This window comes from Poecilia mexicana, unplaced genomic scaffold (genome assembly GCF_051168715.1).
Source record: "Poecilia mexicana isolate PSO_F unplaced genomic scaffold, ASM5116871v1 scaffold_18, whole genome shotgun sequence".
NCBI lineage: Eukaryota > Metazoa > Chordata > Actinopteri > Cyprinodontiformes > Poeciliidae > Poecilia > Poecilia mexicana.
Genome location: NW_028263387.1, coordinates 25,054,271 through 25,196,222, shown reverse-complemented (window position 1 = coordinate 25,196,222; position 141,952 = coordinate 25,054,271). Strand labels below are relative to the sequence as shown.

At 37.9% G+C, this 141,952-nt stretch overlaps 14 protein-coding genes, 1 long non-coding RNA gene, 1 other non-coding gene and 1 pseudogene across 18 annotated transcripts in view; 8 read left to right on the top strand and 9 right to left on the bottom strand.

The window, feature by feature from the left end:
- Nucleotides 1–6,431, bottom strand: part of LOC106908062 (uncharacterized) — a 6,688-nt gene extending 257 nt beyond the window's left edge. The window contains exons 1-5 of the mRNA XM_088016231.1: nt 6,349–6,431; nt 3,165–3,446; nt 2,824–3,069; nt 1,739–1,891; nt 1–757 (exon numbers count right to left, since the gene is read on the bottom strand). The exon at nt 1–757 is cut by the window's left edge and continues 257 nt beyond it. Of these exons, the coding sequence (XP_087872357.1) occupies nt 708–757; nt 1,739–1,891; nt 2,824–3,069; nt 3,165–3,446; nt 6,349–6,382 (765 nt within the window). The 5' untranslated portion in view covers nt 6,383–6,431 and the 3' untranslated portion in view covers nt 1–707. The remainder of the gene's footprint in view (nt 758–1,738; nt 1,892–2,823; nt 3,070–3,164; nt 3,447–6,348) is intronic.
- A 14,930-nt stretch (nt 6,432–21,361) lies between these two features.
- Nucleotides 21,362–28,599, bottom strand: LOC106913153 (myelin-oligodendrocyte glycoprotein-like). The gene is made up of 6 exons (XM_088015197.1): nt 28,429–28,599; nt 26,747–26,828; nt 25,567–25,917; nt 25,434–25,499; nt 25,268–25,345; nt 21,362–24,296 (listed from the first exon to the last, which is right to left on the bottom strand). Exons 1-6 carry the CDS (start codon nt 28,597–28,599, stop codon nt 24,259–24,261), a joined length of 786 nt encoding a protein of 261 aa, XP_087871323.1. The 3' UTR covers nt 21,362–24,258.
- Nucleotides 28,600–29,845: 1,246 nt separating this feature from the next.
- Nucleotides 29,846–36,613, bottom strand: LOC106907877 (CD276 antigen-like). The gene is made up of 8 exons (XM_088016222.1): nt 36,378–36,613; nt 34,865–35,200; nt 33,417–33,758; nt 32,810–33,160; nt 32,690–32,716; nt 32,560–32,589; nt 31,573–31,677; nt 29,846–30,524 (listed from the first exon to the last, which is right to left on the bottom strand). Exons 1-8 carry the CDS (start codon nt 36,445–36,447, stop codon nt 30,448–30,450), a joined length of 1,338 nt encoding a protein of 445 aa, XP_087872348.1. The 5' UTR covers nt 36,448–36,613; the 3' UTR covers nt 29,846–30,447.
- Nucleotides 36,614–38,601: 1,988 nt separating this feature from the next.
- Nucleotides 38,602–43,982, top strand: LOC106907876 (uncharacterized). The gene is made up of 5 exons (XM_088015879.1): nt 38,602–38,811; nt 41,633–41,890; nt 42,004–42,252; nt 42,587–42,727; nt 43,388–43,982. The coding sequence occupies exons 1-5, from the start codon at nt 38,781–38,783 to the stop codon at nt 43,441–43,443; spliced, it is 735 nt and encodes a 244-aa protein (XP_087872005.1). The 5' UTR covers nt 38,602–38,780; the 3' UTR covers nt 43,444–43,982.
- A 671-nt stretch (nt 43,983–44,653) lies between these two features.
- LOC106910982 (tripartite motif-containing protein 16-like) lies at nt 44,654–47,163 on the bottom strand. The gene has a single exon (XM_088015878.1). The coding sequence runs from the start codon at nt 47,014–47,016 to the stop codon at nt 45,109–45,111; it is 1,908 nt and encodes a 635-aa protein (XP_087872004.1). The 5' UTR covers nt 47,017–47,163; the 3' UTR covers nt 44,654–45,108.
- Nucleotides 47,164–52,767: 5,604 nt separating this feature from the next.
- On the bottom strand, nt 52,768–60,254 carry LOC106907880 (tripartite motif-containing protein 16-like). The gene is made up of 3 exons (XM_088015856.1): nt 60,047–60,254; nt 55,251–55,296; nt 52,768–55,043 (listed from the first exon to the last, which is right to left on the bottom strand). Exon 3 carries the CDS (start codon nt 54,765–54,767, stop codon nt 53,115–53,117), a length of 1,653 nt encoding a protein of 550 aa, XP_087871982.1. The 5' UTR covers nt 54,768–55,043; nt 55,251–55,296; nt 60,047–60,254; the 3' UTR covers nt 52,768–53,114.
- Nucleotides 60,255–60,507: 253 nt separating this feature from the next.
- LOC148154324 (tripartite motif-containing protein 16-like) lies at nt 60,508–63,259 on the bottom strand (annotated as a pseudogene).
- A 5,632-nt stretch (nt 63,260–68,891) lies between these two features.
- On the bottom strand, nt 68,892–72,618 carry LOC106911848 (E3 ubiquitin/ISG15 ligase TRIM25-like). The gene has a single exon (XM_088016218.1). The coding sequence runs from the start codon at nt 72,355–72,357 to the stop codon at nt 70,741–70,743; it is 1,617 nt and encodes a 538-aa protein (XP_087872344.1). The 5' UTR covers nt 72,358–72,618; the 3' UTR covers nt 68,892–70,740.
- trnav-cac (transfer RNA valine (anticodon CAC)) lies at nt 69,208–69,280 on the top strand. The gene has a single exon. It is a non-coding gene; the product is annotated as a tRNA-Val (tRNA).
- Nucleotides 72,619–78,046: 5,428 nt separating the features above from the next.
- On the bottom strand, nt 78,047–89,269 carry LOC106912573 (high affinity immunoglobulin gamma Fc receptor I-like). The gene is made up of 7 exons (XM_088016227.1): nt 89,176–89,269; nt 85,919–86,090; nt 85,213–85,470; nt 83,785–84,030; nt 83,153–83,266; nt 80,588–80,659; nt 78,047–79,499 (listed from the first exon to the last, which is right to left on the bottom strand). Exons 2-7 carry the CDS (start codon nt 85,947–85,949, stop codon nt 79,447–79,449), a joined length of 774 nt encoding a protein of 257 aa, XP_087872353.1. The 5' UTR covers nt 85,950–86,090; nt 89,176–89,269; the 3' UTR covers nt 78,047–79,446.
- Nucleotides 89,270–90,180: 911 nt separating this feature from the next.
- Nucleotides 90,181–94,817, top strand: LOC106911122 (uncharacterized). The gene is made up of 6 exons (XM_088016223.1): nt 90,181–90,437; nt 92,779–93,141; nt 93,225–93,314; nt 93,407–93,518; nt 93,606–93,798; nt 93,911–94,817. The coding sequence occupies exons 1-5, from the start codon at nt 90,341–90,343 to the stop codon at nt 93,763–93,765; spliced, it is 822 nt and encodes a 273-aa protein (XP_087872349.1). The 5' UTR covers nt 90,181–90,340; the 3' UTR covers nt 93,766–93,798; nt 93,911–94,817.
- Nucleotides 94,818–98,752: 3,935 nt separating this feature from the next.
- Nucleotides 98,753–100,797, top strand: LOC106911121 (tripartite motif-containing protein 16-like). Its single transcript, XM_014977871.2, has one exon. The coding sequence runs from the start codon at nt 98,781–98,783 to the stop codon at nt 100,293–100,295; it is 1,515 nt and encodes a 504-aa protein (XP_014833357.2). The 5' UTR covers nt 98,753–98,780; the 3' UTR covers nt 100,296–100,797.
- Nucleotides 100,798–102,669: 1,872 nt separating this feature from the next.
- Nucleotides 102,670–104,896, top strand: LOC148154322 (tripartite motif-containing protein 16-like). Its single transcript, XM_088016209.1, has one exon. The coding sequence runs from the start codon at nt 102,889–102,891 to the stop codon at nt 104,566–104,568; it is 1,680 nt and encodes a 559-aa protein (XP_087872335.1). The 5' UTR covers nt 102,670–102,888; the 3' UTR covers nt 104,569–104,896.
- A 1,767-nt stretch (nt 104,897–106,663) lies between these two features.
- Nucleotides 106,664–109,713, top strand: LOC148154321 (myelin-oligodendrocyte glycoprotein-like). 2 transcript variants are annotated; one of them, XM_088016225.1, is made up of 5 exons: nt 106,664–106,776; nt 107,834–108,196; nt 108,280–108,369; nt 108,454–108,559; nt 108,738–109,713. In XM_088016225.1, exons 1-5 carry the CDS (start codon nt 106,692–106,694, stop codon nt 108,748–108,750), a joined length of 657 nt encoding a protein of 218 aa, XP_087872351.1. In that variant the 5' UTR covers nt 106,664–106,691; the 3' UTR covers nt 108,751–109,713. The 2 variants fall into 2 exon arrangements, with proteins under 2 accessions (XP_087872351.1, XP_087872350.1); XM_088016224.1 differs by having other exon boundaries at nt 108,646–109,713.
- A 302-nt stretch (nt 109,714–110,015) lies between these two features.
- LOC106911119 (myelin-oligodendrocyte glycoprotein-like) lies at nt 110,016–114,737 on the top strand. Of its 2 annotated transcripts, XM_088016233.1 has the most exons (6): nt 110,031–110,120; nt 111,447–111,642; nt 112,334–112,696; nt 112,780–112,869; nt 112,962–113,065; nt 114,001–114,737. In XM_088016233.1, exons 2-6 carry the CDS (start codon nt 111,570–111,572, stop codon nt 114,085–114,087), a joined length of 717 nt encoding a protein of 238 aa, XP_087872359.1. In that variant the 5' UTR covers nt 110,031–110,120; nt 111,447–111,569; the 3' UTR covers nt 114,088–114,737. The 2 variants fall into 2 exon arrangements, with proteins under 2 accessions (XP_087872360.1, XP_087872359.1); XM_088016234.1 differs by lacking the exon at nt 111,447–111,642 and having other exon boundaries at nt 110,016–110,120.
- Nucleotides 114,738–118,410: 3,673 nt separating this feature from the next.
- Nucleotides 118,411–120,919, bottom strand: LOC148154320 (uncharacterized). The gene is made up of 4 exons (XR_015766185.1): nt 120,819–120,919; nt 120,583–120,678; nt 120,462–120,498; nt 118,411–120,072 (listed from the first exon to the last, which is right to left on the bottom strand). It is a non-coding gene; the product is annotated as an uncharacterized LOC148154320 (long non-coding RNA).
- Nucleotides 120,920–141,434: 20,515 nt separating this feature from the next.
- LOC106926060 (endophilin-A1-like) overlaps nt 141,435–141,952 on the top strand; it is a 10,755-nt gene continuing 10,237 nt past the window's right edge. The window contains exon 1 of the mRNA XM_015000714.2: nt 141,435–141,569. Coding sequence (XP_014856200.2) covers nt 141,435–141,569 — 135 coding nt within the window. The remainder of the gene's footprint in view (nt 141,570–141,952) is intronic.

The following is a 141,952-nucleotide window of genomic DNA, read 5'->3' as shown; positions in this document are numbered from 1 at the left end:
AAAAATACAAAATCAACCATAAGCTTAGTCTACAGCTGTACATAGGTTCAAAAGAAAAATAACTGATTGCTACACACATGATTTTAACAGATGTAATAATGATTATAGATATTTTGTTCTTAATCAAATCAGTTTGAACATGTTTGTTTGAAATATTTGTGTAGCTAATCTGGAAGCTGCATTAAGCTGCAACATGAACATCTGCAAATAACATAAAGACAAACAAAAACATTCTATATCTGTAAAGTATAGCTGGAATATTCTTCTGTAATATTTCCACATGTATGGTTGTAGAACTTAAAATATTTGCATTTACATTTCAGAATGAAATGAATAATTATTAAATCAATCTCACATTTCAGTTTGAAGGTAAATTGTTTTGAGCTAGTGTCAGGCTTATTAAATATGTTAAATGTCCCAAATTTCCTATTTTTACTAAATGTTTAATATCTCAGTTCATAGCAGCTGACTTGTCCACAATATAACCATTTGCATATGTTACTAAAATAGTTATGAATCAGACTATAAAAAATGCAAAATATATTTTATCTGAACTTCATATAGTCTATAAAATTAGATGAAAATACTTTAATACTCTGTTTTGACTGGGAGAATAAATCACATTTGTCTGTATTTTTAATATTGTTCGTCTTATTTTTCATTTTGCTTCAATAAACAGATGATCAATATTTTTGTCTTCTTTGTCTTCAGTTCACCAAAACATGATCATCAATTCTCCTTTTCATATCAGTCTTGGCTGCAAGAAAAAGGACAACAATTACTAACATGATAGACATTTTGAAATTTAACAATAATTAAGAGAGGAGCATGTTAAATGATTACTACCCATTAGTTTCCATTAACTCCACCAGGGGGCGGTAGAGTTGACTAACATTTACATTTATTTTGTCTTTTGCCTTCTTTAAAAGCTCCTTTACCACTAAAGTCACCAGATTAGAACCAGATTTAACATTTTTACCACATTTATTGTTTTCTTTGACTTCAACTCACAGGAGAAAAAACACACAGCCAAAATAATTACAGCGTCAAGATCTTCAAACTTTTGACTTTTCAGAGAAGATCATAATGATCTGAATCAGAATGTCTTTATTATCATTGTGTAAACAATGAATTTCATTCAGTGCAGCTCAGTCTGGAGCAGAGGAAGTGGTGGGCTGTGGGGGCGTCTTTAGGAATGTGTGAGAGAGTTAGAAAACTATTTCAACAACAAACTGAGCTTACCATGTTTGGTAACTGGGATCAATATTCACAGCTGTAATAACATAATATAGTCAAAATATATAAATAAAACTTGGTATATGCGTTATGTATTGCTCTGATTAAATGAATGTTACTTTGACCAGAATCCCATCTCATTTTATTTTGAAAAACCTTGTTCTTCCTGCTCTTCCTCTGACTCATCTCTGTGTCCACATTGCCAAATCCTCCAGCTGCTCTAATTTTATCAGATTCACTTAGAGGAGCAGAAACTAAAGACTTACTGACCAGTGGTCAAAAGAGTACAAGCCAATACATCCTATTAAGAGAGGTTGATGTTAAAGAATCCATTTGTTTTCATTAAAAAGATGCGATTTCTAAAAAATACTTTTATTTTAGAGTAGCTTCAGTAAAACAGGAATATCCCAGGATAAAAGGAGCAGAAATAACAGCCATTGTTAAATTCAGACAGAAAACATTTTCACAATAATTTTCCATTGGATAGGATGGTAAAACTCACCTCGAGCCCATTTACGGTATGTGTAAACACACAAGATTAGTATGATGGTGTAGAGGATGAAGAGCAGAATGCCACTAATCACTCTGATCCAAGGAACATCGGGACCAGGAGGAGGAGAAGGAGAAGGAGAAACTTCTGTTTGGGGAACTCTAGCTGCAAGCAAAAAAATAAATAAATATTTAATTTAATTTGTGGTAAACAATAGCTATAAAACTTTCAGTCACAATACAAAAAGGAAGAACCAGAATCAGGTTCATCCAGCAAGTTATTTTCCACCAGAGGTGCTGAAGTCCAGACCTCAGGAGCTGCAGCTCTGCAGCCTTTAGATGCATCTTTACTCCAACAGACCTGAATGCAGTCAGTCTGTAATGAATCAGTCTCTGATTCAGGCTGGAGCAACAAGGCAACTTGAAGATTGTTGGGATCTGCAGAGGTTTTAACCTTCACTGGCCTGTAAACGTCTAAGGAAACCTGCTGGATAGAAACTTTTTCAACTGTTTTCAATAATTAATTGAGCAAACCATACAGTTTGACAGCTAGGATCAATTGGAATGATTGAACTGAAATGAATTTTTATAAAGTGCCTTGAAACGACATTTAGATGAATATAACTAAAGTGACCTGAATTGAATTGAACCGATAGGTTTAATTTTTTTTATATATCTGTTTATATAGGATCAGGGTAAGAAAAGCTCAGTGCCAATAATCATTTAATGGTAAATTACAATTTTATTAAAGGACTTTGTTGGAGTGTCTTTGACATAAACTGAACAACATCTACTGCATTTTATCTCATATTTTTAGAACATTATTACAGGATAATTAATGTTACTTTACTCTGTCAGAACATTTGTGTAATTTGAACAAACGTACTTATTCTAGCAAATATTTACTTAAATAAGAGAATATAGCCAGAAAAACAGGTTTCTTTAGCGTGTGCATTGGAGGCAACACTTTGGAGATTGAGATGAACCATAGGAGAGAGGCAGGGGCCATTTTGTTTAAAAGTTTTAACCAAAATCCACCTTTTCTTAAAGGTAACTCAGTTCTGACAGCCTGAATGAAACAAAGCAGTCGATCTTCACCTCTCACTTCCAGCCAGCTCTTCAGTGACTCTCCTTTAAAAGGATGGCGACACTTGTAGAAACCTTCCTTTGCTTCTATGATCATTTTCCCTGGTTTCTCTCTCCCAATGAAGACATCATCTCTGTAAAACTCAGCTTCAAAGTCTGAAGTGGATTTGCCATATGGTTCTTTGTAGGAACAACCAAGTGTCACGTTTTGTCCCTCAAAGACAGGATATGAAGGACTCTCAAGGATCACGGTTTTATCTGAAATGAAAACCATTTTATAAGAATTATATTAACTTATAAAGGTTAAAATAACCACACTTCAAGTAAACTCAAACAAGATGCATGTCCATTACCAGTAACAGTGAGATTGACTTTGTTGCTTCGTTCTCCTCGCTCAGACTCACACCAGTATTCGCCGGTGTCTATTGGAATGAGATTCTCCATATTGCAGGATGAATTTCCAGGGATTCCCCAGCCTCTACGACATTTCTGAGGAGGCCGGTTCATAATCTTCCTCATCACTGTCCAGCCGCTGGAGTTCCTCACACAGGCAAGAACAATTTCATTGTACTGGAAGAACTGGGATCGGTTGGGAGTGACAGTCAGTGTGGCTGCAGACAGGGCCGTGCAGAGACCTTTGGAGGGGCAGGGGCTCAAAGTTAAAAAGAGGCACATTGAACAAGATCTTAAAATACCATAACAACGTAGCAACAACCCATATTAATCAAGAATCTAATATTTAATTGGATCGTACTATATCATTGTCATCATATGGGGACAATGCAAAGCAATTGTCCCCTGATATATTTTATCAGGTTTAATGTTTCTGTTTCTGCTGCTGGCAGACCTGGAGGGCTGAGATGATCTGAGACTGAAGCTGTTAAACCAGTGGTTCTTAACCTGGGTTCGATCGAACCCTAGGGGTTCGATGAGTCGGTCTCAGGGGTTCGGCGGAGCCTCGTGATGACGCCCCGCTTTGCCGTCACTTGCTCCAGAGGATCACCTTACATTGCTGAGCCAATCAGAGCTGCGGAGGAGCACTGATTGAAGGAGCTCCACTCTCAGCATGGATTTGAAGTTGTGTCTTTAATAACTTCAGTAAAGCTCAGTTTTTACCAAATTCTGTAGTCTAAATCTGCTCCTTCGTCGCTTCTTTTTGGGGTTGGTACTGCCTCTAGTGGCGTGGGGGTGGTAGTACAACTCATATAATTACATTACTAAACCAGAAAACCGCAAATTATTTTCTGTGTCAGGAGGGCGTGGGGGGGTTCGGTGAATGCGCATATGAAACTGGGGGGTTCGGTACCTCAAAAAAGGTTAAGAACCACTGAGTTAAACAGACCAGAGGAGAGAAGGTCTCTGCTGATATTTGACTAAATAAGCCCTGCTACTTCTGTTTAGCCTCTGTGACAACTTGGCTGCAGACTGCTATAAAGATCAAAAAGCTCAGAGCTGTTAACATTACATAACTTCTTGATGTTCTGAGATCTAGAATTATAAGACAGAGAAATAAAGGCAACAAAAACTCAGTAGCTGCTGGTAGGGGCCGTCCAGACATTCAGGGGCTGAATGAATGGTTGAATTGTAACACAGATTACAGATCTAAACCTGTAGCATTTATTTATTGAGAATGATAATGTTATTAGATTTTATTTAATGCATTCAGCAGAAAAAAAGAAATAAATTGTGCATTTAGGATTTAATTAGAAAGTGTACTTTGTAAAAGTGTAAAGAATCATCTTGATTGTTGTGTTACCATGGCTACAATATGGTGTAATATTTATGTTTCAGCTGTTTTGTTCACAAATACATCACAGCAAATAACCAATAATCAGTGATTCATTTTAAACTCGGTCAATTAACCTGAGCCCCCTATAGAGTTCAATAAATCTATATTTAAACATGTTAGAGATGCTGATGTTCTTAATAATAAGGGCTGGGGGGGCCAAGTCATGATTCTGTCTAAGGCCCCATATTAGCTTGGGCCGCCGCTGCATGAAGAGCCGCTGTGCTGTGCATCTCTCTTCCTGAAGATGTCAGTCTGCCGATGCTTTGGGACATCTTGATTTATTTAATTGTGGCATGTTTGGCTTTATGCTGCGATTCTAATTATTGCTACGGTATTTTCGTTTATGTTTATGTGATATTTTGTGAACTCCAAATGCTATGGGTCGAATCTTCCTTTATCAGTTCAGTTGAGGTTCTGCAGTAACTTCTATTCACACCCGCAAACCTCCAGCCCAGATCCCTTCAGCAGCAGAGTCTTTTATTTAGATAAATTATTATATTTACCTAAAAATTATTGTTGAGGGGCACAAACAGGCCTCCAGACATAGATTTATTTATTTATTTATTTAAAAAAAGGACTAACAGGAGACAGGTCAAACTCAAGAGTTGACCCAAAGTTGTAATCAATATTTTGATTACAACTTGTTCCAGAGGAGCTGGAAGACGTGGCTGGGGAGGGAAGTCTGGGCCTCCCTTCTGAAGCTGCTGCCCCCGCGACCCGACCCCGGATAAGGGGAGGAAAATTGATGGATGGATGGATGGATGGATGGATGGATGGATGGATGGATGGATGGATGGATGGATGGATGGATGGATGGATGGATGGATGGATGGATGGATGGATGGATGGATGGATGGATGGATGGATGGATTATCGTCTCATTCATGGCTCGCCTCAAACTCCCGCTGTCACCATGTTGTTTTCTCCGCGCAACGTGATTGATAGAACATTTTCAGGTTGGGAGGGGGGAGTGATGCATTCAAAGGGTGTCGGATAAACCAAACTCGCAGTGAATTTGACAGCGAAAGTTTATTATTTGAATGACAATTTATACTCGATGGTTGTGATATAGCCATTTTAAATGGAAAATATCGCGATAGATCGAGTATACTCGATACATTGCCCAGCCCTATAATGAAATATATTAAATTTATGTTTGTGGTTATAATGTGACAAAATATGAAACAGTTCAAATGATATGAATACTTTTGCAAATCCAAGCAATGTCTTTTTCACAGATGTTCCTGCTTATTCAAGCAAGTCGGTGCCAAACTGCTTTTTGAGTGTTTTTTAAAAGGAAGGTGATGTTACGCAGTAGTAAACATGCCTCAGGTTAAAACGTAGGTTCAAATGGATTTGCAGGTCATTGTATTCTGCAGTAGAAATGGGGTGATATTTATAATTCAGGCTAAAATATAATGTTATATTTAAAACAATTCTTTACTACATCCTGAAATTTATTTATCTATGAAAAAGTATCAAACTCCTACATTTTACTTTTTCTCTTCAAACTAATGAAAATTGAAAAAATTAAGGAACAAAGTAAAAAAATAAATGCTAAAAACAAATGAGTGAAAATGTCTCATATAGATTTAATTTGCTTCTTCGGGTAATTTAATGCGGATTTATGACCAAATTGTTACAAACTGGATTCATTGATAAAGAAAACAGCTAAACGTTGGTAAAAAATTTGAAACAAATAGTTGGAGGCAAAATGTTTCAGAAAAAACTCAAGAGACGCTACTTACAGAGAACGAGGCAGACAGAAGAGAACGCCATCATGCAAAAGATGCTCTCTTCCGCTCAACCAGACTTTACCATCCACACCTCTACATAAGGAAGTCCTTTAAGCTTAACAAGGACCATAAAACATAGTTAAACTAGGCATGAGGTTCATAGCAAACAGGAAATGAGATGCACTGTGAAATGTACTTACATCCTGCTCACAACCTTCAGAATTAGCAACTGTTTGATGAGCTCAACAGGCACCTTTTATAGCTGCTGTATGGCATCAATCAGCACAAAAAGCTTGATGAAACTGTTAACCCTCCTGTTATGTTCCGGGTCAATTTGACCCGTTTCAAAGTTTAAAAATAAAAAAAAAATAGAAGTATTTTTTCTGCATGAAACTTTTTCTATTTGTCTTAATAGGTGCACTCTGTGTATAAAATGAAAATGGTTCATTTTACACACTTGCAGCCCCCCCTAGGTCCATTTGTTACAGACGTACTGTTCGGGTCAATTTGACCCGGCATACAAGTTGAAGGGTAAAAAGGTTAAAACAATGTCCAATTCTATTTGTTTCCTTGCACCTATGAGACATATTTCACCACACACACACACACACCACACCACACATGCATGAACACGCACACACACCACACACACACACACACGCCTAAACACGCACACAAACCCACTCTTTCACTATTCTCTTTACTTCACTAGGAAGCTGCCAGAAAGCAGGTGTTCATGCAACTTTTGACAGGAACCTTTTCTGTTCCTGTGGACAAACTCCACCCACACTGAGTGGACACTCAGCAGAAATGGGGGGGACATAAATACTCTCTGCAAGGGAGTCCTAAACGCATTACACACTGAAGGTACATGTAATATCGTCACTGTTGGAGATCAGGAAATGAGCAGCAGGGAAATAAAAAGATGACAACCCTGGAAGCTCTGGAACTTCTTGTTGATCATGCCAGGATGGCAGTAACTCACATCACAAACATCAAGTCAGTTTGAGCTACTCGTGTCTAGTGCAATACAGAAAATCATTGTTGAAATGACAAGTCTAAAAGGAAGGCGAGTTTTTGGAGAGAACTGGAAGGAGCTGGACCAGATGCATTTACATGCATATTTGAGGGGGGTCCTCATTCTGACCAGAGTTTTCAAGTCAAAGGATGAATCAACAGCCAGTCTAAGGGATGCAGAGACAGGCAGGGTAATATTTTGGGCCATAATGTTTCTGGAGACTTTTCTCCAGAGTAATCTGATTTGACAATCGATGGACAAGACAAACTAGCAGCTAATAGAACAGTGTGGAACATGTGGGTTGTAACTTCCTCTGTTCTATAAAACAGGCTCCAATGTCACAGTAGATGGAAGATTTGTGGCATTCATAAAGATCACCGCTGGCATTCAGAGGTCGCTGCTCATTTACACTATATATGCCTTCCACACCAGCTAAATATGACATAAAAATCTGGGCAGCATGTGATGAAAAACCCAGTTATGTTTTGGACATGCAGGTTTAAACTGGAAATCCACCTGGAGGATCATCTTCAGGACTCATTGGTCTTGATTTTAGTTAGCAGGTCAATTTGACCCAGGGCAGAATAGTGTCTCAAGTTCAATTATAAAGATGACCCCTTCAAAAAAAATCTAAATGTAATATAAAAAAATTTACAAAAAGTCACTTTCAAAGATACTTAGTGTTATTTTGTGTTTAGGTTTTTCAGTGGACATAAAAAAATGTAAATCACATTTTTTTATGTCCGAATGAGTAAATTGTTGTCATTGATCCTTTATTTGTGAGGAATAAAAAACATAATTGCACAAATATTGATTGAAATGGTTAGTAAAGGAGTTAATAATCAGACACAAAAAAGATTTGGAGGATTTTTTTTTTTTCTGACACTATAGAGGTTCCCGGGTCAAATTGACCCGCGAACATTATAGCTGTACATCAGAAACGAACATAACACGAGGGTTAAACGTAAAATATCACAGGACAGCACAAAGAAGTCACTACAGCTAACTCATTATTTCACTTGTGTCCACCTGCAAAGTGTTGCTTTCAAATTTCGGTTAAATGGAAATGGTTAACATCCTTTTTAGGACACTAACACGTCCTAAAAAGGACGTGTTAGTGTCCACGTCCTTTTCAGGAAATACTATAGAGGAGAAACCATATATCTTACACTATTTTGTAAAATGCAGTGGTATCTCAAATTATCTTCCTTCTCGTCCTTCCCTTAGAGTTGGTCTTCTATGTGCAATAGCATGTAAAAACATTTATACAGATAATTCATTTAAAACAGTGATTTCCAAACACTTTCTGGGTGCCCCCTGAGGATTTCAATAGGGAGAGTTAGACTTTGTTCTTTTTATTTAAATGATGTGTGTTACCAGGAAGGATGGGAGTAGCAGAGAGGCTCCACCCCCCACCCCTCCTATTACACACAGCGTTCATTTTCTTTCTTTTTTCCATTCATCCATCCTGCGCCCTCCTTGCAATGGCATGGCACACACACACACACACACACACACACACGCACACATTTAAAAGTCACGCCCTCTGGCGTTAGAAATGAAAGATAAAGTGTGATTGATTGTCTTCCCCTCCGTCTCACGTATCATATCCATTAAAGCATTTAAAACAGGATCAGAAATCAGCTCTTCATCAGCCAGGAGGGCAGAATGATCATTTTTCAGAGTTTCTTGCTGATCAGTCTGCAACATGTCGTGGATCAAGGTAAGTTAAGCTGGTTAATCGTTTTCTTGCGAGGAAAAAAAAAAAACGTCACTCGTCCTCCTCTCTAGAGACACAGCTTTACTGATGGATACGTAAAATATTTTAATGATCGTCATTAAATGTGCGGTTTTACATCGCAGTGAAGTTAGTTTCAAGTTGGATATTCGATATTTGAGCTCTGGGCAGTAAGCGGCGTTTAGCTCAAGGTTGATCCAATTTATGAACGCTACTGTCGGCCAGCGGTTCTCCACCGCCCCGGCCGCAGCGCCCCAAGGTTCACTTAGGGACTATCAACAAATTACCGAACCAAACATTCCTGCCAAACAAATGTTAATAAATGCCTTGAATTGTAACCAACTAACTGTCAGTGCTAATTCATGCTTTTACATGAGACACAATATCATCTATTACATTTTAAAGTCATATACAATATTTTCAATAGCTAATACACAGACATTTCTTTTCCATTCTAAGTAATTTTCCTTTTTTTTTTTAGGATTTTCTTTGTCAAAATTGAGGGTTTTTCTTCAATAGCTTCCAAGTCATGTGACCTGTTGACTCTGAATCAGTCTGAAATTGTTCTACAAATCAGTAGAGACTAGGCACAGTCATCTGTTTTGCATTTTAACTCGTTTTTTTTTTTTTTTTTTTTAGTAATTATTTTGTCAAAATTTAGTATTTTTCTTCAATAGCTTCCAGGTCTTGTGACCCATTGACCCAGAATCAGTGTGAAATTGTTCTACCAGTCTGTACAGATGAGGCACACTCATTTATATTCGACTTGAGTCTTTTTTATAATTTGAAGGTATTTTATATATTAGCTTCTAGGTCATCAATCAATCTGTCGATCAATCAAATTTTATTTGTACAGCACATTTCAGCATCAAGGCATTTCAAAGTGCTTTACATAATAAAAACATGAAAACACAGAGTCATGCAACATAGAATCAACAATCAAAACATTACATTAAGTCAAGAGCTGTCATTAAATTCGTAATTGATTACGTTTCAAATACAACTCTAAACAGATGGGTTTTTAGCCGAGATTTAAAGGCACTTAGTGTTTCAGCTGTTTTACAGTTTTCTGGAAGTTTGTTCCAAATTTGTGGTGCATAGAAGCTGAATGCTGCTTCTCCTCGTTTGGTTCTGGTTCTGGAAGCAGAGCAGAACCAGAACCAGAAGATCTGAGGGGTCTAGATGGTTGGTACAACAGCAGATCTTTAGTTGAGACACACCTAAAAGTTGCAGGAGTCCAGCCCTTGGGGCCCGGAGCTGCCCACCCCTGGTCTATCCTCTAAGCTACAGGGAGTCAGTGTTGGGACTTTAAAACTGGTGTTAAGTGCTCTAAGTTCCTGGTTTTAGTGAGAACGCGAGCAGGAGTTCTCACTAAACTTTCACCCAATTACTCGAAATCAGTGTAAAATTGTTTTAGTAGACTGGAGAGATGAGGTACCCATATTTTTAATTCATTTTGACCCATTTTATTATTTTTTAGGCAATTTTATATATAAAAAAATTATATTTCCTATTTTCTCTTCACCTCCATAGGCTGCCATCTTATCGTGATGAAAGGGTTTGAGTGTTGAAGTGACTCCAGGAGTTATGCTGTCAGGGGTTTCATACCCCTTGTAGGGTCACCCAATGCTAGAGGTCCTAGGTCATGACAAAGAGCAGCCCAAAGACCCTTTATGAAGAGCATAATCAATGGATACAGTGACCCCTCACCTGGACGCAGGTCACCAGGGCTCCACCCTGGAGCCGGAGTTGGTGCTCCGTGGCAGCATCTGGTGCCAAAACACATGGAGTCTGGCCAGGCTCAGCCCAAAGTGGATTCACCTTCCCATGGGCTCACCACCTGTGGGCCAAAATGGCTGCGTGCAATGTGGGATGTTAGAAGGCCGAGGTAGGGGCCCTTGGCCATCTGACCCTGGGCAGTAGATGTTAGGGGTCTCCAAAATGAAACAAGTCTCAGATAAAAAAAAAAAAATAATTTCAAAATTTCAAATTTGTAAACATTATTATTGAACAGCTTTTATTTGAGCTTAGAGATTTGCACAATATGCTCTTTTACAATTTGTGAAGTTAGGAGATATGGTAACACTTTATTTGAAGGGGGGTGAATAAGACCGTCATGACACTGTCATAAACATGTCATAACACCTGTCATGAACATGACATAACACCTGTCATGAACATCAATAAGCCTTCATGAATATTTATGACTGTTGTCATAAAGCGTCATTCGATAAATTATGACACTTTTAATACAAAGTTGACATTATTCAAAATGTCTTTGTTATGACAACTTGACATTAACTAGGAAATCATTACTGTTTAAACTTTACCTTGAATAACATAAAGTTACCTAATTTTTAAAGTGCAATCAGTAAAACTTTTATAACAAATTAATATCAGTAATGATTTCTTGGTTAATGTCAAGTTGTCATAACAAAGACATTTTGAATAATGTCAACTTTGTATTAAAAGTGTCATAATTTACCGAATGACGCTTTATGACAACAGTAATAAATATTCATGAAGGCTTATTCATGTTCATGACAGGAGTTATGACATGTTTATAACAGTGTCATGACAGTCTTATTCAACCACCTTCAAATAAAGTGTTATCGGAGATATTGACTCTGATTGTCTGGAGATCGTATGTGGGGAACCTCAAGGGTCAGTACTGGGAACAGTTTTATTTAATTTGATCTAAACAATATGAGCAAAGTGTCTAATGTATTAAAATTTGTGTTATTTGCTGACGACACAAATATTCTAGTCTCTGGTGAAAACGTACAACTTCTTTCTATAGTTGCTTCAGAAATCAATAAATTAAAGAAATGGTTTGACAATAATAAGTTATCACTAAATTTGGACAAAATCATGTTTTTTGGAAAATGCTACAAAAATACTAAAATGCAAGTTCAAACAGAGGGTGTAGCTGGAAAGGTTTTCTGATAATAAGTTTCTCATTGTTATGATAGATGATAAAATCAGTTGGAAACTTCCATATTAAACATTTACAGAATAAACTAAGTAGAAGCTTATCAATCCTGGCTAAAACTAGACATATTCTGAATAACAAATCACTTAATATTCTACACAACTCTCTGATTTGGCCATATTTAATATATTGTTCAGGAATAAGGGGAATTAATTACAAAAGCTCTTTATATCCACTAAGTACACAAATCTATCATTTATGTTTCAATTCATGGAGTAAAATTGTGGAACAAGTTAAACAATACCTTTCTTTTGTTAGGAAAAAAAATTAAAATATGCTAGTTTTTAAACTTAACCATCCATCTTCTTTACACCTTGTCCCTTAGTGGGTGAGGAGGTGCTGCTGCCTCTCCAGGTAACGTTCCGGCTGAGAGGCGGGGTCACCTGGACAGGTCACCTGGACAGGTCGCCAATCTGTCACAGGGCAACACAGAGACACACAACCATGCACACACACACACACACACACACACACCTAGGGGCAATTTGGAGAGGCCAATTAACCTGACATGTTTTTGGACTGTGGGAGGAAACCGGAGAAAACCCACCATGCACAGGGAGAACATGCAAACTCCATGCAGAAAGACCGGAGCCGGGAATTGAACCCAGAACCTCTCCACAGGTTCTCTCATTGAATGCCTAACCGCTGCCTAAATGTCCGAAACTGACGATCCACAAACAAATAAGACAACGAGTTTATTCTATTTTTGTAAAAGGCAAACAATTCTGTAGGTTTTTAACAATTTTGTTAATTTTACTTAAGATTTAAAAGATCCTTCCGGTTCTCTGAAGCCGCAATTTTATCTTCATTTCTATTTATTTTTAACAACAGATACGTGGATATTTTAATATGGTAGAATTATGATTGTAAATAATGCAGTATTCTCATATTTACATGATAAAAAAATTTAACTAATATGTTAGGTGGAGTTTATGAGGTTACATAATAGCAGTATGCACCTCTGAAGTTGTTTTTGTCCATTAGTAATAACAAGAAGTTTAATAAAAATGTTTAAGAAGAATGAGCATGGATTTTCTCTTGTGATTGGATGCCAAAAGGTTCTGTAAACATCTTCAATATTTTGCATTCAATGACAGAACCCTTCTCATCAATTATCGACTTCAAGAGGTCGAAAGAAGAACATTTGGGATTGTCAGCTGCTTAACCACATGAGATCATCAGTAATACTTCTATTGCATTTATCTAATGTTGAGATGCTTTGCCAAGGCCGAGAAAGAGTCACACGCTGTTAGACAAAGGGCCCATAGAGTTACATTTTTGATTCTGATAGACACCAAGGTCCATTTCCCACGAGAAACAGGAACTTATCAGGCCACAGAGACATGGTGTGATTTCAGGGAGTGTCTTCCGTCCATATAATCAGCTGCCCTCCTCTTTCTCCTCAGACGCCGCACAGACTTTTTTAGAAACTCTTCTCGGATGTAATGGTAAAGCGTCTCCTTTCAGCGCTGAAAGTGAATAAAATAAGTAAAGTCTGAATGCTTTTCTTGGCTGATTTTATGCTCTGTGTGTCAATACAAATTATGATTCATCGATCGGGATTGTCATTCTCAACACTAAATACATTGTTTATTCTTCCAGATACAAATCAGCAGACTGGTCGTCCTGGACTGATATATGGAACGGTGGGACAGAACGTAACTCTGAAATGCACACTGGAGGAAATTCCCTTGGAAAAGCTTATGGTCAGTTGGACATTCGAGAATCAATCAATAAAAGTGCACTTGTATCGCAATGAAGGTGATGATGAAGATTCTCAGCATTCGGATTACAAAAAGAGAACCTCTGTCTTCCCTGACCAATTTAAACATGGCAACTTTTCCCTCGAGTTGGCCAATGTAACCAAGAAAGATGAAGGAACTTACACTTGGGCTGTTCACAATAAGGATGGTTTAGTCAAGAGCGGGAACATCACTCTGCATGTTGGTGAGTTTTAATAATCTAGGATCATTTAAGATAAAGCAGATGAAAATGTTGATGTCTTTAACAATTAATGTAATTCCTCAACAGTTGACAAAAATGGATCCCCACTTATCGGAACTCCAGGTAAATATCTTTAACTAGATAATCAGTGGTTACTGTTACTGTGACGTTTTAGACTTTTTTTGTTTACTTGCTCTGTGGCTCTGTGGGTTGAAAATTCATCTTCCAGCTTCCCCTGTCACATGTTGTTGTGCCCTTGGGCAAGGCGCTTAACTCCAAGTTTCCTGTCTGAGTCTAGATGCATGAATGTGTTTGTGTTAAATGTGTGGCTGCAGTGCAAAGTGCTTTGAGACGTCAGCATGACTGGAAATGCTTTAAATATCCATTTGTTTTCCTCATGCTGTACTTTATATTGTTCTTTTCCAAGTGAAAACAACCGTGCAGGTAAGAGTGTCTGCACTAAATTAGCATTTTTCAATTTACAAAATGTTTCTAAAATGTTATCAATTTATCCACATAATTTTTTGTATATAGAGAAGATAAAATATCCACAATTTTTAAATAGTGGCTAAAAAAGAAATCCACCTTTTTATCTACAATAAATAAATATGGATAAATAATAAGAAATCTAAAAACATTATGTGGCTCTATAGGAAGAAGAAAACAGAGACATGCATTGCCCTAAAGTCTTTAGAACCAGTTTTGGAGTAAAAGAAAACAGATGGGATACATTTTATGAAATATTTATCTTCCAGATTAGACTTGAATCATATTTAGATCCTTTATTTTCTATTGGAAATATTTATTTAAAAGCAATATTTACTTTTTATTGACTGAAGGTTAAATAAATCCAAAATGTGGCAAATTTACATCGCAAATGTTTGTTCTTCACCAATTCACAAAACTCACCTTAAAGCACTTCACATAAAAATCAGTTCAATCAGATTGATTCCAAATCGCGTAAGCAAAGCTTACCTGATTCAAGGTTATTAAATACTTAATAACTATAAATCACAGAGATTGTTGAACCAAAATTGCAATTCTAGAATGTAAATTTCTAAATTCAAAGACTGCAGTAACAATAACAAAGCAATAAAATGGCCAAACTAGAATTAAGGGAAGCTCTAAATCTGGAGTTACTGAAGCTGTTAATCAATAATGATGATATTTTCTATTATTGCGCCAAAAAAGAAAAAACGGTTCAGATTTTCAAGAAAGGCAAACTTAGCAATAATTACCAAGATAAAACTGTTAGTTACAGTAAAGTGTGTCGGTCGGCCCAACAAAACCATAAAACTATTTTAAAAACGTCACTAAAATGAAGTAAGTTAGTGGTAAATATCACATATAGCGATTTATCCATCTTTATTTTTTCTTTGTTCAGTTGATTCTGGAGATAAATTTTCATAAAATGATTTTAAATTATTTAAATTAAAATACTTGATCTAAAATAAACAACAACTGACAACTGGATAATCTTAGTTATCAGATCAGCATGACTTCATTTCTTTGCAGAATTAAACTTCTGCACTTGAAGAAAGTAATAAAAACCTTAATTTAGCAAAAAATAAGTATTTTGTTAATCCTGGATATTTAAAATGTGCAATGTGCTAAAACCATTTTTGTTCTAGATAACGGTCTTTATCTTTGTCTTGGTTTTAATCTTTGTCTTTGCATTGGATTCTAGTTTTCATCACCATTGTTGTTCTCATCATTCTCATCCCGGTCATTGCTGTTGTCGTTTACATACTGAGGGATAAGATACGTGGTAAGTCAGTCATTTTGTGATATTAAAGTTTTAAAGGTCCTCAAAAAGGGACATTAAACCGAAACAAAACAAGATTAGACTCAAATCAGTTACTTGTTTTTGTAAGTGTGGGAGAAATGATGCATGTCAGCTGCTTTCCTACAACTTTAAAAATAAAAATGCAACAAAAAATAACTTTTTCTTTCAATGTTGTGAGAGACCAACACAGAAATTAGACCAGGGACCTGCAACCTTTACAATACAAGAAACCATTTTTGACATTTAATGGCTTAAATTGTTTAAATAAATATCTAGATTTTTGTTTTTGAAAGACTCATTTTATATTTTTAAATAAAGCAAAACACAAAACATTTGAAAATAAGGAATAGACACAATTTCCTGAACAATAACTTTTAATAAGCATATATTTATGCAAACTAATGATAAGAAAAATAGATAAATATGAAACAACTGCTAAAATCTGTATTATATGTGTAATGAAGGTCTTCATTACTTGGCGGCACAACACTTGAAATGTGTTAAATGATAAAAGAAATGCATGATGAATGAAATGAAACGGATACAAACGGATTGGAATGTTTTGTTGATTGTGTGTTTTATTCAGTTGCATCTCAGCTGGAACTGATGGTGTCCTGTTAAAATACAAACAAAAGGATAATATAAGTATTGTGATTGTTTGAAGGCTTTGTGTGGGTGTGGCTTACCTCCCTCTTCCTCTGCAGGGTGTTCAGGCTAAAAGATTCCCCGGGGGCCTGAGCACCTTTTAAAGGTTCCAGAAGAGACCAAAGCAGATGAAAGATGGGGAGCAGTAGAGCTAGGCATTTTATAAATTTAATGTTGGATTTATATTTATATTGATAAAAATCTGTAGAGATGTTTAAAACTAATAGTATTTGGCAATATATTATTCTGAGGATTTAGTTAGTTAGTTTGTCAAACTTTGTGTGTATGTATTTTGTTTTACCCTGTTTCTTGGTGGGTTTGTGAATTGGAACAGCCAGCGACTATAAAAGGGCTGCATGTTGGTTACAGGTGTGTTGCTGCTCAGACTCTTGGCCACTGTAAGCAGGGTTGTTTGTCTGTTAAATGTTGGTGAATAAACACCCAGTGGGTTTGCACAGTTTCTCTGCCTCAAGTCTCCTACTTCCTCCAGCCTCAAGAGCCATCCTAACAATATGTTTAAGAACAGAGCAGAGATCCCACAGTATCCACAAGTTTTAGGGAACACAAATAGCTAAAAATCTTGAATTCTTTAGACTCCCTCTATCTCTTATTACTGTGCAGTTCAGTATTTCAAATACCAAATATTCCTTACTATGCATTAATGCTCACACTGGAAACTGTCTTGGCAGAACAGGAGAAACTAGCAATAATCAATAAAAGCACAGAAAATTTGGAAGTGTTCCATCAACTCCTAAATTCAACACTTTGAAAGTGTTATTTGTGATGGAGTTGAATCAACACTCACAGTGGTTGAAATTAAACACACATCAGTGTTGACTTACTCAACACTAGTGTATTTAGTCAAAAGTTAACACTATGAACGTGTTAATGTAACACAGAACAGTGTAAAGTATATATTAACATAGAATTATGAGTTTTAAAATACTACTGGCTGGGTGTGCTGTGGTGGTGCAGGGGTTAAGCACAACCCACACATGGAGGATCTAGTTTTCAATGATGGTGTGACTAACAATATTCTCTTGTGTGTCCCACAGATGGAGAACGGAAATGACGCCCCAATGAATGCTGATGTCATCCTGAACAAGAGCCTTTAAATGTCATCGAAGACAACCAACAGGACTAAACCGGCTGAAGCATGACCCCTGACCTGAAGTACCTTCATCCACTTGTGTGAAGGGGTATTAACAAAATATACAGAACTATGCATTATGGCCCCAAATAGTATTTTATGTTGTAAACCCAATAGGAAGGCTTCCATGTTAGATTCAAAGGACCAGTTTGAGATCACAAATTTAAAAAAAATATTAAGGATGTGTCCTACAGAACCTTTGGTGTATAAAAAAATACTTGCCAACCTGTAACTACTGCCAGTAAGACCCTGACTCTGGTGTTGGTCAGAGGGCCTGGTGACGCCGCTGCATTGCAGCCTCTCCTCTGTCAGGCTGCCCCAGGGCAGCTGTGGCTACTATCCAGTAGCTTGGCACCTTCAGAATGTGAATGACTGAATGTAGTGTGAAGCTCTTTATCAGTGCAGCTTTATAAACATTATAAACTCCTTTATACTGAGGAATATACTTTATATTCCTCAGTATATAAAGTATATTCCTCAGTATATAAAGTATACTTTATACTTTATATAAAGTACTTTATATAAAGTATAAAGTACTTTATACTTTATATTCCTCAGTATAAAGTATACTTTATACTTTATAAACTCCTGCTTTACCAAGCAGGAGTTTATAAAGCGACACACAAGTACAGGCTATTTACCATTTACAGAAACATAATCAATGGCAAAAATTTACAATATTTTTCTCGCAACAGTTAAACATAAGCTATGAAATATGTTGTCAGAATACAACATAGTTAGGGTCATTATTGTCTATGAATACATCCAAATTGGTACACAACGTTTACATTTTCAAAACTTTGGGCCTTTTTTCAGACTTAATACAGTCGTTTAATGGCTGTACAAGCAAAATGCTGTTTCCACACTTCAGTTTGTTACTGATTGCACAGTCCCATTTCTTATGGCTAAGGTAGCCATTCCTTTTCAAAGGTCTATACTTTATTTTAAACTGTAAAAGCTGTGACTTATCAATGCAGAAATTCACAGAAACACATGGAGGGACTAATCCTGTGCCACTGAGAGGACTGGATTAGAGAACTTCAGTGACATTAAGGTGACGTCCCGAGTTGAAGCACCTCAGTGACCTTCATCTTACTCTGAGCCTCATGTTTCTCTGTTTGGTACCGTCACAGTCTTACTCCTCTTGTTTTAACGGTGAAACAACTCGGCGAAAGTCTCAGGGATTCATACACAACATGTATGTTTGCACTGCGTTACACTAGTTCACTTGAGGGAAGGTTTTACCAGCCGACATCCATTAAAGTGACGATAAAATTGTTACTTATTAAAGTAGAGAACAGATGTTTTTAAGTCCTAAGATCAGCTAAACAAATTGAGTCACTATTGGAGTGATTTTATATGGTGCAGCTTTTTAAGCTTTAAATTACAGATTTTTTGTTCGCTGCATTAATAATATAGCTGAAGTGATCGCTTACAAACACTAAACTGACTAAACTGTAAAATGTTATGCTACATTGTTTCTCAGACAGCATAATATTTTTAACAGTTTTTTAAGAAGTCTTCATCTTCTGCAAATTTGACACATTTTTTCATGCTGGCAGAGAAAATGTGTGTATTTGAAATATATTTTTATAGACTTATGTGTATGAAAAATAACAGGTACAAACACTACAGCCGTTTTCCTTTTTAATACAGTAGACAGGAGGAGTTACATCCGACTGGTTGGTTGATTGATGTCTGTTTCTAATTATTGCTCATATTACTAGTTTTGGTAGTGATCACTGATAACTGGTGCGCTCCCTTGACTGGACTGCTATTGATGTAATTTTACTCAATTGTTGAACTTTGATTGTACATCTCTTAGTTTTTACACCAATAGCCCTTTGAGACTTGAATAAACCTGAACCCAAATGAAATACTTGAACAGGGCCGATTCTAGACATTTGGTTTTATTAAGAAAAAATGCTGTATTGTGCCCTGTGGTCACACGTAGACCACATGTTCTTCAAGCAGCACTTGAAGAACATGTGGCCCAAATGTTAATGCACATGATGGTTGGGCAAAGTGCCTGGCAGCTGTGTTACAGTTCTATCAATCAGTCAATCAAATTTGATTTGTATAGCACATTTCAGCAGCAAGGCATTTCAAGGTACTTTACATAATTAAAGAAAAAATAAAAACAGCATGTGACATTGAATAAACAGTGAGAAAGAGATTATGGAAAAAGAATATATAAAAACATACTTTTGTTACGGAATTTAAGCGCCTGTCGTCGCCGGACTCCGCCGTCCGTTTAACACGGGTTTTATCCAGGTTTTATCCAGGTTTTATCCAGGTTTTATCCAGGCCCCGTCGTCTGACAGGACGGGATTTACAGAGTTTTAGTTAAAACACTATTTAAAAGAAATTAATAGATAAAAAGTAAAGATAAAAACATTAAAAACATCAAAACCCACACTACCCCTTATTTACCATAAGCAACTCTAACCAGGTGGGTTTTAAGTTGAGATTTAAAGGCACTCAGTGTTTCAGCTGTTTTACAGTTTTCTGGAACAGCACTCAGTGTTTCAGCTGTTTTACAGTTTTCTGGAAGTTTGTTCCAAATCTGTGGTCCATAGAAACTGAATGCTGCTTCTCCTCGTTTGGTTCTGGTTCTGGGGATGCAGAGCAGAACCAGAACCAGAAGATCTGAGGGGTCTAGACGGATAGCAGATCTTTAATGTATTGTGGTGCTAAACCGTTCAGTGACTTATAAACTAACAGTATTTTAAAGTCTATCCTCTGAGCTACAGGGAGCCAGTGTAGGGACTGGCTCCCCACACTGGCTCCCACACAGGAGTATGTTCACTAAAACAAAAAAAAAACTAAACTACAAAATGGATTTTCCGTCATTTATTTTTGCTTTATATGAACCATTCCATGTTGTAAAATGTGAACAGAGATTAAAATGATTCTTGTGAATAAAAACCTTGTAAAAACATTGTAATTTTTTTTTCAAATCTATTATTAAAACCCAGTTCTACATATGTTTTGAAAGCAGAAATGCTTTTTCTCTGCACATGGACAGGAGTCTAAGACAGAGCAGGAGGCAAAGTGGCCATTTTGTCAGGATCAGCCTGTCCAGAAAAAACAAACCAAAACACTGAAGCTGCATGTATTTGTGTTGACCTGGTTGGGAATCTATTTTAATTTCTATTTTATTGTATTAGTTTTGTGCCACTGTAGGCGCACTGTAAACAGTTTCTAACTAGTAACAATGTATTTTAACTTTAACTTAAAAATGTATTTTTATATGTTTGTTGTTGCGCAACACCCCCCCCTTCTCTCTCTCTCTCTCTACTTCCCCTTCTGAGAGGAGGGAGATGTTGCTCCCAGCTCTCCGTCTAACGGGTCCAAGAAGCCTCTAACTCCGGAGTATTACTCCAGATGAGAATATAGAGGACATTCTGTTTAAGCTGGGTGTGAGAAAGACTAGCCTGGTTTCTCACGACCTCCATCCAGATGTCCCACCTTTTTCACTCTGTGAATTAGCCAGATTGAGCAGCCCGGAATCAGCTAGCTTCACAGAGCACACCTGTTAACGGTCGCTCTTTCCCTTTATTACAACTTGCACTTGTTACTGAACCAGGTTGGTTTTAGTGACTCGGGCGAGTCCCAAGTTTGTTTTAGTTTTGGCTAAAAGCAACCTATAAAACATTTTCCACTTTCTCCTCCCAGAATCAAACTTCATAGCTATTTTACAACCATCAAAGAACTTTAAGGTGACTCATTAACTGAATGTCCACAACATCTTTTAGATTTTCTTGATGCTAATTATTTTATTAGTAAGGCAGTTTTGCAAGGGTCAGTACAGCTTAAATCAGTAACAGAAATAATCAAATAAGTAAAATCAATAATCTAGCCTATCTTTCCCTAATGCTGACACTGTGAACTAAAAAGGGAAACTTTGAGAGAGATGAATGGAGTTTGGCATTTTGAACCCCAGAACTGGCCTGATGATGAAAAAGGTGTTGCAGCAGCAGGAGGCTCCCAGTACAGGAAGAGTACTGAGTCAGAGCAGCAGATCTCGGGCCTCAGGGTGACTTCCTCTTGTCCGTAGCGGTCCTCTCCTTCTTGTCTTGCAGCTCTGTAGCTCCTTTCTCTTCGTCTCACGATCTTTCTGGTCCTTGGAGATGTAGATGAGCTGGTCTCATGGAAGGAACACACCAGTTCTTCCTCTTTGCCTTTGTTCTTTGCCTTTGTCTTTATCTTCATCTTTGCCTTGGTCTTTTTCTTTGGGGTCTTGAACCCAGCTGATGAGAGAAATGCAGTTTGAAGCCACATGTTGCGGGGCTAACGGGTTGGTCCCCATGTGCAGAACAGTCTTCGGCTCTGTGGCTCCGGCTCTTCTTCAGCTGCAGAGTTCTTTGTCCATCTCGATCTTGGCTCGAAGCTGCCTGAAGGATCCAACCAAAGACTCCTCTTTTGCCTTCACCTTATATAGGATATCCCCACCCTTTTTGGGGCATTGGCATTGGCTAGCTTTGTTACTGTGCCTCTCATTGGCTGACTGCTTGGACCGATGATCTCATATCCATCACCGTCTTGGAGACATGATGACCTGATGTCTGTACTAATGTCCCAAGTTGCTCAACAGTCCTCTTGTGTCTAACCTTTTCTTAGGAAAGTTGAAGTTCAGCAATAAGGCCTTGGTCCTCCTATCAGTTCCTCTTTCCCCCTGACCTTTCACCTACCATCTACCTCCAACACAACATCAGTGACCTTTAGTTACAGTTACACACTTTACACCATTTCAAGTTCAATGTCAAAATCACATTTATAACCTTTTAGTTTCTCTGGTTTAGCATTCACTTATAGTATTATAACAACCATAACTTATTAGTTACTCTTATAATCATAATGTGTTATTACAGACATTTCTGAAAAGAAACCAAGAATAATCCATTATTCTAATCATTTGACACCATGTTACAGTCACTTCTTTCACCTTTAAGTACTTCTATAAGTATAAGAGTAAGTGTAAATATTCTTATAATCAAACCAACATCAACCACCGGTTAAACCAATATTAATTATTGGTTTAATCATAAGTTATCATTATTAATTCAAGTATTTTACTCTGGGTTTTATCCAATTACTCAAAATGTTTAGATTTTACTCCTTAAACCTTTAATGCTCAAAATGAGCAGTCTGAACTATTTTTAATCACTGCAGGCTGGAAACTTCCTCTTTCTCCAGGAAACCTGCTCTTCCTGTTCCATGACTCTCTTTCTGTCTGACTATGATTTTTTATGATTAAATAGAAAAAAGTAGAATTAAAGCAGGACACAATAACAACACACACAACCAGATTAATTTTATTACAGTCTGACTCTACTGTTGGGTCTTGATGTCACCTGTGTAATTAGTTTTAAAGATAACTTTATTTATTGTTATTATTAAACTAAAATCTCCAGCATGGGGAAGTGGGCTGAGCTCGACTTTTTCTCAACACATATTACAAAACTTCTTTTTACAACTATTAGAAAGTAAAGTTAATATGCTTTCTATTCCTGCTGCAGTTTCCGCCATTTATTCTGCCTCTTAATGTGAGATTGTAAAAAGTATGATAAACACATTTGATGCACAAATCAAATGTTTTGCTTTATTTCCAGTTTTCTCCTAAGTCTCAGCAGAACATATTAGAAAATGTTAAAACAATGTTTCATACGTTCATATCCAATGTGATGCATTCAGACATGCAACTATAGAAAATACAGTGACAATGTAACATTTTCAGGCAACATAAAATAAATGTTTGATAATTGAAGGTTGACTTTTTTCTCCCCTTTCAAGCATCTCTGGGTTTTAAGTTAGTTCAGAAAAAGTTACTTGGTCAAATAATCTGAAGAAAAAAATCAACAACTTCAACATAAAAGCAGAAAAAAACGTGAATGTTTATGCACTTAATTCATATGTATAAACATTCAGGTATGTATTTCTCATTATTTTTGTAAAAAAATAATAAGTAAACAAAGATGAATCATTGTGATACATCAATATCCAAGTTTGAGGCATAAACAACTTTATAATTACACAGTAAGTCTTTACTTCAAACTGAAGAGAAAATATTTTCAAAGTATTTAAAAGACCAACTTGAACAATATTCTGTACCTTTTACAATGTATAATTTTTTAATAGAATTCTTGAAGTTATTTTTAAATTGTGAACTTTTTAAAAATGAAAACACACCTTTAGATAGAGACGCTGATCTAAGAATGTCAATGAGAAAAATGCAACAGATTAGTTCTGTAAACATTTACCTCATATTAATATTAATTATAAAAATAGCTTTAAAAAATAACTGATCTCTGATCAACTTCTCTCCATATAAAATATACAAAAAAATAAGAATAAAATAACACTTACTAGTTTCTTAAAGAAATCACTTAACTTTAAAAAAATATTAAACATAATAAATTACAGTAAATTGACTAAGTTGTTCACAGATGCATTAGAGGGAGACTGTTGGGACTCTGTGCTGTAGAAGTCGGTTGATTTTGGTGTCTGTAAAGTCAAAAATCACCTGGATGTTGTTTGACGCCAGCAGGTGAAAATGACAAATAGAGGGACAGGATGGGATAGAAGAAAGTCCAGTGTTGGCTCGGTTCTTTGTTTGTTTTTTTGGATCTCCAGAGGTGAATGAGGCTCATCCTGAGGTTTCAAGACCTCCACAAAGTCTGACGTCTAACGAGAAACTGTCAGGAGAAGAAAGAGGACAGGTAACCTTGAATCACAGCTGCAGTTCATCCATTTTAACATACATTCCACCTTTTATCATAAAGGACAAATAAACAGGAAATTTGATTCTTTTTCCAACATATTTTATGAATTATAAGTTCAATAAATTGACCACTGAAGATTTTTTTTAAATGCTTTAATCTGTGTATTTCAACATATCATTTTAGACATTCATTTTATTAAGAGATTAATCAATTATGTATTTTTGCTCATTTGTTGACGTCGCACCAGATGGGCGTGTCCTGGAGATACAAGATGTAAAACTTGTGGTGTTAGCATATGCTAACTATTGTGGTGCTAACTATTATTATCTTATGGCTGCTATCTTTATTAGCAGCTATAAGATGCTGCTAATAAAGGCAGCAGCCTGTATTAGAGCTACGTCCTGACTGAACTAACTTTAGTTAAGTTAGTCCTAAAACTAATTTAATCATATAAAAATCCAATAAAACAGGCCGTTTACGGTGCTGCATATCAGCATTTTAATAAAACAGGTTTGTGTTGTTTCATGGCTGTGGCTCAAGGTTTTTCCATAAAATAACAGAACATTGAAGATGTATTGTGGCCTCATAATAACATTATGACTTCTAGCTCAGAACTTTAAAGGATGTTCAGGTCAGAGTTGCATTGATGTGAACATTTGATGGTTCATTACTGACTGCAGGAAACTGACAGTTGGATTCTATTAACACAGTTGTCCCAGAGCTAAATTAAACACAAATTTATGCTTTATTAAGCACTCAGAAATTAGTCCTGTTTACAGGAACCCAACACAGCTAAACAGTTTCCAAAACAAACATGTGGAGGAGCATGTTCCTCTTGTCTGTGAAAGACGTTTTATTTTTCACCCCAGCCGAGCCCCGTCTAATCAGTCAAAAAAAGAAAAAAGCAACGTGTTTTACTGCTGTCTGACTTACTTTTTTTAATGAAGAGGAAAGAAACGATGATAATGAATATTAGAGGAGCCCAGAGAACATTCCACCAATCCCGTTCATCTGAAAGCAGAAGAAAGGTTAAATGATGGTGAACACATAATTAAAGACGCCTCTTTTCACAAAGAGGGTGTGATATTGCACATTTTACCTGTGGACTCTATGTTAATCCTGTCCTTTGGCTTTGACAGGTTTCCAGTCTTTGGTGAATCTGAGACTGTTTTGGAAAATGTTGTGTCAGAAGCATTTTCCATTTGAAAGAAAGAATAACATCATTTACTCACCCAAGAGTTGAATTACTGCATGTGTCTTCAGACTTGGGAGAAAACATTTATACCGCCCGCTGTCGTTAACGGTCACATTGGTGAGTTTCAGGGTTACGTTTCCAGATCTCAGGGCCTCGGGGATCAGAGACGCCTTCCCGATGTACGACTCCATCATCAGGCTCCTGTCCAGCTTCAAGGCCCTGTACACCAACACGTACTTTTTGGTTGAGTCCTGCCGTTGGTCCAGTCTGGACCACTCCACTGTCTTCCTTGTCGCATCCCAAATTGGACTGACCCAACATGGCAAGACGACATCATCACCAGGAGCAGCTTTGATTGGCTGAGACACACCAATTACTTTATAACCACCTGTAAACAGACAAACATGCAGAATGGTTCATGTTGTAAAGTCAGTGCTCTCAACTTTCTACATTTTCTGAAAATTTACTTTAAACAAAATTCACAAACAGCAGTGGCAGGTAATACTGTCAGCTATCCACAATTAGATCAACTAAGCAACTCTGCCGTAGAGCCGAACGTAAATGACGTAAAACTCAACTTCACGTTTATTATGAAATCTAAAACTAAACACTATCACTCAACTAAAACATGCAAGGAGACGCTCTTGGGGAAATCAAACCAAAACATGAACGATGCTCAAGTTTTATTTGCAACAGTTGACAGGTTCGCACGCCCTCCAGTGACGTCACCACCTGAACTGTAATCAAACACGGCCTGCAGCGAGTTTGACAAATTCTTTTCAGAGAAAATAAAAAAAGTTAGAGGATTAATCAGCCACACTAAACCCAGTTCCAATGCTGTACCCAGACATAAATGCAGAATGACTCATTTTCAACTACTTTACTATAAAACTCTAGAAAAATATATATAAATAAATGAAGCTCCTCTTCCTGCTGTCTTGTTATCCTACCCACACCTTTTCTTAAAGTCCTGCCTGTCGTTGCTAACGATCTGACCTGAATAGTAACTCATCGCTTTCATCCGGTGTTTCCCCCAGGCTTTGGAAACAGCAGTTACTGCACAATCTGGACAAACTACAGGCCGACCTCCAACCTCCGGTAACAATCAGTATCTGTAGGTGTTGATATGTCAATTTGTTGACAAATGAAAGGACGTCAGCGGTCGGATGTTACAGCGAGTAAACTTCCCGGACAGTTAGAGAAACAGTTTTACTCACCGTGAACTTTCTCCACAGAAACAAAAAAAAATATGAAAACCCTCCAAATATTCTTAGACGTTTTCTTCACTCGCAGGAACATTTTCATTTAGAGATGGTCGCAGTTCCAAAAAACATGCCTTCTCTCTGCCAAGCCGGTCTTGCGGGTCAGACATAAAAAGGTGGAGTTATTGATAAGTATGGTAAACCGTTAGAGTCAAAATTCACCCGTTCGTTCTGAACTGGAGAGATGCAAACTGTTATAAAACCGAACCAGCGGTTAGATATCTACCACATGATCCGTGTTATGGCGTATTAAGAATCTTTTATCATAAACAGGCTGCCGTATAGCCGCCCGGCCACCACATTTACAGAGCCATTAGACTCATCATCTTGTGGAAGTGATTTAAAGTGTCTTCCATTCCACAATCTAGTCAACTTTTTCAATACTATTAAGGAATTATTGGCCAACTCGCTAAAACCAACTCCTATATCTTGTTTAAAAACTATTTTTAAGTTTATTTATTTACTAAGATATTTGCACAAGAAACTAGACAATAATTTTGTGATTTTCCTGTGTAGAACCTCCCTAAAACCCGAAACTTGACTCACATCATGAGATGCTTCAGTGGAACTGGAAATCTGTAGTTGGTCTCTGTAAAACCATCTTGCATGTTTTTGGACTATGAAGCTGAAGGACCTGGTAAGAGCCAATGGACACAAGGGGACATTCAAACTCCATGCAGAATCTGAAACCAGAACCTTCTGGCTGCAAGGCGCCAGTGCTAAGAATATGGATTATGATAAAGTTAAATATTAAATTAAAATATTAATGATGGTTCATTTTGGAGTTCCCCTTTGAATTACTCAACTACTTTTCTTGTTCAGACTTGTTTTGTTACATCACTCTATATTACAGAAATAACTAATATTCTTTTTAAAGTAACTCTATAAAATATAATTTATTTTCTTTCATATGCAATATGAAGAATATTTTTGGTTATTAATTACTACATTAGACCATTTAGCACCGTTTAAAATCTATAAATTGGATGCCCTTCCAAATAGCTCAAATTAACAAGTCAATTAAATCAATTATTACAGATATCTATTAAAAATCAACATCCACAGCTAAAACTTCTTCCTTTTAAGAAGTTAATTTATACTAAATAATGGATAATTTGATAATATATTGATAAATTAGCTTTCTTTCAACAATACATCCCTTTGCAAATAAATGATAGTGGGAAATATTTTGAAGATAAAAGTGAAATTCACAAAAAATAAAAATGTAAAGAATGCTTTTTATATACACTTTTGACACACATTTAAAAATAAAAGTAAACATTAGTCATTTCAAAAGTATAAATAAACATTTATTTATTTTTACAGCACCAAAAATCCTCACCAGGAGGAATTAGAGCATTCCCATAATACAGTCTGTTTGCAGGCAGAGATCCTGCAGGGTCCTTCAGATGCTGATCAAATGGCTGAGTTTCCTCCTCACTCCAGAGTCCAGTTCTCCAGAGTCCAGTTCTCCAGAGTCCAGTTCTCCAGAGTCCAGTTCTCCAGAGTCCAGCCAATGACCTGATTATTTCACTCAGGTTTGTTGAAACAGAGACACATCGAAAAGCCTACAGGACACCAGCCAACTGGATTTGAGGATCCAGAGAAAATTTTGTGTTCATTCTAAAATTATTTTACATCCTTGAATCATCTTTAGATGCTTCGTCATCACGGCTTCGATGCCGATGCACCAGTTTGTCCTGGAGTTTCCACTCCACCGTCAGACTTGTGACATCCAGCTCAGGCTCCAGGCGGCGCTGCAGGACGGCATCCTTCTCCTCTGCTGTGTAGTTGACTTGGAAACGCATCATTAGCCATGTCACCTCACACAGGTGATGTGGTCAAAAATAATACAAAGTTAGTCTGTAAAGTCGAAACGCAACAGAAATGATTTTTGATTCAGATGGATTTTGATGTAAAGTTATAAACATCTCTAAGATAAATTTACAGTGCATATTTGAAATAAATAACACACGTCTGATCTTAGAAATCCATCCATTGTCTGATTACAAGGCATCTGGGCAGCTCTGGTGTGATAAATATCTAAACAGTTTGAGTTATAAATACTTTTTATTTAGTGCATTTTCCTTTTTTCAAAATTACCAACTGAGAGATATCAGTTTAAATGGTATGAAATGAAACACAGTTAAACTGTATGCAGGTAAAACTAGCTTTAAATTCAGGAAATGAACAAATATCAACAGGGAACCACAGAGATGTCTGGTGGAGGAAACTCTGAGGTAAACTTGGGCTCTGCACTCTGCAGATGCTCCAATGTGATAGGCATGTGATCCTCTAATGTGAACCACAAACAATCTGAAAGTGTCTGAATGCCCAGTATTGGGCACAATAATGTCACATAGAGCGCTCTCAGTGTTTTCCTAACCGCCATAAAACAGAAGAAGAAGTGCTCAGTATCTGAGCTGTGAGTTTAGCTTGTGATTTTAAGGTTGTTGTCTGACCAGAGCCAGAACATTAACATCTTAATCCTCATTATAGTCCATCATGGTTGTTGTTTTTCTTCCTGCTTGTAGAATAGCGACGTTTGTTGAGTTTCAGTGATGTTCAGATAAATGCAACCTGGACAAACAGACTCAGGTCTGATTTGAAAAGATCAGAAACGTATCTGAAATAGAGCCACATATCTAAATGACCTGGGTTGCATTTCTAAAAATCATGTCTGTGTTGTTCAGACTGTCACGAAAAGGTCACAGATCACATAACATAAAAAAATGGATTTGGGTCATTCAGGCTGTGATGTCTACACATAGCCTGAATGACTGTGTGTAGAGTCTTTCGAAACAACATATGAAAATGTTGAATTTAAAATTTTAAATGGATAACATTGTCTAAGCTTTTATTAGAAAAGCATAAACGCGCTTGGTTTAAAAAAATAAGCAGCTCGATTCATAAACTCTTTCACTTTCTTTACCACCGAATAGGAGAAGTAATGAGAAATGCAAACTAGAAATAACTCGTGTAATTCAAACATTACATGAGTCAATGTCAAGTTAAATATGTATTTATAAAGGAATTTAAGAAATCATTGAAACGCAAATTTTAAAATATTTTTATTTTACTAAAGAGGCGCATTCTGTACACTGCCCAGCAGATGGCGACAAATTGCCTTCCAAAAATTTCAATTGACATTTTTTTAAGGTTTTAACTTGTGTTTTCTTGGCTTTTTCTATGGAGTCACATTTCCACCTATAAGTTTTACCTGAACTGAAGAAAAACAGAATGCAAACATCCTAGAGCTGTAGCTGGAGAATAATATACCTTTAGTTTTTAAGGTACTACTATAAATGTGAACAGAGACAAAATTAAAAATTGCAATATGTATTTATTGTTTATAATTATTATTTATTTTTAATATGCAAATGATAACTAGCTTCCCACTTATTACATAATACTATCTCACTCAATCTTAAGGAGGCACAATAACTGCAGCACACTATAACCAAAGAAAACAGCTGGCATGTTCAAAAAGCTGTGAGAAAAAGCACAGCTTATTTCTCCTCAGCCTTTTGTTGCTTTATAAAGAAAAAAGCCATTTAGAAACACTGATTTTGTTGTTGCACGGCACATCAAATTTTCAGTTTTATTTATTTTTACTGAGAAGCAGCTGTTTGGTGAGCCGCCTCTTTGGGTCCAAGTCATTCACCACCGTGATCATCATGTGGCATCGCTCTCAGATTGTTCTGATTTTCTCCTTCTGGTTCTGCACGTTGACCTATTAAATAACACAAATATTTTATAAACTCAACGTGTTTCAATTATACTTTAAAAGCTTGAATGAAATAATCATACAAAAGAATAAAATACAGATAATTTGATGCAATTCTCCAGTTTTAAATTTGTAGCAGCAAAAGGCAATGTATTTCTAGGACCAGCTAATTAAGCCATTCCCGGATTAATGTAACAATTCTGACAGAGGAGACGAGACGTTCAAGAGTATCAGGAAAAAGTAGCTTCCAACAAATACAACACAAATGAGTGCCATGCATTACCATAATGTCATGTGGTGATGCATGGCATTATGGAAGATATTATCATTTTTATCATCTCACTTAAAATACATTTTAAGTAACACTTCCTTATGTAGACTAATATAACTGCATTTGCAGTTAATGTTAAAGAGTATGGTATAAAAATGTAAATCTTGATAATGTTTTTTCCCCTCATTTTCAATGCAAAGTGAGCTGACAAATGTAATTTAAATGTTTCACCAAGTTAATATGGGTTGGTTCCAATCCACTGGACAATTTGATATATTTAGAGACAAAGAGGATGTGACATCATAGGTGACAAAATACAATAAAATAAAACAAAAACATCTAGAAAAATCTAGGGTGGAAAGAATCTCACCTTAATAAATTCATTATTACAGTGTTTCAATAATTACTGGTTACTTATAATAAAACATAAGCCTGGAAGAAGCAGCGTCAGATTTCTGATCAGAATGAAACATTTTGCTGCAGCAAAATTACTCCAGAAAATGCTTTAAAGATTCATCTTCGAGTCTGAATTTATGAGAAGCTGCTATTCTCCATATATCTGCAGTTATTCCCCCAAGATGTTGGATCCAACGCTGCTCATTCTAACAGACGTAGATGAAAAACTGCTGCTCTTGAGTTCTCTACATTCATTATGTATTGTTCGGTCATAGTTTTTTCAGAGGAATATCTTTAATTAATCTGTTAGGTTGAGTGTGAAATGTGCTTTGCAAAATGTCCTGTATTTCCCTGCCTTACACTATTTGTTAGTCATTTGTTACTTACCTTGTCTTATATATTTCATAAATCCACAAACAATTATGCAGAATACAAGTACGTCAAAACAAAGATCCACACATTGCAACCTAAATAACCGGGAAGATGATTCTTCTATAAAAAAAACAGAAAGAAAGAAAAGATATGAAACGTGTAAGATTTTTCCAATTTTTAAGTTTCGAAGAACACTGCAGACCAATCATTACAGATTACATTAAGGGTTGAGAATTACTGCTGGGCCTGTAATTACTTCATGCTGGGCCAATCAAAACTCTATGTCAATTTTGATTGGCTGATAATTCTGTCAGCCAACAACTACATGTTATTCAGGTGGATGGGAAAACATAAATCAGTGCTTCCCCCCGACACCCCCAAGGGAAGGTACGTCAAGGTGAAGGAACGTAGAAAACAGGTTCAGATTTACAACATGCTGTGAACTTGAACCAGACATGCAGTCCAGCTCAGTTTTATTTATGGATTATTATAAAACTTACTTAGTTTTTAAAAAAACAAACTTATTATTAAGTGTAGATGTAAGGAAATAAAGGCGTTTGTACTTAACCTGTTTGTCACGAGAGGACCCAAATTTGGGTCCTCTGCGCTTGCCGCAACAAGATCGATTGAAAAAACATGCTATACATTTATCAATATAGGCATATTGCATATCCACAGATCGGGAAAAAGCTCTTCTAAATGATATATATATATATATATATATATATATATATATATATATATATATATATATATATATATATATATATATATATATATATATATATATATATAATGATATGTATACTTCACTGAAGAATACATTGAATGCATAAAATAGAGTATATTTCACAGTTACAAAGGTTTTGTTAAGTACAAAAACAACTCTGATAATCTCCATGCAAACAGTAAAACATGGTGGTGGCGACATCATGCTTTGTAAATATGAACTTAATATTTGGAAGTTATTTTTCAATAGATCCAAAGAAAATGTCTACTCACCATCGTTATTGTGCTTTTCATGGGGAGGAACTTTTGTGTGGACACAGAAAAACAAACAAACATTAAAATATGACAAAATGCAGCCAAAAATCTAAGATGAGAAATGATGACACTGCAGATATTTACACACCTGGACAAGTACACTGATCTGTCTTTACTGGAAATGTTGAAGAAGAATCGTGACAAGATGTGTTAGAAAATTTAAATATTTCCCTAAGATCAGTTTAGACTGTAGAGATTTAAAACTTACCAACATTCAAAGTAACATTCACCCTCCTGACTTTCCCATCCAACTTGGGAACGAAGCAGGAAAAGTTTCCTGCATCTTCTGTGGTGACATTTTTCAGCATAAGGGAAATGTTACCACGATCCAGCTCCGAGTTAAAGAGAGATGTTCTGTTTCTGAATCTCTCATCTTGCATGGAGGGATTGTCTTTGTGACTTCTGTGAATGTGCACCTTGGAGTTGTTGACTGTCCACTCCAGAGTCAGATCTGAGAGAGAAGACGGGGGCTCCAAATGACACGGCAGGACAGCAACCTGTCCCACCTCCACTGTGACTGGTTCATCTGGACCCACAACCTCTCTGTCACCTGCAGAAACTAAAAATCACAGTTACTGTAAAACATCAGTGCCTTTCTCCAGTAGCACAACATCTTATACTATTGTTTTATAACATTAAGTTCTTTTTAGGCCACAGACAAAAACAAAGAACCGATGTCTGATAGTTCATGTAGCACTCAGGAGTAAATCTGAGTGAGACAAACTCATAATTCAAAGCTTAAATTCATGCATGTGTAATTCTGCGTTGTCAAGATGGCGTCTTTTATTAGTCAACTAAAAATATCACCAACTTACCTACTGTGACAAAAATAGAGCAATAGAGCAACTCCTTTTGCTCTACTAATTGTGAAATTAAGCTGCATTGGTATTTTCCATTGTCTTCGAGACGCACTGCAGAGATTTTCAGGGAAAGGTTTCCTGCAGCCAGTTCCTCGGGGAAAAGCGATAACCGTTCTGTATTTCTCTCTTTTTCCTTTGCAGTGTCATGTTTTTCATTTTCATAAACAATGTTGTTTCCTTGTCTCCACTGAAGTGTTTTTCCAGAGGCGTCTGCGGGCGTCTCAAGGCGGCATGGCAGGATGACATCATCACCCGCTGTCACTTCAATGTGCTCAGAGGGGCAGACTACATTTGGTTCTGTAGAAACAAACATTTAATTTAGAAATAACCTTAAATTCTTTGGTGTAGCCATTTAATAACAATGCATTTCTTTTGTTGTGTGTAGTACAGGCTAAAAATCCATATTTCACTATTAATTTTTCCTTAGAGAGAGAGCAGTTCTGTTATTGGTGCAGGCTGCTGTTGTTGAGCCGATGCTTTGGCATTATTGAAGTAACGTATTGAACATTTTCCAATATCTGAACTTGTCAATATATCAGTAAACAGCAGGTCTTCAAAACTCATTTAAGATCTGTTGTTGTATCAACCTTCCAGATTTTTCAGGTCTAAATCCAGAACCAAACGGGGAGAAGCAGCTTTCAGCTTCTATGCACCACAAATCTGGAACAAACTTCCAGAAAACTGTAAAACAGCTGAAACACTGAGAGCCTTTAAATCCAGACTAAAACCCAGCTGGTTAGAGCTGCTTTTAATTAATAACAAATGGAACATTTATCAACATATTTGATGAAGAATATTCTTGGTGACTTTGATGATTGATTTTCACAAAATGTAATGTTTGTTGCTTGTGTCATAATTGGTGATTATTTGAAGTTTTTATCATGTTGATCTTGTTGCTCAAATGTGCTTTGCAAATAAACAAGACTTGACTGAATTGGTCACATATCCTCCTGAATCTGGACTTAAAAGAGACTTTATGAACATGTAGCACATTTATGATACCGTTGTTTCTTAAATAAAGGTTCAGGGAATATTATTTGTTTTGTTTTCCTGCTCTGTTATTCTTTATACACCAGGCCAGTGCTCTGGTCCTCAGTTACCCTTTATGTCCTGCGGATTGGGCCAGATGAAAGGTGAAAGCCATAACAAACATAAAGTCTTACTACAAATACATTGAAACTATCAGGGGTTTTGGCCACTGCTCTAACATTTATATATTAATATGTCACTTGGCTACACAAAGGAATGAAAGGCAATAGAAATAAAATGACCAACTTGTTAAAGTCAAAGCATGAAACAGATTTAATTCTGTAAACACCTTGCAGATATTTCTCTCTACATCTAATCATTAAACATGTTTAATATTTGGCCCTTTTGATTGTCAGCTGCTGAGAATGACTTACCAACATTGAGCTTAATATAACACATTTTATTCATGGACTCGGTGTGAACAGAGCACTTATATCTTCCTTCATCAAGGAGGCCTACTGAGGACAGCGTGAGGGACAGATTTCCTTCGGTCAGCCCTTCAGAGGACAGAGACGTCCGCCCTCTGAAATGCTCCAATTGCTTTGAAGAATCATGTTTTCCCCCTTGATGATGGTGGACAACTTGATTCCCTTGTTTCCATTTTACTGTTTCTGCTGAAGCGTCCATTGGTGGCTCCAGGTGACATGGCAGGAGGACGTCCTCACTTTTCACTGCTCCTATGGCCTTGGATGGGCAAACTAAATCTGGATCTGTAGAAAAATATGTGATTTAACCAACTGAGCTTGTATCCATTCATTTACAAATAAACCTCAGAAACAGCCACATAATGTCAACAACATCTTGTTAGAGTTTTCACTTTTTTTCTCAGGTGTTAAACTTTTTCACCACTTTGTACATTTCCATTAACATATTTCTTATTCTGTGAAATGCAAATTGCTGCCTTATTAGAGATCATGCGTTGTGCATATAAAGTATTCAACCCCATGCGTGGCATGTTTTACCCTTTTTGTTGCCTTACAAATCAAACACAATCAATTAAATCTGATTTTTAGACTAAAAACAAGCGATAGCTAATAATCCCTCTTAAAGTGACTGGCCTAACTCAGCAGACGTCCAGTATAAAGATCATACAACACAAATTAGTGAAAAGGTTTTCCATCCAAAAAGACTTCAAGTCCACATAAGTGAGATACATCATAACCTTTAGAAAAATTAATCTTGTGATTTTTCAAAAACATCTACAACAGGATATTTGTTGCTATTTGTGAAGATTCATCCTTTTATTTCTACTTTGTGAAGAGAATGGACACATTGGGATGTTCCTGTTTATGGGAAGGTATAAACCTTCCCATAAACAGGAACATCCCAATGTGTCCATTCTCTTGTGTCCAACACATTTCCAATTTGCAATAAATGACGTGTCATTTTAGGGAAGAAGAAGTAAGTGTGGAAAGAACAATCATGTGTCAGTTTATTTCTTTTCCTCAAGGAAGCCACCTGTGGTTTTGAAGTCTGTGTCTGTCTTCCTCATATTTAAATTTGTTTACCTTTTAGGATTTTATGTTACAATGCATAATTCAGACCTTTAAATCCTTTATCTATATAATAAACCTCCTCTGTGCGTAAACACAGAAGCGGCGCAGAAATGAAATGATCTTTAACTGCATTATAGTGAGGAGGAAGCATGTGAGTCATCGTTTGTTCTTTGAAGAAGTGTTTACAAATAACATAAACATCTTAGCATTTAAAGATATCCATCAAATTAGGTTTAATTTCCAGACTATATTTGATTTCTTACATTCAGTGAGCAGCTAAACACACAGAGATCTGGATGATGTCACTGAGGTTTATATTATTTCACATTAGATATTTTAGAGTAAAGAAGCAGTAAGGAAAAGTAATAAAGAAAAATGACCAGTGACCTACCCTTGGTGTCCTCTGTGAGGATACAATCTGAACAAACAAGCAGCAGCAACATTACAGGAATCAGCTTCATTGTAGATTAATTTTCATACAGAAGCTTGAGCCAGGACTGAGGATTGCCAGGATCGGTTGATGCCCTCTGATGGATCCACTTTCATATTCACGCCTCATATCCTGCACCAGGGGCGGGTCTGGGATTTTTAAACACAGTAGGGCACCAATGGAGATGGATTGGGTCAATGCATATTTTGGTAACTGGATTGTCTCATCAGAACTCCCAAAAAACATGAGGTTATTAGATTCCTGCATTTAAAAAAAACATGTCATTAAATCAGAAGCCATTCTTCCTTCATTTGTGGTAAAAATGGTTGTGCAGAAATTAAAATTTAGCTGAATATTCTTTGCATATTCAAATTATGGAAAACATGGAATGCATGAAAACTTTTTTTTTCAGAATTTCTAGAAGCATTTAATTATATATGTAGTTTAAAGAAAACATTTTTTAACTTCAGACCTCTTTGATTGACTCTCCTCTCCCTGTTCTGTCTTATTGCAACTTATAAAACATTAGACGTCCTAATTTCATCTAAAAACTGTTGACTGAAACACTAGCAGCCAAAAAACCTTCAACTTTTCAAACGACTAAATTAAATTGCTTTATTTAAATCATTTATCTAATCAAAACTTTTTTTTTTTTTTGCCAGAAAACATTTAGAATCGCTGGATTATCCTCATGTCTGTTTTCAAAGTATTCAGCCAATGGTGACGAATTACAAACCCGACATGAGAACAATTAATGTCAATGTAATGATACCAGTGACCCCATCCTGCATATCTTAAGACAGGAGTGCCCAGGTCCAGAGCAAACCCTGCAACTGAAAGATGCATCCCTGCTCCAACACGCCTGAGTAAAAAGGTGAACTTCCCTTATTAGCAGCAGCGCAGCTCTACAAACAAGCCATTCGTTTGATCCAGGTGTGTTGCATCTAAAATATCAGTCACTAGATCAGCTGCAGCTGGAGGATTGATTTTTTAGGCAGTAAAGACATTGTGGCAGTAATCGATGTGACTAAAGATAAAAGCATCAATGAGTTTCTCTACTTATACCCATATATTACACCTGAGAGGATTGGAGGATTCAGTTATAATGTGACACTTTCCAGTTTCCATCATTATTTGCATTGCTTGGTGGTAATATGTCTGTGTCATGATGAGGTATCGTTGAAAGTGGACCCAGATGCAGAGGGGCTGAGGCATTTAGTTTATCAGGGTTTCCTCCACTGGTGGGGACACTATGTCTGCCCACTAGAGGCTCACCGTGTTTTAAAACATTTTAAAACTCCGGAACTGCTTTTTATAACACGCGGTAATTTATTCATGCCCTCAACTTGGAAAAAGTGAAACTTATTCCTTCCTGAGAAATTGGTGTTTTTTGTTATTTTGTCTCTGTTTCTGCTCTGACGACTTGTTTCTGGTGCGTCACATAAAATGTAACCAGGAAGTTGAAGTGTGTCTGAAACTCCTCGGTCACTTTTTCTCCTCGGTCCGCCCCTTTGAGAACAGAAAGTCCCTTTATGTTAACTCTTTATTTGACGGGGTGGCAGAACACTGACAGTGTCGTATACATGACTTAACTCCTGTCATGAACATGAAGGAGTCTTCATGAACGTTTACGACAGTTGTCATGAAGTGTCATTTGGTAAATAATGACTCCTATGATGCAAAATTGAAACTTTTAATGAACTTTTAATACAAGTTTTAATGCAACTTTGCATTAAAAATGTCATTATTTACCGAATGAGACATCATGACAACAGTTGTAAACGTTCATGAAAACTCCTTCATGTTCATAACAGGTGTTAAATCACGTATATGACACTGTTATGTCAGTGTTATGTCACTCCCTAAAGTAAAGTGTTACACATTTGGTTTGTGGAAATGGTAACACAAATATTTGTGGTTGTCTTCTAAATCTTAACTGTGATTTGGTTTTGAAAGTATGGCTGTTGCTCGTTTCCTGTTTTCTGAGCAGCTTTTCTGCTGAGAAACATTCACAGTTCTCATAAGACCTGGTGGAAAATACTTTGCAAAGTGTGACTGTGGTTTTCTGTGCAGAGAAAAAAACACTTTGGTGTTATACAGCTGAGTTGGACGGCTATTTTCTGAAGGTGTTGCACATGAAAATCATTGTAACAGTGAATTAATTTAATATAACAACAGAACATGAAATTAAACAGAAACAGAAAACTTGCTCTTCTAAACCTGAGACACTTTAAAGGAATCTCTACTGAAATACTACCAGTTATATTTTCTAAGCATTTTAAAGACTTCCTGTAGGTTCATCACCTTCCTGTCAAAGTGTTAAAGCTGCTGAGTTAGGGCGAAGTGATTTCATCGGCTTTCGATATGGCGCTCACATCACTGTGTTTCGTCCTCTGTAAGTGTATTATTTTATTATAATTGATTTGTTTTATGACTTCTTCATTTTTCCTCAGAAATCAAAGACTCTGTAAGCTACATTTCAATTAATATATTTTTTTACCCCGGCATGTCTCTGTTTTCTCTGATATAGAAAAACTGACCAGCTTTCTTGGGCTTTGAAAATAAAATGTAAAGATATCCGACTGTTTCCATAAAAAAATAATATTAAAGTCAGACTGCACATTTCAACATAAACAAAGAGGCTTTGAATAGAAATCTAGCAATTATCTCAGGTATTTTTCATGGAAAGCAAATGTGACAAAGGAACTGCATATTGGTCAGTATTTGTTCAGAACAGCTTATCTGGATCAGTAGCTTGGTAATAGCTGGTTGCACCGTGGCAGCACCTTCTCTGAGTATTTTACACCATTCAGAGATTTTTAGTCAATGCAACTTAAGTCAAAATGGGAATTCAATAAATAATATGATCTTATTATATTATTTATATAATAAATAATATTATATTATTATATAAATCTTTAAAATGTTGCACATTTTAAACATAAAGGCATGGCTTATTTTCACTTATCTAGGTTTGTCTAAACTTTAGAAAAACATATAGTTTAATACATTCACTTAGAAAATGTCACTTGCATATAAATAGCTATTTGTGCAACAATGTGAGGAGCATTTAAATATTTACTCATTAGAAACACATTCAACAGATGTCATTTTCTCTCTTTTTTTAGTGTTTACTTAAACAACTGAAACTGTGGCAAAAAAGGAAAGACAAGAAACTACATAATGGTAACAACAAGAGAAGGGTCGACAAACTGCTTGAGAATTGTAGTGGCTTACATAACATCCATGAAACGGGCAGATATATTGTTTGACATACATGGCAATGAGGAAATATGAAGGTTATCCAATATTTCCTTTACTGTTTGCTCCATATTCTGTTTGTTGGGGTGCCTACACTGAACAAAAATATAAACGGCCCATGTCAAATATAAGAGTTTTATGAACATTTGGGTTCTCAAACTATATTTTCAGTATTTACTGATCTTCATATCTGCATTGATATCATCGTGATGTGGCCATTTGTAGCGGATTGACAGTCGTTTGAGCATGATGGGGTCTGTTGAGGAATTTGATTGTGACCCAGTTGGCTTCTGGTAGGCGGACAGTCTGAGGTGTGATGCGTCTGTCGTCCAGACCAATAGTCTCATCAGCTGTGTGCGTCACTGGTCTTAACTGATCCCGCAGATGGACGAGCCAGATGTGGCCATCTTGTGTTGGAGTGGTCACATGTGGCCAACGAGGATGAGGTCGATTTGCAGAAGTGCCAGTCTGTTGGAAACCAATTCTTAAACGGCCGATGATCCGATAATGGACACAGAGCCGTGCAGCTGCTGCTCTGGACATCCCTGCATCCAACATGCCGATGGCATAACATGAGACATCTGAGGCTTTATGACTTGTGACAAAGTTTGACGTTTTGGGGCCTTTCATTGTTCCCAGTCCAAGGATTGTCCAGTTGCTGCTCATTTTGTCTCCCCCACTGGACATGCCCCAGCCATGCACTGAGTAAAAACACAACTCACTGAGTAATGCTCACCGATGGCAAGCTGGATTAAAAATTATACACAAATCAGGAGAAATATTACTTTTGTACAATAAAAGTCAGCAAATGCTCTTTTACACTGGTTAACTCCACATGGCAACAATATTTGACATGGGGCGTTTATATTTTTGTTCACTATACTTGGGTATTTATTTTGTGAAAATAGATCTATAATAAAAATTATGTGAATGGAGCAAATCTCCAGGGTTAATTAGGTGAGAGGACAGATCACTTCTCTGTTACAGTAAGGAAAGAAAGAGAAAGTCAGACACATGGTAAAGAGCTGGTGATGAAACCCCAGACCCTAAACACTCTAGTCATTTAAAACCTCTCACTCTGCTGTGGTGACTTTACTTCCCACCACAACTTCAAGACAACCAGTAGGTGCTGCCACAGTTTCCATACAACAGCTAATTTCTATGCGCCTATAGAGATTGAAGCCATTGATTTTCCATTTTCTTGATTTTTGTGATTTTTCTGTCCAACCTGATCGTTTTATAATCAGAAATTGGAATTCATATTTAAACATAGAGATGGACTCAATTTGAGTAAGAATATAACGCAAAACTGGTTTTGATATCAGATATTCACCTTCTCCTGCTTATTCAAGACAAGGCCATGGGGGGAGACTCTTTCAGCAAAGCTGATCCCCTTTCCTGCTCTGTCTCCCTAAAGGTCAACCGGAAGCCATTTCAGCCTGTCATGAGACATAATGTCTCCAGCTGGCAATCCCTGCTCCAAAACACCAAAATCAGAAGACATCAAGAGGATATGTTTGCCAGATGCTTCTCAGCCAGTCGTTTTCCAACCCTGATTTTATTCTTACAGTTAAAACCCAAAACTTGTGACCATTGCTGGAGGGAAAGTCTCCTTGTTCTTCTTTCACTGTAACATTCATGTACCGTATACTCATTAGGGCAGATGCTGCCCCTATTCATCTTGCTTAGTTTATGTCCAGCTTGTCAGCATAGATTTAAGACGTTTAAACCAGGTCGTTTTGGGAGAGGAGCATTTCCTGACGTTGAAGTTGGCATCCTGCTCCTGTGTGGCTGAGGTCCAGTTCCTCTAATCATCTTTCCCCTTTTCATTTATCATTGTTGGGATCATTCCATTGTGATCCATTGCTATACCATAACAAACCACCTCCAGGAGTCTTGTACTCTGACAGAAACAGTGTGTTTAAAAGTCCTGTTCTGTAATTACCTCCCTCCAGCCACGCTGAGTGTCACTCCACACCGATCCCAGTTCTTCCAGTATGACCGCATCACTCTGACCTGTGTGGCAAACTCCGGCAATTGGACAGTGAAGAGGACAGTTTCCAGCATCGCTGGTCAGGAATGTCAACACGGCTGGGCCATCCCCAGCAACTCTTCCTGCACCATTGAGGACGCCTACCCAGAGGACTCTGGGGAGTACTGGTGTGAATCTCAGGGAGGAGGATGCAGCAACAGGGTCAACATCACCGTAACTGGTAACAGCCAATGGGATTCATCCATTATACAGTTTAAATACCTAGTTAGAGCTAAATTAGTGATTGTCACAAAGCAAACATTTCCTTAACATGGTGATTAATGTACATTCTAGCTAACAGTGTGATCCTGGAGAGCCCACCGCATCCTGTTGAGGAGGGAGAAAATGTTACTCTACGTTGTTTCTACAAAGAAGACAGCAATGATGAATCCACATCAGATTTCTCTGCTCGTTTCTATAAAGATGATGTTTTCATTGGGAGGAAGATCCCAGCGGAGCTCACTCTGAAAGCAGAGGAAGGTTTCTACAAGTGTCAACATCCTTCTGAAAGAGAATCACAACAGAGCTGGTTGGCAGTGAAAGGTGAGGATGTGCTCATATATTTGCTTCAAACTTAAATCAATTAAATTGATTTAAGTAACCAAGTTTTCATTTAATTACATAAATATTGGGAACTCATTGAGAGCTGTGAAAAAACTCTTATCAGGCCTAAAATTCGGCCAAGGCAGCAAAATGATGCCCATCAAACATTGAGTTGGTTTTAGTATAAAGGGTGCTTCATAAATAAGATTGATTGATTGATTGCCTTAAAACACGTTTTCAAAAACTTTGATGGTTTTAAAATATCATTAGACATCTGAAAGTATTCATATTTTGATATTTAAAGCTAAAATGTTATATTTTCGTTTCTTCTCAGCTAAAAATCAACCAACAGATTTTCCTCCCACTTCTCCCCCTGTCATATTTTGGCCCCGATTAATATGTGGCTCTGTGCTCTTCATCTTCTACACCTTCATCCTCATCTTGTGTATACACATATACAGGAAATGGGCTCGAGGTAAGATCACCTGATGGTGAAATAACAGTTGGTGAATTAATTGCACTTACCACATAGCTTTTTTGACTGATAAGAAATACATTTATATGATCTATTATGACTCAGCAATTTGCACTCTATATTAATTTGATTCAGCAAAGACCCTTTGGGTTTTGTGTGAAGGGATGAATACATGGAAAAGCCCCTCAGGACCACTGTAAGGTATGGTAGAGGATCAGTGATGCTGTGGGACCGCTCTTCTTCCAGAGGCTCTGAAAGCATTGTTCAAATCCATGGCATCACAAACTCACAAAATATGAGGACATTTTAAATCAAAATTTAATGGATGTGGTCAGAAAACTGAAAATAGATCCTCATTCATTCTCTGAGCAGAATAATGGTCCAAAACATCAACACAGAAATGGTTCACGAGATAAAAACCCAACTTGGATCCATGATAATCTATGATAATTCTTTAAAAAAAAAAAAAAAAACGATCAATGACAATGACAATATTCAGACCAATGTTTTGTAAACTAGAGAGGGCTCTCTGGCACCATCTAGTGTTCACGTTGCAAAGGAGAATACGTGTTTTTTATTAAGATAAATAAATAAATAAATAAATAAATAAATAAATAAATAAATGCATGGTCAGTGATTGTTTCTGTGTTTTTCCTGCAGCTCGAGTTGATAACAGAACAAATGCTGGTGATGATGGAGAAAAGAGAAGACGATGAGGAAGAAGTGGAGAAATCAATGTAAACAATTAGTCCTGTTTATGAGTTAAACAGTTATATAGAGACCAAGTTATTCATCTGTTTATCTCAATATAGATTTATCAATTTATTGTCATTTCTTTGGAATCACTTGATTTTTCTCTGTACTGAATATCACTTCATCTATAAATTGCTCTTTTCCCAGCATTAAACATGACATTCATAATTCCTGCTACTTGATATGTTTTTCCTTTAACTAGAAGGAAAAACTAGAAGGTAAAGGTAAATCTAGATTTACCAGATTTGCCGTCTGGTAAATCTAAATCAATATAAGCAAAGATCAAATGTGGAGTTTCTGAAGGCTTAATTATTGAGCTACATTTGTTTAGCATTTATGATGACACCAGTTTAGATTATGTTGTACCTATGATAACAGATTAATGTAAAAAAATCAGGCAGGTGTGTATTTTTGTTGAAAACTTTTGAACTTGACTGATGCCATTTTTAATAGTGTTTATAATTTATTGGTCTATTTTAAATTAAGCTCTTATGTATTTAAACATTTGATGCCTTTGTTTAGCTAGTTGGTTCAGCTGTGGCCATTTGAAATGAAAATTTATTAAATAAATAGATACATATAATAATAATAATAATAATAATAATAATAATAATAATAATAATAATAATAATAATAATAATAATAATAATAATAATAATAATAAATGAAAGAGAGAGAAAATAAATGTCTACAATTCATAAATCAAAGTGTGAAATTGATATTGTGTCAATCTTTGTTCCGTACGTGGTTTTGATAATTGTGGATCACATTTTATTTTAATGTTTAATCGAGTCTAAAAACACAAACTCCATGATTTCAGCATTTCTTCTGCTGAGGAACACTGTCGTATTTGTCGCCATCTGGTGGCCATCTGTCAGGTTGCACCACACTTTTGTCAGCTTTGTCTTCCAAGTAAAAGAGGAAGAGAGTCCAAACAGAGCTAGGAAAGCCTTGTACAGTCAGTGTTTGTTGTGTCTTTTTAGGACCACAGGAGGTTCAGGACTCCTGCCATCTGCAGGTAGAAAACAAATCTCAACTTAAAGTAACAAAAACTCTGATTACTCACTTTGTTCTCACCTGAAAACCACAACTGCTTATGATATTTGGAAATGTACTGACAGATGTAATAAAATCAAATAAAACACAAACAAAATACAAAATAAGATACAGTCATTTGATATTCAAACAATGAGTCAACTTTATTTAGATATTTCTCTAAAACTAAATAGAGCTTAAAATAAGAGTCACAAGACTATTGACACAGTTTGATCCAGAATCTGATACTTGTCCAATAAATAATGACTGATGTCCTTATGTGATGATTGATGATGATAATCACAGCTTACAACAACATTTGGTCTGACAAAGCAATAAATGTAGTTAGTTTAGCTGAATAAAAATCCTCCTGTGGAGTAATAGCCTCCATTGCAGATCAGAAACAGGAAGGGGCAGCACCCAAACAAACTCCAACAATACAAAACAACGAGATGATAAAATAGCTTCATAAAGACATTTGATCTCTGGACACTGAAGAAATTACAACAATGATCTCTCCAAAACAACAATGAAAAAAAAGAACTGAAACTAAAATAGAAATTTTAACCAACTGGACCTCAAATCACTGCTGACTATTCAAGTTTAATGAACTCAGCAGAGGATCCATCAGGACAGGAAAATGAAAAGTAAAGTCTAATCCCAGCATATAGAGGCTGAGTGAATCTGGTCTGGACTCTGTGGAGGAGAGTCATGGTTTTAGAGACGCTGTAGAAAGACAGAATACCTGCTGTGTGGTCCAGGTACACTCCTATTCTGGAGGAAACTGGACGTGCTAATGGAGTTTTAATGTTGTTGTGATGAAAGGTGTAAATGTTTCTGTCAAAATATAACGACCAGGATTGGTCATTGGATCCCAGTCTTTCTGTTCTGCTGATGTTCTTGTATGAAACGGCTACAGCTCCTCCTCCTCTCCACTCCACCTCCCAGTAGCAACATTCAGTCAGACTCTCTGTACTCAGAACCTGATAACATAAACCATCAAATCTGTCTGGATGGTCAGGATAAGACTGTTCATGGTTCACAAATGTTACTTTTCTCTTCCCCTCAGATAATAATAGAAATCTGTTTAAGGTGTTTGGATCCAAAGTGATTATTTGTGAAAATTTTAAGAATCCATCTCTGGTCTTTGGTTCTGGTTCTGGTTTTGATTCTAAATCATCGACTTTAATGGATCTTAGAGAATTTTTTCTCCATGTGTCTCCCGGGAGGTCCTGTGTTTTGTCTCTGACCTCTGACACAGCTGCTGTGACGTCGTTAAAGTTTTCCTGGGGTTGAATCTCAGATAAGAACAGCTTCTTGTGTTCTGTGTTAATATCCAGAGTGATTTCTTCTGTATATTCTAAGAATCCATCTCTGGTCTTTGGTTCTGGTTCTGGCAGTAGAACATTCACATCAGTGACCATCAGTTCGATGTTTGTCCATGGGTCTTTCAGGACATCCTGTAGTTTGTCTCTGAGCTCTGACACAGCTGCTGTCACGTCCTCAAAGTGTCTCAGAGGACGGATGTTGATGCTGGATGAGTGTGTCGACTCCCTGAGTGCTGGCAGTGAGGGGTAGTTGAGGAGAAACTGGGTGTGATCCTCTGTGTGTGAGAGCTGCTCCACCTCAGCGTCTTTCCTCTTCAGCTCAGTGATCTCCTGCTCCAGCTTCTCCTGAACATCTTTGACTCGACTCACTTCAGTTTCCTGCTGGGATCTGATCTGCTGCTTCACCTCAGAGCTTCTTTCCTGGAGGAGACGGATCAGCTCAGTGAAGATCTTCTCACTGTCCTCCACTGCTTTATCAGCAGAGACATTGATGGCCTCCACCTCCTGTTGAAGCAGCTTCACATCTTCCTCTTGGTCCTGGATTCTCTGCTGGATTTGTTGTCGACTCTCCTGGAGCTTCTTCTGCTTCTCAGCTCTTTCTGCTGCAGCTGGGACTGTTTCATGGCCTTTATGTTCATCCATAGTGCAAAGATAACAGATACACTGCTGATCAGTACGACAGAAGATCTTCATCGCCTCATCATGATGAGAGCAGATGTTCTGCTGGAGGTTCTTGGAGGGATCCACCAGCTTGTGTTTTTTAAAAGCAGATAATTGATAATGAGGCTGAAGATGATTCTCACAGTAAGTAATGAAACAGACCAGACAGGACTTAGCAGCTTTCATCTTCCTCCCAGTGCAGACATCACAGGCCACATCTTCAGGTCCAGCATAGCAGTGATCAGCTGGAGCAGCTTGGAGTCCAGTTTTCTTCAGATCCTCCACCAACTCAGCTAACATGAAGTTTTTCTCTAGGTTAGGCCTCGGTTTGAACTCCTTCCTGCACTGAGGGCAGCTGTGGATTTCCGTCGGATCTTCTCCATCCCAGTGATCTTTAATACAGTTCATACAGTAACTGTGTCCACAGGGAATAGTCACCGGATCCTTCAGTATATCCAAACAGATGGAACAAGAATATTTACCTGAATCTATCTTATTTCCTCTCTCAGCCATCTCACTTCTCAACAACACTGAATGTCTCTAGTTCCTCTTTCTCCCATAGATGTGTCCCAAAAGAAGCCAAGCCAAGAAACCAGGTTGTTACTGATATTCAGCAGTTTGTCTGATCAGCTCAGTGATTCTACCGATCCTGAAGATTTCAGAAGAGTGAAACAGGATGAACCAGAAATGTAGTGGCAGAGCTGAACTTTGTGTTCAATAGATGGGAGGAGCTTCACAGCTGTTAATGTTTTTGGGCAGGGCAAAGTAAATATTTCAGATTTCTTGCATTTCTCACTTCACTTTCTGGTTTTAAACTTTTTAATTTGCTGACTTTGGCCTCCAGTTGTATGGAGAACCAAAACTGACATGATAAAAGCGTAAATATATATTTAGTTTTTCCTTGTCCTTACACATATGTTTCTGTCAAGAAATTTATATATTTTCTTTTTCATTTCCCCTAAACATGCCTTATTGTCAAGAAAAGTTGATATTTTATTTTGTCTTTTCCTTATACAAGCCCTCCTTCTTTTGTCATTGTCTCCTCTCCTTTATCCATTTCTCCTTTTTCCATTTCTTCTTTTTCTACTTCTCTTATTTCTACTTCTCCTTTTTCTACTTCTCTTATTTCTACTTCTCCTTTTTCTACTTGTTCTTTTCTACTTCTTTCTTCTCTCTTTCTACTTCTCCTGTGTTTACTTTTTCGTCTGAATCGTTATGTTAATGAGGAGAGCTGCCTTCTATGTCTCCTATTGGCCAATAGAGTTTGGAACCAACATCACTGCGTCAGACGCTGTGGGGCGTTTAGGTGTAGTCGCTCGGTGCCATCTTTGCAGGCCACAGACCAAAACAAACTTTATCCCTGTGGTTTTATTGTGTTACCAACTGCAGTGAAGTTAGTTTCGAGTTGGATATTCGATATTCCAATATCTGTCAAGCAAGCAACATTTAGTTCAAGGTTGATTTGATTCATGAATGCTAATTTCAGCCAGCCGTTCTCTAGCTAGGACAAGGAAAAACTAAACATATGATTATGCTTTTATTTGTTATTATGTCAGTTTTGGTTCTCTATACAGTAGACCATAATCAGTGTTACATTAATTTATATATTATTTTGTATGAGCAGATTTACCAACTCTACAATAGTAAAATATTTGCTATGCAGCAAAGATATGTTAGTAAATTATTTACTTGAGAAAGTTTTTTATTTGGAAGCTCTGAATTCCATAAAAAAAATATTGTTGTGTAAAGAGATAAAATTAGCTGTTTTATTATTAATAAAAACAGAACAATATTGCTGTTTTTTATTAATATTATTGTAACAGATGTATTCAACAGCTGTGCAAACAATGTCAGGTTTTCTGAAGCTGATGCCTCCAAACATTATGAGACCCTGACTGTGTCCTTCCACCCCCATTGTCTTCCTCAGGAGATCAGACTGTCCTGGTTTATGTGCCTGGACCAGACTACACTTTAACAGCTGAGTTCATAACTGAAGGATGCAATAAGATACAACACTACTTCAGGGAAAGCCAGGCTGCTCTAATGGGGGATTTTAACAGATGTGACGTTTCCATTCTTCTCCCAAACCTTGAACAATATGTGACATGTCCAACACAGAGATAAAATCCTGGATAAATGTGTTGATGTTTACGTGTGCAGGTGCTGTCCACCTCTCATCTGAATTACGTAGAATATGGAAAACATTAACTTAAAACTTGAAATAACAGGAAATATTACAAGATTGAAGAGTTTTTCAAGCAACAGTGGGAAGCAAGCAGGAGTACCCCTTTTCTCTTTCCGTGACTCCTGAACTTTACAGGGCGCTGAATATTGTCTGTCAGGTCGTTGAAGGGGAAGAAGGAGTAAATGTGCTGTTGGAACTAGACTCTGTTGTTTACAGCTTTGACTGGTTATACTGTATGCTTTGTCCCAGAAAAATTTATTGTTTCTGTCTGCAATTATTCAAGTCGTTCAGATATTCAGTTCAGAAATTGCTCAGGAAACAATGATATGACAACAAAGTTTAGTATGTTAGTCAATAATACAATATCTAGAAATAACAACAACAAAACCCTGTTTTACAAAAAAAACTGCTTTCTTCATGTGTTGAATGAGCTCCAGATCAATAACCTTTAATCTGGTTTCTCTGTCTTACACTGCCATCTGGTGTTCATTTGCAGGTACTAAGAAAACTTTACAAAAGAGTCTGCTCATTTATATTATAGTAAAAAAGATCAGTAAAATTCATCTTTACTAAATCCAGACATTTAACAGTAAAGTTTTTTCTTTTCTTTTTTTAGCATAAATTAGTAATTGCTTTCTTAATGTGATCCGTATTACACTATATAAAATTCTGAAACAATATAAAACCTTTCTATGCTAGATTTTTTTTTTTAAATACTGGATTAAATGTTAGATTAAAGATAACTGTTAAAGTATTAGGTCGTAATACGGTGGCCACCGTATGGTAAAGTGTGAATGACTACAACAAAACAAAAATCTAATTTCACAAAAATCGGATTTGGGTCACTTCAGGCAGCAGTGTGAACGGAGCGTCCTGAGTTTGTGTTCTATGGCGGGGGTGTCAAACGTACGACTCCCGGGCCGGAACGGAACCGGCTAAATGCATTATCATGAAAAAATATATGCCTCGTTTAATCTGCAGTTCCTATACTGTCCACGGGGAGGCGCTGTGTTTTATTCAGAGCAGACAACATGATGCCACACTGCATCGGAACCAACAGCAGATGGCAGCACTGAGCTTCAGGTGCTGTAAACAAGTTTGATTCTATGCTTTACCAGCTTTTTATTGTGGCTTTGGCAACCTCATATTTCTCGGGCATGCTTACATACATGTCATGTCTGTAAGTTTTTCTATATACATTTTATGCATCAACCAATGTACTTATGTCAAAAGTCTGTTTAAAACAGCTGACACTTAAGATTTTCAATGTGTGAAGCCAGTTAATTTGTTCAAATTGCTTCACAGACGTAAAATTGATTTAAAATTATTTCTTAATTGTTATCAGTTTGGTGTATTTTATGATGCAGGACAATGTTTTTAAGTTCCAAAAATTGTGAATAAATATTTTTGCAACATTGTACTATCACTGAGATCAGTTCTTGTGCCTAATGCACTTAAATAAATGTTTAACTGAGTAAAAGTATTGTTAAAATTGCAGACACTTTTCTTAAAAACTCTGAGGTTGTTCGTAATATATTCTGTAAAAGTGAAATTCGTTTAATATAAAAAACAACAACAAGTCCACTTTTATTGGTTCTATTTAATCTTGCAATGAGTTTACTTGTGTGGCCCCCTGCAGATCAGATTAAGCTGTATGTGGCCCCTAAACCAAAATGAGTTTCTTTAGTTCCCTTCCACTGAGCCAGTTGTGTGGAATGAAGATTGTTCGTTGTTTCGTGGCTGGTATGGAGAATTTCTCACAAGATGTCGCTGTTTGCTGCTGTTCTCCAACAGAGACGTCTGAGGATTTGTTTTTACCTGTCTTCTCATCCTCCTAACTCTGGTTCAGCACTAAATATAAATATGAGTTTTCCTTCTCGCCTCTGTGTGTGTCCTAGTTTTATCCCAGAGGATGAAACAGCTAAAGTTTACAGAATAAAAATGTTGTAATACCATTAAAGATAGACTTAAAAATCAAAGGACAAAAGAAAAAAAGTTTCACTTACATTTATTTTAAAATTGTTGTTTGTAGTAAGAAATGTCACAAAGGTGGTTATCAATGAATAAATGTTAACAAATGATAGTTACAATGCAGAATACATGTACTGAAACTTAAAGTTGTTGTTTTATTACTTTTCAGTTGGAAATTCTTGTTTTGCAATAAAATGAGGTTATTTTCACACATTTTACACATCTAACCCTAATGATAGATCTCTTAAGTATCTGAAAGCAGAGAGCTCTGTAGTTTCACTTCTGTAAGTCTGAATCCATTTAGATCAGTCGTCTGAAAGTCGTTCTCTCTTACTAAGGATGTTGATGCAAAGGTTACATGTTAGGCTCACAAACAGTTACTTATGATCATCTGCAGCACCATATATGAACATAACTTGGCAATTAGGAATGTTTTATGATAAATCATTTTGCATTCAACGTTCCCTATATGAGGCCTTTTACTTCCTAATTTGATGTATTTGTTCTGTTACAAAAGCAGACATTCCAACTATTGTATAATATTTAAATCAAATTTTTCATTTTTAACAAAAACAAACAAACACTGCAAACAAATCCAGCAAACAGACTCATAACAATAATTTATTAGTGCTGCTAGATGCTGCTTCTATTTCAGGTGTCAGTTGTATTTATGGTCTTTGCATCACTATGTCCTCATCACTGGCCACTGACTGAGACCATGGACTCACCTGACTGATGTCTCTGTTTTCACATAATGGTTGGATCCCATATCCTCACCTAGGAAAGAAGTGGGGAAATGTCTCTCTCTCTCTCCACCCCTCTCTCTCTCTCTCTCTCCCTCTTTCTCTCTCTCTCTCTCTCTCTCTCTTTCTCCCTCTCTCCCTCTTTCTCTCTCTCTCTCTCTCTCTCTCTCTCTCTCTCTCTCTCTGTCTCTCTCTCTCTATCAAACCGGTCCAACCTGTTGGTGCTTTGACAGGCAAAAAATAACTTGCTGTTCTGCAAATACTTTCACTTTAGTCAGAACAAACTGACTGATGCAGCATGGATACGTCTTATTTATGTTTCTGAAAGTGTTAGGTCTTAAAAGCCCTGAGTTTAGTAACATTATAAATGTGTGACAGTGAACCTCACCTACTGTAATAAAGCCTGAAACGTCTTCAGTTAATGTTCACAGGTGTGTTTAAACACTTATATTGTGTTTGTTTTTCCAGTGAGCCCAAGTTAGACTGACCTACTTTACCTTTGGTCCTACTTCCTCGCCCCAGGGCTCGTTCACAGGTACATTACACCTGAAGACAAAGTAATTTAAGATCTGATTAAAATGGTTTTACTCAAATCACCTGATGTGACTTAAAAACAGGAACATTTGACATAAAATTCCCTAAAAAACACATTTAATACAAACAAAAACATAATTCAAACCACATTTAACCATTGGGGAGAAGTAAATCAGATAATTAGATACAATTTACAAAAATGACGTGCAATTGAGTTATTGCAGAGAAGTGCATTGCCTTGCAAGATTTGATATATATTTGCATATAGCAGTAAAAGTTATTTTTAATGGTAATCTGTGATCACTGTCCTGTGACAGAAGAAGCTAAATAAAATAAAATATTTGTTTTTTCGTTTTATTTTACTGTATTTGATTAGTTAAATTCAGAAAGGTCACTTTAGGACACAGCTATTCTTATACACTGTATGGTTGAATAGATTCTGTGTCACAGTGAAAAAATCCAAAATCTTTGTTTTTTTCTGCCAACAAGTGATTAAAGCCCATTTCCTGCCCATTGAAATGCAATTTCTGTCTGTAATTACTCTCACAGGGATTATATCATATAGACAAGGTTGATGAATATATAAAACATTTTTATTTTGTTGCATAAATTCCCTTTTGTGTTTTCATTTATAGGAATTACATGCACAGGAATGTAAACATCATCAGTGTCAACAGAGGTGTTATTGCTACTGTTTCTATGTTAAACTCTGATATGAGGAAGTTTTTCAGTATTTAACACACGACTTTTATTACTGATATGATAATAAAATATAATGAAACAAAACTAAAAAAATAAGATCATTGTCCAAAAACAAACTGAGATACAATCTGAGTCACAAGACAAATTTATTGACACATATAGATTTATAATCTGATCTTCTCATCTGTACAGTTATTTGAACAACAACTTTTGGTCTGACAAAGCAATAAATCTAAATGAAATGAGATTAGGTGAATAAAAATCCTCTTTAGCAGCGATAGCTTTGTGGCTGAACAGAAACAGGAAGGGGCAGCACCCAAACAAACTCCAACATCAACAAAACAAACAAGACATCAAAGTAGCTCCATGAAGACAGCTGATCTCTGGACAGTGAAGAAATGAAAACAATGATTTAGACTGAAACAACTGAAACAAAAATACACATTTTAACCAACTGGACCTCAGACCACTGCTGACTATCTCAGCTTAATGAACTCCACAGAGTCCTTACTAAAGAGAGGCCTAATCCCAGCATACACAGGCTGAGTGAATCTGGTCTGGACTCTGTGGATCAGAGTCATGGTTTCAGAGACGCTGTAGAAAGACAGAATACCTGCTCTGTGGTCCAGGTACACTCCTATTCTGGAGGAAACTGGACCCGATACTGCAGTTTTAACTTTGTTGTGATGAAATATGTAGCCGTCTGCAGTACAATTTAATGACCAAGATTTGTCATTGAATCCAAATGGTTCTGCCTTGTTGATGTTCTGGTATGAAACTGCTACTCCAACTCCAGCTCCTCCTCTCATCGCCACCTCCCAGTAACAACGTTCAGTCAGACTCTCTTTGCTCAGGACCTGATTATAAACACTGAATCTGTCCGGATGATCAGGATAAGACTGTTGTTGGTCAGTTGATGTTACTTTTCTGTTTCCCTCAGATAATAACAGCTTATTGTGAGCTGTGGTAGGATCCAGAGTGATTTCTTGAGAATATTTTAAGAATCCATCTCTGGTCTTTGGTTCTGGTTCTGACAGAAGAACATCAACTTCAGTTATTACCTGTTCGATGTTTGTCCATGAGTCTCTCAGGACGTCCTGTAGTTTGTCTCTGAGCTCTGTCACAGCTGCTGTCACGTCCTCAAAGTGTCTCAGAGGACGGATGTTGATGCTGGATGAGTGTGTCGACTCCCTGAGTGCTGGCAGTGAGGGGTAGTTGAGGAGAAACTGGGTGTGATCCTCTGTGTGTGAGAGCTGCTCCAGCTCAGCGTCTTTCCTCTTCAGCTCAGTGATCTCCTGCTCCAGCTTCTCCTGAACATCTTTGACTCGACTCACTTCAGTTTCCTGCTGGGATCTGATCTGCTGCTTCACCTCAGACCTTCTTTCCTGGAGGAGACGGATCAGCTCAGTGAAGATCTTCTCACTGTCCTCCACTGTTTTATCAGCAGAGACATTGATGGCCTCCACCTCCTGTTGAAGCAGCTTCACATCTTTCTCTTGGTCCTGGATTCTCTGCTGGATTTGTTGTTGACACTTCTGGAGCTCCTTCTGTCTCTCAGCTCTTTCTGCTGCAGCTGGGACTGTTTCATGGCCTTTATGTTCATCCATAGTGCAGAGATAACAGATACACTGCTGATCGGGACGACAGAAAATCTCCAATATCCTATCATGACGAGAGCATTTGCTCTCCTGGAGGTTCTTGGAGGGATTCACCAGCTTGTGCTTTTTTAATGGTGGAGCATCATAGTGAGGCTGGAGGTGATTCTCACAAAAAGAAGCTGAACAAGTTAAACAGGACTTGACAGCTTTCATCTTCCTCCCGGTGCAGACATCACAGGCCACATCTTCAGGTCCAGCATAGCAGTGATTAGCTAGAGCAACTCCCATCTTCTTCAGATATTTAATCAACTCTTCTATCATGGTGTTTCTACTTAACCCAGGTCTCTGTTCAAACGTCTCTCTGCACTGGGGACAGATATGGGTTCCACCCTGATCTTCTCCTTCCCAGAAGTCTTTAATACAGTTCCTACAGTAACTGTGTCCACAGGGAATAGTCACTGGATCCTTCAGTAGATCCGAACAGATGGAACAAAACAACTTATCTCGGTCTGGTTGATCGCTCTCCGCCATTTCAGCTCAGTAACAACGACTGTGTTTGTTTGTCTTCTGCAGAGCAGCAACACCTCTGAGCTCTGATCTACACACCTTTCGTTTCTGCAGGGAATGAGGCTTCGCAGCTGTTGCACTCAGCAATAAACCTCTAGATCTGAAGAGGAGGGAACAAGATGTGTTGACAGGATCCAGCGTAGGAGGAGTTATGCAGGAAAAGGTTTGAGGCCATTGTCCTGGCGTGACTAAGCCTGCTTGTTTTCCCAGGTTTTGGTGTAGAGTTACAGGTGGTTGAAACTGAAAGCAGACAATGGTTGACTGTAAAATGTTGAACACAAAAGGGAGGCTGAACTTTGTAGCTATGTGGTTGTTTGGGAATTCAGACTGCTGCTGATACACTGTTTGATTTCATTCACAAACATAAAAATAAGAATAATTAGACTCATGAATAAAAGGTTTAGCCAATAATATCATATGTCTGCTAAATAAAAAATGTGTGCTCACCTGCAGTTGTGGTTTTTGTCATCAGCCTGTGGTTTTGGTTGCATATCTGAAAGAAGTAGACAATAGGGTTATGGTCAGAAAGCACAGTCACTGGAGTTGATGAAGAGCCAACATGCACCTCAAAATGCTGCAAGGCAAAGAGCATCACAAGACTTCATTCCTGTCAAGTCTCCAGTTTTGGCCGAGAAACTGTAGGTTTTTACCCCCCTTTCCCGCCGTGTTCCTGTATTAGTATCTTCCCATAAATGTCCCATATTATGGTCTCCCAGCTCTAACTGTAAAATCAGATGGCGGCATTTCTCGTATTCTCAAATCCAAAACTTGACAGGTATTAGCGTTTCTTTCTCAATGGTGGAATAGTTCATCTGCTGAGTTTTAAACTTAGCAGAACAATAACTCTCAGGACGGCACACTCCATCCTCACCGTCTTGGAATAGCACTGCACCAGCACCTTTATCACAGGCATCCACTCTGGAAGGCCTATGGATCAGGAGCAGCTCTGCAGCCCTGCAGACAAGAGATTTAGCTGCATTGAAAGCCTGTTCACACTCACTGGTCCACACAAAGGACCTGCAGGGCTACACAAAGTGGTAATGGGAGAATCCTCTACAACAGTAGTGACCAGCTAGTCGTAGAAAACATTTCAAGCATTGTGTCCACCTTAGTCTCCACTGGACAGATCTGTCCAAGCCATGACAATATGCTGAAGAAAGTGGTCAGGGATCCCTGTTTAATTCTGTTTAATGACTTTATAATCAGCAATAATCATGTTTAATATGTTTAAACATGATTATTGCTTAAATAATCATGACTAAAGTTGCAGAAATACCATGCAACTTTAGTCAAAGTTGATTAGAGTTTAATGGAGGTTGAAACTTATAGAGGTGAGATGTATCACAAGTAGACATTAAAGGAAAAAGATGAACTGAAAGAACAAGGGTGGTCAACCTGAGCACGATGCGCACAAACCCAGGCAAAGGAGGAACCGAGGAAAGGAGAGTGCCGATCGGGAAACACATGGTTGGTCCAAAGAAGGAACTGAGATGGGAACGTGACCTTTAAGCAATCTCACATCAAGACTCCCCAAGCAGAGCAGAGGACTCCATCTAAAGCAAGTTAATTACAGCTAATCAAAGATGTATCTAACTTCTGGTTTCCGTTTGCAGGGCTGTGATCAACGAGGCTATGGGTGTCAGGAGGAGCTGATAAAGTCGACTGCAGAGAAGAGGAACTTGAGGCTTTCCTTCCAAGCAGTCAACTCACTTACAGCTGGATGCACAAAGAGGCCTTGTATCAAGGTGAGGAGGATCCAAGAGCTGCAGGAAAACAGAGGGCTGCTTCGAGCATCAGGAAATCACTCCAAGAATTCCCAAAGACTGCGGTTCTAAATTGGGCCAACAGCTGAGATGTGGGTCCCAACATTCAAGGTTAAGGCAAGAACTCCTCAGTCCAGCGAGGGTGGCTGTCAGCAACTGGACAAAAAGAGGGGTCGCCGACCATCGCCCCTGAAGATTTCTGCCTGCCCCAGTCTGTCTGCTCCATGTGCCACACCTGCTGGCTCTGTATTGGCCTGATGATGGTGAATGCAGCTGAACCAACACTGTTGATACAGTCTTCCATGTGAGGCAGAGGAAGCAAGTCGGGTACCAAAACAGCATTTGCCTTAGGGAAGTCAGTGCAAAGTCGCTGGATACCATCAGGCTCAGCAGTTGGCAAACGGAGGACTCCATGGACTGCGACTGGTTTTTCCAGTCCGTTCTCCAACAGATAACCAACGTCTTATTTTGTCTGGTCCGGTTTGTCTAGGGAGCAATGATAAGATGTTTCACTGAATCTGCAGTATCCACATCAATGTCACTTTCAATCATGCAAATTCTGGATGGAATGTCACCAAACGGAGATGAGAAACCTGGAAGCACAGCACATAAACATCTAGAGATTTCTGAAACTCAGGTCAAATACAGCTTGATGCTAAGATGAGACAAATGATCTTATCTCAAGATGTCCACCTTTATGACCTTCAGTGTTTCTGGAATGTGGACTAACTGAACTGGATTTATTATTTATTACAACTGCAAAAAAAAGAAAGCATCTTTTACTTTGTTTTGTGAAGGATATATATTACTTTTAATATATCCCAAGAGGCCAAAGCAGCATTTAGGATATTACTGAAGGAAAATTAAAATCATGTCATAAAGTTAAGAAAACCTGGGGACGTTTGAAGTTTGGATTCATGAAGTGGGCCAAGATTTTATTCTGAGTCATGAGAAATTGTTAATTATTTATTCAAGTTAAAGCTTCAGAACAAAACATAGAATCCAGTCAAATAAAACCAACATTTATTTGAATGAACAAAAAAAAAAGCAAAATGTTGAACAAAATAAAACGGCAAAAGAAGTTGGTACCAGTCATTTACAAATGACACAACAATAAGCTGTTCATAACAACAATGATGACTAAAAAAAACAACTGAAACAAAAATACATATATTAATCAACTGGACCCAGGGGTGGAAATTAAAAATGTTCTCTACCAGCCACTGTGGCTGATGGAGAACATTTTTTACCGATTACTCAGACATTTCACCAGCCACAGTTTTTTTCTTTTGATTACAAACTCCACCAGTACAAGCAAATTATATAAAATATATGATTTATTCTTAACTCTATGAAAACCGATTTACTGACAAATGTTTACCGTACACATGTACTTATACATAATTATTTAACATAAAGCATAGATACCTTAACAGAGGTGTAGTGCAATAAGTTCATTTTAAGTTTAACATTAAACTTCAACTACACAACCCAAACATTCTCTCAGTCATTTCCTATGTTGAACATTTCCACATTTTGGCTTGTATTGCAGATTTCTGCTCAGGTCCCTCTTGAAAATGAGATTTAGATCTCAACAGGGTTTACCTGGTTAAATAAAAGAAAAAAAATTATCCCACATAATATTTATTGGAAATATGTCTTGTCATTTGTAATAATTTTTAAGTGGTATCAATCGCTGTTTTCTAGTTGTTCTATTTGTTTTTCCTTACTTATTACATAACATCAAACCCCGAAAATGATTTAATTTTCCTCTGCAGTACCGAGAGGTGGCCACTAGATGTCCCTGTTCATCTGAGTCACAGGACTCAAAGCTGTGACTCTTGGATCAAACGCCATAAACTCCTTCTGACATAAAAACTCATCTCAGTTTTCTGCTGTCAGCCAGGATGGAGATGTTGTGTGGAGTCTGTTTTGGCTGATGACATCATTGATAATCTGCTAAGTTCTAGTTGGTTCTGCATCCCCAGAACCAAACATGGAGAAGCTTCACCACAAAACTTCAAATTGCAAAACAGCTGCAGCACTGAGTTCCTTTAAATCAAGACGAAAACTCACCTGTTCAGAGCTGCCTTTGATTGAATGGAACATTGATCAGCATAGATGATGTGTATTGATGATTTTGATGATGGCATTTGATAAAATTTAATATTTGGTTATTTTTAAACTTGGTTACTGTTGATGTTTTTTTATGATGCAAAGCTCTTAATGTCCTGTAGCTAAAATGTAGAAAACAAATAAACTGGAACTTTAAATTCCCTTACTTCCCAAAAACCTCACACACTAGTTCCCTTTTCTATTTCCTGCCTCATTGTTTGCTCTGTCACATGATAAAACATAATCCACGTTGCAACACTTTTTTACATATTATTCTTATGAAATCAGGTCAGATCAGATGATCTGACACCAAAACAGTTTATATTCTCTTCAAAACACAAGTCATGAACCATAAATTATCCATCTAATGTGTTTGATTTGACGACTTAGTTATAATCATAATAAGCTTCTTGATTTAAACAATTTTTCTCAATTGCTTTGGCCTATTTAAAGGAAGGATCCACTCAGCGGAGAGCAGAAGACTCATCTTCTAAATCTATCAACTCTTGTTGGCTTGACATATTGTGCTCACACTTTTGCACAATAATTAACACAGATGTCATTCAACTAGTCCAACCTCCATTGTTCTAACAATGTTAACCAAACAGAAATCACCAGCTCCTGATTATTAAAAGCTAATTCCAGTATAAATCCATTGAAGCACTTATTTCACTCAACTTCCCACAAATCTTCCCTTACCAGTCAGTCTGCAGCCTTCATATTTATTAAGCACTAAACTTGTGATTGTCACAAAGCATAAATTTCCTTATCATGGTGATTGATGTACATTTGAACCAACGCTGTGATCCTGTTGAGGAGGGAGAAAACATGACTCTTTGTTGTTTCTACAAAGAAAACTATCATGATGAATCCATATCAGATTCTAGAAAGATGATATTTTCATGGGACAGACATCCAGAGAAGGTTTTCTACAAATGTCAACATCCTTCTGAAGGAGAACCACGACAGGCTGGTCGGCAGCTAAAGGTGACGATCTGATCCATATCTGATTCAGGCTGTAGCAACCAGTAAATCAAAACTTGGCTTTAAACTTCAAACATACAACCTCCAACCTCTGTGGGATTCCCCCATTGAATAATAAATATAACATGTATATTTATGTTATAAATATACAAATAGGCCTAATTAATATTTAGGTATATGTTAATTAGGCCCAAATAAAATAATGTCAATAATTATTTAAATGTTACAGCTTGTAGATGCAGTTAGTCAGCGTGGGGCGCAGCGCTGCTTAATGCCTTATCACTGTCACAATTATCACATTAGCAGCAGAACAGCCCCAGATGAGGCACACAGTGGCATGCTGTGTATTGTAATGGTGTTTTAAAAACAATAAAAACTCACCTCAGTAAACAGAATAATATTCCTGTAAACATGAATGCCTCCGGTCATATAAGTCCTGGCGTTGTTTTCTTTCCTCAGGTATCTTCATGGTGGACGTTGTCATCTTTGAAGTATCTTTTTTTTCTTTCTAATAGTCCATTACCATTATGTGTTGAGTGATGTGTTGGTATGTTTATGAACCCTGTTTACTTCAAACTTGCAACATCATGGATGAAAAAAAACAAAAATCAAAGAGTGTGGATAGCCAATAAAACCCGGTATGTTAATCAGCTGTTGGTGTCCTCCCCAGTCCCAGGAACGGTTCAGGTGAACTCTGTAAACAACCTGAACTAAAACAAAGTTGACCTTTTCAAAGCCTCTGGAGCTGCTATTTGAAGCATGGAGCATTTTTTGACATGCATAGACTCAGTTCTCTTTGTTTTGGTTACAACACATACACTTATTTGTATTCAGCAAACCAATTTGAGTCACATGATTTCTTTATTCACACAGTTTGATCCAGAATCAGATCTTTGTGAAATCCTGATTCATGATGATAACATTTCCCATCAGTTCATCATGGATTTGAACAACATTTGGTCTGGCAAAGCAATACATCTAAATGATTTTAGTTTTGGTGAACAAAACTCCTCTTGAGCAGTGGTAGCCTCCTGAACAGAAACAGGAAACAAAGCAAACAAGATTACAAATGGCTCCAGTAAGACAGCTGATCTCTGAGCAGTGAAGAAATTACAACAATGAACTCGAAGCTTATTGAGACAGGTCTGTATGTGTCAATCCCAATATTGAAAAAAATCTAGATTTGGTATCAGCCCAACCCATGAAGGCAGATCTACTCATCCAAATGATATGCTTTGTGCCATGTGTTATTTATTGTAAATTATATTTAGAATTCCTAATTGCACTTTCTGAATAATTTGAATGAATGTTTGCTGCCGTTTATTTGAAAATGCTTGACCAACGTAGTGAACCTATTGATTTAGTCAGTTTCAGTTTCTTTATTATTGATTTTACATCGGCTGTTTTAATCTGAGTCACAATACGACTTTAATCCCAGTTTAATCCAGAATCAGATCTTTGTCCAATAAAATAACTGATATCCTGATTGATGATGATAATTACAGTTTCCAGGATTTGAACAACAACAGCATTTAGTCTGACAAAGCAATAAATCTAAATGATATTAGTTTAGGTGAATAAAAATATTCACAGGAGGGAGCAGCACCGAACAAACTCCTTCATCAACTAAGCAACAAACTAGATAACAAAGTAACTAAATAAATACAGCTGATCTATGAGACGTGACGAAATGACAATAATGATGGAAACTTAAACAATTGAAACTAAAATACACATTTTAACCAACTGGACCTCAGATCACTGCTGACTATCTCGGTTTAATGAACTCCACAGAGTCCTGACCACAGACTAGTCTAACTCCAACATACAGAGGCTGAGTGAATCTCGTCTGGACTCTGTGGAGGAGAGTCATGGTACCGGAGACGCTGTAGAAAGACAGAATACCTGCTCTGTGGTCCAGGAACACTCCTATTCTGGAGGAGACTGGACCTGGTACTGGGGTTTTAACATTGTTGTGATAAAGTGTACAATTCGGTGTGGTACAATTCAGTACCCAAGATTTGTCACTGAATCCAAATGGTTCTGCCTTGTTGATGTTGAGATATGAAACGGCTACTCCAACTCCTTCTCCTTTCATCTCCACCTCCCAGTAACAACGTCCAGTCAGACTCTGGAAGCTCAGAACCTGTTTATGAACAGAGAATCTGTCTGCATGATCAGGATAAAACTGCTGCTGTCTTACACATTTAGCTTTTCTGTTCTCCTCAGATAATAAAAGCTTCCTGTGTGCTGTGTTTGGATCCAGACTGAGTTCTTGGAAATATTGTAGGAATTCACGCCTGGTCTTTGGTTCTGGTTCTGACAGTAGAACATCCACCTCAGTTATTGCCACTGAGATGTTTGTCCATGAGTCTCTCAGGACGTCCTGTAGTTTGTCTCTGAGCTCTGACACAGCTGCTGTCACGTCCTCAAAGTGTCTCAGAGGACGGATGTTGATGCTGGATGAGTGTGTCGACTCCCTGAGTGCTGGCAGTGAGGGGTAGTTGAGGAGAAACTGGGTGTGATCCTCTGTGTGTGAGAGCTGCTCCAGCTCAGCGTCTTTCCTCTTCAGCTCAGTGATCTCCTGCTCCAGCTTCTCCTGAACATCTTTGACTCGACTCACTTCAGTTTCCTGCTGGGATCTGATCTGCTGCTTCACCTCAGAGCTTCTTTCCTGGAGGAGACGGATCAGCTCAGTGAAGATCTTCTCACTGTCCTCCACTGCTTTATCAGCAGAGACATTGATGGCCTCCACCTCCTGTTGAAGCAGCTTCACATCTTCCTCTTGGTCCTGGATTCTCTGATGGATTTGTTGTTGACACTTCTGGAGCTCCTTCTTCTTCTCAGTCGTTTCTGCTTCTGCAGACTGTTTCATGGCCTTTATGTTCATCCATAGTGCAGAGATAACAGATACACTGTTGATCAGTACGACAGAAGACCTTCATCACCTCATCGTGACGAGAGCAGATGTTCAGCTGGAGTGTCTTAGAAGGATTCACCAGCTTGTGCCTTTTTAATGGTGGAGCATTATAGTGAGGTTGTAGGTGATCATCACAGTAAGAAGCTGAACAGGTTAAACAGGTCTTGAAAGCTTTTATTTTCCTCCCAGTGCAGACATCACAGGCCACATCTTCAGGTCCAGCATAGCAGTGATCAGCAGGAGCAGCTTGGAGTCCAGTCTTCTTCAGACATTTAATACACTCTTCCATCATCATGTTTTTGCTTGACTTGGGTCTCTGCTCAAACGTCTCTCTGCACTGAGGGCAGCTGTGGTCTGATCTTCTTCATCCCAGCGGTCTTCAATGCAGTTCATACAGTAGTTGTGTCCACAGGGAATAGTCACCGGATCCTTCAGTTCCTCCAAACAGATGGAACAAAAGAATTTACCTTGGTCTAGTTGAAATCCTTCCTCCGCCATCTTAGCTCTTAGTATTGACGACTGTGTGGTTTCCTCTTCTGCAGAGGAGCAGATGCTCTGACCTCCGATCTAAACATCATGTGTTGCTGCTGTGAGCGAAGCCTGGCAGCTGCTAGACTCAGCAGTAAACATGTAGATCTGAAGAGAAGGGAACAGAGATGTGTGTTGACAGGATGTAGTGTAGGCAGAGTTTTCAAATGTTGGTTTCCATGAAGACCTTTGAAGTTTGTCTTGTTTGAGATGCCAGCTCAAACATTTGTGAGCTGGGTCTCTGCAGAAACCTCTTACAAAAGCTTACAACAAGATATTCAGTTTATCATGCTTAATTACAACCCATTTAAACAAATTATGGATTCCAATTTTATTGAAAAATATGTGTTGTAAAACATGTTGATATGTGCACTCTTGTTGAAATAAATCTACATTGATTGTGAAGTAACTCTTACCTGCACTAAACTAAACTGCAAATATTTTTTTGAAAATGCATTGAATTACAAGGCTTTAAAACAGTGTGCTGTTGTAGATTTAACATGTAAGATTATTACTACATGATTTTAATAATGATATGTTAGCATCTAAAGTGGACTGGTCTGAGGTTTGAAACTACACGGCTGCTGTTGCATCAACTGGAAGACAAAGATGCTTGGAAAAACCTATTGAGTAAATTTCAAGTTAAACACTAAATGTCTCCCTCAAAGTGTCTCAGAGGACGGATGTTGATCACTGTCCTCCACTGCTGAGACATTGATGGCCTCCACCTCCTGTTGAAGTAGCTTCACATCTTCCTCTTGGTCCTGGATTCTCTGATGGATTTGTTGTCGACTCACCTGGAGCTCCTTCTGAGACCAAAACACCAGACTGAAGACTTTAGTCATCCAGTTTTTGTTAGAAAGAAGCAAAAGAGAAAAAAACAATAAATTATGCAAATGTTTTAATTTACCATGTGATTAATTGCTTTATTGCTTATGGGGACAGGCCTATATGTATCAATCCAGATATTGAATGGGTATCAGTCCAATTCCTAAAGGCAGATCTATTCAGCTTATTTCTATGCTTTGTGCTCTGAGCTACGTCATGCTTTATTATTTATTTTACACTATATTTAAAAATCCATATTTGAACTTTGTGAATCATTTGAATCAAGGTTTATTTTTATATGCTTGACCAACATAGTCTACCTGTTGTTTCTGACTTTACATTGGCTGTTATACTCACTAATTGCACTGACTGAACTGAATGCTCTTACGTTGAGAGCATTATTCCCGCTGTTGTGTCGTCTTAAATACGTTTTGCAGCATGTTTTAATCCTTTTATTGCCTTTTTGTATATATTAGAACCAGTCTGGTTGCGGATGAATCTCCAGCCTAACCTCCCCCTCCTGATCCCTCCATGGATTCTTCGAAGATTCAAGCTCCAAAAATGAGTATGTAAGTGTTAATATCTGTGAAACTCCACATTTCTGTAATGGAGGCTTGTTGTTAGAGTTGTAGTAAAAATGTATTCCTTCGCTGGTCTGTTATGTACTGTAATATCTGGCAATCTACCTGTTAAAATAAAATGTACTCTATCATATTACATGAACTGCATGCATTGATAAAGGCTTTACTTTCTCCACCTTGTACTTTGAACAGTTTCATGCATATTGTATTGAAGAAAAATGTATTAAGCATACTGCATTTTGTATTGCACTGCTGATGTCAGACCATTTAAAAAGCAATATGTGAATAAAAGCGACATGTGAAACATGCACATTATTCAACATTGTAATATGTTTTGTAATTATGGTGCATATTTTTAAATAAATGAATTTGAGAAAATCACTGCCTCTTTATTAAATGTTTATTTTCCAAAGAATTTTTAAAAGTTCAAACAATAAAATACCTATTTAATATTAATTACAAATAACTCTTATGAAGTTAAAAAAAATACTCTGTGAGAGTTAATAAGATCTAACACTGAATTAGTGTTAGTAAGTGTTAAATGATTAACTCCAGCAGATTTGATATTTGACACTTTATTAGAGTTAAGGTACCAACTCTCCAAAAAGAGTTAAATTAACACTTTTTGGTCTGGACCCATATAGACACTTTAAAAGTGTTGAAATCAAATCTGACAGTGTTAATCTGGGCCTCCTGGATTTGCTGTGCAGAGACCTCTGGAGGAGCAGGTAATCGAGGTTTAAAAGGGGCATATAGAACAATATTTTACAACACCTTACAACAACATATTCAGTTTACCAGGCTTATTAACAACCAATATAAATCAGGAATCCAATATGGAATCACGTCCTACTGTACCATTGTCTGCAGGTGGGGACAATGGAAAGCAAAGCCTGTGTTTTACCTCATGGGGTTTAGTCTAAACCGTTTAGAAGTTGCTCTTTTTTAGAAAACTTCAACCAAAAATGTGATTGTTATCCACACCCCCGAGTTTATTATCATTTGATTTGAGATAATGTAATTTTTTTTAGCTCCTACGCTCAAGTTTTTGTGTTTTATTTGTGGTTCAGCCATGTCACCTATTGATGAAAATGACTTGCAATTAGCAGGGTCATTAAATGATGTTGCTGCTTCATATCATTTTTGAGATTTGCATTCTTGTCCAGTGCAGGTCATTCTCTAAGCTGCATCTGTTTTGCTGTTTTTCTTGTTTTCTAAAGAAATATCTAGCAGGGAAAATCTAGTTGTATTACTATGCTTATAGTATATATGTTTAGTTTTCCCTTCAGTTTTGGATAACTTGCTGTTTTATGGAAAACTCTGTTCATTTGTTGTTTACGAACAGAAATAACCAGCAACCACCTCTCCTTTGTTCTTTTAACTTCAGTTGTCTCTTTAGCAGCAGCTCCATCATCAGCTGCCCATCAACATTGACATTGAACCCATCAGGAAAAACATCAACTGCATTTCCTTTGCATTCTCCAGGATGACAGTGATATAGTATGATGTGAGACCATGTTAGATTTTACATTAATATGGGTTGTTGTGTTTTAAGATCCTGTTCAACGTGCCCCTTCTTAACTTTGAGCCCCGACCCCTCCAGAGGTCTCTGCACGGCCCTGTTGGTACACAATGCACTGTTAAGAAACAAAACCAGACATAAAAACATTCAGGACAATTTTTCCAGAGGGAAAAATGTTGGTGCTCTAGCCCCACCTAGTGTCTTATCAGTGAACATTCCTGCATGTGTTAAAAGGTATTTTCCAGTCACATAGTGTCATTTTGTACCACAATCAAGTACTGCTAACTTGGTATAGAAATTAGTTATTTATAAAACATAACCTAAAATAAAGTTGACTTCCCAATTTAACTTCTGGAAATTGAGCTACTGTCTCTTTAAGACGCTCCTCCTCTTTCTGTATTATCAGTATTTAGATCGATGAGTTTCTCTGAATCTTCCTTCCTTCATGATGGACTTTATATTTTCTTTCTTCTGTCTGTCAGTTTAAAATAATCCTGCAGTTGCAGAAGAGCAGATGATGTTTAATCAAAAGGAAATTTCTCTTTTCTTGACACCTGACGCATCCCTGTTTATTTTGTTTTCCTCTGCAGTACCGAGAGGCGGCCACTAGATGTCCCTGTTCATCTGTGTCACAGGATCAAAGCTGTGACTCATCATGTCCCCTAAACTCCCCCTGACACATCAACTCATCTCTGCTGTCTACTGTCAGCCATGATGGAGATGTTGGAGGATTTTATATTTGGCTTTAAACATTAAACACTAAATGCTTCAATATGAGAGAGATGATAAAAAGAAAGGCTTTTCTGTCTTTTAATCTCAAAAGTAGACATGATGTTTTCAGCAATGAGCACTGAGGAGGGTTTGATAAGAAACAACCAATGAATGTGGAAAAGCCTGTCAGCCTCAGTGTTCGCTATGGTAGAGGATCAGTGATGCTGTGGGCCTGTCTGTCTCCTGGAGGATCAGGGAGGTTAGGTTGAATGGCTTTGCTGTGCAACAGGGATGCAACAATGTTTGGCTTAATCAAATATCAATAATTAAGATTAAGTTATTAATAAAAGTGGAGTTAAAAAAGCTGGACAAGATCAGGAAAAATTAGCCAAACATTTTCAGTCTCTTGTGAATAATCTAATGCACATGTGTCAAACTCAAGGCCCGCGGGCCACATGTGGCCCGCCATATCATTTTATGTGGCCCGCCCAGCATTTTATAGGCTGATAATTAACTTAAAATAGGTTTTGAGCACGAATTGACTACAAACTACATCTCCCACAATGCATTCCGATTGTTACCAGCCAACATTACGGCTTCTCGTCACTAGAGAGCAGCAGAGTCACCTCAAGATGCTTATTGATTTTCCCAGCGAATAAAACTGAGACATCGGCAGGTCGCACTAGACTTTTTTTGTTATCCGTTATCTTGACCGACAACATAAAAAAAAAAAAAAAATCGGTCAGGTACTATTTTTATCCTTGAAATTACAATCATATTAACATCGGCTATTTAGTCGTATTTTATGCGGTTTAGTGAATATTCACCGTGAATCCAGATCCCATCACAGATTAAGCAGATAAATGTATCTAAATTTTTCTCCGTAGTGACAAAAACCACTGACTGGCCCCAATAACTTATAATAAATTAAGCGACTCCACTTAAATTAACATCACTTCACACGCTGGGGTCTGAACGCACTTCCTCCTGGTTCCCATGAGTTGGATCTGTCTGATCCAAACAGATCAACTGAACTCTGTGAGTGTTTTACCCTGTGCGGTCCGGATTATTTATTTATTTATTTGCTTGGTTTCGCTTCTCCGAAACGGACAGATGTTATGTCTGCAGCTCCTCCAGAGCAACGCTCTCCTGGGTAACGTGAACCCAGAAGGCTCCATTTGTTAAATCCGCTGGATGAGTTACTTCCAGCGGTTTCTGAGCCGCGTCCACAGTGGTTGATCAGCGGACTGCGCATGTTACAGTCTGATTAACTTTTGCATCGTCATTTATTTCCTCAAGATAAACTGCCGGCTCCTCAAATGGATTAACACAACGTTGCATTCTCTTTAGTTTTCTCTGATCTGTAATGGAGACTTGAATTCAACCAAAGGTTTGTAATGCGCTTCCTAACCATTTTAAGACTCTGTCTTTGCTAATGACATCTTCAATAAATTTTTTGATCCCAGGCTTACTTTATGGACTGAACAGACACCATTATACATTTTGAACTGTAAATTTTATTTTAGGAACCATTTTTATTTGTAAGTATTGATTTTATTTTTGAACCATTTTTAAGTTTTCATTTTATTTTTGAAATTGTATTTATTGTGAAATGTTGATTTTATTTTTGGAACCTTATTTATTGTAAAGTGTTGTTTTTATTTTTGAACCATTTTTAAGTATTGATTTTATTTTTGAAATTGTATTTATTGTGAAATGGTGATTTTATTTTTGAAACCTTATTTATTGTAAAGTGTTGATTTTATTTTTGAACCCTTATTTATTTTGAAGTGTTGATTTTATTTTTGAACCCTTATTTATGTTTGAAGTGTTGATTGTGTGACCTTACACATGAATTGCCCCATACGGGGTTTGAACCGACGACCTCAGCATTACCGGCACGGTGCTCTAACCTGCTGAGCTAACTCACCTACCTTACAAAAATCTGAGTTTCCATGGACTTAAGAAGAACTTACATGATTTTACCACTGAAGATTTGATAAAAGTGCTTATATTCTAATGTTTTTCAAAACAACATACATAATATTTTATATTCCAGAGATTTTGTATTTTGAAGTGTTGATATTATTTTTGAACCATTTTTAATTCTCAAGTGTTGATTGTATTTCAGAGATATTTTTTTTATTTTAATGTGTTAATTTTATTTTTGAACCATTTTTTATTTGTAGGTATTGATTTTATTTTATAGCCATTTAGCCAAGTCTCTGTAGAACCATTTGTCTCTGCTAATGACATTTTCAATACAATTTTTTGATCCTAGGCTTAGTTTATGGACTGTAATGTGAAATTAGGCACAAGCATAAGTTTGTTCACCAAGTTACTGTGCTCTCTGAGAGGATCTGTAAGTATTTGACATTGTTCCATGCCCATCGTTGACGTTAGTCTCTAACAAAATGTGGATCATCTACCAGGACCACTGCAAAGAGCATGAGTTTCTGTAGTGTAGTGGTTATCATGTTTGCTTCACACGCAAAAGGTCTCTGGTTCGAAACCAGACAGAAACAGATTTAGTATGTTCTATTCATCACAGGTGTTTACTAAAGGTCAACAAGGGTCTGTGGTGTTATGGTCTGTACTCTGAATCCAGGCATCTGAGTGCAAACCTCAGTTGACATTTTCATGCATTGCATCTCACATCATCAACTTTGGAACCTCAAACTGAAACAAAGCAGAGAAGTTCAGTTCCTGTAGTGTAGTGGTTATCACGTTTGCTTTACACACAAAAGGTCTCTGGTTCGAAACCAGGCAGAAATGGTTTTTGTAGGTTATGCATCTCTTGGGTGCAGTGAGACAACAAGAGCCTTCCTCTTTGGTGATGGTTCATTTGCCAGTCGGCTTCTTTGAAATTGAAGCTACTTTACTTCAATTACCAATTGGCAGTTCTATGGCGTAATGCACATGTGTCAAACTCAAGGCCATCTTTGCGTAAAGTCTATAATGTCTGCCCATGTGACTTGTTTTTATTATTTGTTTTCTTACCTTTAAACACTGATTTAAATATTGTAATTTTTAAACTGAGCAGTAATTTTACATCCATGGAAACTCAAATGTAATATTTAAAACTTCAATACATAAAATCAATTATTTAACAATATGAGGTGTTTAATTTATTTTTAACATTGTATTTTTATACATTTATGCTAGAGATGCCCAAGTCTAGTTTTCCAGAGCTACCATCTGCAGCTTTACATGCATTCCTTCTCTAACACACCTGGACCATTGACTCATTATAAGCCTCTACAGAACTGAATGAGGGAAGTCAGCCTTTTGTCTGGGGTGTTTTAGCAGGGATTCACTTCTGATTTGTACCGTCAATGTGGCCCGTTGAGGGGGGCCAATATGCTGAAGTGGCCCTCGGTGAAATAGTTTGACACCCCTGATCTAATGTAACACTACAGGAGGTCTGACACTGAACACATTCACTTTAATAAAGACAAATAATTTATCTCCAAAGAATGAGAATTTATTTTAAATATATATCTCAACCAATAAACCTTTTACATAAACTACAAATATGCAACAAAAGAAGGGCAAATGAATAATAAAATCTAAATATAATCAACTAATACATTATAATGAAAGAAATTGGAATACTGAAAAACAACTTCAAAACTCTGACTAATAATAAAATGTCATAAAAAGAAATGCAGCAAATCACAATGCAGCACCAACAAGCATTAAAAAACAATCAGGATGTTTTTACATCATGCTTCCATCACTCATCTATAAGTGGATTTGATCAACAGCATTTGGTCTGACAAGAGTAATAAATGTAAATGTAATCAGGTGGTGAATAAAAATCCTTAGATCAGAAACAGGCAGGGGCAGCACCCAAACAAACATCAACAAAACAAGATGATAAAGTAGCTCCATAAAGACAGCTGGTCTCTGATCAGTGAAGAAAAAACAATGAACTGGAACTAAAATAAACATTTAAACCAACTGGACCTCAGATCACTGCTGACTATCTCGGTTTAATAAACTCAGCCGTGTCTCCAAACCACAGAGGCGTAACTCCAGCATACAGCGGCTGAGTGAATCTGGTCTGGACTCTGTGGATCAGAGTCATGGATCCAGAGACGTTGTAGAAACACAGAACACCTGCTCTGTGGTCCAGATACACTCCTATCCTGGAGAAATCAGAACCTGGTAGTTGAGTTACAACGTTGTTGTGGTAAAATACGTTACAGATGAGGTCACAATATAAGAACCAAGATTTGTCATTTTGTCCAAATTCTTCTGTTCTGCTCACGTCCTTGTATGAAACTCCGACACCAACTATTCTCCCAGTTCGCTCCACCTCCCAGTAACAACGTCCAGTCAGACTCTGGACGCTCAGAACCTGTTTATGAACAGAGAATCTGCCTGGATGATCAGGATAAGACTGCTGATGTCTTACACTTCTAGTTTTTCGGTTCTTTTTACATAATAAAAGCTTCAGGTGTGCTGTGTTTGGATCCAGACTGAGTTCTTGGTAATATCGTAGGAATTCACGTCTGGTCTTTGGTTCTGGTTCTGGTCCTGAAAGTAAAACATCCACCTCAGTGATCTTCAGTTTGATGTTTCTCCATGTGTCCCTCAGGACGTCCTGTAGTTTGTCCCTGAGCTCTGTCACAGCTGCTGTCACGTCCTCAAAGTGTCTCAGAGGACGGATGTTGATGCTGGATGAGTGAGTCGACTCACTGGGTGCTGGCAGTGAGGGGTAGTTGAGGAGAAACTGGGTGTGATCCTCTGTGTGTGAGAGCTGCTCCAGCTCAGCGTCTTTCCTCTTCAGCTCAGTGATCTCCTGCTCCAGCTTCTCCTGAACATCTTTGACTCGACTCACTTCAGTTTCCTGCTGGGATCTGATCTGCTGCTTCACCTCGGAGCTTCTTTCCTGGAGGAGACGGATCAGCTCAGTGAAGATCTTCTCACTGTCCTCCACTGCTTTATCAGCAGAGACATTGATGGCCTCCACCTCCTGTTGAAGCAGCTTCACATCTTTCTCTTGGTCCTGGATTCTCTGATGGATTTGTTGTCGACTCTCCTGGAGCTCCTTCTGCTTCTCAGCTCTTTCTGCTTCTGCAGAGACGGTTTCATATCCATCCATCAACATCTTCATCACCTCATCATGACAAGAGCAGATGCTCTCCATGAGAGTTTTAGTGGGATTCACCAGCTTGTGCTTTTTAAAAGCAGGAGATTCATAATGAGGCTGAAGGTGATTCTCACAGTAAGAAATCAAACAGACCAGACAGGTTTTGACAGCTTTCCTCTTCCTCCCAGTACAGACATCACAGGCCACATCTTCAGGTCCAGCATAGCAGTGATCAGCTGGAGCAGCTTGGAGTCCAGTCTTCTTCAGATCCTCCACTAAAGCAGCTAACATGACGTTTTTCTCCAGTTCAGGCCTCGGTTTGAACTCCTTCCTGCACTGAGGGCAGCTGGGGATCCTCCTCTGATCTTCTCCATCCCAGTGATCTTTAATACAGTTCATACAGTAGCTGTGTCCACAGGGAATCGTCACCGGATCCTTCAGTCGATCCAAACAGATGGAACAGGAGAAGTTTTCTTCGTCTAGTCGAATTCCTCCCTGCGCCATTTCAGCTCTCAGTAACAACTGCGTAGTTTCTTCCTCTGTAGAACAGCAGCTCTGAGCTCTGATCTAAACATCATGTGTTGCTGCAGTGAATGAGGCCTGGAAGCTGTTAGCCTGAGCAGGAAACGTCCAGATCTGAAGAGGAGGGAGCAGAGACGTGTTGGCAGGATGCAGCCTAGGAGGAGTTATCAGGCCTCCGTTTCCAGGAAGAGCCTGGAGGCGTGTCTTCCACTGGGGTCTCAGCCTGCCCGCTTTCCAAAGTTTCTATGTGGAGAATTACAGAGAGCAGCAACAGAAACCAGAGAACAGTTTGTTTATGAAACAGAGAGGAGGTTTAATATTGTTTAATTTCATTCACGGAAATAAAAGAACAAGGTTTTGGACTTGAATCATTTAGACTTATGAATGTGAGTCCAATTACTTTTTTACACAGTTCCAGATTGGTTTGAACAGCTTTTCTCCCAAAATGAATCATCTGAAAACTATAAGAGTGACAGAGAAGCAGAAACTGAAGACCACAGTATTCAGACTGCTTGGTTGAATTATGTTTTCCCTAAAGTATTAACCTAAACCCGGAGCTAACAGAGCAGCGTTTAACTACTGTCTGCACATGTAGAGTTTTACTGATGCATAATGTTCATAAAAGGTCCATTTTAAATGACACAAAGTGAAAGTTTCCATCTGTATCATATGAAAGCAGCTGGATATCAGGTCCACAGACATTAGGAGGCTTTTAAAAAATATTTATCAATCACAAACAGACGAGCTCTGCTATGTTAGTTTGCTCTCATCATGGTTCCTGATCCGTATGGAGCGGACTCTGTTGGTGTTTCTATGGTTTCCTGACTGACATAAACACTGAACTTTATATTTTTATTCTTCTGTCTGTAAGTTTAAAATAATCCTGTAGCTGAAGAAGAGCAGATGATGTTTAATCAGAAGGAAATTTCTCTTTTCTGGACACTGACGCATCCTGGTCTATGTCGGTTTAAGCTGCAGTACCGACACGTGGTCACTAGATGTCACTGTCCATCTCTGACTCAGGACTCAAAGCTTTGACTGATCGATTGCAAACTATTGATGATGAACTTTCTGACACATCAGCACTTTCTCATCATCTGTCTTCAGCCATGTTGGAGGATTTAAGAGCAGGAAACAGATTGAAACAGTTTCATCTTTATGAAGTCTTTCATCTCCACAAATGTAACCTTATTTTATTTCTACATCTTTGAATTTTGTAGATATTTACGTTGAAGTATATCAATCTTCCAGAGACGGAAATCAGATGATTTCTTTCTTCAATCGGCTCTGATTGATTATTGACAGGCTGATTCTGTAATTAATGCACAAATCATAATGAGATTCTAGAAAAGCAGAAAAATTAGCAGGAAAATTTTTTGAAGAGTTAAAATTTGATGCATGTTGGAAAGAACTTGTTTTAGTTTTCAACATATTTGATGAAACACCAAAAACAGAGAATAAATAATAAAATTCATGTTTTATAACATTTTTGTAAACTTTTTAGAAAATAACATGATCAACTGATTTTAATAATTGATCACAAGGAGACATTTTTTTCTAGGGAGTTTTTATAACATTTTTATTTCCCTTTTATGAACAAAATATTTACCACCAGTGAACATTCATTCACAGGTGGATGGAACAAAACATCTAAAAACATTCTTCATAACACTAAAGTCAGCTTTTGTTATTTAGTGTCAAAACTCTTATTGCCTGTGAATTATTTCAAACATTTATTTTTATTATAATTACTGACCAATAATAAGAACTCAGATTTTAGTGCCTCAGATAGTTAAATATTGTGAAAATATTAAATATTGGGAATAAATGTCATGATTTAATTTGCTGCAAGCAGAAAATCATCATAATTACCTGAAATAAAGACTTGAAAACATCAGTTTGTCATTCATATAACATTAATATAAGTAACATGTTTCACTGACATTAACTAACTTTACTGAATACAACTGCATATTTATAAGGAAATATTTTTAAAAATCCCTTTTTTTAATCTGCCATCAAATTTTATGTAAATGTGAAATACTTTTAAACTGAAAGAAAAGTGGAATGGAAGTCATTATCCTTGTTTGTACGCAAAAACCTGTCCAATAAAGCAAATTATTATATTATTACTATTATTATGTTATTACATCATTATTCATGCTATAAAACACGTCTGTTGTTGTCTGATTGTTCCCAGGAAGTGGAGGAGCGCAGTTTGAACCAGGAATCTCTGAGTCTGCGCTCAAACATGAAGATTTAAAGGTGATAAATGATGGAAACACAGACGAGACTGAATGCATGACGGCTTCTTTGCCAGATGGAGCGATTAACCGTCAGGTGATTCAAACAAAAGATTTATTCACAACCAGGAAGGAGTTTCTTCTCTAATCTTGTTCCTGGAGCAAATGACTGGAGTTATTGTGGAAAATCTTTCAAAATCTTCCCAAAAGTTTCCTGTTTTAAACAAGTCAGTTTAGTTTGAGATCAATGAGGAAATACCCAAGTTAAAACCAGTTAGGAATCTACAAAAGCTTTTGTTGGTTATTAATTACATTTACGAGTTGTAAACAAAAAGTCAGTGCCAGTAAATCCTCTGATCCACGTGTTTGATTATTAACACCAAACGAATGTTGATCTCTTTGAAGGTCTAGTAAAAGTCGACATTGTTTACTACTTCGAATCCGTTAAGGAAACACCTGCAGTTATTTATAGCTCGTCACGCTAAACTTAGATTATAGGTCATTTCCCTCACCAGGTGACTTCTATCTATAAATCTTATATTCACACAGAGAAACGAGACCTTTAGAGCTTTACTGCTTCAGGAAACAATGAACAGAAACAACATGATATCATTAAGTATCATAGTGGGAGGACCAATGAAAAAATGAGGTTAATAAAAAATGAGTTACAGGAAAATAAGAAATAATGCTGATGGACAAGGAAGTAAAATACAGGATGGAGATAAACAAAGTGCAACAGGAACAGGATGGAGATTAGAGAGCAGCACAGGAACCAGAGGGGCTAATCAGAGGTAAGTAGACGCAGCTGGAGGAAGAAGGAAACAAAGCTGAGAAAACTAAAACTAATATGATCCATAAAAAGAAACAAACTGATCCAAGGAAACGAGTCCAAAGAATAAATAATGAGAATAAATTAAGAACCGCAGGAATAAACTAAAAATGGCAGGAAGTGAGAAACAATAAAGCAGCAATGAAAACAGAAACAACTGAAAAACAAAGTTATAAGATCTCAGGATCGCAGCACATTTATCCTATCAAACACGCTTAGTGGATTTATTGAACATTTTGGACCAATTCATTCATTCATTCATTCATTCATTCATTCATTCATTCATTCATTCATTCATTCATCTTCATCATCATGTGATAAATATGTTGGAGATGAACTTGGATTAAAGGAAATCTTCAGAATAAGTTCAAGACATTTAAGTTTAAGTAGAGAAATATCAGTGAGGACGGGTTTTATTACTAAATTGTCAGTCGGTTTTGTTTTGTTCATTTGGAAGCTTTAAAACATAGAAAACAACTTATTCTAATTCAGTTTTTCAGTTTGTTGCTTTGGTTCATTATTGTTACTTTTAAACATCAATAATCTTTTTTTAGCTCAAAAACAGAGAAATATAGCAATAACCAATGAAAAACTATACAATGATCATTTTATGTTGTTATAAATCATGTCTTCAAGTGAAACTTGTAAATCTGCATGTGATAAATACCTGAGTGAGCCAATAAAAACAAACTGCTAATGGTTTATTGCAGACGGCTGAAGGCTGATTTATGATGCTTTGTAACCCAAAGCATCATAAATCCTAAAAATAACTCTCTCATCATTTAGTGGAAACAAAGCTGCTTTGATTAGGAGACAATGAAGCTCTTTGTTTGAAACTGCAAATCAGAAACTATATTATCTCTGAAGATATGAGATAAAAGTTTCTGTTACAGGAAGAACTTAACAACGAACAAAGAGCTTCACTGTGGATCTGAATCTGCTGTGTGGGTTTAACATCTTCATCTAAGCTTCGAAATAAAATAATAAAAATAAATTTAACGTTAAATTTAGTTTTATTGTGAAATTAAACTATCCAATTATGTTTTTATTTTATAAGCTTAGAATAACAAACAGCAAATCACTTCTTCACTGGGAAACCATCATTTAGCATAACTAGAAAAAAACTGAGTGAGATTGTTAATATTTATGCAAAATGAAGAGAAGTAAGAAGCCTCTTTAAAAAGTAAAGCTAAAATAAGCTGCGGTCCTTTTACGTAAATCACACAAAAAGACTGAAACTCAAAGTAAATGAAACTGGGAAAATGCTGAAACTACCATTTCCTGTTCTGATTTCCATATTCAGATTTTCAGTTTCTTTAAATAGCTTCAATACTCAACAATCTCCTCATTTTACAGTGAAAGAACAGAAAACAGATGAACATGTTAAGGTGGATGTCAAACTTCCCACCAGTGAAGATTCCAGGAAATTCACTCCAACGTTGGAGCGTTTGACACTCTGGGAAATTACCAAGGAAGTCCATGTCAGTTTAGTTTTATTAACTTGGTATATTATTTACCATAACTCTGTCCAGGTCTTCATGTGTTTGTATGTTAATTTCCCGTCATTTTGGAGGAAAACCATTCCCGTTTCCTGTATCATTATTCCGGTTAATCTTTTACTTCCGTCTCCTGACAGTCATCTCGCATGTGGGTCAGAAGTCTAAACAGAACCATGACACAGTTAATAAATACAACCATCTCGTTTCCAGCCTGTTTGATTATAAAACATACATCTTGTGATCCTGATGGAGAAATATCAGAACTATGAAGTCGCTGGTTTAGTGTTTGTGTTTTTGTTACTTAAAAATCCAAATGAAATTTGCAAGCAATCAGAGTCATAACACATGTCGTCTTCCAAACCCCTAAAGAATAAATAAAATGCATATATTTAACGATTGCATGACGTTTTCCTTCTAATGCTGTTAGCAACCATCACAGTAACAGATAGTTTGGTAAATGACCACTGAATAATAATGAGTTAGAACTTCTCTCTCATTGTATTTCTTCTGTTCCCATAACAGATGGTGCATCAGAGTTTCAGTAAATTTTAGAAACTATTCTGAAACTGTTTTGTTTCTGCTTCTCTTTTCCTCTGCATGCTGTGGGTGAAACTGAGCCTCCTGTGGTACATCTGCACTCAGACGTCGATTCTGTATTTAAATTATGTGGCAAAAACTGAGTTTCAACAGAAGACAATCAGTTGTGGGTTGAGGTTCTGCAGCTGCTCGTCTTCTTTGAGATGTTTCTGCGTTTTCTACTGAAGCCCTAATCAGGTTCATCATGTCTGTCAGAGACTCTCCACCAGTAAATATGTTTTAACAAAATCTCTCATCTTCAATCTGTTTTTACTCAGATAAATTTCAACCCTGAAACTTCTGAGAAATGTTTGGTTTTCTTGATACATTGAAACATCTGAACAGAAACTGATTCAGAGCCTGAGAGTCCATTCAGAGTCTCTGTTTGAATATTTTAGTCATTAATGTGTGACAGCAGATAAACAGGCTCAGGCAGAAGTTTCCCTTTGCTTAACAGTTTAGATAAAAATAGATTCAAACCCTCCACAGTTACTGGCTTCACAGGTAGAGATGGACAAAAAATATTTAAATTAATATATTTTTAATCTCTCACCTAAAATTGGTTAGAAAACAAAATTAACAAAATTTCTTCAGTGTCACCACTGGCAATAAAAAAAATAAATTTATCACAAAAAAACAAGTTGATTAGATCAGCAGGGGTTTTAATTCATGAATGCAAAAGTTCACTTCATTTAGCCACTGTGCAAAACGGGAAAGACAACAAGCCACTAAATGGCCTTGTGCCCTGGTGGTTAACCAGCATGGTTAATAAATCACAAAGGACAGATCAGCATGTTATTGCATCTGGTGACTGTGCAACAATTACCTCCCGGGTGTTCTAGTGCCGCCCTGGGCAACTGCCATGCCAGAACCGCCACTGGCCTCGAGGTACGAAAAAAAAGAAAACATCTAAACTCACCCACATCTACAGGAACAGAAAAACATTTAAATATCTCAACGTACAGGCTGGTAAGAAAGGGTTACTCTGTTAAAGTAACAGCAATACAGAGAGCAATCGGTGGATACCATGTTTCCATAGCAACCCTTAGTTTTAAGGCTTTTGAACACATCTTTGGAGGAGAGCCAGTTATATATAGTGAGTGTTAAAAATGTTACCAGAAAGAGGAATAAAAAGTGAAAGAATTTATTTTTAAACAGTATTTCAGAGGTGATGTCATTAACAGCGGAGTTCCACCAGGGTGTGTATCCGGCCCCCTGCTCTACGGCTTCATCACACACAACTCCAACACTACTGAAGGGTTTGTTTGACAAAACTTACCTGATCAGGCAAACTAGCAAACCACGCTACAATCACATCTAAACAAGAAAATACAGAAACTGAGACAAGAAACTCCACCTGGTTGTTTCTCTAAAACTGTGTTTGAGAGTCAAAGGAAGATTTCATTCCACTATCATAAGTGAGAATGTCTAAAAAGGAAACGTATGTTGGTTCAATAAGGTTTTGAAGTAAAAATCAACCCAACGCAACCTAACCAATAAGATGCAGAGCCCTCATAAAAACAATAATAAACATTTGTGGTGAAATTAAGACTCAAAAAACACAATAGATTAAAACATAAAGCAACTCAGCAAACCAATTCAGTAAAAAAGTGAAATATTCTCATAGCACCAGTATCTATGCAATACAAAGATTTTAAACATCTGAAAGGACAGTTAGGCTTTAATATATTGCATAAAATCACAAACAGGCCAAAAAGTTGGGCTGAAGTACCAGAAAAATCCACCAGGATTTAGATTTAGACTGAACTTCTAAGCTTCAAAGGAACATGTGAAAATGTCCAAAGTTTTAACACTTAATGACCATTCAAAGATATACAGACCCCATTATTATGAATGTTTTGTGTTTCTGGAGACAGGAGAGCCCGGCCTGCCGTGACGCTCCATGAAGCTGGTTCTCATGTTATCAGCAACTGTCTGGATTCACTCCTGAATAGAAGGTCGAGACAGAGCCTGTGTCTGGGGAACAGTAGAGAGAGAAGATTTACAAGAAGCAAACAGAAACTGCCTCTGTGGTAAATGAGTCTCATCTACATAAACGATGCTAAAGACGACCGATAAAGTCTTTAGACGTCGGGCTTTCAGCGGTTTCTGCTCTGTAGTCGGGGCAGATGTGCCGTTTTATTAATAACATATTTTAATCTCCTGAGGAAGTGCAGAGTTTGGTCAGTCTTCCTGAATGTTCTGTTCTTTCTGTGGGAAATGTCTGAGTGTTTGTTGTTGTTAAATCTTGAAGCATAAGGTGCTGTTGTTGCCAGTTGCTATGGCAACAAGTCTGCGCGTTATTCTTTAATGGTTTTTCTGCATTAGTTTTCCCTTTGCTGTGGCGCACTGCAGTAAATTAATAACATCTCCAGGTTTCCTTCAGCTAACGGAGCTGTTAGATAAAGGACCGCTGCAGCGCGGCTACAGATGGGGAGGAAACGTCTTGTTGCCCTCCAGCATTGTGCACCTGCACAAAGTTTCTGGATGTAAACAATAACATCCACTGGGTCCAAACTTTATCTAACAGTCCATCTAAATCACATGATCAGGCTTACACTCAGGTTAATCACTTCTAATCCATACATTTCTCTAAAGTTTTATTTCAAATCTTAAGAAAAGGAGAATAATCAGTTGCAATATTTGACCTGCTTTATTTGTTGTAACTGTTACCATGGTGATGGACACGCCTCTATTCTCAGCATAGACCTGTTCTTCATGTTTTAAATGTCAACAAAGCCAACAAAGCCACGCTGTCTGCGTGTTTATTACGCAATGGAATGAATGAACTTTGGTCCAAATATCTTCTGAACCATGTCAGGAATGACCTGCTCTAAAGGCTGTGATGCATTCAGGGACTGTTTGTTTACATCAGTGGGTTTCCAGACGTGACCTGCTCTGAAGGCTGTGATGCATTCAGGGACTGTTTGTTTACATCAGTGGGTTTCCAGACATGACCTGCTCTAAAGGCTGTGATGCATTCAGGGAATGTTTGTTTACATCAGTGGGTTTCCACAGATCTCTTCATGAACTCAGATGAACTCAGAGCGACTGACGACTCTCACCAGTGAATCTCTGAGGTTTCCTGTCCTGTGAGATGGTGACTTCGGTGTAGGACACAGAACGCTTCACTCCACCTGCACAAACCAAACAGTCATGGTGACAGCTGGACAGGGGTCAAAGTTCAACATTTATCCTACAAAGCTGTTATGCTGTCATCAAATTATAGGTTAAAGTTCATCTGAATGTTTTCTTGTGTCTCATAGAGGCATCTTTGGTATCCAAGTGGAAACATAATTAAAACTTGATTCAAACAAATAAAAACTGTGATAAAGTCACTGACCCCGGATCTGCTTCAGTCACATGATTTTATTTCGTTGTCAGTGACATTTGTCTCTTAAACTAAGTTGTTATTTCTGTGTTGAAAGCTAAAAAGTGCAGAAAATAAAGTTTAAAATAGTTTGTTACTTGGTTTTGCTTTGATAGACAAATCTGATATTTTTTTCACAGTAGATGATGTATGATGTCACTCAACCTTTCACAGAGAAACCTTGAAGGTTTTTAGTGAGTCAGTGTTTGAGTCAGTCTCAGCTGACAAAATGCTGACACAGCAAAAACACAAAAATACTAATCAAGTATTTCTGTCTGGTTTCTGGTGTGAATATGTTAGTAAATCTGAAATAAGACAAAACTAACTCATGTCTAAATTATCAACAAGATATCTGAGCTTTCTGTAAGTAAATAATTCCTTAATATTGATTTAAAAAGTTCAATTTATTCAATTTATTCATTCACACAGCATAACTCCTGGCCAGCTCAGTACATTTAATGTTTGTTTTAAGTCAATAATTCCTTAATATTGACTTTTTATAAAGTTTTTTTTTTATAAAGTTCTGGCAGATTTTTGTATAAAAAGACATTTTTCCCATATTTCAAGTGAAACTTTTTATCAATATTAATAATTTTTTGTGTTAAGAAAAAGCCCTGATATCTTGGTGAAAATTTACTTGTGTGTTAGTTTTGTCTAATTTTAACTGTTTTAAGATATTTTCAACAGAAACAGACAAAATACTTGATAAGAGTTTGTGTTTTTGCAGTGTAGAAAAAACAACACATTTTCAGCTGTGCCTGAAAACGTGAAGTATTTAAGATGACGTGATTCAAGCTGAGGGTCAAAAATGAAGCATGACATCAGCATTGTTGCCTCACGTCTAGAAGGTTCTCCCTGGTCATGCATGGGTTCTCAGGTATTCCAGCTATTCAAACTCTTACATCCACGTCAACGAGGACACCAGTGACATCATGACATTTAAGGCCTTAATTGGTCTAATCATCTCTAATTGCTTTTAGGTGTGAACTCAGAGTTCACCTTTAGCACTGAGATAAAATTCCTTTTATAGAAATGCATCAGACAGTGACGACTAATGGAATCAAGAAAGATTCTTAATAGGATACGTAAGAATACTGAAATATTTAGTTTTACATGTTTGACATAACTGTGAGGTGGAGTACCAGCTAATAATAACCTTTGATGTCATCAGCAAAGCTATTAGTGTAAAAACACTAAAACCCACGCAGTAAAACGATGACTTCTGTGTCAAAGATGATCACATTCCATGTTTGACATTTAACTCCCTTCATTCTTTCACCTACGTAATAAAAGACGTGACATTTTTGACATTTATTTATTGTGCCATAAACAGATGGAGCTGCTGTTCTCACGGCACAGACTGAGAAAAAAACAGTAAGAAGAAAAACCTGAACTAAGACAAAAACATGAGAAACAGGCTGGAACATGAACTCTGTTCATTAATCTGTAATTAAATTTAACGTAGAATGAGATCTAACTCCTCATGTTTTTATCTACTCAGTGAGGAAATAACGTTTCTAAAATAAATCATTCGGTGCAGGCATTAAACAATTTGATGATTAATGATTTTCTCATTTTAGTTTTATGCACAGTAAATGCTGCGTGGTGGGAACTAAAAGAGACTAAAACTAAATCTAAATAATAAAATGAAGAGAACAATTTGAAATGTGACGATTCTGTTTGTCTTTTAGTGTTTAAGATTTAGACCTTTTATAGTTACATTTAGTTCCATGAACATGAAGAAAATGTGTAAATTAATGTCGTCAGACTTTGAGGATGAAATCTTTATGTCAGTTTTTGATTTAGTGAATTAACACATTAACACTAAATTTAAGTTTTAAAATCTCCAGCCTCAAACCTTCTGCAGTGCTGCATAGAGCAATGATGCTTTCATGAACCAAAAGAAAAATCGGAGTTAAAAAGGAGGATTTTTTCCATTTGTTTTCTGTGTCCACATTAGAAACCTCAGTTTAAACACTCAAAACCACTGCAGGGTTAACAGATAAACCCAGAATGAGTCACATCTCTGCCAGGTCAAGAATTTTGACCAGGATTCTGGTCGGACCGCTACGAAACGTTAACTTCAAGTTAAATGGTTCCTTTAAAGCTAAATCAGTCTGAATAATCCTGGCTGCAGGTCACAGAGATTCTCGTTTCACGTAAACTCCTCCGTTTATTCCCCTCCCTCCTTTCTGACACCTGAACACAGAGATGCAGCAGGATGTGAAATTTCTGAGTGTTTACTTGAAAACACACTGACCTTTGCGGTTTCTCCAGCGGCAGAGCAACATCAGCGCAATCAGCAACAAAATGCCGGCCACAACAGGAAGTAGTATGAGGGCGAGCGGAGCCGTAGGCGTTTGAGGCCTGCGCCCTGTAAAACACAAAGATAGCAGGTTAGCTGGCCTACATACAAACAATACGAGCATCTCAACACAAACGAGGGCGGCAGATAAAACCCACCGCTCTGAACACCAGAAGAGAACACATCCTTTTTACTTTTATCGATGAAAAAATCTAATTTATTTCTCTTTAATCATATTTAATGATGCCGCTGGGGATTAATAATCTGGTAATTCAGCTTCTAAATGCTAATTATAAGTCATTTCAAGGATCTTTAAATCTTTAAAAATTTGCATAGAATTTAATTTACTCAAAATTAAATTCATGTCAACTGGACTCAGAGCAGCCTAATTAAATCTACTAAAAATTATATTAAAGCAATTTATTCATTAGAATTAATCAACAAATTTTAGAAAAAGAATAAAAAATTAAAAATGTACGTTCCCTAGAGACTGTAATTTAGCACATAATAATAAAACTGAGATTGTTTTTTGGCACTACTGTCATTCCATAAAACTGCAGGCATCATATAAATAAAACATTTCTCACCTGTTACATCCAGCCAGGTTTCTGCTGATTCTCCCACTCCAGAGGTGTTACATTTATAAAATCCTTCATCAGATTTAGAAACGCTTCGGATGGTGAAGGTTCCCGTAGAGCTGTTCCCGACCAGAACCCCGTTTCTATAGAAACCAGTCAGATTGGAGGACAACCGTGGCTTCACTCTGCAGTGAAGAGTCAGGCTTTCTCCTTCACTAACTGAGTGTGCAGGACTGTCCAGGATCAATGGTTCAACTGACAAATAAAATGTGGAAGAAAACGAGTTTTAAATGAGTCAGAAAAAAATCATGAGCATTTTTATCTCCTGCATACAGAAAGAAACATAACACAGACTGAGCTGTGTCAAAAAACCTCTACAGAATAGAATAGAATAGAATACTGTAGATTCACCCAAATATAAATATAATGTAACACTAAGAACAGTCTGTGCAGTTATTAAAAATAGCAAATTCTGTCGATTCAAAGGGATGTGCGAGTGAGTAGAATATTCTTTTGCAAAATGTATAAAACGCATTGAAAACAGGCTTTTTACATTTAGTGGCAATAAAACTGCCCAAATAACAGCATGTATGTATGTAAATGCGTTTTAATTTTGGAAGGAAGGATCTTTGATAACGCTGCTTTGTGCACCTTGGATGCAGCTGTTTGTCACTGAAGGAGATCTGCAGTTCAGCAGCAACTTCATGAGATGCACTTCAGTTAGAAATGTGCACAAAACTGTAGATATTCAAGTAAGGTTAAAAAAAGAGAAATGCTTAATATTGCAGCTAGAATATTTCCATTAAATAAAAAACGCAAGTAAAATCACACCTGCATAAGTTTGTTCACACGATAAATCATTAACAAAACCACGCCATCATAACCGTACCACTTCCTGTTTTCTTCTTCGTCTTTCCCACCAATAGGAACGTCTGGTTGTTTTTCCGTCGCAGCTTTACGAAATGTACGAATGTCGATACGGCCGAAAAACTGGATCAACATGGCGCAAAAACATTCGAATAGAAAACTTGTTTTTTTCTAAAGTGCCGGGTTTTATTAAGATAATTTTTCCAGAATACTAATTTCCACAATTATATCTAAGTTTCTGCTTTACAGCTTCAGGATTTTACTCTCTGTAAACACTTTTCAGATATTTCAGCTGTCAGTGTTGCCCTGATTACATGAGAATCAACTGAACTCGTCTGAAAGCATCAAATCAGATCTGAACTCTACTGAGTTTTTATCATGAGATAAATGTGGCTGTAATCTGAGACTGAGAGACGTTTGAGAAACCAAACCTCAAACTGAAGCTTTTTGTGTGAATGTATCTGCATCATGTTTAGAGGACTTTTCTCTCTGCCAGACCACAACCAGGTCAGCCTGAACCAGTTTGAGCGAACAGTTAAACCAGATCAGCCTCTGCTGGTTTTAACCCACCTGTTACGCTGATGTTGACTGAATCGCTGCGTTCGCCTGCTGCAGATTCACACCAGTAAACTCCAGAGTCGACTTCATACAGCTCACTTAAGATGCATTCAGTTTCATGTGTGTTATTTGAATATGAGGGACAAAGTCCACTTATTTGTTTTGATGTATTTCTCCTGACTCTCCACTCAGACGAGTTTCCTTCACACCACAGAGAAACAGATTCATACTGGAAGAACTGGGATCTGCTGGGAAAGAGCCTCAGACAAGCTGCAAAGAGGAGAAAAGTTTTCAAAATGTTTCTGATCGATTCAGAAACAGAAAAACAACAAAATCCTGCCGTTTTATTTTCTCTGCTGACTTTTTAAACGATGAATCATTTTTCAGATAGAACGGTGATTCACATTCATGACAGTCGACTATTTGACCCGATGCAACACAAACGATCAAAGAGAAAAACCAAAGCAGGAAACTCTCTGATCTTCATGTTTCCCATGAATAAAGTTATCATTTAGCTGAAGATATTCCCCATTTTAGTTTCATTTTGTTTCAGTTGCACCAAATAAATCAGATCGTAACATCAGAGAGACGTTTTCTGGAATTACTTCTGGTTAAAAACTAAAATCTAAATCTAAAAAGTGAGTTTTAGAATCAATGAACCAGAAGATGAATCAGAAATAAGAGACTTTAAACTACATTAAAAAGGTTTTTTACTCACCAACGACAGCGCAGAGAGCTGCTACCTCCATCCTGAGCCGCTGCACTGAGGCGCCTCGCCATCGGGGGGTTTCATCATCACACCTCTGATGATTGTGTCAAAGACGCCACAGCTTCCTGCTACCGCGATCGTCTCCAGGTTCGAACCTGAGAACATGTTGTTTGTGCAAGAGCTGTGAAAAAAGAAGAGAGAAACCCAGAGAAGTTCAGAAAAGGTCAAATGTTTTGGTCCACCAGCGTCTGCAGGAGAGAGTGAAGGTCACTGTAACCTCTGATGCAATTTACAGCTAAATGTGATTTCAGCTTGAGGTGAACAAACTTCCTCTGGAGGCGGCGCTGACCCAAACATTTCAACTAAAACTGCTTTACAGGTTAAATATGATGTGAAATTTTACCTCTGATCTTCAATTTCATGATTTTAAACATTTTAAAATCAATTAGAAAACATTTTAATTTATTAATTTCTACGCAGAATTTAGCTTTGATTTCTCAAAGCCTTAACACATCGAGGGCGGATCCAGACGTACTGCACAGCGGTCTGCTGAACTCTGACTGGACCCGACTATTAACCAGCAGAACATCAAGCTGACTCTGTTCCAGACAATAAATGATGATGTAATATGAAAGTTAATTCACTGCTGTAATTAAATACAAATGGAAATTTACCTACAGCTTTTAACTCTGCTGAGGATTTGAGGAAAGCATTAAATTATTTATAAAACCACATTAACTGGAGCAGAAGGGTGAAAAACATCAAGACACATGAAAATATTAAGACAAGAAATGAAATACCAAAGCAGAAGAAATGGTACATTTTGGATCATCCAAATAAAATACTTTTTTTCCTAATTTTAAGCCAAGAAATATAAATCAACCAAGTTTTATGTCAAATCAGATCAGTGAACAGCGTAAAGGTTTAGATCCGATGTTTGAGTGTAAATAGATCTGTAGCTCATCAGGATAAAAGCTTACCATTAATACAGAACAGGCCCAGGATTGACCTTCGACCTTTAATAACTTTTACAAGAGATCTGGATAGAGGTAATATTATAAAAGGGTAAAGACTTTAAAGTGCAAACAGGTGAAATGTTTTGACACAGAAATAAAAAAAAATTAAAGATTATCTGCATAGTTATTGTCATTTTGCCAACATCAATAGTTTTCATAATTCTAATTGACCTCAAGCAGTAAATATTTAAGTTAATATAAAAAAGTGAAGAAAAGAAAAACTAAAAAGTTCAAGAGTGTTGATAAACTTGCTGGAGTTTTGGTTTGTCCTGCAATGCTAACTGGTTAGCAACAAGCAAAAATACAAAGTTATTCTCATGTTTGCTAACATTGGGCCGAGCCATGGGATGAAACACAGACTGAATAAAACAGCAATGATCTGTTAACTTTAATATTAATGGTATTAATCTGTTTTCTCATTGTTACAGCTGGAATCACTGACATCATAGCTGAAACCAGCTCCTGTTTTCCTGCTGCTTTCCACAGGCTGCGTTTAGCAGCAGCGGCAGGTGAACATCTTGACCTGGATGAGTAAAAGAGTGAATCTCTGAAGAAACTCTGTCTCCATGGTAACATTTGCTCTGCTGTTTGTGGATCCGGTGGCTGCATCCATCCATAAGGCTAACGGTCTGAAACCAGCTGCCTGAGCTCCTGCAGATACAATCTGAGTTAAAGGCTCTGGAGGAGGCGAGGGGCTGACTGATCATCAAGTGGTTTTCCTTCTGCTGTCTTGAGGGGCGCAGCGTTGAAACCACAGCTCTGTGTCTGACACGTGCGCCAGTCCAACCAGATGCTTAAACCAGATACCAGAGTGTGTGACTGAATTAGGCCACCGGGCCTAAATTCTGCTAAATTTGTTTTAGGTTTTACTTTAAAGTTGTGACAAACTTTGTTTTCAATCAGTGGTTTCAAAGTGATGGCTGAGTAATGTGAGCTTGTTCTTTCCTAGCTTTAAAACTAGTGTTAAGAAAATAAATTTAAAATAAGCTAGTTTTAAAACTGAGCATGTCTTGACTCAAATGGCCTAAATTGTGGTTTTAAGAGGATAAAACTTTCTACACAGAAGTAACACATTAGATTTTGCGCTTGCAATTTCTCCAAAGACGTCTTTGCTTTTTTGTTTGTCGTTTCCATCTTTTGTCTTTTTCTCTCTCAGGTAAATTCATGTGTTTGTGCTCTGAGGTTTCTGATGTTTTGTGATGTGTTTGTCTGGTGATAGTTTCCATCTGTCTTGAATAAATGCTGATTATTGTGACGCTGTTATCTCTGCATGATCTCAGTCTTTGCCCACAGCATTTTTCTGAACCCGGGCATAAGAGAGGATTTAACGAGTCAAAAGGTTTTTAAAGTTCAAGAATTTTTCCTCTCTTAACACTAGCATGGCCTCAATACCAACTCTCAAAACAAACCTTGGTTTCTATGTTTTTATTCTTTTATTTTTCATGGTTTGTTAGTTTATATTATTCTCCTCCCTACTTTTCAGTAGCTTAGTTTTTGTTTGCCTGGTTAAAGGGTTTGCTCATAAATTCTCATATATTGGAGAGAAACTGTTCTTCATACGTCTGCAGGTGACTTATTAGACAAACATGGCGAAAACACGTAGGCGCTTTCACTTCCTTAGAAACTCCAGGGAATCCCCTGACGTCACTGGCTGGGAGATACCATGTGGTGTTGGTGTGTGTTTTACAGGGTGTTGCTTGGTTTCCCCGGAAACATCAGATAAACATTATCACTCTTATCTCTCAGTATCACTCCGTCGCTCTCGGCCTCCATATTTGTTTTCCCTGTTTATGTCTGGATTAGCCACTAAAACATCAACATTCACCATGATTCTGTCTGACATGATCTGGTTTTTGCTCTTTAAGTGACATTTAAATCGCCTTCACGAGAAGCAGAGTAAAACTTTACATTCTTAAAGTCACAATAAACAAATAAAAACAGCTCAGGTCTGTTAATTAAAATTATCAAACTTTAAGTTGATAAAACTTTCCTCCTGAATCTGTCTGGGAGCCCCGAACAATATTCTAGAAACAACTGATCTTACCTTTTCTTCACGCTTTCAAACAAAAGCCACAGATAAGGAAGTTACCTAAGATAAAAAAAATTCTCATCTTCATAAACCTAACGTTATCTTCTTTCCATATTTGTTATGTAAACATGCAACATAATAAATTAACTGGACACAATTGAACTTTGCTATTAGTAATAACCTGCTAAAAAATATTAAACTCTTAAATGTTGTATACTTACAGTCAGCTGTACAGCAGAAAAGCTTCATTAAGCAGCTTCAACAACCTGAAGCCAATGAAAACTCCGTTTAGTCCTCCTGTCTGGTGTTGCTACATCAGGAAGGACCGGAATAGCGAGGCTGTGATTGGCAGCTTGGCCAGCCAATGGTGGTCCAGCCTTCATATTTGTGTTGTGATAATATTTTGTCTTCATGGCTTCCTTGTTCTCCAGTCCAGCTGCGTTACATCAGCTTATAGCGGATTAAAGGGTTCATTGTTATATCTGTCCTTCTTACTTTGTGAAGGTGAAACTTTCCAAGAAACAGAAGAAGTTGGATGAAAGATGGCCTCTTTATCCATGTTCTTACCCATAATAGAGAAAATAACATATTTGTCAATGAATGAATTGTTTAGTGTGTCAAAACTAAAACCTTCCAGGCCTCCATACTGTACCAGAGTTAAGAAGAGGCAGGGAACAGGACAGGTAAGCAGTCTGTTCATTTAATTGGGAAAGCTGAACTTTACTAATTTAAATATACTTATTTCAGCTCTATTCTAGTAAACCAGTATTTATCTTGCCTCCACAAATCAATTGTTAGTGTTTAATGTGACATTCAAATTGACTGATAAGATGTTTTAATAAATATTATTGACTTTCATTTTTCATTTTACCTGGTTGTTTAAGCAGATATGAATTCAATTTGTTATAAGGTTTCAAATATTTATGTGAATGAAATGAAATCAGGATTCCTGGTATTGCTAATTATTCACGTGAAAATAATAAATCTTTGAGCAGAGGGCCTAGTTGAAGGATGTGATTATAAAATTAGGACAGATGGATTGTTTGCCTTATTAATTCTGTGTGAGAGGTCTGACGCACTTTGTGATGAATCTTGTCTGAAAAACAGAATAAAACAGAGAAACCCAACAAAAGTGCTTTTGCACACAGATTAATTTATTCTGGAAGCGATTATTTCTTTTTAAGTGGATTCAATAATATTTAGTCTCCAAGGTGCGTCATCCCTACATTTTTCCAAGACGTAAGAGACGTCTTACGTAAGAGACGGAGGGCGTTTAGAGGACGGAGTTTAGCTCCACCTCTAAACTAAAATATAACCCACACATGGTCCCGTCGCAGTTCAGGACACGTACCGTACAGAAGAGGCGGTGACAACATTTCTGTTGTAATGTCAGAAGCAGCTGGTCTCTGTGAGATTTTCTTCAGCCGTTCGGGATTTTGGACCTTTATCTTCTTCTTGGTTTTGTTCTGGACGCCTGTTAAAGGTAAGCGCTGCTGCTTTTCTCCTCAACTTACGTTAAACTGTTACTAAGCAACCAGGAAGTGTTTTCATTCAAAGTATGAATGAGACAGCTGGTGAACTCATTCATTGTCTCTTGAACGATGAATGACTCCGCTGCTTTTAGACGTTTTGGCCGTTTCTGTTTTATTCTTAAGTAACTTATTTGTGTCTTTGTTTTCCTCTGACCTCATTCTGCTGTTTGTAATTTTATTATTAGACATAAAACAAACGTACAGGGTCATGCACTGCTACTTTCTGGGACAATTCAAATTGTTTCACATTGGTTGACTAAAATAGTCTTCAAATCTGAATCTAAATTCATAAACTTTGTTAAAGAGATTAAAAAGAATAAATAATAATAATAATAAGCTGTACATTGATATTAAAACGTATCCACCGGTTGTCCGATAATAATTATTATTTTATTTGTAAGTGATGCTTCCCATTAAATGTTTACTCTTGATATTCGTCACACGGTGAGTCAGCAAATGCCCACAATAATAACTCATTAACTCACATGACCGAAATGTGACATTAATCAGCAATAATGGATGGATATGATGCTTAGTCATGATGAAAAGGGAGCATGACATCATGTCTTAAATAAAAAAAAATCATTCCAGATTCAATATCATTTAGTTTTTTTCTTGCTCTCTCTCTTTTCTCTCTCTTTTATTTAAAGAAATTGAAAATGACAGAAAATATTTTTCAGCAAGTGGCTTTTATTCCAATCATCCCTCATGAGTTGCACCACAATGTGTTAGTCTGGTTACAAGAATTATTCTCTAATTATGAGAATATAGATTTAATATTGGTAGAATTAAAATGCAATTTTTGCCAGAACGTCTTAAAATTGTGAGAAGTCTTGTTGGAGTTCTAATAAAATATTACCATTTTATTTTGGTAATATTAAGACTTCATTTTATTATTTCGACTTTATTGTCATGTGACTTTATTCTCGTATTATGACAACTGTACTTTTTTTTAACATTATGGCTTCTTCAGATTTACTGTAATATAGACCGCAACAAGAGATCTTTCCTTCCAGGATCCATCACAATCTTCAGAAACTCCTTCAAGAATTTGAATTAATTATTTACAACATTTAGTTTTCCCTTGGGATCAATAAAGTGTTTTTTAATTATTTCTTCATTCTTGTAATAAGAAGAAAAAGGCCATATAACAGTTCTGGGTGTGCTGATGTCACACTGAACATGGAAACGTTTGGAGTGAGTTGGTGGGAGAAAAAAAATCCAGATTTTACATAAATTTAAATGTCAAATCACTTTCTAAATTGATAAAATGTGTAGAAAACTTGGAATTTTGGCTCAGGAAACGTATCCAAATTTAAAGCGAAGCTCTAGAGGGGAGGCTAATGGAGAACAAAGTTAATATCAACCTCCTGATTTGAATGATAAAATAGTTAAAATCATTGATGGGTATTTTTCTTGAACCTACATAAAAGAACCACAGACAACGTATATGAATTTTATGGTCAAGCTTTTGCAAAAGGAGAAATCTCCATCAACAATCTCCTCCGAGCTGCTGACAGAGAGTTCTGATCTGCTTTCACGTGAGCTCCTTCTTTTATTGTCAAAGTAAAACAGCCAAGGGGGCAGTCAGGAAAAACAACAGAGGTCGTAAAACTTCTAATCTAAACAACTAGCAGCAACCCAGTTCCAGGTGTGATATCTGATCTACGGTCTGAGCCCAGTTCAAATCTCGGTCAAGCTGTTAACAAAGAGGGAGGATAAACAAGAGACAAAATACGACTGCACACAGGCAGTTAGGAGGTATTCTGGTCAATAAAAATTTAGGGTCTGAGAAACACAGAGTTAACTGTTTCACATGAAGATGAAACAGACAGTCCTGACCTCCAGGTCAGTTCATACACACATAAGGAAGAGAACACTTTAAACAGCTATAGACTGAATGTGAACTAAAGTAATAACAAAATGATAATACCGAAAATTCTCTAACAATCATCAGTTGTTGATTCAGGTGAGAGCAAATGGAGCTTAACGATTCCTGACATCCCCGATGGCGATCACAGTAATATTTTCTTTTTCCGCTTGTTTGCTTTCGTTTGAGTAAAATGATAAATGTGACATTCTGGCAGATTTCCCAAACAGCTGCTTATGCTACAAACTTCCCGGAGGAAACCTGGTGGAAACCCAACCCTCCACAGCTGGATTGGGTTTCTGTCTGTGGGGTTTTCCCCTCTGGGGAAGTTTGTCACCCAAAACACTGAGAAGTTTCAGGGTTTTACTTTAGTTTCATGATCATATTTATGAAACCTAATAAAATCTTCCCTGTGCTTCCAGGTGGCCTCCATCTGATTGGTTCCTCTCAGCCAATCGTAGCTGCTCCTGGAGATGACGTCATCCTCCCGTGTCGGGTGGAACCTGAGTGGGACGCCGTGGGGAAGACGGTGGAGTGGTCCCGACCGGACCTGAGGCCGACCGGCCCTCAGAAGCGTGTGGAGTACGTGTTCGTGTACCGCTTCAGGAAGACGGACCGAGACATGATGATGGACACGTACATCCAGAGGACGTCTCTGTCCCAGGACGGCCTGAGGCGAGGAGACGTGTCTCTGACCATCAGGAACGTCAGCCTGCAGGACCAGGGCAGGTTCCGATGCTTCATCCCACGCCTCGGGATAGAAGCAGAACTTCTGCTTGTTGTTGGTGAGGAACGGGTCCAAACTGCAGGTTCTGATCCGGATCTGTTGGACTTTTTCTCATCAGTCCTGTTATTGTTGCTGTTTCAGATCCAAACTTCATTTCAACGACAACAACAGAGACGGTTTCTCACAGAAACCTCATCACTCCGACGCCACAGGAGGAAACCAGCAGGAACGGTGAGTCTGCAGGTCCAAACTCTGATTCTTTGGGTTCTGATAAGTTTTACTTTGTTTTGAGGTTTTTTGACATTTTTCCTCTTTTATTTCAGGTCATCGGTCCAAGATGTTTCTTTTAATCCCCATCATTCTCTTCATCATTTCTCTGAGTTTACTTTTCATCTTAGTCATCTTCAGCTTAACAAAATGCTCCACAATCACAAAGTAAGTCAGAAATAATTAAAATAAATCAGCGCTTCTTTCTTATAATCACCATCAGATGATTAATAAAAACTAATAAATCTGTTACAGATTTCACCAGAACCTCCTAAGTCGGGCCTCTGCCTCTCAGTTTGGATGCTTTGCTCCAGAGCAGAGCTGTGATGATGTGGAGAAAAACTCCAGCCAAACTCGCCTTGTGGTTCCTGATCAACCGCAGCATCACGGAAACCATGGAGACGAAGCAGGTTGAGTCGATCAGTCTGAGGCGTATCGATGAAACCTGGTGAGTCTCATCAGTGGTCACATGATGAGGTCATATGATGGTAGAGGAAGCAGGTGATGCTCTAATGATGCTCTTTGTTTGACTCTGGACTTTTTCTGTTGTTCTCCTGAAGGTTCTTCATTAAGCAGCTCACAGACTCTACAGGAATCCCGCAGACTTTCAGATAAACATGAGAAAATTATCTGGATTTTCTCCATCCATCTTTTTTCTTACACCCATTGGAGTCAGTAGTGGTGCTGATGCCCAGCTCCAGCTGTCAGTGGGCGAGAGACGGGGTCACCCTGGACAGGTCACCTGTCCATCACAGGGACTTTTCTCCAGGAAGTAAAAAAATGTGATTTCACACCAGAAGAGAAGCTCGTCTTTGTACTGTGAACTGAAGCTCATTTTCTAAGACTGTTTTTAATTTATTTTGCTTTATTTCTGTTTAATGTCACCATATATGATCTGGTATCATCAGTTTGTGTTTAATTTATTTTGGATCCTGCTGTTTAAGCACATGTTGCATATTTTAAAGATGAACCTTAAACGTTTGTTAAAGGAGACCTGCAGAGCAGATCAGGCTGTGAAATGTTAGGAAATATTTTAAATGTATGTGTGATGTAGAACAATTTTTCATTAATGCAGTAACACTTTATTTGCACTTATTTTGTCATGTATTTTGATGTCTGCACTAAACACTAAAACAAATAACCTCAATGTGAAAAGATAAAAGTCTGAGTTGTTTTCCTTGTTGACCTGCTGTGGTTACATGATGGACTGTAATTTATTTTCACATCTTTCCTGGATAAGAGACATTTTTAAAGAAATGCTGTGGGGATTTTTGTTTTTTTTTTTAAATCTATAGATTATTTTACTACTTGAAGCACTTAGATATTAAATTATTCTCAGTATTTGCTGAAAATAAACCTTATCAAGTTAATAAATTAAACATAAAGCCATAAATGTTTCTGATTTGAATATTTGTTTTTTTTTACTGCTGAATATTTTTACAATAAAGTGAACTCTGAAGTACCACATCTCAGGTTTCTTTAAATATATTTTTCTTCTGTCTGCTGCTGCTCTGAATTGGACCCTCTGTTCAATGACTTTAAATGGAGCTGACCTCTGACCTCTGATCGGAGCATAAACATGTTTCCTTCCTGTGATCCAAACATTGTTGTCCATGAAAGATTTCATGGCTTTCTGAAGGTTCCTCTTGGATTTAGTTCTGGACTTTAACTAGGCCATCCAAACTGAGACTGAGGTAAACAAACAAGAACCTTTTCTGTTGGTTTATGTTTATAACGTGACAAAGGGGTGTGAATACTTTTGCAATGCAACGTTGACCTGAATCACCTTTGCTTCTTTTTCCTTTGAAATCCACGGAATCTAAATGTTTTATCTGGAAACTTCACTGTAGTTTTAAATTCCTGGTGAACTTTGAACCCTTCCACTGTCGGCAGGTCGAAACGGATCCCAACGGATCAGATAGCTGCCGGGAATCACCTGAGTCAACAGCCTGATCATGTTCAAGTTGCGTCTTCTTTTACTTTCTGGTTCTGAAATAAAACCCAAAGGGGGAATCCAGTCAAAGGGGAAAATCTTAGTAGTTTCTATAAAAACAAAAATAGAAAATTAAAACCCAATCAGCGTCGTTATAAGTTATAACCAGAAATAACAAAACAATTGGCTGTAAATTCCCAAAACACCCTGTATGGTGAAATCTTCATACCAAGTCATTTTAATAAATAAAGTCATTGTCTGAGTATTATTAGGATTTAATGAGCTGTTAGAACTTATTCTGTAATCTTTGATCAACTTTCACTCTAAGGCTGTTGAGAAATCTGAATAATTGATTCTCTCGTTAAACTGAGTAAATTTTAGCATCCAGACATTTTAATAGTATTGAGGTAATAAATGTTATCACATTTATAATGTCAGTTTCACATTATGTATCCAGAATCCCCCTGAATTTCTAGATCACTTTTCAAAACAAAGGAACGATTAAACACTTACATCATCAGTAGTTTTACTTTCTCTGTGTATTTTTTTATACCTTCAGAATCTCCCTTACAGGAACCATAAACAAACCGTAAAGGTAGGATTATTAATAACATCATAAACATGGTACTGATTTATTGTTCTCCTCATTTGTAAGTTTTGTTTGAAATCCACCGATTTGTTTTAATATTGACTTTAGCTGCTTTGTTTGAAGCAAATTGTATTTAAATGTCAGATTACAGCAGCTTTTGCTGCCACCTAGTGAACCTGCTGCAGTTATACATCATCTCCATTCCCTTCACTTTCCTTTTCACCAAATTAAATTTAGCCATCCAGGATTAGACTTGGCTGCATTTTGTTACCACACACACACACACACACACACACACACGCACGCACGCACGCGCGCACGCGCGCACACACACACACACACACACACGCACACACACACACACACACACACACACACACACACACACACACACACACGTTTGCGTGGCTATCTTTGTGGGGATTTTCCATTGACTTCCATTCATTTCTACAGCCTAAACCTTACCCGTATTCTAACCCTGACCATTATATTACAGTTTGAATTTGTTTTATGAAAAACAAATTCAAACCTTACCTCTAAACTTATCATCTAAACCCAAACAAGAGGTTCCACCATATTATGATCAGGCATTTGTCCTAATAACATTCACAGGCCTTCAGAATGTCAGTAAATATGCCAGAAAAGGCCTAAATTTAAATTTATTTACTGACATTCTGAAGACCTCTAACATTTGAATATGCCACAAATAATATCATCTTACAAGTGAAACATTCTGGATAAGCAAACCCATCCCAAGATACTTTTCCCTGATTTCAGCTCAGCCTGTGACATAAGTATCCGGCATGTGGCTGATAAACATGGAGAGTCAGAAACACAAACCTTCATGGTGAAAAGCATTCCCCAGATGAAAACAGACACAATAGCTCTTCTGCAGCTGGTGATATTCGGTGGCGGCTGAATCATGCTGTCCGGAAAACGCCACAATGAGATGACATCATGAGGAAAGAGCATTCTGTGGAAGAACTGAAGGCATCCAGACATCAGCCAACAAGTTACAGAGGATTAGTAACTGAATAAGAAAACAAGGCCCAGTCTGTCATAACACTTTGCACAATTAGCACAAAACCTCAGGCAAAGCTCTGAAAACACGTCGTCTCATTTGGTCTGAGTCAATTTTATTTCTATTGTACTTTTTGACAAGGCAGTTCCAAGAGCTTTACATCATTATAGCATCATAGAGTCGACGAATATGAAACAAGCAATAAGCTGAATGTTCCTGTGAAGGAGCCTCGTAGTTACAGGTTCCCCCAGAGCGCAGACTGCCGCCCCACCGAGCGGCACATACCCATTTCAGAGCTGAGAAACAGCTTTACCACTGCTGAGCCGCCTCATTTTTAATTATACCAGAAATATGCTGATGGTCTGGGATGAGGAGGAGATTCTGGCTGCAGCTGTTTTGACAGGAAACAAACGATCCCAGTCTGTTTACGGCAACAAACTGCAAGCAGTTAGCCGCCGAAGCTAATGACTGCAACATTAAAGTCACTAACTGAAAGGCTGTTCTGTTCTCCGCAGTTCCATTTGATATACTGTCTGGGCTGTAATAATAGCTTAGGGTGATCATTTTAAGTGTTTAAGTTTAATTTGTTTTGTTAATAAACTCTTGTAGCACTTTGCTGTTCAGGTAACACCAGTGCTGAACTTGTGTCTTCTTCTATTATTTTAAAACCAAGGCCTCATCAGGCAGGTATTTAGAAATAATAACAGACTGAACTAACCAAGCGGTGCGGCAATTTAGAAATTTTGATCTGAGTTACTATTTTGGTTAAAGTAATAAGTAATTATGTCAAATATTATTAGATAACTCTAGACTTCAACAGCACAGCAGGAATGAGGTCCAGTCCCAGTTTAAGTTTCTTGGGTTCTTTTTCACAGATGATGAAAAAACAGAGCAGGAGATCAATATGTGGATTGGAGCAACATTAGCAGGGATCTACTGGTCTGTCTTAGTGAAGAAACGTAACGTTAAATCGCAGTTTTTACCTCCATCTATGGTCAAACAGATGTAGATGTTTTGGAAAGAACAAGTTCATGAACATTTGGCTCCAAACAGCCAGTTCACAACGCAAAGCATAAATGAAGACGAATCATTATTCTGAGAAAGTAACGTTTCATTAGATAATTTCATGAATTAGAAATCAATGATCTTAAGTGAAACTGATTCTTTATCTACTGACAATATTGGTATCACCATTTTGGAATACCAATATCGTGGTGTAAAAGGACATATATAAGCTAGTTTGGGATGTAGTAATGTATTTTAAGTCTGATATCTACTGTAACTACCTTAAATAACAATGCTATTTATTTATGAGCACCAGTGGTTTGCTAAGGCTGACCACAGAATGGTAAATAGACTGAACATATATGGGGCTTTTCCAATAATTTTGGCCACTCAAAGCGCTTTAAACTAGAGTCACATTCACCCCCAAACACATTTATACACCGATCAGTAGGGAGAGTGGGGTTCAGTGCCTTACCAGGGGCACATCAACATGTGACAGGAAGAAGCTGAAATCAAACCTACAACCTTCCAGTTACAAGACGACGACTCAAATGGACAGAGGGATCTATTTTTAGCATCAATGGTTACCGTAGTTTAGCACAAGCATCAGTTATTTAATTAGCTGATATTTTATTGGCTAAATCACACATACAGTAAGTCAAAGTTAGTTTTTGTCTGTGAATGAAATCAAGCATCTAAAACAACCAAAAACAACTAAAAAGTTAAACCTGTTCTCTTTTTTCGGTTAAGTAACTGAATCATTATCTGATTTCTGTTGTAACGCTCAGTAATTCTCCACATCCTGGAAAAACAAGCAGGCTGAGACACGTCTAAGATAAACCTCACAGCCCTTCCTGGGAACTGAGGTGTGACGTTTCTCCTATGCTGTATCCTGTCAACACGTCTCTGTTCCCTCCTCCTCAGCACTTGAAAGTCATACAGTCGTTGTTACTGGGAGCTAAAATGGAGCACAGGGGACTTCAGTTAAACCAAAGTAACTTCTCTTGTTCGATCTGTTTGGATCTACTGAAGGATCCGGTGACTATTCCCTGTGGACACAGCTACTGCATGGACTGTATTAAACGCTACTGGGATGGAAAAGATCAGAGGAAAATCCACAGCTGCCCTCAGTGCAGGAAAGAGTTCATACCGAGGCCTGCTCTGGAGAAAAGCATCATGTTAGCTGCTTTAGTGGAGGATCTGAAAAAGACTGGACTCCAAGCTGACCACTGCGCTAGTAAAGATGACAGAATGAAGATCTACTGTCGTATGGAGGAACATAAAGGCCATGAAACAGTCCCAGCTGCAGCAGAAAGAGCTGAGAAGCAGAAGAAGCTCCAGGAGAGTCGACAACAAATCCATCAGAGAATCCAGGACCAAGAGAAAGATGTGAAGCTGCTTCAACAGGAGGTGGAGGCCATCAATGTCTCTGCTGATAAAGCAGTGGAGGACAGTGAGAAGATCTTCACTGAGCTGATCCGTCTCCTCCAGAAAAGAAGCTCTGAGGTGAAGCAGCAGATCAGATCCCAGCAGGAAACTGAAGTGAGTCGAGTCAAAGATGTTCAGGAGAAGCTGGAGCAGGAGATCACTGAGCTGAAGAGGAAAGACGCTGAGCTGGAGCAGCTCTCACACACAGAGGATCACACCCAGTTTCTCCTCAACTACCCCTCACTGCCAGCACTCAGGGAGTCGACACACTCATCCAGCATCAACACCCGTCCTCTGAGACACTTTGAGGACGTGACAGCAGCTGTGACAGAGCTGAAAGAAATTGTGCTGGACGTCCTGAGAGACACATGGACAAACATCTCACTGAAGGTCACTGGGGTGGATGTTCTACTGGCAGAACCAAAGACCAGAGATGGATTCTTACATCATTCAAAAGAGATCACTCTGGATCCAAACACAGCAAACAGGAATCTGTTTCTATCTGAGGGGAACCGAAAAGTAATAAGAATGATGCAACAGCAGTTTTATTCAGATAATCCAGACAGATTCACTGATTATAAGCAGGTCCTGAGCAGAGAGAGTCTGACTGGACGTTGTTACTGGGAGGTGGAGTGGACTGGGAGAGGAGTTGGAGTAGCAGTTTCATACCAGAACATCAGAAGATCAGAAGGGTTTGGATTCAATGACAAGTCTTGGTCTTTATATTGCACCAAAGACGGTAACACGTTTTTTCTTGATGACATTGAAACCCCAGTACCAGGTCCAGTTTCCTCCAGAATAGGAGTGTACCTGGACCACAGAGCAGGTATTCTGTGTTTCTACAGCGTCTCTGGTACCATGACTCTCCTCCACAGAGTCCAGACCAGATTCACTCAGCCGCTACATGCTGGGATCTGTGTTTATAATGGATCCTCTGCTGAGCTGATTAAACCTCAGCAGTCAGTGTGACATGAGGTCCAGCTGGTTTCAGTTTCTTTTGTCTCCATCATTGTTTTCATTTCTTCACTGCTGAGAAATTTGTCATTTTGTTTGTTGTTTTGTTGATGTTGGAGTTTGTGTGGGTGCTGCCCCTTCCTGTTTCTGTTCAGCCATGGAGGCTATCACTGCTTCACCTAAAATAATAATATCTGTTTATTGAACATAATGTATAGAAAGTGTTTTAAGAAAATGTTCATAAATTAATGACAAAATTTGCTAAATCAACTGACTGTACTGATTGATTGATTGATTGATTGATTGATTGATTGATTGATTGATTGATTGATTGATTGATTGATTGATTGATTGATTGATTGATTGATTGATTGATTGATTGATTGATTTGTCAGACCATATATTGTTCAAATCCATGTAAAGATGAGCTGATGTAAACTATCAATAAGTCATTATTTCATTGGACAAATATCAGATTATGGGTCAAACTGTGTCAATAAAGTTGTTTTGTGACTCAGATTGTAGTTCTGTGTTTGTTTTTGCACATTAATTCACTGTTTGAATATATAATGACACGTCTGTAATTTAGTGATTTATTACATTTTATTATCATGTGTCAGTAATTAAAGTTATTCTTTAAAGGTAATTTTGAAACATTTCCAAATACCAGAATCAGTCGTGGTTCTCAGATGAGAACAAAATGAGTAATCAGAGTTTTTGTTGCTTCAGGTTGAGATTTGTTTTCTACCTCCTGAGGGCAGGAGCCCAGGATGATCCAAAAAGACACAACAGACTCTGAATCTACAGGGTTTTATATCTGTGTGAGGACTCAGACAAAAGGATCATAGTGTGGAGAAATCTCAAAGTTGGCCACCAGAGGGCGCCAAATACCTGCTGTCCAACTGCGTCCAGGGTCTCCATCAAGATCTAGCCAGAATCTTTAATTCAGACATGTGTCTCCATGTGTTGATCAGCCTATGTACTCAGTGTTTGGTTGGGGTTCCTCTGCATTACGTGCTGAGTAGCAAGGTGACAATCAGCTGCAGCTCTGCAGAGATGGTTTCTCATCGTTAATTAGTAGAGCTAATTTAAAACAGCTGGCGTTTTGGGTAAATTCTGGAATCTGAACTGAGTGTCCCACCTCCCCACTTTCTGTGAATGAGTCAAACTGAGTGGACTCGCAGTCTGCCAAGTTTCAAAGGCAGCACCCATTAAAAACAACTGCTTCTTCCTGTTACCACTGGCTCTTCATTTTGATCCACGGACGTTTTAGTGACTCCTATAGAGTCCCAGGAATGTTACATAAATAACTTTGGGCTGAGAGAACCTGTCAATGTTTCCCATAAATGTGCAAACCATGAACTAAAACTGTTTTACTGCTGTTGAAAAACTTGATAGAAATGAAAGTCACCTCTAAAGGCCTGTAAGATGATATGCTTCTTAAATTAGTAGGATTTAGCAAGGGTCAGTACAGCTCAATTCAGTGGCACAAAATATAATAATAAAATTAAATCTAACTGAATGCTGCAACTGAAGGATTCTAGATGGATCAGGCTTTTTAATATCCCAGTCAGAGCAGATCTTATAGAAATGAAGGGCTTGAAAAACATTTCTGGATGAGAGAGGAGCTCCAGTCCAGACTTTCTCCTGCCAATCCTCAGGAGGGACGGTTTGAAAACTTTCTGGAGGTGCAACCTGAACTCTTTTCTCTGCAGATGTTCTGGTGGATTGAGAGTTTGTTTATGTGGTTTAAGCAGTTTTCTCTTTGAAAGCAAACAAAAATGTGGCCGATGAAGTTTATTATTTGAGGTTCTCACTCAGTGCAACTTTTTTTTTCCCCCGGAATCTTTGGTTTTGATTATATCTTAGCAATTTCAAGAGTGCTCCATCTCTTTTCAATCAATCACCTTTAATAAATTTACTGAAGCAAATTCCAAAGTCTATGCTGGATCAGATCTTGACCACCAGAAAAGGACTCTGAACTTTGATATGTTTGCCATAACAACTTGGAAAGGAGCCCAGACACCTGTTGTGGACGGATACAAAGGAGGAGGAGAGTCAACACAAAGTTCACCAAGCTGGAAGAAAACTCAGCTAGAAAACCAACGACTGCTGTCAATGAGGTGAGCATGAAATATTTAATTATGTTACATTTTATTGGCTAAAGCTCATACTCAGTCTTAACTCATCAAGTCCAACCCTTATTTTTTATGCATGTGGATGAAATTAAAGACGTAGCATTATTTTCAGCAGCAGTCAAAATTCCCAAAATAACCATAAACGGGTAAAAGTTAAATCTCTTCACTGCTCTATACATTACAGAAGTAATCCTTTTTCTGATTTCTGTTGCAACCCTCAGTGATTCTCCACATAGAAACTTGGGGAAACAAACAAGCACAGTGGAAGACACTCCTCACAGCTTTTCCTGGAACCCGAGGTCTAATAACTCCTACGCTGCATCCTGTAAACACACATCTTTGTTGTTTCCACATCCGATCTAGATTTTTACTGCTAAAATGAACAGTTTTCAAGCCTCATGTGCAGCAACATATGATATTTAGATCAGAGCTGTTGTTCTAGAGAAGAGAAATTCACAGAATCATTATTAATGAGAGCTGAAATGGAGCAGAAAATAGTTCAACTAGACCAAAATAACTTCTCCTGTTCCATCTGTTTGGATCTACTGAAAGATCCGGTGACTATTCCCTGTGGACACAGCTACTGTATGAACTGTATTAAAGATCACTGGGATGGAGAAGATCAGAGGGGAAAATACAGCTGCCCTCAGTGCAGGAAAGAGTTCAAACCGAGGCCTGGACTTGAGAAAAGCATCATGTTAGCTGCTTTAGTGGAGGATCTGAAGAAGACTGGACTCCAAGCTGCTGCAGCTGATCACTGCTATGCTGGACCTGAAGATGTGGCCTGTGATGTCTGCACTGGGAGGAAGATGAAAGCTGTCAAGTCCTGTCTGGTTTGTTTTGTTTCTTACTGTGAAAATCACCTCCAACCTCATTATGATGTTCCTGGATTGAAGAAACACAAGCTGGTGGATCCCTCCAAGACTCTCCAAGACAACATCTGCTCTAAGCATGATGAAGTGATGAAGATCTTCTGTCGTACTGATCAGCAGTGTATCTGTTATCTCTGCACTATGGATGAACATAAAGGCCATGAAACAGTCCCAGCTGCAGCAGAAAGAGCTGAGAAGCAGAAGAAGCTCCAGGAGAGTCGACAACAAATCCATCAGAGAATCCAGGACCAAGAGAAAGATGTGAAGCTGCTTCAACAGGAGGTGGAGGCCATCAATGTCTCTGCTGATAAAGCAGTGGAGGACAGTGAGAAGATCTTCACTGAGCTGATCCGTCTCCTCCAGGAAAGAAGCTCTGAGGTGAAGCAGCAGATCAGATCCCAGCAGGAAACTGAAGTGAGTCGAGCCAAAGATGTTCAGGAGAAGCTGGAGCAGGAGATCACTGAGCTGAAGAGGAAAGACGCTGAGCTGGAGCAGCTCTCACACACAGAGGATCACAACCAGTTTCTCCTCAACTACCCCTCACTGCCAGCACTCAGGGAGTCGACACACTCATCCAGCATCAACATCCGTCCTCTGAGACACTTTGAGGACGTGACAGCAGCTGTGACAGAGCTCAGAGACAAACTACAGGACGTCCTGAGAGACACATGGACAAACATCTCAGTTGCAATTGCTGAAGTGGATGTTCTTCTGTCAGAACCACAGACCAGAGACACATTCTTACAATATTCACAAGAAATCACTCTGGATCCAAATACGGCAAACATGAATCTGTTATTATCTGAGCAGAACAGAAAAGTAACATTAATGAACCAGCAACAAAATTATCCAGATCATCCAGACAGATTCTCTGGTGTTTTTCAGGTCCTGAGCAGAGAGAGTCTGATTGGACGTTGTTACTGGGAGGTTGAGCGAGCTGGGAGTGGAGTTTATGTAGCCGTTTCATACCAGAACATCAACAGAACAGAAGCTTTTGGATTCAATGACAAATCTTGGTCTTTATATGGTTACACAGACAGTTACACATTTTATCACAACAACATTGAAACCCCAGTATCAGGTCCAGTCTCCTCCAGAATAGGAGTGTACCTGGACCACACAGCAGGTATTCTGTCTTTCTACAGCGTCTCTAAAACCATGACTCTCCTCCACAGAGTCCAGACCAGATTCACTCAGCCGCTACATGTTGGAGTTGGTCTTTACTTCTCCCTTTCCTGTTCTGATGCCTCCTCTGCTGAGTTCATTAAACTGAAATAGTCAGCAGTGATCTGAGGTCCAGTTGGTTAAAATGTCTATTTTAGTCCCAGTTCCTTTTGTCTCCATCATTGTTGCTGAGAGATCAGCTGTCTTAGTGGAGCTACTCTGTCATCTTTGTTGTTTTAATGTTTGATGTGTGGTGAGAATCTCTAATTTCTTAATTTTCTTGTAAAACTGAATACATTTTGAAAATTTACAATTGATCATATTTAGCTGTATCATTATCACATTTGTCATTTCTGTTTCACATGATGTCACCAGAATCTGCTTGAGTTTCTGATTATTTTTAAAACAAATTAACTAGTAATGTTGTATCTGCAGCATTGGTATTTTTCTCTGCGCTGCTTTCAGTTTATTTTTGTACCTCCAGAATCTCCCTGCACTTCTTACTGTTATGATTTTAGTCTGAATGTGTAACCACAAATAAACTTAAGTGTGAATTGTTAATAACATCATAAAAATGATTTAGATTTATTGTTTTCCTAATTTTTCAGTTATTTTGTTAGTAAATTCAGTAAAACGCTCCAATTTATTTTAATATCTACTTTAACTTTCTGTATGAAAACATTCATCCTGTCAGGCGACAGGGCCTGGATAATACCGGTGTTAATCGACGGAGGAGTCCGGCGACGACAGGCGCTTAAATTCTGTAACAAAAGTATGTTTTTGTCTTTTTTAATCTTTTTCTTTTTTTCAAAATCTATTCTCTTTCTTACGGTTTATTCAATATCACATGCTGTTTTTATTTTTTCTTTAATTATGTAAAGCACCTTGAAATGCCTTGCTGCTGAAATGTGCTATACAAATCAAATTTGATTGATTGGTTGATTGATCAGATTGCATAAAGCATTTCCTGGTAGATTTTCCACTTTTCTATAATCTCTTTATGGTGACCAGCCCATTAATTTTAATATAAACCTGTCAATAACGATCAGTGGGAAAATTGACCAATTTTTATCTCTGAACAACCGATCAGTGCATTGCTACTCTTTATAAATCAATGCAAACATCTACAAGATTCAAGAATGTACAAATGAAATATGGAAATTACAATGGAGTAGATTACTGACATCTAGTTATTAGAGATTAAACTGTTCAAATCTGATTTCTGGCTCTGAAAGTAAATCTAAAATCTTCCAACATGGCTGAAGTCTCTGGCAGATGATGCAGAAATGTGTTTATGTGTCAGAAAGTTCATTATAGATGCATGTCCATAGACATAATATAAGAATAGTATAAATATAATATAATATAACCTTATATTATGTCTATGTGCATGTCGGGACAAGTTTACAGCACGTGATCCATGACGCACAGCTTTGAATCATGGGACACAGAAGAACAGTGACACCTAGTGTCCACTTCTAGGTACTGCAGAAAGGAAAACAACTTAAACGGGTGTTGCACCAGAATCAGAATTCGCAAGTAGGTTTGGCATATATAATTATTAATAATTGTACTTAATAATTTATTTAAAATTCTTTGGTTGAATCGGCCACCAACCCCAGTATCTCTGGAGTCATCAGTCAAACTCAGTTTCTCATGAATGAATTGAGACCACCAGCAGAAAGAGGAAACTCCTCACACAAGGAATGATCACTGATATAATTTATAATCAAGTCTGAGAATTTATTAACAAAATATTACAACTTTACAGCTGTATTATTCTGTAATTAATTAACCTCTTTCTTTTACTACTGCAATATTGCAATCTAGCTTCTAATTAAAAGAAAAAGGGAATATATATATATATATATATATATATATATATATATATATATATATATATATATATATATATATGCAGTTTTAACTCTTCACAACAACTACTCTACACATAATATACAGAAGAAATAAGAATATTTCATGTTGTTGAGCTGATTGATCTAATTTGAAAAGTTTAGTTTCCATGATTATATCTTTAATTTTCATCCATTAGAAAGAAGAAGCGCTTATGCCTTCAGCAAGTTACTATGGCAACAGTCGTTCTGTTTGTTTTTTCTATGGGCGGAGCCATAGACATCAATACGTATTCATGTCTATGGGCGGAGCCATTGGATACGTTATAACGTCAGACGTTAACGGCTGCAGCAACAGTAAACACAGAGTAGAAGAAGAAGGACATGCCTAGAGTGGGTTCCTGGAAGTCTCTCCACGGGTTCTGGACCTCCACCTTCTGCCTGTCTCTGTCCTGGACTCATGTTCAAGGTAAACCGCTGTTTAACTTCACTGTCTGTCTAAACTGAGCTCAGACTCGCTCAGACTAACAACGGCGAGTAAATATTTTCCTTCGGTAAATATTAATTAATTAGCTGAGAACTCAACTGAAACGTACGAGTCCTAAAATGTGAAAGAATATTTATTAGAATAAACACATTAGTTCATCTTTAACGAGTGATAAACGTTTGTTTGACTTTAAGATAAGTAAACCCAGCTGTTGAAATGATGAGGCAGAACAGACTAATTAACTTGGAGATTTTTACTGTTAAAAGTCTGAGCAGTCTGGTGAGTATATTTAGCTTTGTTTTAAACGGTAAAAACATTTTAAAAAATCAGTAAAGTAAAACATTTCAGAAACGATTCTGTATCAATCTGAGTTGCTACATGGTTTTGATTTGGTCTTTTTCTCGACTTTTGTTCGTAATTTTGTGGTCAAATTGTTGCATGTGCAGCTAATTTTTGCGTTTACTCGTTTGCTTTTGGACAGTTGCTATGATGTGTAACCATGGCAACAACGTGTTGTTTGGGTTTTTTGTTTTACAAAAGAAGAAGCAGGTTAGCATAGCATCACTCCATCGACTGTCTTTCTGACTTTACGTGAATTAAAAAATGTAGCGTAACCCACCGAATGAAGGATGAGGCTTTATAGATGAACATTAAGGTTTAATTGCAATAAATCTTTTGTTTAATCGTAAGAGCTATAATGAGACATTTGAACTCCTTTATAAATTCTTCACTTTTGTTGTTAAATCGCTGTTCGAAAACACACAAATCAGAAAATGTCGCTACAAAATAAAAGCATCAAACCGGAAGTTAATCATAAATAAAACTAATTAAATTACCCGAAAGTGATAAATAACTTAACTCAAGGTTATTTACAAAAAATCACTCCACACTGTTCAGAAAACCACTTATTGTTTTGCTTCCACTTCTTGATAAAATTCACCAAAAATGTGTAGAAATTGACGCTCATAAATTGTGAAAAGTTTAAAGCATCATTTGTATTTTTTCAAATGGCAACAATAGATCTTCCCCGTGTCTCCAGGTGGCCTCCATCTGATTGGTTCCTCTCAGCCAATCGTAGCTGCTCCTGGAGATGATGTCATCCTCCCGTGTCGGGTGGATCCTGAGTGGGACGCCGTAGGGAAGACGGTGGAGTGGTCCCGACCGGACCTGAGGCCGACCGGCCCTCAGAAGCGTGTGGAGTACGTGTTCGTGTACCGCTTCAGGAAGACGGACCGAGACATGATGATGGACACGTACATCCAGAGGACGTCTCTGTCCCAGGACGGCCTGAGGCGAGGAGACGTGTCTCTGACCATCAGGAACGTCAGCCTGCAGGACCAGGGCAGGTTCCGATGCTTCATCCCACGCCTCGGGATAGAAGCAGAACTTCTGCTTGTTGTTGGTGAGGAACGGGTCCAAACTGCAGGTTCTGATCCGGATCTGTTGGACTTTTTCTCATCAGTCCTGTTATTGTTGCTGTTTCAGATCCAAACTTTGTTTCAACGACGACAACAGAGACGGTTCGTCACAGAAACCTCATCACTCCGATGCCACAGGAGGAAACCAGCAGGAACGGTGAGTCTGTGGGAACCAGAACGTTTCAGAACCACTTGTGGACCTGAATGTTCTGTTTTATTACTTATATTACTTTCATTTCAGATCGTCGCTCCAGGCTGCTGCTCTGTTTGCCGCTTCTTCTTTTCCTCTGCATTGTTTGCCTGAGTTCAATTTCTATCTTCTGCTTTAAAAAGTTCAACAAAAACAAGTAAGTTAAAAATAATAACTGGACCACATTCATGTGGTTTTTCTTCATCACGTTTTAATTTGTAATGTTTTCTTTGCTTCTCTTAGGTTTTATAGAAACTCTGAATCTGATACCAGACAAACTGCTGCTCTTCTGCTCATCTCTTCCTCAATTCTTCTTCTTCCTGGTTTTCCTGCAGTTTCTTCATTTGACGCTGCAGGAATCTCCCAAACCTTCAGATCAATGCTCGCTAACACCGCCTAGATTTACCTACATGAAGAGGACTCCAACAGATTTACGTCTGGAGACGAAACGAGAACCGATCAAAAATTCTAGAAGTCTTCTTGAAGCGCTTCAGATTTTGTTCAACCTCAGGATGAAATAGATCAGGACAAAACGTCGACATCTTTACCTCATTTGAATTATTATTAAACAAAAATCTGTTAAACTTAACAATAAGCTCTTTTTATGAAAGCCCTGACTCCGCTACCTGTTGTGATAATTATTATTTATTTTTTTACTTTAGTCGACTATTTAAACCGTGGGATAGTTTTCCCTATCTGTATTAATGTGCCTTAAACATTCACATAAGCAGGTCTGAGATCAGCTGTGCATTAGATGCTTTATATATTTTACTTAATGAATGTTTCATTTTACCAGAAAGTGATGCTTATTTAGAGAAAAGAACAAACAGAAAGTTGAGCTTCTGTTCAGGTTTTTAATTCTGAAGAATATTTAATTGCTTAACACTTGAAGTTCTTTGAAAGAATAAAAAAAATGTTAAGTGTCAACTGTCAAGAGCAGCTAATAACTTCCTCTGTCTAATATCAACATTAAAGACTTTCATGTCAAGAGGAAAACATTTTTTAAAAAGTTCTTTCATTACCCACATGGGGGCGCTAGTTAGTTAAACATTTTTATTACACATTTTTGTTCATGTGAAAAATTAGGGAAAAATGTAAATGGTTTCATATAGTTATATTTTAGTGCTGTTTTGTTTATTCTTTATTAATGATTCATGCTTGTGTTTCACCTGCCTCTGCTGAATTTAACTTCACAGGATTGTTTCATTATACAAAATGTAGAAAAATATTCATTAAATTGTTTTATTGACACTTATTTTTATAACCCACCTGGATATTTTTCTCTTAATAAAAATGTTTTTGTGTAATAAATTGTGTTTCATTCTTTTGCCCTCGGCATGACTGAGAAAATCCACCCAGAGAGATCAATATGACTGAACCGGTATTAAAAATATTTAACTTATAAACTTACAGCTTCAACTTTCAACCTCTTTAACTAAAGATAATCTTTTAATCTCTAAAGGATTATAGCTTTAAAACAAAAAGAAAAAAACTTTAAAATGGGTTTTAACGTTTCTTGCTTTAAACGGTTGGTGTTTTCTGTGACTTGGTTACAGTGAATGATGACTCACGGTTACGTAATTTCAGGGGACGTACGAGGATGAGTTGTCTACCTGACTCAGCTGTGGCTTCATCCTGTCTAGTCTGAACATGTTCCCGGTCTCTGATGTTTTCATCGTGGATTGTTACCTTCTGTCTGAGCTGGACTCCGGTTCACGGTGAGTTTCTGCTGCTGCTCAGTCTGAGCTCAATAATTATAAAAATTATAATAATAATAATAAACTGTTTCTGCGGTGATAAACGTCAAGTTGAGAAGACTGAGTTTAGAAAAAAAGTTTAAATTTGTTTTTACGTGTAGCTGAATTTAGGATTATGTGTTTTTATACTTTCATAGCTCTTGTGTTTTTCACATTAATAGGATTTTACAGTTTTATCCAACAGTGAATCAGCAGTTTCCATTAAAAGCTGATGTGTAACTCTTAACCACATTTCTATAGAGCTTTAAGTTTGGTTCCAATAAACGGTGATTTAAATTATGACAAAATTCTATCTCATATTTAAGTTCTCATGTTAAATATTAATATTTGTTTCATTGTTCAAAAACAGTCATTTTAATTTGATTTCAGCGGTTTTACTTTTACTATGTTTATGCTTTTAGGTACTTTACAGAGCAAAATAAACAAAGTATTGGGGAATACCTGTCGGGAAAACACATAGGTACTTTATAAAACCTTAGACACATTTAGTGTTCTCTTTGGTAACTTTATTTAAAGGGGGTTGAATAAGACTGTCATAACACTGTCATAAACATGTCATAACACCTGTCATGAACATCAATAAGCCTTCATGAATATTTATGACTGTTGTCATAAAGCGTCATTCGGTAAATTATGATGCTTTTAATACGAAGTTGACATTATTCAAAATGTCTTTGTTATGACAACTTGACATTAACCAATAAATCATTACTGTTTAAACTTTACCTTTAATAACATAAAGTTACCTAATTTTTAAAGTGCAATCAGTAAAACATTTATAACAAATTTATATCAGTGATGATTTCTTGGTTAATGTCAAGTTATCATAACAAAGACATTTTTGAATAATGTCAACTTTGTATTAAAAGTGTCATAATTTACCGAATGACGCTTTATGACAACAGTCATAAATATTCATGAAGGCTTATTCATGTTCATGACAGGTGTTATGTCATGTTTATGACGGTCTTATTCACCCCCCTTCAAATAAAGTGTTACCTTTTCTTTTTTTTCTTTATTGAAGTTGTTGATGTTTTTACTCTGACTGATGAGTTTTGTAAAATCTCTTGCATTTTTCTCACGCATAAAATAGCTTTTGGACCTTAGAAGGCAAAAATAGCAAACGTATCAGCTTACAAACACTTGGGCAGATAAGTTGATGACTAATTTTTTCCCAGCTGCTGTGGAGCATCTGCTGAAAAACGTCAAATCTCCCTTTGCTGTTAGTATTGAATCATAGAGACATGGATGCAGTTTTAACTGTTTCTCTTGTCTACAATATTTCAGTGTTTCATCACAAAAGCTTTTTTCAAGACTACGAATGCCACGGCTTCCTGTCATGACCTTGACTGAGAAGGAGAAACTCTGGCCTGTACTTATTGGACAAACTGCCCAGTTTGGCTTTGGCTCATGTCTCCAGTTGGGATGTTGAAGTTTTCATTGTGGATTTCTACCTTCTGCTTTTCCTGGACTCTTGTTCGAGGTAATATGCTGATCAGTTTGGTCTCATAATATTAAAGACTAAATCAGGAATCCAGAAGCAAACAAATCCTCCTGAAATCGTCTCTGGATCCACTGAGGAGAAACTTAACTGACTCATTGATCGTCTGGAAGGAAAATTCATCCTCCTTCTTTGGAAATAATGAACCTCTGTTTGCTTTATGAAAAAAATCCAGCTTTTCCAAAAATTTAAATAAAAAAAAACAATTATTTTCTTAATTAATAAAAGCTAGATGAATAGAAAACAGTTCTCCCTAATTTGCTCCAAATTAGGGAGAAGCTAATGGAGAACAGAATTAATTCAATAACTTAAATGATAAAATAGTTAAAATCACCAGTTGTTGATTCAGGTGAGAGCAAATAGAGCTTAACGATTCCTGACATCCTCGATGGCGATCACAGTAATACTTTCTTTTTCCACTCGTTTGCTTTCGTTTGGGTGAAGTGATAAATGTGACATTCTGGCAGATTTCCCAAACAGCTGCTTATGTTACAAACTTCCCGGAGGAAACCTGGTGGAAACCCGACCCTCCACAGATGGATTGGGTTTCTGTCTGTGGGGTTTTCCCCTCTTGGGGAAGTTTGTCACCCAAAACGCTGAGAAGATTCAGGGTTTTACTTTAGTTTCATGATCATATTTATGAAACCTAATAAAATCTTCCCTGCGTCTCCAGGTGGCCTCCATCTGATTGGTTCCTCTCAGCCAATCGTAGCTGCTCCTGGAGATGATGTCATCCTCCCGTGTCGGGTGGAACCTGAGTTGGACGCCGTGGGGAAGACGGTGGAGTGGTCCCGACCGGACCTGAGGCCGACCGGCCCTCAGAAGCGTGTGGAGTACGTGTTCGTGTACCGCTTCAGGAAGACGGACCGAGACATGATGATGGACACGTACATCCAGAGGACGTCTCTGTCCCAGGACGGCCTGAGGCGAGGAGACGTGTCTCTGACCATCAGGAACGTCAGCCTGCAGGACCAGGGCAGGTTCCGATGCTTCATCCCACGCCTCGGGGTAGAAGCAGAACTTCTGCTTGTTGTTGGTGAGGAACGGGTCCAAACTGCAGGTTCTGATCCGGATCTGTTGGACTTTTTCTCATCAGTCCTGTTATTGTTGCTGTTTCAGATCCAAACTTTGTTTCAACGACGACAACAGAGACGGTTTCTCACAGAAACCTCATCACTCTGACGCCACAGGAGGAAACCAGCAGGAACGGTGAGTCTGTGGGAACCAGAACGTTTCAGAACCACTTGTGGACCTGAATGTTTACTGTTAACTAATTTGGAGTTTTTTTGTTCCTGTTTCAGGTTGGGTTAGATTCCATCTTTGCCTAATTGTTTTTTCCTTCTTCATCATTTGTCTGAGTCTAGTTTCCCTTTGTGTCATTAGAAAATGGCAACAAATACAGAAAGTGAATCAAATTCCTTCTGAGAATTGTTTATTTTCTCAATGAAACTTACAAACTCCTGTTATCGTCACTTGTAATGAGAACCGGGGACACGTCATCACAGGACACTTTAAATATCAAATGTAAACAAATTCCCTCTTTTTTTCACAACACAGACTTCCTCCTATTAAACCTGCAGTCTGTAACTTTTATAAAAATATTTTTTACATATTTTTTAATCTGTCACTATGTGCTATAAAACATGTAATCTGAAAAAAAGAAAAAAGCTCCCCTGCTTTCTCCCAGTGCTAATTATAAACAACCAATCATTACCAGGAGGCGGGTCTTAGCGCTGTCAATCACCCTTCTTGCTTTCTGCTACTCTGTGGAAATACATACTTATCTCATAGTGCATGCTAATGCTAGTTAGCATGACCATCGCTGACATTGGATAAATGGTTTTTCTGTAGCAGGAAGTTGTTTCTCTGCCATTAGCACATTTAGTAGCGAGTACATAAGGTTGACTGACAGCGTTAAGACCCGCCTCCTGACTCTGATTGGTTGTTTCTGGTGCATTTCTTCAGACAGCAATAGTAGCTCAGGGAGGAGGAAGCCGATGTTTTCAATGATTATCTGTCTTGTACTTTCATGACATGGTGACACTTTTAACAAATATGTAAAAAATATATATAAATATTCTTGTTAAAAGTTACATTCTGCAGCTTTAAGCACCTTTTTATGCACCAAACATCAGATTAGGAAACTGTAAAAGACAAAACTTAGAAAAAAATCAAACCATTTGCCTTTGGTTGATTATTTACGATTCCTCTTGGCAATAAAATGTCAACTCTTAGAAATCCTGTTTTCCTTTAATGGAGCCTCATATTTTAGCTGCAGAGATTATGAGAAATGTACTAAACATTTTATTTTAATATTAGCTCCTTTTATTATTTTGCAAGGCCTCAGTACTTCCTGTCTTACACAATCAACAACCTGCTGATCACCAGTTTGGTCATCCACTCTGTCACAAGTCGGCCATGTGTTGATGCCGATGGCAGGAACTTCCTTCCTGTAGAGGTCAGCAGATCAGGCCTGCAGGTCGACCTCATCATCACTGCGTCTCCATCTGGAGCCTCATTTGAAGGGACATGATCAGGTTCTCCAATCATCTGAGATTCATTGTATTGTTAAAAGAAACAGAAAAAGCAGCAAGCAGATGTAAAGACCGTGGAGTTTAAGTTGTTTATTATTACTGTGAATAAAATCTTTAAAGAAACGAATAAAGTTATTAAAGGGAATAAATAAATTTTTAAATGTAACATCAGGTTTTGTTTAGGACCCTGAACCTGTTTGTGTTTCTCTGTGTGAAAGTTCAGGGTGTGAAAACATTTTCAGTGTTAAATCTGATAAAATAACTGAACTGAGCAGCGGCTGAAGCTGCGACACCTCAGATATGTCCGGCGTCAGAGCCACGCCTCAAGCTGAAACATAAAAAACCAGCAGATGTTTTCATTGAATGTCAACGGCTGACTTTATATTTCCGACCTCTTTGAATGTTTTACTGGTTCAACTTGATAATAAATGTTCAATTTCTGAGATTTTAAGTCAGAAAAATCTTTGTATTATTTCAGGGTCTTTATTTATTTAACTATTTGTTGCTGATGTTAATAAAATAAAATATAAAATATTTCAGTGATTTATGTTTGGGTTTTTCTTTTAGCTTTGATCTTCTGCAGCCAACCTGTAACTATTTGGTTCTGTGAGTTAAATTGGACCCAGCAGAACCTCCAGTTCTGATGGAGAACTGACTCAACTCATCCTCAATAATCCAGCCTGCATTTATCTCGACTTGTTTTACAGATTTAACTAAATTTGTATCCCGACCTGGCCAGGCAAATGATACCAACTATCCAAACAGCTGAACATAATAAATACAGAAACTCCACAGACTCATAGATAACAGAATTTACTGACATCAATTATCTGTGAAACTGTAACAGGATAAACAAATTAATACATATAAGTATCACTGCTGCAGTAACAATGTCAAAATAACTGGTGGTTTTAGGTAGCTTAGCAACAGGCTGAGTTTACTACAACATAAAAGTACATAATTTCTCTACAAATGAAGGTATCTAACTATTCTACATGTGGTTAATTCAACTTATAACACAGATGTTTAGCGGGCAGGAAGTGCCATGTGGTGGCAACTGTGCTGCACTTCTACTGCTTTTTAATAACTACCAAGTATGTCCACTAGATGGCACTGTTTAACAAAAATAAGTTAGCACGACAGTTAACATAACATTCATATTCAGTAATCTGGCTCATTTGGCAGATTAACGTCACATTTTAAACCTTTAAGCAGGTTTTAAACATTTTTATAGTGGTTTTTCATTACTGATGCAGTAAACGAATCTACACGTATTTCTGTTAATTATCAGAATTAATAAGGCAAATAAACATAAAATAATTAGTTTTGTTTATTCCATAAATTATTATTATTACTTTTCTTGAAGCATCAAAGCTGGTTTTGCTTCATTTGTTTCTCTTCAAGGAACCGGAGTGAGGGCAGAATCAGTCTGCAGGTTCTGATCAGGTCCAATTAAATAGAACATTTTTGCAGAATAATTTATTGATCCCAAACCAAAATTAAATGTTTTAACTCATTAAAGATTTAGATGGAGATGACAGGAAGGATCTGCTGCAGCAGACTGTAGAACCTGATCAGAACCAGACCCAGACCAGTGGGCATGTCCCCCTGCAGCAGAGCCCACCGGAGGCCCTCCTCCTGTCCATTCAGTCGGTTCTGGTCCAGAGTCCAGGAACCAGACCAGGACTGGAGCAACAGGTGAGGTGCTGCCCGCTGAAACCAGAGCTGGTATCGGGTCAGAATAAAACTGGATCTCAGGTTTTTGATTAGACATTGATCAAACAGTAAAAATAAAAACAACACTGTTACCACGGCAACGGCTCATGTTACTGCCTGTTTGTCTCCATGGTAACCTGGTAAGGTGTGCCTGGCCCCGCCCCCTGCTGCTGCAGGTTGCTGTTGTTTCTGGATCTGTTGTGAGTCTGGAGACCGACTTGACAACCGGAATGAGGGACAATAAGTCAGGTTAACAGGTTAACTCAGATTGACTCAGGTTAGCTCAGGTTAACTCAGATTAACACTGAATATCGTTGTTCTGGGCTGATTATCCCTCAGTGAGGCCGTTTATCAGCTGCTCAACGAGCCTCACATAAAAACCAGCTGCTCAACGAGCCTCACATAAAAACCATGAGAGTCAAAGTTCAAACCACCAACAAAACGTTTCATTGCAGAGAGAAAAACAGAGACGGGTTGAAATCCAGACCAGATTTTATGATGATCTGGTTATTCTGGGTCAAAACCAGCTGGGTTTGTCTGGATTAAAGGAGCTCAGTGTTTCAGCTGTTAAGCAGTTTACTAGAAGTTTGTTCCAGATCTGTGGTTAATAGAAGCTGAATGCTGCTTCTCCAGGTTTGGTTCTGGTTCTGAATGCTGCTACATGCTGTTAGCTACATGTTGTTAGCTGGAGGAGTCCCAGGATGGAGCCTTGAGGAACTTGTCAAGGAAGAAATTCTAAATTGGTTAACTTTGGAAAAAGTTTGGCTCTCTCTTCCTCTGGATCCCAGGTCCTCTCGGTGGGCCACGTGTAGCCACAAGGAAAACAACAGCAATGCGTGTTGACGTCACAGAATTACAGAGTTTAATAAACTTACACCAGAAACTGCAGAACAACGGAGACATACATTCATTTACCTGACAGACTTGGAAAAGAAGGAAAGAAAGAAAAGCAAAGACATCTTTGGAGAGTTGCAAGAGCAAATCTAATCTGTTACTTCTGTGTAGAAAGTTTTATCCTCTTGTATTTAATTTATTCAAATAAGGCGTATCTTTGCTCCTCCAACCAGGAGCTATCTCTGACCCTCTATCTGAAGCCAGAAACCCCTGCCGTGTTCACGGCCTTTCACAGATGAGTGTGAAAAGCTACAACTTCCACTGTATTGTTTTCCCACAGACAAAAGGCAGTTCAAACGATCCTAGCAAACCATCTGCTGGAACTACAGGTAAAATAAAGGTCAATAGGCCAGAATACATTACTAATTTCAAAACCACAATTAGGCCATTTGAATCAAGACATGTTAAGTTTTAAAACTAGCTTATTTTAAATTTATTTTCACAACAAACTCCAGCTGGTTCTGGTCGTGGAGCTGCTCTTCTCTAACATTTAAGATTTATTTTGGTTCCTATTATTTCTGACTGAGAATGTTTTTGCAGTTTTTTCTGTTCATGCCTGTGGAAACGTTTTTACATCCCAACAGTTTGAGTTATGATAAATAAATTTGTTTATCAGGGACAAAACGGGTCCTAAGGATAAAACCCAAAATTTAAATAAAATATACACAAAATATTATTTTTTCAAATATCTGACTAAACCAACCTGGGTCATGTGAGCACAACAATGTATAATTTCCTGGTGTTTGCTGAATATTTTTTATTTTAAACACTGTAGTTGGTGGATGGTGCCTGTAAAATCCCTTGTCCTGGAGCAGAACTCAATACATTATAATAGTTTAAAGCAATTAAAGAAATACTAAAATTATACTAAAATTATACTAAAATTATAAAAGTATATAGTATTTCTATAAATTGTATACTTAATTTATACAATTAAGTATAAATATTTAAATAAATAATTATAAAAGTATCAATAAATTGAATTAAAAATAATTTTTAATTTGTCCCAAGTTTTGTCAACACTGTTGAGAAAAGAATGTAAAAAAAAAAATCAGGCATTATTGGGGAACACCAGAACTTCTGAGGACCCCATGACGACTTCCTTTATCTTCCTTTGCTAACAGTGCTAGTTAGCTCTGGTTAGCTTATGTTATTCTTTAGTTTTTTTCTTCTGTTTTATTCCTAAGTTATTTGTTTTATTCCTAAGTTATTTGTCACAACCATGATGTGTCAACACCATAACTGACAATTTGCAAAATTTTAATGAAGTTTTGTGAAATAAAAGCTTAATTTTGGTATGTTGTAAAGATTTCATGGACCTGATGAGCTACAATATGGCCTCCTTCAGAATAACGTCATATAAATTGAGGTAGTTTGGCTTTTTGTCAACTCCGTCAGAGTTTTTGAGACTCTTTCAGGCTGCAGCATTAGACTTTGACTAGGCCACTCCAACACCTTGATTTGGTTAGATTATTTTAGATTTATAATAGTTTTAAACAGAAAACCAGGATAAATCTGTAAAGATGTTTCAGTTTCTGTCTGAATACTTCAGACTATTTTGATGAAACTTTAATTTACTTGATTTGATAAAGAAAACAAGGGAAAATGAAACTTTTAATGTTTTTATTGATCAGAAACATTCAACAACATTTTATCAACAATAAAAATAATTACTACAGTTTTACAAATGAAATTGGTTCTGCTGGATGGTTCTGGTCATGTGACACGTTAAGCCAATCGGAGAGCAGATCCAGGACAGAGTGGGCGTGGCTTCAGTTTCTCAGCAAATCAGTTCTTCAGTTCATTCAAATGTTTGATCACAATAAATAAAAACAATGAAATATTAAATAAAACAGTAAAATAAAACCATAAATACATAATAAATATGACATGGTTTATGTTCTCACTTTCTCAGGACAAGAACTGGGTTCCAGAACAGAACCAGTAAACCCAGTAAACCCTGACCATCACCACCATCATTATCCAAACGTCCAGCCTGCACAGCTGACTGGCGTTACCATGGTTACAGCTCCCCAACAGGAAATGGGTCAGGATCTGTCTTTCTCTAGTTCCTCCTCAGCCTGATGCTGCAGGTGCATCATGGGAAATGTAGGCTCCACAGCATCTGCTGCTCTATGAACTTATTATTTTTACGTTTATAAACGTTTCACATCCTGCTCTTTTCCTTTCTCTCAAATACTTTAACGTCAAACTAAAGTAATCAGATTACTTTTACTTTTATGGTTACTTTTACCATAAAAAAACTTTTCCTGTTTGTTGAAAGTTAACGAGGATTAAATGTTCAACTAACTGTGTTTACAGCTGGATGTTGACCTTTGACCCCATCAGGAATAACTGCTGTTACTGATTAACATGAACTGAACCTCCAGCCTGAGGCTAACAGGGTCAAAGGTCATCTACACTGATGACATAGACTCAACATGTAAAACAGGTAATCCCAGTTTGACCTTTGACCTCCTACCAGCCCGGAGAGGAAGAGGTTCACTCGGGTTCTTCAGGATGCTGAGGAACCAGAACCAGAACCAGCCAGATTCAGGTGCTCTGTAGGAGACTTTCTACCAAGCCTGATCTATCTATCTATCTATCTATCTATCTATCTATCTATCTATCTATCTATCTATCTATCTATCTATCTATCTATCTATCTATCTATCTATCTATCTATCTATCTATCTATCTATCTACCCTGTGATGATGTCATCCTGTAATGAAGTGATGATGTCATCCTGTGATGATGTCCTGTGAAGGTTCCCTTCCTGTTTGTGACCACTTCCTGTTTCAGTCGCCACTTCCTGTTTGGTCTGGACCCTAGAACTCTCTCTGGGTCGCAGACCGGGCCCAACCGGGTCAGAGCCAGAAGAGTAACACATCTGATCTGTCCTCAAAGCACGCCTGACCGCCACAGGAAGTGATGTCACAGCTGTTGTGACTTCTGATTGGCTAACCTGACACGTACCTGGCTAACCCTAACCTAACCCTGTCCTAACTCTACCTGACCCTACCTACAGCCACACCTGGGCTCTGAGGGGGCGGGGCCACAGCAGGTTGCTGCAGCAGCGTCTGAGCTGAGAGGAACTTTGTTGTTTGTTGTTCTGGTCAGACTGGAACGGCCTGGTGAGGGGGCGGGGCCTTCTGCTCAGGTGAGCTGGTGTTCAGGGGGAGGAGCTTCACAAAGTCCTTGGTCCTGCAGGTCGTCCAGGTGAAGACCAGAACCAAGAGGAGAACGACCACAAGCAATGATGAACACCTGCAGGCAGAGGAGCCGTTAGCAACATGGCAACCCCAACATGGCAACCCCCACAGACCCAGCCAATCAGAAGCCAGACCGATGCAGCCAATAAGAATCAAGCTGGTGTGTTCTGATCCAGAACATCTGGATGGATCAGCATGGCAGAGAACAGAACTGAATCATCAGGATTATTTCAACCTGATTGGTTGAAATAATCCTGAACCAAACCAGAACCAGAACCAGAGCCAGGGTTAGTGTCAATGCCAAGTTCTGCTCTTAAGTTCTGGTTCTGATCCACTGATCCAGGTTGTGAGATTGAAGCTTGATGATCACATAGCTGCTGGGTGTGAGCTGCTAATGGACCAGAACCGGACGGTTTCAGAACCGCTAATATGAGCGATACTTACGCAACACCGAGCCCGATCCAGAGGGAGGCAGGAGAACCTGAGGACATGACAAGCAGGAGGTCAGAGGTTACAGCAGGTCAGAGGTGATCAGTCAGCCCCTTCCTGACAACACTGATCTTACCCGCCATCTGGGCCGGTGCTGGTTCCGGTGTGGTTCTGTTCATGCAAACAGAGTCGGTGTAGGCAGAACACGGAACCATGGTCTGCTGGAGAGACTCTGGAGGACACATGGAGACAGAACCAAGTCAGAACCAGGACCAGAACCATGAGCATTTTCAGGACCAGTACTATTAGCAGGATCAGCACCAGAACCAGGACCAGAGCCAGGACCAATGGGTCAGCAGCAGCTGATCTCACCTGAACAGTCGGTGCAGGGAGAACATTTGGTTGCGTATCCAATTCCGTCCCGGGTCGTGCAGTTCCTGGTCACATAGTAACCTACAGGTCAGAACCAGAACCAGAACACTGCGTCATCATCATCATCATCATCATCATCATCATCATCATCATCATCATCATCTGTGCTTTACCTTCCTGACATCGCGGACAGGTCGGTCTCTGTAACTGAGCAGAACTCAGGTCCAACATCATTAGCAGAACCACACCAACCTGGAAACAGAACCAGAACCAATCAGAACCGATCAGAACTAGAACTGTGAGAACCGGAACCAGCCTGTAAGTCGGACTCTCTCTTTGTTTTCATCTGTAACCTTTAGAGCCTCTGCAGTGTTTTCCGTTGCCTAGCAACCAGAGGCAGTTACCTGCATACCTGGAGAAGCCCCGCCCCCTCTGACTTGTCACGAGATCAGCAGAACTAGACGAAAAAGAACGAACCTAATGTCCAGACCTCCACCTGTCTTCCTGTCCACCTGTCCTGCTGCCCACCTGTCCTAATGTCCACCTGTCCTCTTGTCCACCTCTCCTCCTGTTCACCTGTTCACTTGTCCACCTGTCCACCTGTCCTCTTGTCCACCTGTCCTGGACTAGAGTCTGGACCTCACAGGCAGCTGAAGGCTGCAGACCTGCAGCTCTCTTCACTGAGCCTAATGACTGAGCCGTTCTGGTTCTGGACCGGTTCTGAGCTGCTGGTACTGCTTTGTGTCTTACCTGCAGTTTGCCCATCCTGTTGGTCCAGAATCAGAACTGGAGCGTAGAGAACCGAGAGACAGAGGATCAGAGACGCAGGATCAGAGACGCAGAATCAGAGACGCAGGGTCAGACAGACTCCAGGAAACAGCAGTGAATGAGGCAGCCTCCAGACTCCATATAAAAACCATGTCCACGTGACCACGCCCCCTGATGACGTGACCACGCCCCCAGAAGAGCCGTATAAGGGCAGTGATGTGTTTCTGTGTCCTGTATCGGCCGTTTCTGCTGAAACTCGTCTGTCCAGGTTGTGTTTGTTTTCTGGACATGTCCTCTCCGTCTCTCTGGACCACCAAGGTCCAACCTCTGAGACATCCAATCATCTGTCTCCATGCAGGCACTGGCCGGGTTCTGATCCGTAACATTAATCGTTGACAGGAAGTCTAGCTCTCTGATCGACCCAGTCCGTGGTTCCTCCAGAACCTTTTCTTTTTGTTCCATTAGAGATCCATTTAGCTAAAGATTAATCCGGAACCGACCCGGCAGCACATCTGATCCATAATAAACCAACAAAGGTCTATTATGGATGAACAGACAGAACCTCCAGCTGCAGAACTGGACCTCTGCTGAACTTGTTGGGTAGCACCATCAGAACCAGGCTGGGTTGTCAGTACCTTCCTCCTGCTCTGGGTCAGAACTGGGTCCCTCCAGAACCAGGCGGGTTCAGAGCTACTCTGAGAGTGACTTCAGGATCGACCTCTGGACTTCCTGTTCCTCTGGACACCATCATGACGACTTCCTGACCAGACAGGTGGACAGGGTAGTCCTATTCCGTCCTGTATCGTCCCGTTCTGACCAGTTCAGGTGACTGAATCGTCTCTTCAGCAGTCAGGTCGGGTAACGGTCAGTTCATTCAGCTGCGCTGGAGCAGAGATGGATCTAAAAGCTGCAGGAATCTGGAGGACTGCAGACCTCTGACTGCATCAACCTCCAAAATGTTTCCAGAATCCAGAGTTTCCAAGTTAGAGCCGGACCCGACCTGCCTGAGGTCGGCTGAAAGAGTCTAAAGGCCAGGAGGCCGAGCTGGAGGTCAACGAGTTCAGCACCAAGGCGCCCAATCAAAGCAACGGAAAGCAGACCAGACAGACGACTATTTGGGGGGCCGGGACGCAGCATGGGAGGGCAGACCTGAGAGAACTTCCTGTTGGTGAACCTGAAAGATGCTGTTGCCATGGTAACAGCATTACAAGGAAGCACACACAGTCGTTCTGTTTGGGCCTTGAAGGCTCCTCCACCTTACAGGAGGAACTGAGGAGGAGCATCAGCACCTGGGTGGAGCCGGATTAGAAGTCCAGGTAACGTCTGACTGGATGACAAGGTTCAGGTCAGTTCACCGTCACAGCTCACCTGGCCAGGTGACAGCAACATGGCTGCCTGAGGCAGCTTCAGGTCTGACTGCTGCTCATAAAACACCAAGCAAGGTTAGCAGCTAACGGAGTGACACAAGAGTATCCATCATCCATCCATCATCCATTCATCATCCAACCATCCAACCATAACCCCAGCTCCTCTAGGGAATCCGGAGGCATTCCCAGACCAGAACCAAGGTCTGGTCCAGTTCTGTTTGGCTTTACTGATCCCTGAGATCAACCATCAACACAAAGTAGTGGCTAACTTCAATCATTCAGCAAAAGCAGCAGCAGAGAAAGGATTAAATCAATTTGTTAATGCAGACACCAGGCCCGGTTACTGAACCAGAACCAGAACCTTTCAGCTCCAGTCCTCTGTGGCTGCTTTATGGAAACATGATGAACTAGCAGGAACAAAATGGTGGCAGAATAAAGAACAGGAAGCTGGAAACGAGAACTGATGAGAAGAACCTCGCTGCAGCAAACAGAGATCTCATACCCTATTTGGAAATGGGACCATTGCACTCCGAAAATGAAGGGGGCGCTATTTCCTATATTATCCGTGGACTCCCATTTTTATTTTCTTTTGAAATCTGTAATATATTTTCACCTTTAGGGAGGAGTTTTTGTTACACAGGAGAAGAGAGGAAGTGTTAAGTGAACTCCTCGCTGAGAATGATGGGAAGTTCCGCCCTCTGGTGGTGGAAGAAAGGAAGTACAGCATTCATAATGGATGTAGATCCGGTACAGATATGAATACAAGAAAAAACGGAACCGATGTTTTCTGCCGTATAAAACATCTGTATCAATAATAATAAAAGACAAAATAAATTTATTTTAAAAATAAGTAACAATGAAACACATATTTGCTATTTTTGTAAAGATTTTCCCGAATGTAATAGTAAACCACAATTTAACTTTGATAAACAAAACAACAATAGCAAAGTGTTGCCTGGATTTCCCCTCTGAAGGTCAATAAAAGATGTTTCTATTCTATTCATTGTCAGTACAAACATATTTTGTACATTTAAAAGAGCAACAAACAGAAACAAATGAAATTCTGGTAAATATTTAAACCCCAAAACTACCTAAAATATCAAAACATTTAACATTTAATTTGAAAGGAATTCCCTCATAGCGGAGATTTATTTCTATTTTGTATAAGTTATATCTATCGATAAGTATCAGTTATATATATGTGTGTGTGTGTGTGTGTGTGTGTGTGGGGGGGGGGGGTGTGTGTGTGTGTGTGTGTGTGTGTGTGTGTGTGCGTGTGTGTGTGTGTGTGTGTTTCACTGTTTATGTTTTATTACTTTGTTATTCTATAGTATTTTATTTATTTATTTTATCTAAGTAGATCAAATAATTGCGCTGAAGTAAACAGAATCGTGTTTTTAAACACCTTTTTTATTTGTAAAACATACTAATGAAGCACGGCTGGAGGTGCGATGTTAAAAACCACCGCATGGTGGCAGCAGAGGCCCTCTGCCTGCTTCCAGGTTGGATTATTCAGAGGAAATGGGAGTTCAGATTATTCTCTTTTACAGACTGGGATTGAAAACTAAACGATTAATAGGTTAAAAAAAAAAAAAAAAAAAAAAAAGGCATCACATGAATTCAAAATCTTGAGTTCATGTTTAAATTAAAGACAGAAATATATTTTTTATTAGCAAATAAATCAATAAATGATCAACTTTACGGCAGTTTATTCACAATATCTACAATTAATTGATTTTAAAGGAGTTGTTGGTGTTATTTTTATTATATTAATGATTTCTTCACTGCGAGTTTTTTTTAACGAATTCTATTGATTTATTATTTTTTCTCTTATCGACGCTCTAATTTCCCAGCCGTATTAAAAGCATCATGAGACCCCCTGTTGAGCTGTCCATGGTGCTGAAACACTAAACTCAGCTCCTCTTCTTCTCTCTTTATTTTAACCGTTTGTTTTCTACAAACAGCTGCTATGATCATTATGGCGACGTCACAGTTATAAGTCTAAGATCCCACATCAAAGGTAAACGTCTCGTGCTCTGCAGGGCGGCGCGTGGATGCTTGAGGGCGGCGTGTTCACGTGACAGAGAACGGTTCAGCTCACTCCCTGCCAAAGATCGTCTATGTTCGAAAGAGAGAACTGTATGTTAACAGAACTTTAAGTTGATTTTTTTTTTTAATTTAAAATGTTTATTGTATAAAAAATAATAATAATAATAACCAGAGGTCAGTTTAAAATTAAACAAAATAAACATATCAGTAGGTCCGTGATGAAAACAAAATCACTTAAACAATATCGTAGAATTAGTCAGAGGTTTTATTTGCTATTCTGAAACGACGAATTTATCCGAGGTAATGTTTAGAATACATACAGAAGAAAAGGAACATTAACCAAATTAGCAATATTATACTACATATAATTAGTTAATTACATCACAAATCCAAACAAGGCTACTTATTTACACATAACGAAGAGAATAATAGCCACTGGAAAAAGAAGAAAAAAGGAAATGTAGACTTTTTCTTTTAAATCAACAACATCTGCATTACATTGTACAGTTTTTCAGATTACAGTTTGAGTGAAAAAATGAAAAATTGTTTTTAAAATATAATACTTTATCATATAATAATAATAATAATAATAATCTATTATTATTATTTTTGAAAAATATACCTGAGGTTATATTTAATTTTAAAGGTCCCATTTTAAAGAATTTATTTCAAACAATCTTAAATTAAATGAGTAATATAAATTAACATATAAAAATGAACAGTGTGTACATTTGGCAAAATATCAGATTTAATTAATTTGTTCAAAGTTATTCCACTCATAATGACTGACGTTTTTAATTTTCCAGCTCGTTTCAAAAACTGCCCCATATTTCCAATCAAGGTGACTCATCTTGTTATTAGACGATCTGTGTCCGCCTGAAAATAGATCCAGCTGGGTTTGGTCTGACCATCATCATCCTCGCTTGCTCCTCTTTCCTCCAGTTTCCTCGGGAAAATCGGACTGTATCCGCCGCTACCTGAAGGATTTACTAACACGTTCTCCTCTTAGCGCGAATTAAACCGTCCAGTCCGCCGGAAATAGCCTGAAATCTTTATTTCCGCTGTTTATTTCTGCCTGTGAAGCCGAAGAGAGGATGTCTGTCGCGGGGTTGAAAAAGCAATTCCATAAAGCCACCCAGGTAAGAAGACAACATGTTCATGTATTTGTTACTTTTTCTTGTTTGTGTCTCTTTTTCCGTAATAATTACACTTTAATGCGCCTGAATTGGATGAAACTCTGTTTATTTACTGAAACCCGAAGTGCTGCGAGGTAAACACTGAATCTCATTTTCTTCATTATCCGTAAAACGCTCCAATTCTTCATAAATATAGTTTCTAATGTGTTTATTTTATCCAATCAAAGTCGTGATGTGTTACTTGTCAACATTTCTGTAGATATATTTGCTGATATGTTCAGTTTATAATGTTTCTTTTTTAAGATTTTTCAAATTAAATTCTCAGTCGGATGCTGTTTTATGGTGGCATTTGAACAATTCTCGCGATATTTTGTGTGTTTTTAGCGTTAAAATGAGGGTGAACCCCCTTCTGTAACATTATGTAACAGTTTATGTGCTGGAAGTCTGCAGAGCTGATTGGCTGTTGCTTCAAGCAACAGGGAATTCCCTCCATCCTCCTCCACATTCTTCCGCCGTCATCCCTCCATCTTCCCTCCTTCCTTTCTTTCTTCTTTACTTTATTCATCAGTCTTAATTAGCAAGTCTCGATTTTCCTTTTTATTTTGTTTCAGGTCATCCAGCCTCCCATCTATCATCACTCCATCATTCCTTCTCACCTTTTCATATGGAAACATCTCTAAATTAGTCTATTTTTACCGTTCATTCATCTATTTTATGCTCTTTTTTTCTTTTAATTTATTAATTCATGTTATATCCTCTATCAGCATCTTTTCTCTGTTGTTGTTCATAACTTTAAGTGTTTCTTTAACTTGAATCCATCCGTCATGTATTTATTTTTTTAGCTGTAGTTAGTGAAGTTTCCTGGGAAGGAGTCGTCAGGGTGGACCGATCAGCCAATCATAGGAGAGCTTCAGAAGCCATGTGACCATATCATGCTAGCTACATTCTGTCAACCAATACATGAGTCAGGAAGATCCTGGATGCTGTTTGTGTTTGATAAAAGGTTGTTGAGGCTCGTTTTAAAAGCCCGTCGAGGATATTTAGTAGAGCGTTTATGAAAGCGATTAGAATGAGGGCAAAGGTCAGTCTGGTGTGTTTTATTTAATACATATACCAACGATAACTGAAGATAACTATTAGCTGAAAACTCTGGTCTTCTTTCAGTTTTGTAAAATTATTTTTTCACTGTTTGGTCAATATTTACCTTGTAGATCCTGATTATTTGCTAGAGATTGTTTGCTTGGCCTGAAATATTTAATTTTGTCCTCCACCTGTTGGGCTTTTAATGGTTTACCAGAAGGGAAATTAAAAGTTACCAAAGTCCAAAGAAAAGCCAAAAACTGGTCAAAAAAGATAAACATTCCACTTTTATGATAAAATAAATGTTTGTAAATCTGTTATATCCAGAACTCCAAGTGGCAGCTGATTCAAATTCTGTTAAAATAAATCTCTTATTAAGCATCTTTTGCTATCCAAAATCAGTTAATCAGAAAAATGATCAATAGGTTGTCTCTATGGTGTTGAGAAGAGAATGTGGATTTATCTCAGTTTTTAATAATCACATCTCTTGTGTAATTTCTTCCTGACATTGTTTAAATCCTCGTTTTCTCTCTGATCCTTCCTGTTTTCCATGTTTCTTGTCGTCTCTTTGTTTGCAGAATTTTAATAGACCTCATGTTTGTTTCTGTTGGTCTCCATCTTTTTTTATCATCACGGTTCTTCAGTCATTCTATGAGTGTTTTTTTACAGCAGGTCTCTTTATTATTCTGAACACGGAGCTTTGATATTAAATTTCTCTGTTTTCCTCTGTGATTTCTAGACCTCCTCATTCATTCTTCGCTCCATATTTCCATCTTCTCTTTCTTCTTTTTGCCCCCAGCATCTTTTCATCCTTTCATCATCTCTCCGTCTTTAAACCGAACCTCTACCTCTGACTGCAGCTCATCTGTTTGTGTATTTGTGTGATCAGAACCAGTCGAAGCGGCAGACCCGGTTGTTAATGAGCAGAACCTCTGACCCGTGGCTCTGCCTGTCAGCTGCCTGTTGGTTCTGTTTAGGAGACAGAGACGGAGCGTGGACGGACATCCTGTCTCCTCCGCTCAGCGTCCTCTCCGTCTCGTTAGTCCTCCGGTTTCTTCTTCTTCACTTTGCTGCTGTTGGTTCTGGAAACCCGTCAGAGGAATGTCCAGCTTCTCGTCTGGATGTTTACATGCCGATAAAAACTCCTAACCATTGATTTAACATTTGCTGGCAATGCCCCTTTAATTTTTTGGAAAATCTGAACTCTTTGGGTTTCCAAAGTTCACAGTGATGTCACTGCGCCCAGAGCGGCCATCTTGTTTAGCAGGTGTGATTTAAAGCTTCTGTTTATTTGGACTTTGAATTCAGGTGGAGAATAAACAAGACTGCAGTTGTAATATTTGCAGAATGAAATAGTTATTTTATAAAAACGACTTCATGAAAAACATCAAAATTAGGAATGTTGATCATCGTGTGTTGACATATTTTGGGATTATTTATTCAATAATTTAGCATTAAAAAGGCTTTTTGAACCTTTCTAATGGTTCAGAAACCATTAATGTGATCAAAGGATTATAATGTCAGACCCTGAAATTAACTGGATTAAATAACTTTAATCTCATCCCATTACTAGTTTTTAACTTTTTCTGTGAATGCTGCAGGTTTCCCCTTCATTTCACTTTAACTTTACAAAGATTGAAAATATCTTCATAATCCAGATTGATGCGCAGCAGCAGTTGCTTCTCTAAGGTCATTGCTGTTTTTCAGACAAAAACGTCTAAAACTTTTCTGCAGTTTAAAATCTCGTGCATCATATAAACTTCAACAGTGGCTTCAGCAAACATTAAAAATAGTCGAAAATAAATAAAATCTTATTAATTCCTCCTTCACATAGTGATCTGAGCTTCTGTTGCATCATTAAATGCTTCCTGTCTGAGATCAGATAAACTCCAGGAGGAATCTTCCTGTTTTCTGTCCGGCTGTCATCAGGACGGATTCCTGCACATCTCTGTGGCGCTTGTCAGGCGGCGCCGATAAAGAGAGGAGATGATGTTTATTGATCCCTGAGGGTGAAAACTGGGTCACTGCAGCAGAGCAGGAAGCAAAAACATAAAAATAAAAAGCACAGCAGCAGAGGAGGTCAGCACGGACCGTCCTGCTCGGCCTGACTTTAGTTTTTATTCTGTTTGCTAAATTATTCATCCCTCTGGAGCCACACGGGGTCTTTTATCTGGTTTTATGTGATAAACCAACACAAACTGGTGCATATTTTTACTGTGAAATAAAAGTTTCAGTTTTATTTTACACATAAAAATCTAAATAGTTCAGCAGACATGTGGAACGTTCTCTGTGTTGGAGCAGAGATTCATCTAAAACTTGCATGATGGTTTACAACAAAGCATATTCATGTGTTGGAATGGTCTAGTCAAAGTCCGGACCTACAGATTTTTCTCTTTATTAACTTGGATTTCAAAGAAAAAAATCATAATAAACAATTTTACTGCTTTCTAAAGCAGAGGAGATCCCACTGATCCGTTCAAGGATCTGGCTTGATGTTTGAGATAAAAGAAAATCAAAGCATGAATCAGATGTTTGAAGTGAGGTGAGATGTCGCCTGAAATAGATCAGGGAATCGACAGAAGGCATTATGGGAAAGTGGCACGAGACGTCACCGACTGGTGGCTCTGGAAGCTGATTGGTCGTCTCTCTGATGATGATGATGCTGATGATCCCTGCAGATGTCGGCTGCTGTGATCTGATTCGCTGACATGCTTTATTCACACACCGAGCGCAGGGAGCCGTACGGGTGGCTGATGATTATCCTGATTAAAACAACACGACAAACGTCCTCCATCTTTAAAAGGTAATTTCAGGTTAACAAAACAAGAGCTGGAGCTGCAAGTTAGCTAAACATTAGCTCTTTTATGGCTGGACAATAAATCAGTAACAATATCACAATAGACACGTGATCAATATCAGTAGATAATCTGATAGAGTATTCCCTGGACTCTGATCCAGAACCACACAGCATTCTGGGAGATGAAGGCAGAGGGAAGACTTTAGCCAGATAGCATCAACAAACTCACCCATTCTTTGGTTACCTAGCAACTAACTTGTTCTTTGGTTACCTAGCAACAGCTTGTTTAGTAACTTGCACAGCAGCAGTTTGAAGTTCCGCCATTTTGACTCATAATTGCTTAAAAATAAAAAAAATAATGTCGAGAGAAACCTGTATGAAACGGGAAACGTCACGTCAACAGCTGGTCAGTATTTCAGACATTTAGAACAACAAAAAAAATCAATAATTATTGATATGGACTGATATTTCCAGCTCTTTTAACGCAAGTTTCTGCCTCATTTCAGCAACATCAGCAGTTTTTGTTGGACTCCTGCTGGGATTTTTTTTGTTTGCTTTTATAGTTTTGGTTGATTTCCACACTTTTACTATTAGTTCCCTAATTAAAATAAAGAACATTATTATCATAGTTAATTAGTTACATTTACTTGAATAACATTATAGGGGAAAAATTACTTTTACGAATATTTTTATGATGTATTAATTTATACTTTTACTTGAGTAACTGTATTATGAAGCATTGCTACTTTTGAGTAACTGGATTCTACCCAGTGTGAGTAACTTCATTAAAAACAAACTTGCTTTAAGCAAAAATTCACCAGGTTTTGTTAAAGTTTTTTAAGACTTTTAGCGAAATAAATTGATTTGGAAAAATGTTTCCTTAACTTGACCCCTGACCTCTGAGTCCAGAACCTGACTCGGTTTCACCGGTTCTGTTTTGAGGAATGGGCCAGAACTCTAGTAAACTGCAGTGAGAAATTTGTGGAAGGAAATCCATAATAAAGTTTTTAAAAACTGTTTATCAAACATTAAGTGGAAATAGTTGTGAGTTTTTGTGCAGTTTATGTGAACATTAACTGCACATAAAAATATATTTTCGATTCATTTTTTTAACTTTTACTGTGAAGTTGTGATGATTAGATTTCATCGATTATGATGCATTTCTAAATAAAGTTATTAAAATTGTAGTAATCAACATTTTTAATAATTTTAACAGCATTATGGGTTTGGCATTGTCATTTTTAATTCTCAGTGTAACATTAAAGTTTTTTACATATTAGTGTTTGTCCAATAAGAACTGAGCTGCTCGGTGTTTTCCTTCCTTTTTACATCAAACGATTCGTTTGTGCTGGAATCTGAAAACAATCTAAAATGTAGGCCAAGTCCCAGCATGACGGCGTTTCCTCACGCAGCCGAGGGGAGAGCGGCGGCATCGACGGCGAAACGAGACACCGACGAGCCGAATGAAACCCGAGAGCGAGAACAGACCCAGGTGTAGAAGAAGCACAAAGAGCCACGAGGAAATGAGGTCAAATTTAGAAATGTAGATTTTTACTTCCAAGTCAAAACTGTATTTAAGATAAAAAAAAAAAAAACCTTTCTTTGTAAATATGTTCAAACCAGAACTTCATCTGGTTCAAATTCTGCAATAACAAATGAACCATTAAGTTAATTTGTCTGTTAATCTATTGATCCAAAAATGAATCACCAACTTACTGAAAAAAGGAATTATGCATCTTTTAACATATTTCTAATATTGTAGAAAAAGGCTGAAGTAGTTCAGTGATTTCTTTTTGTCCAATTAATGGTCAGAATAATTTATTAATGAAAATCTATTTGTCGGTTTTTGCTGCAGGAACATGAAAACTACAAGCGGAAACACTTATTTAATACGTATTAACACTTTGATTTCTTTCTTTGACACACTAAGCGTATTGTGTGATTTTAAAAAATTATATATATATTTACATAATGTCTTTTTTATTTTGCTCACTGTTTAGAAGGGAAAGTAGAAAAAAAACTGTTGAAGTTTCATATTTGACCAAATTTAATGAATAATTAAAATGCAGACTATTATCGTTATTGATGTATATCGCGATGTATTATCGCGATATAATTTTTGGCAATATCGGCCACCTTTAGTTTAGACTGAAAAAGATTTAACTTTATAATCAATAATTAAACTGAATCCAGTAATTTTATCCAGATTTTAAGTAAATTTACCCAAAGTCTAAAAAATTACACCACATTCTCTATTTCTTCATGACGGTTTTATGATCTTGGCTCCAGTTTTTATTAAAAAATTTGACATTTAGATTAAAGGAGGAAATGATGCAATAACCAGAATTAAATATGACATTTATAGTTGGACATAAATGATGTAAATGTGTTTAATTCTCCTGCTATTCCTGCCGGTTCCATGGACGGTGTTGTCATGGCAACCACACGCGTGTCGGCAGAGAGCAGGCGTGATGCCAACACACACACACACACACACTCAGACGGTTCTGTAGCTCAATAATTAATCATCCTTGAGGGCATCGCACGTGACGGGGAGGCAGAGGAAGATCGACTCTTTGATGCCGCCGTCTGTTCCAGCTGAACCGTGACCTTTGACCTCATTCCTGTGCGACTCCGATGACGACAGATGTTGAGTTTATTATCAGCTGACAGACGATGACGACTGTTTTTGATGAGCTCCTGCTAGGTGGAGGTTAAAGGTCACATCAGGAAGGACGCTTGCAGCTAATTTTTCTGTTTTTGTTTTAATATTTTAATAAATCAGTTGATTGGTTACGGACCCTGAAATGAACTCCATTAAAACGGTTTGTCACTTCTGTGTTTGGCGCGGCGGCGTGGAGTTTGAGTCCGTTTGGTTCTGCGGATCAGAAACGCGCAGCAGGAAAGTCCTGGTGCTGAAAACGGAGCAAACTGATATATTGAGCTAATTAAATCTTAACGACGGCCTAACGGCGCTGATGAGCCTCTGATCACATCCGACTGCCCCGAGCCGCTGCTGATTCTGGCTCCGGCTGGACCTTATTGATCTTCTGGTCAGATGATTGATCCGCTGTTAGAGCCTCATTGATTATTAGTTCTTCACTCAGCTTGGTCCGCTGGTATGAGGCGCGTTCAGCCAGACATGTTGACTCATTTATCAACTTTTACACAGTTTATAAAGGTTAATATCCTGATCAATATCAGGCTTTTGTTCTGAAAGCTAAATTGTCAAAACTATCTGCAAACACACTGATCTGAGCTGATGTTTACATGTGAGGCGTTTTAGGAAAATCTTTGGTTAAACTTTATGATTCTGGACAAACTAACCACTGTAAGTGTATTTAGTTTTAGAAAGTTAAAAGGTTTCAGTTGATAAAACCAAACTTTCAATCATAAAGTAATAAAACTGACACAAAACGGCGCCACTATCTGGTCAAACTGGGGCTTGACCAGATAGTGATCAGTTTGGTCAGTTTGGTCAGTTTGGTCATAAAAACTTATATCTTAAAATAAAAATCACAGAATTTTTATTTTTGTTTAGCAGTGTTTTGTTTAATAATCGAAATGTAAACTGTAAAAATAAAAACTCTCAGTTGTGGACCATCTAGTTGCTCCATAAGCTGCAGGATTGAGTTGTTTTTGTGTCGGATGTGATTTTGTTTTTACCGCCAGCGAGTCGTGACTCCGGCGCTGCTTTATGTCGGATCCATGGTGTGAATACTAATGAGGGCAGAAATGGATCCGGAGGCTTTGGGGATGTTTCTGTTCCTGCTCTGTTGCATCGTTTCTTCTTCTCTTTTCACTTTAATCGTCTCTATTAGCAACAGATAATTAATGTTTCAAACAGGAATCAGCTGCTGTGTCACATAAGCATTACATTTCATAAATATAGAAGTCAATCTCATCATTCCTGTTGATTATATTAGTTTTAATGCCTAAGAGAGGAAATGGCGCTCCCCCTCCTCCACTTGTTGCTGCTAGTTTCACATTAGCATTCATGTAGAAGATATTTGAATCAACTTTGAAAAGAAAAACACGACAGAAGGAAGTTATATTCCACACAATCAGTACATTTTATTTCAGAAATAACAGGTATTTTGTCCATATTTGTATTTAGTCACTGAAACTTTAACATTATTGAGTCAAACTATTCTCAGCACATTTTCAAATATTAGTTCATCAAAAAGTTGCACATTATTCTGTTCACAATTCACACAAAAATCATCAGTTCCCACATTTTTTGCACTAATGCATATTATTGAGTTTATTGCACATTTTCTGACAAATTTGGAAGGTTTCAAAAGTCAAAGAATTTCAGGGAATTTGTTGAAAATAAGTTATGGAATAACAAAACAGTAGAAAATGTTGCTGTAGTGTCTGTTTAGTTTCAGTGAAAGTGGATGTTTTCTGCAGGTTTTAAAGTTTTTTTCCTACTTCCTGTAGTTGTGGTGACATCGTGAGGAGCTGCGGTGAGCTGCTGCAGGTTTCCCCTCTGCTCATGTTTAGTTAATGATTTTGTTGGAGCTGCTGCAGTTGGAGCTGCTGCAGGTTTCCCCTCTGCTCATGTTTAGTTAATGATGCAGCAGCAGTTGGAGCTGCTGCAGTGCAGCTGGTCAGGATTCCTGCAGGAACCCAAAAAGGTCTCAGAGAAACTTTTACCAACCTGCTCTGCTGCCGTCCTCCACCTCATGTCTGCCTCCTGGTTTAGGGTGAAATGTTTAGTCCGCCTTATTCCAGGTCCAGTTTGTTTGGCTAAAATATCTGGTTCGTTTTGGGGAGGTGTGAATGCGAAAACCCCAAAATAGCCATTCCAAAAGCACGAAGTGGACTGCAGCGCAGGGCATTCTGGGTAAATAAAACCAAAACAAACATGCTAGCTTAGCACCGCTCCATTTTTGTTTACATTTTGTGAAGAAGGAAGTTGCGCTCAGTGTTTCCTTCAGTAGTTCTTGGGACAGCGCCCCCCACAGGCGAGGAGGGGAACAGGTTGTTCAAAGGGTTTGGTTGGTTTGACAGAGCAGAGAGAAAGAATCGCAGCAGCTGAAAATGTAACAAATGTTGAAGTTTTAGTCATAGATCAAACTGAGAATATCAGACCATCAAAACACTTAGTTTCTGCTCCCAGCTCCTCAGTCTCTTTTCCTGTCATGTCTGGATTAAAGTCGCCTTCAGATCAGTTCAGTCTCGACCGTCTGGCTGATCTGCTCTGGTTCTGATTACGGAGATAAAATCCTCCTTCATCAAAGATCTCTGTTTCTCAAACCTGAAACTCTCTCCGGGTGTTTCTTGAAGCTTTCGACGAGAATCTAGTTTTCCATTCCTGTCGCACGCCTCCTCTCTGAACCCACTTTAAACTGAGGGCGGATGACAAGTAACCAGCTGAAGAGCTCGTTTATTTACACACACACTGTGGGAGATTAAACAGACTGCAGAGGAATAATCCTCAACACTTCAGAAACATTTTGACAACATTTCATATTTCCATATCATCACATTTAACCAGCTCCAATAAGTGGATCCTGTGACCAAAGAAAATATGGAAAACTGCAGAAAACATCCTGACTTTGACTTTTACTCTAAAAGAATCAAACTGTTTATATCAGTGGTGTTCAACGTGTGGCAACGGGGCCACTTGTGGCCCTTGAAATGATTTTGTTTGGCCCCTCATCAATAGTAAAGAATGGTAAAAATTTGGTCAACAAAATGGAAAACAATTAATAATAATAAAAAAAATCAGATATTTTTTTTACTTTTATTTTTTTAAATTAAAGTAGCAGTCTGAAGCCCTTTTTATTTTTTTAATCTTTAATGACACAGATTTCATGAAAACTTGTTAAAACAAAGGAAAAGAATCACAATCAACTAGTTTTTGCATTTTTAATTTAATGAGTTTTTACAGTAAACTTTTCTACTTTAGTAATTGCTTCATAAATCTGTATTTTAAACCATCAGCCTGGGTGAAATGGTGAAAAACTTTTATTTGTAGAGATTGGCAGCATTAGTGCACCGATTTATCTTTTCTTTCTCTCCTCTAAATCTAGCAGCCCATCATTTTTTGCCTCTTCTTTGTCACATTTCCCGTTTTTCACCCCTTCCAGCACCTCAACCTCCTGCTGAGGATTTCCGAGAGAAAATAAATGGCAGCCATTAATCATCACAGCTTTTAGTCACGCAGAATGTGTCACATTTCTGTAATAATTTACATAAAACACTCAAATGCACGATTTACTTATCAAAATGTTTCGTGAACGAAGTGGAAAAGGTTGATATTTATGTTGTTCCTCTTTCTGTCCCTGGAGGTTTTTATTGATGTTTTCACATCATAAAACCTCAAACTTAAACTCTTCCTGCTTTCTCTTTGTCTAAAGACTGAAACCTTTCAGTGATTTACGGCCGAACCGCCTCTGCCTCCTCTCTGGGTCGTCACGTTTCCTCGGCTGATTAAAACCGCTTCTGGTTGGGTTTTTGGTCGAGCGTCTAACTGAGAGAGACGGCACATTTCTCCTGAGCATCGATGATGCAAGCGTCCCGGCTGCCTCGTAAACAAACGGAGCAGGCGAAGGAATCGGCATTACGGGCAATAAAGTCATTACAGGCGGGAAGGAAAAGACGAATGGAAACGATTAAAGCTGTGAAGCTTTAACTAAAACTGCAACAGTTTAGCAGCCAATAGAAGTGGTGTCTTTTTTCAGAAGAGGCCCAGAAACATAAAATTGAAAACCCTTGAAAGCCAAAATATAAAAGTTTATCACAGTGTCTACAAACTGCAAGAAAATTGCACTCAGACTGAGATATTCTGAAGATTTATCGTATTTAACCACTTAAATAAGCCAGCAGCAGTTTATTTGGATTCAAAGAGACGAGACCCTAAAACAGACAGAACTGAGCAGACTGAAACCTCATTATCTAAGAATGAGTTTGTGCAAAACCATGTGAACAGTTATCCTAACCTGTTCAAGGAAGCATAACAGATCGCTTTTAAGAAGATTTCATTCATATCAAAGTGCCTGGAGGCCAGATGTGCTTCTGTCCAGATTTGTTTGCGGCCATACGCAATCATTCAAAGTGCTGCTAACAGCCCCCGGACCACACTTTGGACATCCCTTCTGTAGAAATTTCATAAATCTGATTCAGTGTTGCAACAGGATATGAAACGGACAATTTAGCAAAAAATTTTACATCAAACTGGAGATAATTGTGGAATTTAGGATACTGATAAGTGTAGGCCAAGTGATTTTTATTAAAAATGTTTCTGTACCCAATAAATATAAATGAGCCTGCAGCAAAGTGAAAATATAAGAACAAGACCTTAAAATAAAAGCTTGGAAATCTAAAGTTTGCTGCTGACGCTGCAGTTTTGAGCTATTAAACATTCTGGACCACAAGTTCAAACTTAAAATGCAGAAGCGCGTCTCATTAGGACGACTCTGGGCTCCGACCCAACAGAATCCTGCACCAGCGTTCAAACACTGATCAGTCGTTGGTCAAATGTCCATCAGTCCTCTGGTATCTACCATCTAAGATGGCGTCTGGTGACTTTGGCAGGCCGATAAGATGAACCGACTCCGGCTGCCAAGCTCTCCGTCTCCTGATAGTCCAATTCTGGAGATGAATGTCTCCTGGAGAGCAGGGGCCCGGCTCCTCCATCTGCTGTCAGGGTGCCACGACCTCTGACATTTGTCACAGCAGCGTTGTAATTAAGCTGATTTTCCTGCAGGCCTCGGCGGGGAGTGACTCAGCAGAAAGCAAGTGTGGATGTAAGACGAGAAATAAAAGGACAAGAGAGCCACAGAGGGAAGATGGAGGAGAAAAAACAGCAGAGGCAGCGAGAGTCCTGAACAACGGGAGAGAAACTGTGGAGGAGGAGAGAAGCAGAGCAGATGGGCCTGTTAGATTCGGTTTAACTTTTTATGTTCCTACAACTTTCTGCCATTTTATCACATTGCAGCTGAGATTTAACCTTCTTTTGGAACATAAATTAACTTTTTAGATTTGGCAAAAAAGTGAAGGCATGTAATGCACACAAAGACAATCAACCAGCTGTTTGTTGTTTTATGAGGAAGAGGAGCTCCTGCTAAACTTTCTATGTTGGTTTTAGGGGTTTTGTGCAAAGAGCCAAGACCCTAAAACAAAACAGACAGAACTGAGCAGACTGAAATCTTCTTATCTAAGAATGAGTTTGTCCAACCATGCATTAGTCTTGGATAGGTTGCTAACAAGCTACAGGAGTTATCATTTCTGTAAAACAACCTACTGCAGACTTGTTAGCCCTCTGGGGAAGAAATCCTAGCAAAACCCCAACAGACACAACATTCCCATTTACTTAAGAACCACTAAAGTCGATTTCTCTAGACAGCGGCGCTGAGAAAACTGTCATAAAACCAATTATGGATCATAAAGATGAATAATGGAGAAAAGAAATGTTTGCATTTCTTGTGTTGGATGAAAAAAATCTCCTGAGGATTCTCTGTTTTTGATTTAACTTGACTGTTGGTGACTTTTCAGGTCTGACCAGCTGTTAGCTTAAGTTTGAGTTACTGCTGGCTTGATTCTTGGCTCTGATAAGTAAAAAAAGAATCCAGTTAGACATTAGCATAACTCTGGTTATTAGCCATTAGCTGTACTCTGATTGACTATTAGCGTACATCTCGGTTACTGTTAGCTTGCCTGTAATTAGCGGTTCTTAATGACTGATTTCTGCCTCATTTTCACATTGATGTGATTGTTGTCTCATTTCTGCAGCTCATATCTTTTCCTTATGATCCAGTTTCCAAACATCTGATCCATCTGTTGTATATTATTGGCAGTAAAAACAGGTAAAGCACACTTTAGTTTTCCCTCAAACAAAGGACGGTAAAGATGAAACTGCTGAGATAGACTGACTTATGTAAGAGTTTAACACACACACACCTCACTGAGACCAGACTGAGATTTCCTCCTAGCAGGCAAAAGAACACTCTTATAGGTTTGTCTTTGTGTTTCCTGGAAGCATAATAGAAAGCTTTCACATCCTCGTCTCTATGGTAACTGCATCCCCATCTGTCGGTCCCTCGCACTTTTTGTTCCCGCCTTAGTCTCACGTCGTTTTAATTTTAAATTTGACTTTTTTTATTCTTAGAAGCTCCTCCGTTTAAAAACGGCGTCATTCCGTGTTTTTCTGGGATACATTTGAACACATCGTCACCAACACCTGCACTCAGAGGTGTTCAGGTGTGCAGGCTGTTTGTTTGATGGAGGCAGCTGCTTTAATCCCAGACGCTCACATTCACACAGATATTTCACACTAGTTGAAATATCTGTGTAGAGTTTTTGAATTTTGCTACATAAAATTCATTTTACCTTCGATAATTCCAGTTAACAATTAGACTTTATTCGATTGATGCCATAAATGCTGCTGTAAAACCCGACGGTATAATCTCCCTCCTGCAGAAATCCCAGGATGTGTGGACGGGTTATCAGTTCATAACTCCTAAAATCCAGCTGGCTACACTTTTCTTCCATCCCTCTATCGATATATAAACATTTTGTTCTGCTAATTAGCCTCATTACAGTAATTTATGGGCCGGGTCATGGTGCTGCTGGCGCCATGTGAGGCCTTTATGTGTTTGTTTACCAACGTATTGGGTGTTGGTGTGTGTGAACGGAGCAGAGTGGGCGGCTGATGGCCCACTCTGCTCCACCATGGCTGCAACCTGAGGCGATGAAAGCGAATAATGTTGTCGCTCTGCAGCGCTTCCTGCTCCCACAGTGACCGGCTGAGCTGAATATGAGCATAAAGAGCCATGAACCAGCTGCCTTACTGGTGCTATTGTGTAACCTTTAGATGTGAATTTACCAAATTTACAACACTTAGTGTTAGTTTATCAAACTAATTGAATGCACTATTTTATTTATATTTATCATGTCGTTTTTATATGCTTGATTTTGTTGGTTCATGTGACAGCCGAAATAGTAAACTCCATGATTCTACTCTACTTTCTGACTTTATCAAACTTTTCTTTACATTATTAGTTCATCGAGGTTTGCAGAGATTTGTGTTTTCACACTTTACTGTCTGGTACGTTTGGTTTGATTTGGGGCCAGAACTGGAACATTTGTTGCTGGGGTTCTCTTTCTCACTGCACTAAGTCAAACAAACCAGACATTTTGAAAACCTGTTCTCCTCCTCGCCTGTGGGGGCGCTGCACCAAAACCCACCGAAGGGAACGATACAAAAACCTCTGAAAAAAATCAGAGCCCAACTTCCTTCTTCACAGAGTCGGATTTTCTCAGCTGTTAGATTTATTTTTTTATCTGTGGCAAAAAATCAAATGCCATTTCTCTCGCTAGCGCTAGACTGTTGCATTTATTTTGGTTGTATTTACCCAGAATGCCGTGCGCTGTAGTCCACTTTCTGCTGTTGGCGCGGTCTCCACTTCAACCGAACTGAGACGGAGGTTTGTGGGTTCAGTTTTTGTTCACATCTCCCCAAACAAACTAAACTTCCTACAAACGAACCAGTCTGACCAGCGTTCACCATTTTGTTTTACAGCTTGTATTCATTTGGACTTTGCATTCAGGTCAACTATTGTGCTAACTGGCTAAGCTAACCGTTTGGTTTCGTAACATTTCTGCTCTGCCTTTATTTTCCATCAGGTTGTTATTCTGACCTCGTTGGCTGTTTGCTGTTTACCAATATGGATGTGACACTGAAGGTTATTTCTGCAGACTGTAACCTTCAGCTTTCTATGTAAACAACTAAAATAATGTGGCCGCAGTTTGAAGGTTAGAAAATGATGTATGCGCAAATTATAGCAGTTTTATAAGACGGTTTAAATCACGTTTTATCAGACTCCAACGCTGACAGTCTGATTAACTGATACTTGATCTATTGGAAGGTTATCTACTGCAGGTGAGATTCTAATATAGATGTCTGTTTAGAAAACCTTCAAATCTGGAATAAATTCATCTATCCAACAGCAGAAATGATGAAAGCAGAGACGCTGCTGCTGCTCACTGAGGCGTTTAAACACTGAAGGATTCGGATTTAAATGGATTTTCTTAGAAACGAAGCCAGAAAAGTAGATAAAACTCAAAGTAATGAGTCACTTGGCCTTAAGTGAAGGAGGGTTAATTGCTCTTTTTATCACTATTAAATTAACAAATGGAGATAAAGGAAGATGTCTTGAAGTAATTAAAGATGTTACATTTGGAGTCGGTACTGAGGAGAATTCAGGATATTAACTCTATATGTCAAATACAGCTGTAATAATCACAGCTGTATTTGGTCTGATGTTCATCAGATCCAAAGTTTTTATGTTTCCTGCATAAATAATCAGACATATCGGCTCATTTTTCCATCTTCCTCCTGGGCAGCAGCAGCTCCTCTCCTCTGTTTTCCGTCCATTAGCTCTCAGATCAGCCTGTTGTTGGCTGTAAAATGTGGACGAGAATATTAACTCGCTCTCTTTCCGTCTTTCCTGTTTCTCTTTGTCCGTCTTCACAGAAAGTCAGCGAGAAAGTCGGAGGAGCAGAAGGAACCAAGCTGGACGATGACTTCAAGGAAATGGAAAAGGTCATTTATCAATAAACGTCCAATAAACCGTTTAAAAGTATCTATAAAGTTCTGAATCAAGAATCTTCTGATTCTGATTTAATGATCAAAAAGCTTTGATAAAGTCAAAAACTGACATGATTCTTTCTTTAAATGAACTGTTTTTTGCGTTTAAAAGTCCTAATTTAATTCTAATGTGCTAAAATATTAAATATCTTTAAATGTCCTGATTTGTAAAACCGATACCAAAGTATCAACATTCCTCATTTGACTTTTGAACTTATTTTTAATGGAGGATTTCTCATAAAATTTCTTCATTCTAGTAAGATATGACTTTATTCTGGTAATATTGTTTTATTTTGACGTTATTGTGTAATATAAAGAGTTTATTTTCAAAATGAAGA

Coding starts and splice junctions, on each gene's coding strand:
- LOC106913153 (XM_088015197.1), bottom strand. CDS start 28,599: ATGCGTTTCCAAGTCAACTACACAGCAGAGGAGAAGGATGCCGTCCTG. Junction 26,829..28,428: donor CTAAAGATGATTCAAGGATG/TAAAATAATTTT, acceptor CTCTAAATGAAA/ATGTTCCTGCGAGTGAAGAA. Junction 24,297..25,267: donor TTTCCTCTTCATTAAAAAAA/GTAAGTCAGACA, acceptor GTTTCTCGTTAG/ACGTCAGACTTTGTGGAGGT.
- LOC106907877 (XM_088016222.1), bottom strand. CDS start 36,447: ATGAAGCTGATTCCTGTAATGTTGCTGCTGCTTGTTTGTTCAGATTGT. Junction 33,759..34,864: donor TTATATTAAGCTCAATGTTG/GTAAGTCATTCT, acceptor TTGTTTCTACAG/AACCAAATGTAGTCTGCCCC. Junction 30,525..31,572: donor TATGAAATATATAAGACAAG/GTAAGTAACAAA, acceptor GTTATTTAATAG/GTCAACGTGCAGAACCAGAA.
- LOC106907876 (XM_088015879.1), top strand. CDS start 38,781: ATGGCGCTCACATCACTGTGTTTCGTCCTCT. Junction 38,812..41,632: donor ATCACTGTGTTTCGTCCTCT/GTAAGTGTATTA, acceptor ACCTCCCTCCAG/CCACGCTGAGTGTCACTCCA. Junction 41,891..42,003: donor GGTCAACATCACCGTAACTG/GTAACAGCCAAT, acceptor TGTACATTCTAG/CTAACAGTGTGATCCTGGAG.
- LOC106910982 (XM_088015878.1), bottom strand. CDS start 47,016: ATGGCTGAGAGAGGAAATAAGATAGATTCAGGTAAATATTCTTGTTCC.
- LOC106907880 (XM_088015856.1), bottom strand. CDS start 54,767: ATGGCGGAGAGCGATCAACCAGACCGAGATAAGTTGTTTTGTTCCATC.
- LOC106911848 (XM_088016218.1), bottom strand. CDS start 72,357: ATGGCGCAGGGAGGAATTCGACTAGACGAAGAAAACTTCTCCTGTTCC.
- LOC106912573 (XM_088016227.1), bottom strand. CDS start 85,949: ATGGAGGTAGCAGCTCTCTGCGCTGTCGTTG. Junction 83,267..83,784: donor AACCTGGCTGGATGTAACAG/GTGAGAAATGTT, acceptor TGTGTTTTACAG/GGCGCAGGCCTCAAACGCCT. Junction 80,660..83,152: donor CCGCTGGAGAAACCGCAAAG/GTCAGTGTGTTT, acceptor TGGTTTGTGCAG/GTGGAGTGAAGCGTTCTGTG.
- LOC106911122 (XM_088016223.1), top strand. CDS start 90,341: ATGTCAGAAGCAGCTGGTCTCTGTGAGATTTTCTTCAGCCGTTCGGGA. Junction 90,438..92,778: donor GTTCTGGACGCCTGTTAAAG/GTAAGCGCTGCT, acceptor CTGTGCTTCCAG/GTGGCCTCCATCTGATTGGT. Junction 93,142..93,224: donor AGAACTTCTGCTTGTTGTTG/GTGAGGAACGGG, acceptor TTGCTGTTTCAG/ATCCAAACTTCATTTCAACG.
- LOC106911121 (XM_014977871.2), top strand. CDS start 98,781: ATGCTGTATCCTGTCAACACGTCTCTGTTCCCTCCTCCTCAGCACTTG.
- LOC148154322 (XM_088016209.1), top strand. CDS start 102,889: ATGAGAGCTGAAATGGAGCAGAAAATAGTTCAACTAGACCAAAATAAC.
- LOC148154321 (XM_088016224.1), top strand. CDS start 106,692: ATGCCTAGAGTGGGTTCCTGGAAGTCTCTCCACGGGTTCTGGACCTCC. Junction 106,777..107,833: donor GTCCTGGACTCATGTTCAAG/GTAAACCGCTGT, acceptor CCGTGTCTCCAG/GTGGCCTCCATCTGATTGGT. Junction 108,370..108,453: donor GGAGGAAACCAGCAGGAACG/GTGAGTCTGTGG, acceptor CTTTCATTTCAG/ATCGTCGCTCCAGGCTGCTG.
- LOC106911119 (XM_088016233.1), top strand. CDS start 111,570: ATGTCTCCAGTTGGGATGTTGAAGTTTTCATTGTGGATTTCTACCTTC. Junction 111,643..112,333: donor TTCCTGGACTCTTGTTCGAG/GTAATATGCTGA, acceptor CTGCGTCTCCAG/GTGGCCTCCATCTGATTGGT. Junction 112,870..112,961: donor GGAGGAAACCAGCAGGAACG/GTGAGTCTGTGG, acceptor TTCCTGTTTCAG/GTTGGGTTAGATTCCATCTT.